The sequence below is a fragment of the Anomaloglossus baeobatrachus genome, chromosome 5 (assembly GCF_048569485.1).
Source record: "Anomaloglossus baeobatrachus isolate aAnoBae1 chromosome 5, aAnoBae1.hap1, whole genome shotgun sequence".
Lineage (NCBI taxonomy): Eukaryota > Metazoa > Chordata > Amphibia > Anura > Aromobatidae > Anomaloglossus > Anomaloglossus baeobatrachus.
In genome coordinates, this window is record NC_134357.1 from 26,459,658 (window position 1) to 26,581,534 (window position 121,877).

Genomic DNA, 121,877 nt, shown 5'->3' on the forward strand with positions numbered 1-121,877 from the left:
CAGCCCCTTCCTGCGACAGTCCAGTCCCAATGTCACGGATCCCAATAAGCCGCCACCCAAACAACCTGACCCCCTGGAAACCTATCCGCGGGTCCGTGACCAGGTTAAGGTCCCGGATGTTGTCTTTTAGACGACTCTGGTTGGCACAGGAGGTGCAACTATGGTGCAAAACACAAGTTTGTGTTGGTCACGCCAGTCCTGTGACCATGGTCCCTATTTACTTATATATAAAAACCTTTAACGAAGTCCATGTACCGGCTGTACACATTTCAACAATTTTCTTGCAAATCTGGTAACTTTCACTCTTTTCATTAAAACTGGTTGATTAGGCACTTATTTACTAACATTTTCTATATGGAAAATAACAAACTATGAAAAATAACAAACGAAAGCACCAATACCTAACAATTCTATGGCATCGTAACTACTGGTACTATAACATTTTTCTTAGTACTGTTGGGTCCCGTAGCCACGCTTCCTCGCAACTACGTGCTACCGACGCCGACACATACCCTTCCTCAAATATCACATGTTTGGTTACCTTCAGGGCATACCAGCCCTGCTTCCCGCAATGTCGGGTATAGGTAACCATCTCTTCAGGCTCAAGCTTACACTCCGGGTGTTCCCAAGGTAGGTGCTGCGCCATATCTCGTCAGGACACATACACCCCCGCTGTGAGGCCTGCTTCGTGGATAAACCCCCATCCTTGCTCAGGGTCAAACCGCTCCACAAAAGGGAGAGAAGACCTTGCTTCACCATATAGGTGCTCAGGAGAAAATACGTAGACTGAAAAGGGGGGAGAGCTCCGGCACACTACCTCAATGTAGTCAGACACAAAAGAGTTTCTTTTTATACTTATTTTATTTTGAAAAAAAGATTCATGCATATGATGTCCACAATTTTAACGTTTCAACCATATTTTGGTCTTCATCAAAGGGACCATCTAAATACAAATGTAAACACAAATAATTACAAAGCATATAACAAATGTACAAAAAAATTATCACATATTGTCAACGTAGGGGTTCAGTTTAGAAAAGCGGAAGGATCAATTAGGATTTATGATCATTGTAAGTAGAACATAGGAGGTGTATAATGACCATGATACCAACACCCTATCATAAAATGGAAGGTGTCCGAATGGTGAGGATAGTGTTGTACGGAGTGTAACTGATAAAGCTAACGTTACCTGTGGTAGTTAGGCCAGGTGAGTTGTTACTAGGAAATGCTTCGCGGCAAGTACCGAAGGACCGTAGCTCAAGAGTATAATTAACCATATATTCTATCAAGGATACAAAACAACAACAGGTCTAAACAGCTGGATATAAATGTCAAATCCTCATTCTATATGTACCTAACATTAATACCTTAGAACTATGGATCATGTGTAATACGCCCGGCCGCTATATTAGTTCGGCTCATTCAAATTCTATAGTTAGGTGCAGCCACTGGTTCCTCTATAAGGAGACAAAGAGACATAAGTCCATGGGATCCACACACTGGATCATATTATAAGGAGAGAACTTACATGTACTCACTCTGTAAAAGGGTCTAGTAAGGAAATAAGAGAGCAATATTTTGCTCCAGTATCCTATAATACATAACACAGTATATTGTGACTGTACTGATTATGTGTCTACGGACATATGACTTATATAGTGAGACCTACCAATAAGGTGCAACAGAGTAGTGTCCTTTTGTGATTTGAACAAGTATAGGGAAGCTAGATTAACTAGTTCCTATCTCATTCAGAATTGTGTATCCTATTAAAAACTCAGAAAATTCTCTGTATCTTTTACGATTCATTCTGAACAATAACTTAAAATATTCACAAAAAATAAAAAACAAGTCTGTTTTGTAGGAAGAAAACTTTCAAACAGAAAAGAGATCTTCTGAATATTAAAACTCAGCACTAGATGCCGCACAGTCTGAATATCCGACAGCACTTGATTATTCAGTACATACAAACAGTCCCCTGTTTGCTTCTCCTCTGTGGTTAAAACAAGCATAGGGAAACAAGACAAATAGTTTTCCATTTTTTTTTTTTTTTTTTTGCCGTGCAAAAAAGGTGCCGCACAGTCTGAATACCCGACAGGATTTAATTATTCAGTACTCACAAACAGTCCCTTTTGCGCTTCTCCTCTGAGGTTCTGACAAGCATGGGAAAGCAAGACAAATAGGTTTTGTTTTTTTTGTTTTTTTTTTCTCCAGAACTATATATTCTATTAAAACTTAAGGGAATCTTGTGTATTCTTTTTGGTTTAATTTAAATAATAATTCAAAGTAATCACACAAGAAATAAAGAATAAAATTGTTTTGTAAGCTATATGTAATTCTCATAGCTATTCATGTATTTCCTTATGCTTTTTGAATGAATGTTCAGCTGGAGAAAGTTACACATATAAAAATTTCTTAAAATCTCTCCTATACTTAGTCTCATTGACTTAATATACTAATCTTTGATGAAAATTATTTCCAGTGGTTTTTTTTTGTTTTTTTTTATTCATTTTTGATAGGATAATTATTTTCTAAAACTTCATATTGTGGATACCCACATGTATGTTTTTACTTTTTATGTGACTGATGATAGTGTGGTTTGGGAATCTCACACCTGCACGTTTTTAGTCTAATTTGATCACTAATCCCACCCCTCTACGTGTTATGTGTAACTTTTAAATACTGAACCAGTTTGGTTACAACACATGCCATGAATAAGACTCTCTGGTCGAAACGCGTCAGATAGATCCACTTTTTGCACTTGTGCCTCTGTGTCCACTGCACAGTCTGTATGTTTTTATACTTATACAAATAAATACAAGTTTTATTTTTATCCTCCTTGATGCTGGATATTTGATTCTTGCTGCCTTCGTCTCCGCCCGGGCCAGGGCGTTCCTTGCATCGGTGCAGAGTCCAGGAGTGAAGAGGGGTGAGCTGACAAATTTCTCTTTCTAGAGTAGTGTCCTTATCCTAGTTGAAACCAGTTCCTGTATACTCTAGTGTTGCATGCGGAAGTCCTCTGAGCAATAATCCCTGTCTAGTATAGGGAACCAGGCTGCAGTATATATAGTAGGTGAGGGTCTCTAATAAATAAAAGAAATTTTTCCAAAAATGAATATACTTAGCTTATCTATTAGAACTTAGAGATCATAACATAGTTGATAGACCTGTTCAGGTTCCTAAATGGTTATGGGTATCGCCCAAGGGGGACCGGACTGTCTAAATAAAGACAGAAGGAGGACATGAGTAAAGTTATATAAACAAGCCGCAAAGCATCACCCCGTAACTCACCTGAACCGTGTGAAAAGGCAACAGGACCTGCTCCCTCAGTGTGGCAGTGATGAATGCCGGCTAGTGGGGGTTTATAAAGGGGAAACCTGCACTAATCATTTCCTGTCGCATAATTGAGGAAGTGGGGTGGTGGCCCAGTGTGACGTTTGCGTTCCAAACGTCATGTGACTATCCGTAGCGTCACTTCCGGTTTCGGGTGACGTCACTTCCGGTTTGCGTTTTTCCGGTCTCAGGTGCCACTAGTGAAGAGGGGAAGGCTAGGAGGTGGGTCCTATGAGTGACGATAGTGTAGGGGGCGTCACTAATCCAAAATAAGTGGTAAATAGGTGCCGTTCTATGGGCTGCATATCAGAAAAAGTGCCCAGGAGTGCGGTATCAATAATTCTGAAAGAAAGGAGAAATATATTAGAATCGCAAAATGGCATGGATCATTACATTTCACCATAGTTTATCATGTTTTAAACATAAGATGATCTATCTTATCTCATGTGTAAACCTATATCGATGTTATACTTCAACATGTGCACACTAATGAAGTAAACATGCCATATATGTGCACCAATGTGCTAATCTAACACCCTAAACAAAGGAATATGTATAATGTGCACATATGTATGTATACATACACTGGATTACACATGATTAGAGACCTCCAATATATTACTATACCATGTATAGAAAATCCCAATATACGTAACAGCAGGGTCCCAGGGATAATGAACATGAAGACGGGAAGGGAGAAAAGGGGGAGGGGGTTGGGGGGGGAAAGGGGGGATCTATATAAAAACCCTATCGTAATGTGAAAAAATATGGGGCCCGCAAACTATATACACTATATGATCTAAGCTATATACATCTATATACAGATATACAAAAAAACCAGCCTGAAAGCATCCCAGATTGTTAGGTACCTAAAAGAATCATATAGAGAGTAAATTTATCAGAAGCTGTATTAACATACATCAATGAACCAAAATACTGCAGGGTGAGATCAAGAGCAGAGCCATAACGACCAATATAAGAAAAACCACTTATAGACCTGATTCGTATCTACGGTTCAGCCCGTGTGGTTCTATAGTGTCTAAAGTGTGAATCCATTTGGCTTCAACTTCCCTTAAGCGTCTAATCCTATCACCACCCCTGCGGAGAACATCAACAGAATCAATCACCTGAAAGCGTAATTGTGAGATCATATGTCCTTGTGCAATGAAATGTTGGGGTATGGGTAGTAACGACCGGCCACAACGGATATCAGACTTGTGCTTATTGATGCGGTCCCGGACATGCTGGGTAGTCTCCCCAACATATCCGAGACCGCATGGACACTTAATAAGATAGACTACATAGGCACTATTACAAGTGTATAAGCCCTTGATGTTGTAAATTTTGCCTGTTCTAGGGTGTGAGAATGTTCCACCCTTAATTACATTAGAACACTGGGCACATCCCAAGCATGGGAATGTGCCCCGCTGTGGTGTGTCCAAAAACGCTTGTCGTGACTTATATGTGGTCGAGCCTATGTCAGCCCGAACCAAACTGTTTCTCAAGTTGTCCGATCTTTTGAAACAAAACAGTGGTGGGTTGCCGAATTCTGTTACACGTGGATACGCCGCAGATAACAGGGACCAATGTTTCAGTATGATCTGTTTCAGTAGGGGAGAAAAGGGATGAAAGGTGTTGATAAACGGTATACGATTACTAGTGTCACAAGGTCTAATTGTTCCAGGTCGAGTGACTGCAGCCACCGCTGGAGGATAGCCCCTCTCAAGGAACTTATTGCTCATTTCTTGGTGGCGTATTGTCCTGGTATCACTATCAGAGACCAATCTATCAACACGTATGTGCTGTGAACGTGGTAACGATATCTTCATATGTTTAGGATGGTTACTAGTATACAACAATAAACTATTCCTATCTGTTGGTTTGGAATAAATATCCGTAGTCAGTGTCCCTTCTTTCTGCTTAATGATCATACAATCAAGGAAATTGATCTGAGTTAAGTCTTGGTGTATTGTGAACGTGAGCCCCACCATGCATGAATTAATATGACTGAAAAATTCCATCAAGGAGTCTAAACCCCCGTCCCAAATGAGAAAGATATCGTCAATATATCTGCGCCAAACCAAGGCGTGTTTAATGACCAAGGGGTGGGGGTGGACAAATCTCTCCTCAAAAAATGCCATAAAAATGTTCGCATAGGGGGGTGCCATGTTAGAACCCATGGCAGTCCCCCTCCATTGAAGATAGAACTTATCTTGAAATAGGAAGTAGTTCCTATCCAGGATAACTCTGAGCAAGTCAATACAGAATTTCTTGTTGTTTACAGGAAGTGAGGTGTAGTTATCAAGGAACCAATTTGTGGCTTGTATACCATCTTCATGATTGATACTCGTGTAAAGGCTATTGACATCCATACTAGCCAGAATGGATGTTGGCGGGATCTGATGTAATTCTGTAATAATCTCGAGGAAATGAGACGTGTCCTTGATGTATGATTGTGTTAATGGAACAAATGGGGACAGAATCTTCTCAACAGTTTTTGCCAACGGAGACAGTATAGAGTCGGTCGAGGCCACAATGGGCCTACCCGGTGGATGGGAGGGGTTCTTGTGTATCTTGGGTAAAGTGTAGAACACAGGTATAACGGGATGTGTGTTATTTAAAAACCCATGTAATTTCTGATCTATGATGCCTAATTCAAGATATCTTCTGGTCAAATCTCTAATCGTCTTGGCAATTTGTGAAGTGGGATCCCGTGCCAATAGCTCATATGTCTCACGATCTGATAACTGACCCATTATCTCCGAAACATAATACTGCTTATCCATGATAACTACCGCCCCACCTTTATCTGCTGGCTTAATGACAATAGAGGAATTATTTCTAAGGCTGGCTATAGCTCTGCTCTCTTCCACAGATAAATTATTCCTGACATGAAAATCACCTGCCGTGATTCTTTTGTTTAATTCCCTAACTTCATTGGAGACTAGTTCAACATACGTCTCTATCGGATGATAGGACCTTGGGGGTACATAGGAGCTGGGGACCTGTAAATTGAGCTTTTTCAAAGAGAAACACAACTCCTCTGTATTCGGCATAATGTTAATGCCTTGTGTATCTGACAGTTCATTCTGTGCAAAATGAGCTTTAAGGCGGATGGATCTAAAGAAACGTGAGAGTTCCTGTTCAACCTTAAATGTATCATACGATGGAGTAGGACAAAATGTTAAGCCCTTTTGGAGTACTAAGTATTCCGCTGGTGATAGGATGTAGGAGGAAATATTGAAGACCAGGTTGAATTTACCTGTGATCTGGTCCAAACACGTTCTCCCCTCTGGTACCGGTTGGGATCTCCGCCCCCTCCTTGTCTTCTTCTTGGTGGTAACCTGCGTTGTCCTAAAAAAGTTGGTGGCTGCCTCTGTGGTCTGGAATCGGTGTCTGATGTGTCCGAGGAGGAGTATCCTCCGTAACCCTGGGGTCGTCTGGTGTTGTAAGATTCTCCAGCCCGCCATCTATATACCGTTCCTCTGGTGTAGTCGTCCTGGTCTCTAAGGAACTTACTCCTCTTTCTGGCTTCTAGGTCCCTCCGAAACTCACCGATGATGTCATCTGTCTTCTTCTTGAGTTGTGCTAGGTCTGATGCAGATAATGTCTGCTTCAGTTGTTCGTCCGCTGCTCTGATGTTGTCGGATACAAGGCTAATTTCTTTCTGTAAGAAATCTATTGTTAGAACGATAATATCCATGGAGCATTTGTTAATAATTGCCTCAAACCGATCACAAAACTCAATATTCTCGGAAAAGAGGGTTGGTCTTAATGCCACTCTGAGGCCCCGCGGGATCCTTTTCGTGCGGTGATATTCCGCTAAAGTGATTGCATGAAGTTCTAATGACGTATGTCTATGTAGTTCTTTCTCCAGATCTCTTTTCCGTATATCCTCTTACGGGATGCTTAAAAAATTGCTGGAAGATGTTATTTTAGATATAATGTTATTAGTCTCTTCCTCATTATAGGAAAAAGTTGTAAAGTGAGATTGTGACATGGGGATATCAAAGATTCTATTTGATATTCTGAAAAAGTTACTAAATTGTCAAAAATCGTCTGCCTTGAGGTTGGGAGCAGGGTCAAAAATAAAAGTACAAAAGGGAGAGAAGACCTTGCTTCACCATATAGGTGCTCAGGAGAAAATACGTAGACTGAAAAGGGGGGAGAGCTCCGGCACACTACCTCAATGTAGTCAGACACAAAAGAGTTTCTTTTTATACTTATTTTATTTTGAAAAAAAGATTCATGCATATTATGTCCACAATTTTAACGTTTCGACCATATTTTGGTCTTCATCAAAGGGACCATCTAAATACAAATGTAAACACAAATAATTACAAAGCATATAACAAATGTACAAAAAAATTATCACATATTGTCAACGTAGGGGTTCAGTTTAGAAAAGCGGAAGGATCAATTAGGATTTATGATCATTGTAAGTAGAACATAGGAGGTGTATAATGACCATGATACCAACACCCTATCATAAAATGGAAGGTGTCCGAATGGTGAGGATAGTGTTGTACGGAGTGTAACTGATAAAGCTAACGTTACCTGTGGTAGTTAGGCCAGGTGAGTTGTTACTAGGAAATGCTTCGCGGCAAGTACCGAAGGACCGTAGCTCAAGAGTATAATTAACCATATATTCTATCAAGGATACAAAACAACAACAGGTCTAAACAGCTGGATATAAATGTCAAATCCTCATTCTATATGTACCTAACATTAATACCTTAGAACTATGGATCATGTGTAATATGCCCGGCCGCTATATTAGTTCGGCTCATTCAAATTCTATAGTTAGGTGCAGCCACTGGTTCCTCTATAAGGAGACAAAGAGACATAAGTCCATGGGATCCACACACTGGATCATATTATAAGGAGAGAACTACATGTACTCACTCTGTAACAGGGTCTAGTAAGGAAATAGGAGAGCAATATTTTGCTCCAGTATCCTATAAAACATTTCCTAGTAACAACTCACCTGGCCTAACTACCACAGGTAACGTTAGCTTTATCAGTTACACTCCGTACAACACTATCCTCACCATTCGGACACCTTCCATTTTATGATAGGGTGTTGGTATCATGGTCATTATACACCTCCTATGTTCTACTTACAATGATCATAAATCCTAATTGATCCTTCCGCTTTTCTAAACTGAACCCCTACGTTGACAATATATGATAATTTTTTTGTACATTTGTTATATGCTTTGTAATTATTTGTGTTTACATTTGTATTTAGATGGTCCCTTTGATGAAGACCAAAATATGGTCGAAACGTTAAAATTGTGGACATCATATGCATGAATCTTTTTTTCAAAATAAAATAAGTATAAAAAGAAACTCTTTTGTGTCTGACTACATTGAGGTAGTGTGCCGGAGCTCTCCCCCCTTTTCAAACCGCTCCACAAGGCCACGGCACCATGGTCCTTTTACTCGAGAAGCAGCGCTCCTTATCTGCTCGATCACGGGCGGCAAGCTCCCATCGCTGCCGGTCACGGGTTACGATCTCTGTCTGCAGCTGGTATTGTTGTCATTCCCAGTAGGGGGCATCAGCGTCCGGCCTCAGCTCCCTATCTGGATCTGGCTTTACTTGAACTCTGGCGGCCCCAACAGCCATCGGGATGCCGCGCGGTAGCGGAACAAGTGGACATCTCGGCTCCGCTCCCATGCAAACTGAAGAACCGACTGCTCCGCAGCCGGGGTTGCAGGGTTCGGGTGCTCCGTGTCTGAGGATGGGCCCGGTGATGCAGCCGGGTCTGGTGTGGCCTGTGTCTGGCTGACCGTTGCCGTGACTGGAATGAGGGTCGTGGTCTGGATCTCTGCAGCTGGAGCTTCTTGTAGATGCACCGAAGGTTCCACTGCCGGGTTTGGTGGGGGCAGCTTGGCGTCCGCCGAGGACGGGGTAGTTGCTGGTGGAGCGCTCACCGCGAGCGGGGACAGTCCGGATCCCTCAGCCGCTGTGGCCGGATTTGGGCAATCAATAGGGACTGGGTAACCACTTACCCTCTCTTCACGTGGGATTTCAATCTCACGGGCTCGCACCGCCACCGCCAGGCTCCTCATCTCTTCCCTCCAGTGGTTCAGAATGAACAGGAACTGCATCCACATTCTCCTGCATAGCTGCTCTGTTTCCTCCTCTATCCATCTCGCGGTCCCAGGGACAGCATGTTCTGGGGACGAGTCTTGCTCCGCCATCTTGCCACTGCGTCTTCCAGTAACATTGTCGCAGAGTCCTGGCATCCCTGCTCCACTTCCGCCCTCTTTACATTTCGGCGCGCCCCCTCGGTCTTTTCGCAGCACTCTCTCGTGTGCTGTGGCCCTCTGGGAACTTCCGGTTCCGGCCTCACACGCAAGACGAAGGGCGGGGCTTAGGATTTGCATGCTTTCTCGATAAAGACAGTGTTTTGGTGCGAAAAGATGGTGGACAATGGCGGAATTGGCGGGAAAAGGATTCTTGACTCGCGGTTTTCGGCTTTCAAGGTGCACATTTGTAAGGGGTGGGCAGACCCCTTACAAAGGAGCCTAGTAATCCCGGAATGTTTATGTTTGTTAATAAAAATGTTTTTACTATTAATGCATGGTTTTAGTGGGTTCCCCTAGTGGCCGGGTGGGACGGCTGTCTCACAGAAACAGGTGGTAGGAGGAGCCGGCAAGTTAAAGGGGAGGGAGAGAAAAAGATGTGGAGAAAAAGTGGGAGTGAGAAGGCAGTTGAGTCCGGGACGGGAGAGTGGAAGCAGAGCAGGGGCAGAGTGTGGGAGCTGGATGAATAGGGAAGCCGGAGAGAAAAGGAGCGGGCGGAACCTCAAAGTGCGAAGCAGTACCGGTGTGGGTCTGGTTCTGTGGGTAGCCATAGTGGGAGCCAGGTGAAGAAGATTAGCCGGGCACATCCCCACTGGAGGAGACGTCAGGACAGGCTTTCCCCCCAGCTAAGGAAAACGTGAAGTCATCTGTAACTGCCGTGTGTGTGAAGAAGTTGTGAAATAAAGAATGTCTTTTATTTGCACTGAACCATGCCTGGAAAATGTTTGTACGTCGGACGATATCTGCACCACCACACTCTGCCCCACCAAGACACCTCCTGTCCCGATAGTGACGGTGAAGCCAGGGGTAAGCCTGATAGCAAGGGCCACGACTACAACCCCGGAGGCACCCCTGGCACCCCGTTACATGTGGCGTAGTCGGCAGGATCCGGATTTTATGCAAGGGGTCCCAACTCAAGAAGACGGAGACCAAGTGGTGCCTAGGGCACAGGATCCGGATTATTGGAGAAGAGTCCCGATCCCTTTGTGGGAAGAAGAAGTAGTGCCTAAGGCGTTGGACCGGGCACAAGATGGCGGCAAGATGGCCGTCGTCTCCAAGGACATAGAAAGCGCGCGAAAAGTTGGCGCCAAAGGAAGAGCCTGGGGCTGGCCGGTGCCGAAAAAGAAGTTCGGAGTACTCCGCCCAAAGAGGGGAGGTGCCGGTCCCAGGGCAAGGATGAAGATATATGAAGTGGGCGGTGTTCCAAAGAAAAAGAAGTACCGCCGCGGAGGGGTTGACCTGATGTGTGAGACTGGGGGTGGAGAATACCCAAGAGCGGGAAAAATAAGCCCGCCTCCACTTCCTCCAGCATCTCCACCGACCCTGACGCCTTTACCAGAGACACGTACTACAGGCACGATGGAGAACTCTGAGGGACAACAAGCTGTGTTGGTTGCGCCTGGTCTGGACAGAAGACACCAGAAGCAGATTGCGGCTGCGTCTGCGGAGGGATTTCCCTCTCACCTACCGGCTGTGCCCGGAGGAACGGGGCGAGCCACCAAAGTGACCTGGGTTACGACTTGGGATGCTGTGACCGGAGAGACCACGACTGAGGTCCGAGCGACGTACACCGCTCAGCTGCCATCGGGGAACCGGCCCCTGGGAACCCCATACCCATACCTGGAGACACCCCCGCCAGTCGCGGCGGGATCTTCGACACACGTTCCAGTTCCGGCTCCGGAAGAAACACACGCCCGGAAGCTAGAGAGGGACGAGTGGGGTTTCTTTTGGGACCCAGTACAGCCGTCACCCCTACCTCAACGAAAGTCCCCATCCCCAGAACCGGACCCGGTACAAGAGAGGCTGCTGGCCGAGACTGTGACCCGGGAAATGATGGCTGGTCCCCGGAGTGCGGAGTTTGAACAACAGTGTACCACAGGAATTGTGGTAAAGTTTAACCAGAAGGAGGGGTATGGTTTTATCGAAGATGAGGAAACCGGTGACCACTACTTCTATAACCGGGTGAACCTGGACATTGAAGGCCTGCCGCAACGTCTGCACACTTTATATCCGGGAGAAAAGGTGCGGTTTATGAGAGAGGTGGGATGCCGAGGCCTTTTTGCAGTCGGAGTAACCCGGATGCCTACTAACCAAGAGGCTGCTCAATGGCAGCAAGAACTGGAGTGGGAGGAATGCCAGTACCGGCGGCGGGCGCAGCAAAGACCGGTACTAGCTGAGCTCTCCCACCCGAGACGCACACTGGCCGTAGCCCCGGAAGTCCTGCCCGGACCGAGCGCTGACCCGGAGAAGGGAACCCCGGCGGTGTTGGCTATTCACCAAAACCTGACTACGCATCCGGTAATTGTCATGGGAAGCCCCCAGCCGTCCCGTGCCGCGACCCCCTCACCCCCGTCGTGGGTAGAAGAGACAAAGCCGGAGACTGAGACAGCGGAGCAACCCGCCAGTTACGAGCCTTTCCGGAGGCTGCGCCGGTTGCCCGGGCAGTCCCTGTCGGAGTACGTGAAGGCCCAACGAGCTGAATGGCAACGTGCCTATCATCCGGAGTGATTTTTCAAGACCGGAAGATGGCGGGCCTGTTTTATTACCAGGACGTGTGAAGCTACTTCCCGGCCTAGGGTCCACGTACCCCGTCGTGCCCTGGCCCCTGCCTGGTGATGGCTCAGGGTTGCCCTCCTCAGCAATTCGTGCCCCTTGACGCGATCCCCTGCGACCGGGGTTCCAGCTTCTACCAGGCCCAGACTAACGTCTGCCACCTAGTAAACTCCAGGAGCCCTGCTCCAGACTGGTGACCTTCTACCTCCCACTCCTTCCACTCCTTTTTCACTTCTCCTGTCACTTTTTCACTTTCCCCTACCAACCCCCATTTGGGTGGCCTATTTCCTTCAGGCCCCCCAATGGTGTGTCTGGTGGGTACGGTGTAAAGTGTTCCTAGGATTTTGATTGGCTAAGCTGTTAGCAACACCAAAGGACCAGGATCTGTAACCAAGGAGGGTGGATACTGTGCAGAAGGGCAGATTGCACAATACCCTGTGACGACCTGATAGGCCAGGGCATCACATATACAGGGATAGTTAGGCAGGGATTAGTAATATACACCCAGGACTACTCGTGGTCCTGGGGGCATATTGCACCTGACAGGTTCCCTTTCAATGTCGGAATTAATTATTTTGGTAAACAAGTTTTATCTGCAATGATTATTAATCATATAAAAATGGCACCAATTTGAGTTAAAATGTCAGATTAGGGCGGTTTCGTTCAGTGTCTGAGATTGATATCTATACTCCAAATGGAAGGGTAAATGTGAGGAGTTTCGATCCATTATTAATTATTTTAATGCTCTCACAGATCCAGAAGCAGAACAAGTGCAGAAGTCATCACAGCCAGAAATGCACAAATGTTCAGAATACAGAACATGCTCCTGACCAACATGAAACCGAAAGAAATGTCACTGATAAGGAAGTGATTCTCATTGGACCGGAGAAAACTTTTTTGTGCCACCTCTTTTTTGTGCACCGTATCTGATCTTTGAGCGTCAGACCTCATCGTACGGCTGCAGCGACTCGAGAGGATTCACAGCAGCTCTAGACATTTCACTGTAAAATCTTTACAAAAGCCATGGGGGTCTATGAAGATGGCGGAGTTTCAGAAAAGGAGAACATGATGGACAAGGAGAAAACCCGTGAGGATGGTAGGATATTTCTTCTTTTTTCTTCTTTCTTATTCATTATCATTATTATTATATTTCATATACTGTAGACCAGGGATGTCAAACTCAAATACACATTGGGCCAAAATCAGAAACTTGGACAAAGTCGCGGCCGCCAACCAACTAATATTATTTATGACAAAATGGAGAAATTCAAGTAAATGTCATGAAAACATGTAAAGGAATAACATTAATTGTGATAGGAAAAAAAAGCTTGAGGGGAGTTGAAAAAAATGGGTTGGGGGAATCTGACTAGGGTAGGGAGAACCCCAATACAGCAGGAGACGTAAGGGTTGTGGGAATGGTAGATAGCATATACAGGGCAATGCAAAAGGTGTGATGACTATCAAATAGAAGGAGATATAGGGAGGGAAGAGTGTCTAAGCAGCACGAAAACAACAATAAGTCAACATGGTAGGAAGTTAACAAAAAGGGCAAGATCTGACTACATAGGTAAAGAATAACGTACAAATCCCCCCAAAATTTAGAATACACAACTGTCACGAACCACCGGGGGGGTCACTCAGAAATCCCCCGCGCTGGCTACCAGTACGTCACAATCGGGGGGTAACAAGTGGGGGTCACCCCTCCTTTATACCTCCCGACCGACAGACAGAGCACGTGACGCGCTCTCTAGCGCCCCTCTTATAGTCAGGCCAATTATGGAATTGCCCGACAATAAGCAAGGAGGCCGCTATACTACTTATGCCGATTATTGAAGGGTCCCCGGGGAGAGTAGGGTATATATTCCCCCGACCTCCGCGGGCGGAATATATAAAACCTCCCCGAATCTCACTGGCCTCCCCACAATAATCCTTGGCACAACTCGCTGCCACCAACCGCTTCACGGTAACTATTAGCCGAACACACAGACGTGGGATTCAAGATCGAGATAACAGAACAGCCCAAGATTAATTATATAATTTAATCAGCCTAAAGCACACTAGAAACTACAATATATACAATAGGGAATCTACAGAATATACATATGTCAGAGTACAGTTACAGATAAAGCATGGTTTACAAACAGGCATACACAGTTCCAGCAGTTACCTTGTGCGTCTGGCCACAGGGGGGCGCTGTAGACCAGGTTTCTAGGATCCTTCCCACAGATGTTTCCTACACGTGACCCCCAGCGAAAGAACCCTGGAAAATGGCCGAAGTAGGGTTATCAACCTGGGCAAATCCAGGTCCCCTCCTACCTTAGTGACCTCAGAGGGAGCACTGCTCCACCCCTGGCTGGAGTTATGGACCATATCCACAACAGGGGATATGGCCATAACTTGGCCTGGGAGCGTCGTAGGCAGACGCCAACGCTCTCATTGTGACAGTTATGAATTTAGCTACAGAACGAGAGGACTCATGACTTGTCTACTAGTTCCCCATTGGCTGATATCACGCCTGGGGTATTTCCCCAGGTCCTGCTCCCATAAAAAGGGTGTGCCAGCATCGTCCGCATGCGGAGACACCATTTTTATGGTTGCCATATTTATCGGAAATATGGCTTGCGAGATATGAACCATTTTTTACTGGAGTCGTTCTGTCTGGATACTTCCATAGCCTTTCTAATTAGATAGCAGCCCCTACCACAGGGTCACGGCAGGGAGTCATCCTGTGTCCATTGTTCCCACATCATCTAATCTCCATATCACAGGAGATGGCCGTTGGAGGTGTAAGTGGAACACAGACCAGTTCCTTTGACACCTATCTGCTAAACAAACCGTTTATCCCTGTGGTAAATTTTCTGCTTGAAGGAGTTGTTTGAAGGAAAGGGGGGGTGACACCAGGAGAGGGCTTTCTGACATAACTTGAATATCATGATTTATCGTCATATCTCCGGATTTACCTCACACCTCCCCCCTTTTGAGGGCGCTAGGGGGCAGCACACTCCGGTGTTCCCCCGTGCGCCCGTCCGCGACCTCTCCTTGTCGGGACAGCCCGTCTGCGTTACCGTGGTCACGGCCCCTTTTGTGTCGAATGGTGAAGTTGTATTGCTGGAGCGCCAGGCTCCATCGCAACAACCTGCCATTCGTCCCGGAGACTGTGTGTAACCAGCTGAGGGGATTGTGGTCCGTCTCCACGATGAAGTGGCGCCCGTATAGATAGGGTTGCAGACGCTGCAGGGCCCACACTATGGCCAGGCACTCCTTTTCCATCGTGGAATAGGCCACTTCCCTTGGTAACAGCTTCCTGCTCAGGTACAAGACTGGGTGCTCTTGGCTCGCAGAGTCCACCTGGCTGAGCACCGCACCGAGGCCGAAGTCACTGGCGTCGGTCTGTACTACAAACGGCCGCGTGAAGACGGCTGCCTGTAGCACGGGCGGGCTGGACAGGGCGTCCTTTAGGGCCCGGAAGGCTGTCTCGCAGTCCATTGTCCAATCGACTGCAGAGGGCAGCTTCTTCTTGGTGAGGTCCGTCAAGGGCTTTGCCAGGCTACTATAGCATGGAACAAACCTCCTATAGTACCCAGCGGTCCCCAAGAAGGACATCACCTGCTTCTTGGTCCTGGGGGTGGGCCAGGATGCGATGGCCTCCACTTTCTCAGGCTCGGGCTTCAGTGTTCTCCCGCCTACCCGGTGACCGAGGTACTGGACCTCGCTCATGGCCAGCTGACACTTTCCCGGCTTGATGGTCAAACCTGCATGGTGGACCCGCCTGAGCACCTGTGCTAGATGCTCTAGGTGATCTTCCCAGGTGGGACTGAAGACGGCAATGTCATCCAGGTACGCGGCCGCGTACCCTTCAAGTCCCTTGAGCAGGGTGTTGACCATCCGCTGGAAAGTGGCAGGGGCATTCCTCATCCCGAATGGCATCACCGTGGACTCGTACAGTCCAAATGGGGTAATAAAGGCAGAGCGTTCCCTGGCCTTGCGAGTCAGGGGGATCTGCCAATATCCCCGGCTCAGATCCATGATGGTCAGGTACTGAGCCCCGGCCAACTGATCGAGCAGGTCATCGATGCGTGGCATTGGGTACGCATCGGCGACCGTGACAGCATTGAGCCCCCTGTAGTCCACGCAGAACCGAGTGGTTCGGTCCTTCTTAGGGACGAGGACTACAGGCGAGGCCCAAGCGCTGTTGGATGCCTGGATCACCCCCAGCTTCAGCATCTCGTCAATTTCCTGGCGCATGTGTTGCTGCACCTCCAGGGAGACCCGATATGCTGAACGCCGGATCGGGGGATGATCCCCAGTGTCCACGTGATGGACAGCCAAGTCAGTCCTTCCGGGCTGGTTGGTAAACAACCCCCGGAAGGGGTGTAGGGTGGCCCACAGCTGGGACCGTTGGTCCTCCAAGAGCTGGTGGCCAACCTCCACATCCTCAATGGATCCGCCTGCCCTAACCTGGGCTAGCATATCCAAGAGGGTTTCCGCTTCTCCCTCCTCGGGCAGGTTGCACACGGGGAGCGCACATGCCTCCCGCTCATGATGTGCCTTCATCATGTTCACATGGAAGGGCTTCCGCCTTCCACGGGCAGGGTCCAGGGTGACCAGGTACGTTACAGGGTTGAGCTGCTGGTACACGAGGTATGGGCCTTCCCAGGCTGCCTGAAGCTTGTCCTGTGGTACGGGGACCAGTACCCACACCTTTTGACCCACTTGGTAGGTCCTCTCACAAGCGTTCTGGTCGTACCAATGCTTCTGATCGGCCTGGGCTTGAGCCATATTGTCGTGTACCAGTTGCGTCAAGGCCTGCATTTTGTCCCGGAAGCGCATGACATACTCGATAACCGACACTCCAGGGGTGGCCAAATCCCCTTCCCAAGCCTCTTTCACCAGAGCCAGGGGGCCCCGCACACGTCGCCCGTACAGGAGCTCAAACGGTGAGAATCCTGTTGAGGCCTGTGGAACCTCCCGGTAAGCAAATAACAGGTGTGGGAGATACCGCTCCCAGTCACGCCCATGGGAGTCGACCAACATCTTAAGCATCTGCTTTAAGGTGCCATTGAACCGCTCGCACAGGCCATTAGTCTGTGGATGGTACGGGCTGGCCACCAGATGTCGCACCTGGACTTGCTTACAGAGGGCCTCCATCAGCTGGGACATGAATTGGGTCCCCCGGTCAGTGAGCATTTCCTGGGGAAAACCCACTCGGGAGAAAATCTCCAGCAATGCGGTGGCCACCTTGTCAGCCCGAATGGACGACAAGGCCACTGCTTCTGGGTACCGGGTGGCATAGTCCACTACCGTCAGTATGAAGCGTTTCCCGGAGCTGCTGGGGATGGCCAGCGGGCCGACCAGATCCACAGCCACCCTCCTGAAAGGCTCATCGATGATTGGCAGAGATACCAGTGGGGCTTTGGGGTGTGGCCCCGCCTTCCCCACTCTCTGACAGGTTTCACACGAACGGCAGTAGGCAACCACATCGGCCCCCATTTTTGGCCAGTAGAAATGCTGGTTTAACCTGGCCTTGGTCTTAGCGATCCCTAGGTGTCCGGCCATCGGAATCTCATGTGCGATCCGCAACAACTCCGTCCGGAACGGATAGGGTACCACCAACTGTCGGTCCCTGGGCCACGCCTCCGGTGAACCCTGCTGGACCGTGACCCGGTACAGCCGTCCTTGGTCCCAGACCACTCGCTCCGGGTCCGAGTCCGAGGGAGGCTGTGCCGCCTGCTCCTTTAGAGCTTTCAGGCTGTCGTCAGCTTCTAACGCTGCCTGAAACCCCTGACTAGATGTGGCCAGAATCGACGAGACTGTCACATCTTCGGTCAGTAACCCGGGACCTGTGTCCTGGCCTCCACCTGACTCGGCTGCCACTTGGTCAGAAGGGGAAGAGCTATCGGACCTCCGGGAGGCCCCTTGGCTTCCAGCACTCCCACTGCGGGTGACAGCGGCCACAGCCGCTGCGACCGTGGGTCGTGCCTGCTCCTCCTCCGTTCCTGACCAAGTCGCCGGTTCAGGCAGACCTACCTGGCTTCCTGACACCCCGGTTGTGGGGGAACCATGTACCGAGATCTTACCTGGGAGCACTTCCGCTCCTGGACCGGCCCCAATCTCACCTGCCTGTTCCCCCCCTGCAGCAACAGAACCCCGCTGTGAAATCTCTGGGGACCCCACATTTGCTGTGGTAGCCCCCACCCCACACACTGGTCCTCCCCCTGCAGCACCCTGCTCTCTGCTTATCCCTGCAGAGGGCAACAGATCCCAGCTCACAGGCTGATTACTTGTAGAGGCATTGTCACACCTTTCTCTGACCCCCTCCCTTGTCACAGCTGCAGCTGTGTGTGTGTCTATGGTGTCTATGCAAGCAGAAATATCAGAGTTCACTCCCCCCTCTCTCACATCATTCATAGATAACACATTAACATTGTCCGGAGGCACGTCAGTACTGGCTGAAGGTTCAGCCCTTGGGGGGGGCCCAAACTGGGAGGTTATCTGCCCCAAATCTGTCCCAAGTAGCACGTTTGCGGGGATCCGATCAGTTACCCCCACCTCTCTCACCCCTCGCCCTGCGCCCCAGTCCACATAAATGTCAGCAACAGGCAGCGCCGGGTCAATGCCTCCAATCCCGGAGACAGCGAGGGTTTTTCCAGGGATCAAGTCTTGGGGGGACACCATCTCAGGCCGCACCAGAGTCACCTCCGAGGCGCTGTCTCGCAGTCCTATGGTCACAGACCGGCCGACGGTGACAGGTTGGAAGCTGTCCAGGGACCTACCACCACCCCCACCCACACAATACACCTTGGGCGGCCCTTGGGACGGGGACGGAGCCGGGGCCTTGGGACGCTGAGGGCACATGGCCTTGAAGTGTCCAGGTAGGTTGCACTGGTGGCACCGTCTTGGTTCTGCCACGGGCCTGGAGAGGGGAGTTGAGGGGGACACCCCCTGCAGTCTAGGGGCAGGTGGGGCAGTCGCAGAGTTCATCTTACCCCCTCTCCAGGTGCTGCTGGTGGCTGCTCTCCTGGCCTCAGGAGCCCGATTGTTGGTGTAGTCATCGGCCAGGGCAGCTGTAGCCGTGGACCCCTTTGGCTTCTGGTCTCGGATGAACTGGCGGAGATCCTCAGGGCAGTTCCACAAGAGTTGCTCCGTGATGAACAAGTCCAGGATCTCCGGTCCGGTGGAAAGCTGCAGGCCTTGGGTCCAGTGGTCGGCAGCTCGGGCAAGTGCCCGCCTGTGGTCAGCCCAGGAGTCCTTTGGTCCCTTCTGTAGGCTCCGGAACTTCTTGCGGTAGGACTCTGGAGTGAGGTTGTACTGTTGGATCAGGGCCCGCTTGATGGTGTCGTAGCCCTGATCTGCCTCAGCAGGCAAGTCCCCAAGGATATCCAGGGCCTTACCCCTTAAACGGGGGGTCAGGTATTTGGCCCACTGGTCCTTGTCCAGATGGTGCTGCAGGCAAGTCCGTTCAAAAGCAGTCAAGAAAGAGTCCAAGTCTCCATCCTTCTCCAGCACTGGGAAGTCCTCAACACGGACCTTTGGAAGTTTGTTGTCTTGAAGGTCACGTGTGGCTGATGAGGGCCGGAGCTGAGCTAGCTGCAGCTGGTGGTCACGGTCTGCCTGTTGCCGTCGCTCCGCAGCCTCACGCTCTGCCTGGCGCTCTTCACGCGCTGCCTGCCGCTCTGCCCTGCGCTCTGCCAGGAGTTCCTTGTAGCCCTCCTGGTCTCCAGCCTGGAGAAGGGCCATAGCCATTTGAAGAAGGCTATCCGAGCCTCCCAGGCTCGGTGGAATGGCACGTGGTGATCTGCGGCCCGCTGCGGAGCCAGGTGATTCACTGTCCATTTCAGAGCGGAGGACTGGCATCTGGCTCGTTGAGGACCCTTGGGCGAGCTCCTCCTCATTTTGTCCAGCAGTGCCAGGTTGTGCGATGTCCTCTGCAGAGCTGTTCTCTGGCGTCGGGCTCTTGGAGGGCTCGTGGACAACCTCCTCATCGTCTCTGGCCTGAGCATCGGCCATTCCTTTGGCTTTGCTCCTGGTGCTCTCAGCCATTGTTGCAGACTTTGGTCACTGACACAGAACTGACACCTGATGCACCCACACACCTTACAGTATCTGCACTCTGACACTCTAGTGTTGAGCTAGTCTGAAGACCCCAGCAGCCACAGCTGCTGCAGGCAGTCTTTAGTGTCTGGGAGTATGGGTCTCACACTCACACACACTATTATCTCGATCCCACCGCTGCCACCAATATGTCACGAACCCCCGGGGGGGTCACTCAGAAATCCCCCGCGCTGGCTACCAGTACGTCACAATCGGGGGGTAACAAGTGGGGGTCACCCCTCCTTTATACCTCCCGACCGACAGACAGAGCACGTGACGCGCTCTCTAGCGCCCCTCTTATAGTCAGGCCAATTATGGAATTGCCCGACAATAAGCAAGGAGGCCGCTATACTACTTATGCCGATTATTGAAGGGTCCCCGGTGAGAGTAGGGTATATATTCCCCCGACCTCCGCGGGTGGAATATATAAAACCTCCCCGAATCTCACTGGCCTCCCCACAATAATCCTTGGCACAACTCGCTGCCACCAACCGCTTCACGGTAACTATTAGCCGAACACACAGACGTGGGATTCAAGATCGAGATAACAGAACAGCCCAAGATTAATTATATAATTTAATCAGCCTAAAGCACACTAGAAACTACAATATATACAATAGGGAATCTACAGAATATACATATGTCAGAGTACAGTTACAGATAAAGCATGGTTTACAAACAGGCATACACAGTTCCAGCAGTTACCTTGTGCGTCTGGCCACAGGGGGGCGCTGTAGACCAGGTTTCTAGGATCCTTCCCACAGATGTTTCCTACACGTGACCCCCAGCGAAAGAACCCTGGAAAATGGCCGAAGTAGGGTTATCAACCTGGGCAAATCCAGGTCCCCTCCTACCTTAGTGACCTCAGAGGGAGCACTGCTCCACCCCTGGCTGGAGTTATGGACCATATCCACAACAGGGGATATGGCCATAACTTGGCCTGGGAGCGTCGTAGGCAGACGCCAACGCTCTCATTGTGACAGTTATGAATTTAGCTACAGAACGAGAGGACTCATGACTTGTCTACTAGTTCCCCATTGGCTGATATCACGCCTGGGGTATTTCCCCAGGTCCTGCTCCCATAAAAAGGGTGTGCCAGCATCGTCCGCATGCGGAGACACCATTTTTATGGTTGCCATATTTATCGGAAATATGGCTTGCGAGATATGAACCATTTTTTACTGGAGTCGTTCTGTCTGGATACTTCCATAGCCTTTCTAATTAGATAGCAGCCCCTACCACAGGGTCACGGCAGGGAGTCATCCTGTGTCCATTGTTCCCACATCATCTAATCTCCATATCACAGGAGATGGCCGTTGGAGGTGTAAGTGGAACACAGACCAGTTCCTTTGACACCTATCTGCTAAACAAACCGTTTATCCCTGTGGTAAATTTTCTGCTTGAAGGAGTTGTGTGAAGGAAAGGGGGGGTGACACCAGGAGAGGGCTTTCTGACATAACTTGAATATCATGATTTATCGTCATATCTCCGGATTTACCTCACAACAACCAAATGGAGCAATGAAATAACTCATGGCGTGAGCTCAATGGCTCTATAGCAGACCTGTGCCCGGCTTGTGGAGGAGATACAGGTTAGTAGGCTCTATACACGCTGGGATGTGAGGGAGGACAGAAGACGAGTGTGTGCACGCATAGGGAGAAGTGAAGGGAACCTCAAGTAAATGCCAGTGTGAAAGTATGTCATAGCTGGGGGTGCATTGCTTTCGAGGTATGTTGTAATCATCCAGGTAGTGTGCCAGAAAAACTGGATGTGTTGCATTAGTTGTACATTCGCTGTATACCAACAAGCCAGCTCTAGTAGACATTTGGTATTTTCCACCAGGATATTATAATGACACTGAGGGCCTGAATTTTCCTTCCACCTGAGTTTGACATCTAAGCTGTAGATAATGACTCTGAATATTCCCTTATTCTGGGTATCTGTTATATAGATGACCTCCCTGACCTCGGCATCTACTTTATCCTCTGCCGTCCTCAGATAGGAGACATCACTGATCACCCGAATATCATGGATCTGATCCACATGTAGAGTAGAATCCTCCAGACCAGGACTGATACATTGTACTGTAACGTCACCGTTCTAGTTCCATTCCTACGCTGGCGCCTCAGTGCATCCTAGCACCAATGTCCCTGCACTCTCCTCCCCCTACCCAGCTGGGATACCATTGTAGTTTCCTTTTGGTTGCTTGCATGGTTCTCTTCTCTGCCGCACTGCCACTCACGTGTTGTTTCTTCTTCTGCTGTCTCGTACGGCCATCCACGTGTGCTCAATCCCTAAGCCTCAGGCCCTGAGCTTGTCCTGCTAGGTTCCTAGTTAATGACAAGGGTGTGCGTATGTCGCGGGCGGAGGAGCGGACGCTGCGCTCTCCCACTGCTCGGGTCCGGCTGCCGCTGCTGCTGCGGCCGCTGCTGCTCGGTGGTGGCTCGAGCGATGGGCCGGATCCCGGGGACTCGAGCGGCGCTCCTCGCCCGTGAGTGAAAAGGGGAATGATTTTGGTTTTAGGGATATTGTCCGTGACGCCACCCACGGTTGTGGTGATTTTGGTGACACCACCGCTGCTCTGAACGGGGATCCGGGGAGTGGTGACAGGGAGCAGCTGAGTTGTTATTTCTCCCCTCCGTGGGTAGGGGGTTGGTTGTCCCGGGGCCCGGTGATGGGGTAGGTAGGGATGATGGCAGGCGGGTTGCGGGGCCTGATGAGGTGCAGGGTCGCAGGGGCAGCGCTGTGCCGTACGGCACAGGGGTACTCACTCAGCCTGAGACGATGACACAGTTCTCGGTAAAACACACGGCTGGATGGACGGGTCCCCCAGACGGCTGCGGTTGCTTCTTCCCCGTAGGTTGGTGATGACTGTCTCTCCCTGCACCTAAGTTCAATGTTGGTAGCGATGGGTTCCCACCGGTAACCCGCTCCCCCGACTTGGATATGGGCCGGAGGAGCCCCTTTTGCCCGAAGGCGCTGGCCCTGGGAGACGATTGCCCTTGGCGGTGGCTGTGTCTCCCCTTCACGGTTGGACGGTTGCCTTCTGTCGGGACTTGACTGTTTGGAAACCCAGGAGGTCCCCTTCACTAACGGATTTGGCAAATTCACGGCGACTCCTAGACTTGCCGGGATCCGAAAGGTCCCTGCCAATGGTGCTGGCTTCTCTTTGTATACCGGTCCGGTAAAAAGATAAGAAAACGGTAACAGACATACAGGTATACTAACTTCATACCACATCGGGAGGCATATTCTTAAACGTTGCAAACGGTTAACGGTTACGGCTTCCGCTCTCACCCACCCAACCAACCTCGCCCTGATGCTGCCCCTAAGCAAATGGGCAACACCCCTTGACCCCAGTCCAGCACAAGTTACCCGAGCGGGATCTGTCCTTCCCCTCCAGAGAATCGACACCGGTTCCGGTGGTGGCTGGGCCCCAGCCTGCTCCACTGCGGGCCCTTCCTCCAACCTGCCTCTACGGAGGCGGTAACGGTAAAGCCATAACAAAACATTATTTACATTCCACAAGTTTGTGGTTGCCCTGCAAGTTCACGGGCTTGTCCGTAAGGAGTCCCTTATGCAAACTTCAGACAGTCCCCACGGGGACAACGGTGCCGGCAACGACCGGTTCAATCAGCAGTAGTAGACAATCAGATGAACTTCGGTTAATCACTCATTTTCATTTTTCAAAAACTTTCAAAACTTTAAACACACACACAGTTTTCTTTGGTCCCAACGGGGACAGTGACAACGGTGCTCCGCTGCCCTACTCTGACTCTTCTGTGTCTGCTGGGTCCTCTGCCACCAGCATATCAAACATGCAGTGACAGGCTTGCTGTGACATGGGCGCCCGGTATCCATTCCCACCATTACGCGCGGTGTAATAAACTACCGGTTCCCCCACATAGCGGAGACGCTCACTTGCCTCCTCACCTTCAAGGGCGGATTCAGCACCAGAGCTGGAGTCGCTGGAGTCACCACCACTTGCATCTGCGTCAGGCGGGTTACCGCCAGCTGCCGCAGCCTCCTGGCCTCCAGCATCCAGCACATCAGATCCTTCTGCAGTAGCACGGGGTAGCAGGTCAGGCGAGTTTACACTGAGGCGCCCCATAAGTAACGGCAAGGGTGATGCATGGGTCGAGACTAGGCCGGGCCCCTCAGCCGCAGTGGCTGGTCCTGGTAGGACATAGGGACGTGGGTCACCAGTCGGCTCTGTTACATCCGTTCTCATCCCATACATCGGGGCCGTTGCAATCAGCATCTCCATCTCGTTGGTCCACTGCTCCATCATCCGGAAGATCTGATCCTGTTGACGTTGGTGGAACTCGATCACTCGGGCCTTCATCCATGCCACGGTCCCGGGCTCGGGGCCTGGCGCAATCACTGCCCGGACTTCTGGCACATTTTTATTAAGGGGCCACGGTCCTAGTGGTTTCCCTGGGAGTGATTCAGGGAAGTCCTGAGCGTCTGCAGCCGGTTGATCCGCCGGGGCGGATTGGCAGGGTATCGCTACCGGTTGGGCAAGTAGCGGGCCTAGTGGCGGGGCGGCAGCAGCTAACATGGGTAGCGGGTAGAGAGGCGGGGTGAGTGGATGCAGGCCGGGCTCCTCAGCCTCAGTGGCCGATCCCTCGGGAATACAGGGGCGTGGGTCTCTTACCCGCTCCTCCAAATCCTCTTCCACCTCGCGTCTCCGCATAGCAGCCACCACGTCCGCCATGTCGGTCTCCCACTCCTCCAGGAGGAGCTGCATATGGGCTTGCAGACGGGTATTCAACGGGGCAGTCCGGTCTCTCAGCCACATGGCCGTGCCGGGTGCGGGAGCGTCCTCGTTGGCGGTCGGACTGTGCATCTTGGCAATCGAGCCTTCCAGGAACCCAGTATTGCTGCAGAGTCCTGGCGTCTCTGCTTTTATAGCCGCGGCTACATGCGACCAGTCGCCATTTCATCCCCCCTAGCCTCTTTCCGGCTCCTCCTCTACCGGGGCGGGGTTTTGACCTTCGCGCCTCCACTACTCGAGGAGACGCTCGAGCGGGAACTTTTCGCGCCAAAGATGGCGGCTTCTGAAATTTTCCGGCCGGACACCTCCGGTGGTAACAAGGCGCACCTCTACCCAACGGCAGAGTGGTAAGATCCTGTTCGTGACGCCAAGTTGTCGCGGGCGGAGGAGCGGACGCTGCGCTCTCCCACTGCTCGAGTCCGGCTGCCGCTGCTGCTCGGTGGTGGCTCGAGCGATGGGCCGGATCCCGGGGACTCGAGCGGCGCTCCTCGCCCGTGAGTGAAAAGTGGAATGATTTTGGTTTTAGGGATATTGTCTGTGATGCCACCCACGGTTGTGGTGATTTTGGTGACACCACCGCTGCTCTGAACGGGGATCCGGGGAGCGGTGACAGGGAGCAGCTGAGTTGTTATTTCTCCCCTCCGTGGGTAGGGGGTTGGTTGTCCGGGGCCCGGTGATGGGGTAGGTAGGGATGATGGCAGGCGGGTTGCGGGGCCTGATGAGGTGCAGGGTCGCAGGGGCAGCGCTGTGCCGTACGGCACAGGGGTACTCACTCAGCCTGAGACGATGACACAGTTCTCGGTAAAACACACGGCTGGATGGACGGGTCCCCCAGATGGCTGCGGTTGCTTCTTCCCCGTAGGTTGGTGATGACTGTCTCTCCCTGCACCTAAGTTCAATGTTGGTAGCGATGGGTTCCCACTGGTAACCCGCTCCCCCGTCTTGGATATGGGCCGGAGGAGCCCCTTTTGCCCGGAGACGGTTGCCCTTGGTGGTGGCTGTCTCCCCTTCACGGTTGGACGGTTGTCTTCTGTCGGGACTTGACTGTTTGGAAACCCAGGAGGTCCCCTTCACTAACGGATTTGCCAAATTCACGGCGACTCCTAGACTTGCCGGGATCCGAAAGGTCCCTGCCAATGGTGCTGGCTTCTCTTTGTATACCGGTCCGGTACCGCCGGGCCACCGCCCGTCCACGGTCCTTACGGTAGACTCCAATCGGCCACTCCTGCAGACGGTCACCACCGTCTGCCAACCTTGCTGTTCTGTCTGGGCCACACACCCGGACCAACTTCAGACTCTTTTGCTGTCACTTTTCTTCTCTCTACCACTTTCCTCCTTCCACTTTCTCCTCCAAACCCTATCTCTCTACTTCACCTCCTTCCACTTCCTCCTCCAAAACTAGACTGACTGTTTTTCCCTCCTCCAGGACTGTGAACTCCTTGGTGGGTGGAGACCAATCGCCTGGCTCCACCCCCTGGTGTGGACATCAGCCCCTGGGGAAGGCAACAAGGGTTTTGTGTCTGGCTCAGATGTGCCTAACCGGGGTGTAGGGTGTGGTGGTGTAGTTACCTGTGTCCCCTGACTTGTCCAGGGCGCCACACGTACGCTCACCTTCCCCGCTTATATTGGGGTGGTACGTGCACCTTGAATTGCTGTCCCCAGCCTATGGCTGGGAGGCATCAGGTATAAAAGTTCCCCTTCCCTGATGAGGGCGGCCAAGCAACTGCTTTAGGTTACTAAACCTAGCTCTGTGTTGGTCCTGCCATGTTTCTTCCTGTACCCAGCTCCTGTCCTGACTGCTATAGTTCTGGTATGCTAATGTCTGCCCTGGACCTGTCCTATTCATGTGTTCCCAGGGGTGGGATTCAAATTTTTAACAACAGGTTCTCTGTAAATCCCGCCCATTTGAAAACCCACACCCATTTTGTAACCACACCCATTTTGTTAGCCACACCCATTTTAACGCACTTTCCTCAACCAAAAATACAAGTAATTTAAATTATAATCTCTTTCCCCTTCTTCCCCTCCTCCACCATCACTCTCCTGTCCAGCATCAATTGTTCCAGTCACTGTCAGTCTTATTGTATTAAACGGTTTTTCTACAGTTTTTAAAAATTATTACTAAAGGAGCCCTGCTAAAATTGGAACGGACGGACTTCCCCAAACAGATCTCACCCCATGTGGTCTCTCCCCCCCTGCAGATCCCATCCCATTATGGCCCCTTTCCCCCTGCAGATCCCATCCCATTATGGCCTCTTTCCCCCTGCAGATCCCATCCCATTGTGGCCCCTTTCCCCCTACAGATCCCATCCCATTATGGCCTCTTTCCCCCTGCAGATCCCATCCCATTGTGGCCCCTTTCCCCCTGCAGATCCCATCCCATTATGGCCTCTTTCCCCCTGCAGATCCCATCCCATTATGGCCTCTTTCCCCCTGCAGATCCCATCCCATTGTGGCCCCTTTCCCCCTGCAGATCCCATCCCATTATGGCCCCTTTCCCCCTGCAGATCCCATGCCATTATGGCCCCTTTCCCCCTGCAGATCCCATGCCATTATGGCCCCTTTCACCCTGCAGATCCCATCCCATTATGGCCTCTTTCCCCCTGCAGATCCCATCCCATTGTGGCCCCTTTCCCCCTGCAGATCCCATCCCATTATGGCCCCTTTCCCCCTGCAGATCCCATGCCATTATGGCCCCTTTCCCCCTGCAGATCCCATGCCATTATGGCCCCTTTCCCCCTGCAGATCCCATCCCATTATGGCCTCTTTCCCCCTGCAGATCCCATCCCATTGTGGCCCCTTTCCCCCTGCAGATCCCATCCCATTATGGCCCCTTTCCCCCTGCAGATCCCATGCCATTATGGCCCCTTTCCCCCTGCAGATCCCATGCCATTATGGCCCCTTTCCCCCTGCAGATCCCATCCCATTATGGCCTCTTTCCCCCTGCAGATCCCATCCCATTGTGGCCCCTTTCCCCCTGCAGATCCCATCCCATTATGGCCTCCCCTCTCCCTGCAGCTTCGGCTCACTGAGCGACTTACCTGATCCAAGCAGCGGCGGCCTCTCCTGTGTCTCCCGTCCTCCTCCGCGGCACTCTGAACTGTGTCGCTGACAGACAGCAGTGGGAGGAGCTCCCTCCTCTCACTGCCGTCACCTCTGCAGCGTCATCGCGTCGCTGCACGCTGGATCAGGGGGCCGACAGGCTACACTGAACCAGGAAGTGCGGCGCGGAGGGGCGGGAATTCATTTGTGCTAGAGTCTTAAAGAGACACTAGCACAAATGAATACAGGGAACCGGATCGCCAGAGCTGTTTCTTGCCGGTTCTGGGAACCGGCTGCTATTTTAACAACCGGTTCTCCAGAACCGGCTGAATCCCACCCCTGTGTGTTCCCCTGGTACCAGTCTGCATCCTGTCTCTGAATTCCTGCTGTTTTCTGTACCTGAGACCCTGCTGTATCATGTTCATGTAATCCTGCTGTGACTAAAGTCCTGTTTTTGTTTTAAGCCTGAAGTCCAGAGTTCCTGCTGTGTTCATGTCGCGGGCGGAGAGGTGCGCAGCGCTCACCCACTGCTCGGGTCCGGCACTGGTACTGCTTCGCTTGCTGCTCGGTGGCTCGAGCGGTGGGCCGGATCCAGGGACTCGAGCGGCGCTCTTCGCCCGTGAGTGAAAAGGGGGTGGTTTGGGTTTAGGTATATTGTCCGTGACGCCACCCACGGTTGTGGTGAGATTGTGACACCACCGCTGCTCTGGACGGGGATCCCGGGAGCGATGACAGGAAGCAGCGCAGTTGTTGTTTTCCCCTCCGTGGGTAGGGGGTTGGTTGTCCCAGGGCCCGGTGAGGGTTAGGGATGACAGGCAGGTTACGGGGCCTGGTGAGGTGCAGGGTCGCGGGGGCAGCGCGGTGCCGCACGACACGGTAGTACTCACTCAGCCAATGATGAAGACAAAGTCCTTGGTAAAACACACGGCTGGATGGACAGGGCCCACTGACGGTAGGTTGATGGTGACTGCCTTTCCCTGCACCTGTGTTGTGTTACGGTTCCAATGGCTTCCCACCGGTAACCCGCTCCCCAGCTTGGATTGAGGCTGAGGGAGCCCCTTTTGCCCGCAGGCTCTGGCCCTGGGAACTGTAGCCTTGGCGGTGACTGTGTTTCCCTTCACGGTTTGAGCTGTCGCCTTCAATCGGGACTTGACTGCTGGGAAACCCCGGAGGTTTCCTTCGCTAACGGATTTGACAAACTTGACGGTGACTCCTAGCCTTGTCGGGGTCCGTAAGCCCTGCCGGATGGTGCTGGCTTCTCTTTGCTCGCCGGTCCGGCGGTACCGCCCGTCCGTCCACGCTCCTTACGGTTCGCTCCAATCGGCCTCTCCTGCAGACGGTCACCACCGTCTGCCAACCTTGCTGTACCGTCCGGGCCACACACCCGGACACGGTCAGTCAGTTGCTCTCTTGCCACTTCACTCCTCTCCTTTCAAACTCCAAAACTAAGCTGCTCCTTTTTCCCGCCTCCAGAACTGTGAACTCCTCGGTGGGCAGGGCCAACCGCCTGGCCCACCCCCTGGTGTGGACATCAGCCCCTGGAGGAAGGCAACAAGGTTTTTGTGTTTGGCTTAGGTGTGCCTAACCGGGGTGTGTTGGTGTAGTTCTGTGATGACCTGGCTTGTCCAGGGCACCACATTCCCCCTTAGTAAAATGCAGACCGTCCGCGGGCTGCCCGTCCATCACCGGTTTTATTTTTGGTTAACTGCAAAAGATAAAACGGTAAACATAAGCATTTCAAATCTTCCCACATCGGGAGATGCATCTCTTAAATGTTGCAAAACGGTACATTTTTATTAAAACAGTACGGCTTCCGCTCTCTCCCACCCAAACAACCTGGCCCTGATGCTGCCCCTAAGCAAATGGGCAGCACCCCTTGACCCCAGTCCAGCACCAGATTGCCCGAGCTGGTTCTGTCCCTTTCAGGGGACCAGCGTCCATGGGGACCCCTGAACCCCCCCGGAGGATCGCCACCGGTTCCGGTGGTGGCTGGGCCCCAGCCTGCTCCACTGCGGGCCCTTCCTCCAATCTTCCTCTCCGGAGGCAGTCACGGTTTTAGCCAACAAATTTTTATTTACGTACCACAAGTTCGTGGTTGCCCTGCTAGTTCTCGGGCTTGTCCGTAGCAGTTTCTACACATGGGTTGTAAACAGTCCCCACGGGGACAACAGTTGCCGGCAACGACCGGTTTAATCACAGTTGCTAATCAGGTGACCTCTTCGGTTAATCATTTTCACTTATCATTCAGAACTGTAAACAACGTTGCTGGTGGTCCCAACGGGGACAACATTTTAGGCGGAGGACCGCCGACTTCACTGCTCATCCACGGTGTCGGCCGGAGGAGGGGGTTGGGTCGAGGCTTGGGCCTCCTGACTGCCTCTCAGCTTCGCGTCCAGGGCAAACCAACCCCTCTCCCCGCAGTGCCTGGTGTATTGGACCAGGTGCCCTGGAATTAGGTTGCGGCCCGGATGGTCCTCCGGCAGATGGGCATGGATGTCCCGTCGGACGATAAAGATTTCGGCCTCCAGGCCCGGTTTGTATGTAAATCCGTACCCCCGACGGACATCAAATCTTCTCACCTGCCCCTCATAGATTGGGCCCCGCACACGGAAGGTGGCCTGGCGAAGATTCTCTTTCTCCCGTATCGCACGGGCAACCAGCTCTGCCTTCTTCCTCTCTCTTTCGGCGATCTCCTGGCCCAGTGGTGTCGGCTCCCTGTCCCAATACGGGGCTGCTACGGGCCCCTGCGCACGGGTCGGGCCCTGCAAGACCTCCTTGACGCTGCCCACCACTGGCCGCCTTGGTGGGAGGTCCCGCAGTGACTTGGCCTGGGGTGCTGCTTTGCAACGGCAACCTGGCGCAACCTCAGCCGAGGTGTGGGGAATGGGCATAGGGATCCTCTCCCGCTGAGCCTCTGCCTCCTCCTGCATGAGACGGGCTGCCGGAGCCAGTACGGGGTCAGGCACGGTCACCGGTGCCTCCGGTACAACTTCGCCGACGGGCTCGGCCTTCGGCTTCTTTCACGGCAGCAGTTTCGTACGGTCACGGGCTTCTGCTGCAGACCGGTCCGCCGGGGCGGATTGGGAGGGTACCGCTACTGGTTGTGATGGTAGCGGGCCTAGTGACGAGGCAGCGGCAGCCAACACGGGTAGCGGGGGAGGTAGCAGGGCGAGCGGGCGTAGACCGGGCCCCTCGGCCGCGATGACCGACCCGCTAGGGGTACAGGGGCGTGGGTCACTTACCCGCCTGTCCAGAACTCCCTCCTCCTCGCGTCTCCGTATGGCCTCCACCACCTCCGCCATGTCGGCCTCCCACTCCTCCAAGAGGAGCTGCATCCGGATCTGCAGCCGTAGTTGTAACTGAGCGGTCCGGAACTCCACCCACACCGCGGTCCCGGGCGCGGGGGCTACGGTGCTACGGGACGGTTGATACATCGCTGCGGCGGCCTCTTCCACGAACAAAAAGATGGCCGCAGGGTCCTGGCGTCCCTGCCTTTATAGCCCTGGCTCACATGCGGCCAGACGCCATCCGTCCCCCTTAGTCTTTTTCCGGCTCCTCCTTTACAGGGGCGGGGTTTCGGCTTTCGCGCCTTCACTACTCGGGAAGACGCTTGAGCGGGGACTTTTCGCACCCAAGATGGCGGCTTCTCAAAATTTTCGGCCGGACACCTCCGGCGGTCACAAGGCGCACCTCTACCAGACGGCAGAGCGGTAAGATCCTGTTCGTGACGCCAAGTTGTCGCGGGCGGAGAGGTGCGCAGCGCTCACCCACTGCTCGGATCCGGCACGGCTACTGCTTCACTTGTTGCTCAGTGGCTCGAGCGGTGGGCCGGATCCGGGGACTCGAGCGGCGCTCCTCGCCCGTGAGTGAAAAGGGGGTGGTTTGGGTTTAGGGATATTGTCTGTGACGCCACCCATGGTTGTGGTGAGATTGTGATACCACCGCTGCTCTGGACGGGGATCCCGGGAGCGATGGCAGGGAGCAGCGCAATTGTGGTTTTCCCCTCCGCGGGTAGGGGGTTGGTCGTCCCGGGGCCCGGTGAGGGTTAGGGATGACAGGTGGGTTACGGGGCCTGGTGAGGTGCAGGGTCACGGGGGCAGCGCGGTGCCGCACGGCGCGGTAGTACTCACTCAGCCAATGACAAAGACAAAGTCCTTGGTAAAACACACGGCTGGATGGACGGGGCCCACTGACGGCTGCGGTGGTTTCTGCTCTCGGTAGGTTGATGGTGACTGCCTTTCCCTGCACCTGTGTTGTGTTACGGTTCCAATGGCTTCCCACCGGTAACCCGCTCCCCAGCTTGGATGGAGGCTGAGGGAGCCCCTTTTGCCCGCAGGCTCTGGCCCTGGGAACTGTAGCCTTGGCGGTGACTGTGTTTCCCTTCACGGTTTGAGCTGTCGCCTTCAATCGGGACTTGACTGCTGGGAAACCCCGGAGGTTCCCTTCGCTAACGGATTTGACAAATTTGACGGCGACTCCTAGCCTTGTCGGGGTCCGTAAGCCCTGCCGGATGGTGCCGGCTTCTCTTTGCTCGCCGGTCCGGTACCGCCGGGCCACCGCCCGTCCACAGTCCTTACGGTTCGCTCCAATCGGCCTCTCCTGCAGACGGTCACCACCGTCTGCCAACCTTGCTGTACCGTCCGGGCCACACACCCGGACACGGTCAGTCAGTTGCTCTTTTGCCACTTCACTCCTCTCCTTTCAAACTCCAAAACTAATCTGCTCCTTTTTCCCGCCTCCAGGACTGTGAACTCCTCGGTGGCCGGGGCCAACCACCTGGCCCACCCCCTGGTGTGGACATCAGCCCCTGGAGGAAGGCAACAAGGTTTTTGTGTTTGGCTTAGGTGTGCCTAACTGGGGTGTGGGGTGTGTTGGTGTAGTTCACACTACCCTGTTGCGGTCCAAACCCGCTGTGCTTGTGTGCCACCCCCGTTCCAGCAGCCGAGCTGCTCGGATCTGGATCCGGGGTGGCTCAAGGATCTCCGGACCCAGGGGTCATGCGGCCACTCAAATGAAGGGGGTTATTTACAAGGGATTTTATAGAGTTTGTGACGCCACCCATGGTATGTGGTAATTAGGAGTACCACCACTGCAGTTGGGAGTACCCGGGGATGATGGAATAGGGCAGCCAGATGTTTTGACCCTCTATGGGTAGGGGGGAATACCCCGGGGCTCGGTGATTGTGGGGAAGTGCCATTGGATGCAAAGGGGTCACTTGCGTACTCACTCAGTCCATTAAGCTGACACCGACAACTGGATAAACCAAAGTTCTGGATACCGCTGCCGGTGAGGGTAGCTTAGTTTGGGTCCCGTCTCCAATGGTGCTGCTTGGTGATCCGTGACCTGCCTCCTGGCACTAAGTTTACTTCTCTGTTTGTCCCGGTAGTATGAAACCTGCCGGATTCCACTCCCCACTATGGCTAAGTGTGGGAGCTTGCTCTCAGAGTTCACGCTTGGGATTTTCTGGACCGTTTTGAGTGGAAAGTCCTATCCCCCTCGTTGCGCTAGTATTCCGATTTAGGAGCGGGTGGGAACGGATCTTGAAGGCTCCGTTCTCCTCGGGTAAATTGTCGGGTTGCCTGAAGCTACTCCCGACCTACGGTCTACGTACCTGTCGTGCCTTGGTCCAAGCCCGGTGATGGTGCAAGGCCGCCGGCTGTCCTCCTCGACAGATCCGTGCCCCTTGCCAAGATCACCTGCCATCGGGGTCCAGCTCCTCTAGGCCCAAACCACCGTCTGCCACCTAGATTGCTTCCCAGGAGCCCTGCTCCTGACCTCCTCTCACGTAGAGTAAAGGCTACTTTACACGCTGCGATATCGGTACCGATATCGCTAGCGTGCGTTCCCGCCCCCATCGGTTGTGCGACATGGGCAAATCTCTGCCCGTGTCGCACAGCATCGGCTGGACCCGTCACACATACTTACCTTCCCTGCGACGTCGCTGTGACTGGCGAACCGCCTCCTTTCTAAGGGGGCGGTCCGTGTGGCGTCACAGCGACGTCACTGAGCGGCTGCCCAATAGAAGCGGAGGGGCGGAGATGAGCGGGACGTAACATCCCGCCCACCTCCTTCCTTCCGTATTGGGGCCGGCGGCAGGTAAGGAGAGGTTCCTCGTTCCTGCGGCGTCACACGGAGCGATGTGTGTTGCCGCAGGAGCGACGAACTACTTTGTACCTGCAGCTCCAACGATATTCGAGAATGGACCCCCATGTCACCGATGAGTGATTTTGCACGTTTTTGCGACGATGCAAAATCGCTCATAGGTGTCACACGCAACGACATCGCTAAAGCGGCTGGATGTGCGTCACAAATTCCGTGACCCCAACGACTTCGCATTAGCGATTTCGTAGCGTGTAAAGCCCACTTAAGTGTGAGGCAGGGAGTCAGTGCTCAGAGGACATGCCTCCAATTGAACTAATTGACATACCTCCTGTGACCACAAGATCGTTATGTCTCTGGTTAGTGAGCTCCATTCTACATGTTTAACAACTATACAGTATATGAACACCAACCTGCTCTGCAAGTTTTCTACAACATGCAAAAAAAGCCCATAGACTGACAAACAGTGTGGACTCTTTATCTCCTGTTTACTTTTTAACTTTTCCAACTTTTAAAGGGAAACTGTCATTTGATTGACACTGCCTAAACTGCAGGCAACTTGCTCGGGTGCTCGGTACTCGTAACCAGTGATGAGTGGGCACTACCATGCTCGGGTGCTCGATACTTGTAACTAGTGATGAGCGGGCACTACCATGCTCGGGTGCTCGGTACTCATAACTGGTGATGAGCGGGCACTACCATGCTCGGGTGCTCGGTACTCATAACTAGTGATGAGTGGGCACTACCATGCTCGGGTGCTCAATACTCGTAACTAGTGATGAGCGGGCACTACCATGCTCGGGTGCTCGGTACTCGTAACTAGTGATGAGTGGGCACTACCATGCTCATGTGCTCAATACTCGTAACTAGTGATAAACGAGCACTACCATGCTCGGGTGCTCGGTACTCGTAACTAGTGATGAGCGGGCACTACCATGCTCAGGTGCTCAATACTTGTAACTAGTGATGAGCGAGCACTACCATGCTCAGGTGCTCAATACTTGTAACTAGTGATGAGCGGGCACTACCATGCTCGAGTGCTCAGTACTGGTAACTAGTGATGAGTGAGCACTACCATGCTCGGGTGCTCAGTACTCGTAACTAGTGATGAGCGGGCACTACCATGCTCAGGTGCTCAATACTTGTAACTAGTGATGAGTGAGCACTACCATGCTCAGGTGCTCAGTACTCATAACTAGTGATGAGTGAGCACTACCATGCTTGGGTGCTCGGTACTCGTAACTAGTGATAAGTGAGCACTACCATGCTCGGGTGCTCGGTACTCATAAATCTTATGGAAAAATGCTCAAGTTCACCATTGAATTACATTATATTAGAGAGCATCCAACTATAGGTACAGTGCACCCAAGCATGGTAGTGCTCGCTCATCCGTAGTTACAAGTACAGAGCACGCAAGCATGGTAGTGCTCACTCGTCACTAGTTATGAGTACTGATTACCGAGCATGGTAGTGCCCGTTTATTACTAGTTACTACCCCCTAGGGCCCCGGGAGACCAGTTCCGGTAACGACAAAAACAGAGGTAATCTCAGTTTTTCCCCAACAATCCCCCATACAATGGTACATACCGTAGCTAGGGTCGAACCAATGGATGGCCGCCTAGAGGTGGAGCCAATCCAGTCCACTAGTTGACCAGGTAGGAGGGTACCCAGGAGAGTAGTTGCCGGCGGAGTGCAGTGGAGTACTCCCAGGACTACGCACCGACGGGGTACAGGAACCTAGGACAGGAAAGAGCTGCAAGCCGACCTGTTAACACCTGCACAGCAAGGGGACCATCAAGGACCTCGCCGACCCTAAAAATCCAAAGACTCAGTAGCAACGAGAGAGCCGGGGACAAGACCAGAGACTCCATCCCCACAGGGTTCATGCTACCGTCAGGCGGACAGAAGTGGACAAACCACCCGATGGGGACCTCCAGTTGCTCTACGCCACGGGGACCCATTTACCAGAGACAGGTGCAGGTGAAGAAGGTACCAGAGAACCAGACTGGCACTGGGACGAAGGGGACCTGGAGGCGAAACCAGCTGGTCTCGTGCAACCAGTTACCACCAACAAGCAGTGAGTAAAAACCAGTTGCACTATACCTCTGTGTGGACTCCCTTCTTCCGATACCAGTCACATTACCCATCCTCTGGGGCCCGGCCCTGCTTGCGGAGAGCTTACCATTCAGGCTGCAATGAACACCATTCCCAGTAGTGACATTCTGCAGCGGCGGCTCCATCCACATAGCCACAACACCGCAAGTGGTGTCACGTACGAACACTAACCTATTCTCCTTTAAATACACCCCATTACAAAAAGGGCCCAGGGCACAGAACCGGGCAACGGCCACCCCAGTGACATCCCCAAGACATATACTGCCCTGAACCAAGTACCCCATATCCATGGGCGCAACATAAGTGCAGTTACCAAGTGCTTTGGGGTGCGTGGAGGATATGGAGACAGATGAATAGGAGGGACCAGATTCTGAGGAAAATTTAAGAGAGCAGGGAAGAGTTAGGTTAGGGAGTTGAGGTGATAGACTTGTCTAAAGAGATGTATTTTTAAAGCACACTTAAAAATGTGGGGCTAGGTATTAATAAGCTTAACTAGGGTAGTGAATTCCAGAAAACTAGCGCAGCTTGAGAGAAGTCTTGAAGACTAAAGTGGGAAGGTTGGATTCTGGAGCATGTTAAGATCAGTTGTAGAATGTAAAGCACAGGTAGGGTAATAGACAGACATGAGGAGGAGATATCTGGTGCTCCAGAACTGTGAAGAGCTTTGTGGGGGAGAGAAAGAAGTTTATAGCACACTGTAGTGGATGCGTAACCAGTGCAATGACTGGCCCCATCAGCTTAGGAGAAGAAGAATAAAGAGAATGAGCAGGTGGGTCAGTGATTTGTGCACTGTATAGTGGTAGTGAATGATTTGGAATGTTTCAGAAATGTGAGCAGAGCCTCAGCCTTGTAGATGGGAGGGGGAGCGAGAGAGGGGCTGATGTGGAGAGTGCACAGAGTGATAAAAAGGTGATACATTTAAGAGAAAACAGCAACTAGAACATAGATGAAGCAGAGAGATATGGAAACTAAATTATACAGCACAATTGAGCACAAACGTCAAGTAATTCAGGGAAGGATATACAAGGCTGCAATCGTGTAGGCAGGCCACAATTTATGCAAACCTGTGGTTTGGGCAGCATGAATCAGATGACAGATTTTCTTTAATCTTTTGGAACCTCTGTGACAAACTTAAAGGGAACCTGTCACCAGTTTTTTCAGAATTGAACCAAAAATATCACCTTCTGCAGCTCCTGGGCTGCATTCTATGAAGGTGCATCTTGTTCCCTGACTCCCCTCGCAGACCCCAGAAATACCTTTATAAAATCTGCCGCCACGTATGTACATTAACCATTCTGGTCGGATAGGTGTCCTTTTCTTGGTCAGATGGGCGTCCTTTTCTTGGCTCCTGTCCCTCCTTCTGCTGTTGTTCACCGTTCTCCTTTCATGATTAACGTGGGTGATGCCTCCCTCATCATCCAAGTTGCTCTGCAAAATCTCACACCTGTGTAGAGACATTCCCAGTTTGCGCAGGCGCAGTTCGCTCTGCCCCATCACGGGCAGAACCGAAAATATAGGTGCGCTTGTGTGACGCCCTGGACTAGCCAGGTAGTTACAGTTAGACTCCTGCACAACACCTGTCCCATAAAAAGGAGTCATCAGCCAACCACAAAAACCCTAGTCACCTCCCTCGGTGCTTGATGGACACACCAGGGGGGCGGAGCCAGGCGGTTGGCACGCCCACCGAGGAGTTCAGAGGGCCTGAGGCAGGAAACACAGTCAGTTGAGTAGGAGCTGAGTTGTAGAGTTGAGGAGTGGAGGAGGTGAGGCCTGTGAGACAGGCCGGTGACAGTCTGACAGGTGTGAGGGTCGTAGCCCGAACATCTCGGCTAGGAGGCAAGCGGTGGCCTCAGCCTGCAGGAGCCGGGAAGACGGGTCGGTGGAACCGTGGTGGACCGGGACAGGGTAGTGGCCCGCCGGTATTGACTCGGGGAACCGACTCGGAAACCGGAGCACACAGGGGGGTACTCAGACCCTGAAACGAGCTCCAGAATCCACTAGACTGAGTTAATTAACTGATTGCGGTCTGGACTATAGATCCTTTCCCACCCAAGTCCTGACTGAAGACAACAGCCCACCGAGGGGGATAGAAAGCCACCGCACAGGCAGAGAGATCCCACGGGCCAGCGTCTGCAGGCAAATGGGCTCTCCCGACATACACAAAGCCGGGGAGCGGACTCCCGTTGCTGAAGCGCAGGCAGTCTACAGTTACACAACACAGTGCAGGAGAAAGGCAGAGACCACCATCCGGGTGGGGGACCCGACCGCAGCCGGCTGCGGGCACCAACCACCATCAACTTGGTTTACCAGTGACTTGTGTGTGTCAATAACAGTGAGTACAACAGTGCCCTCCAGCCGCGCACATCACCCTGCACCGCCCAGCCATCCCCAACGGGTCCCGGGGACATCATCCCTGCCCATGGAGGGGTTAACATCTGGCTACACTACCATCTCCCCCGGGTGCCCAGAAATCGCAGAGGTGGTGTCCAACTTCACCACAACCCGTGGGTGGTGTCACGAACTCAAGCGCGGCTCCGGCCATGCACCTACCTAACCCCCACCGAAAGCGCCAGCATCCCCTTTCAGAGCGAAGTGACCCCGGGTCCGGAGGCGCTCGAGCCACCAACCAATAAGCCCGGATCCGAGCGGCTCGGCTGTATCCGAGCGGCTCGGCTGTAGCCGAGCGCGGGGCGGTACGCATCAACTCTTCTGGCGTCACGAACTGGATACTTACCTATTCACTTACCTAGTGAAGTGTGCCTTGCAGCGAAGTCAGCGGTGATCCGTTGCAAAGTTTTCAGAATCCGCCATCTTGCCGCCATCTTTTGGCGTGAAGATTCCCGCCAGAGTCTTCTTCCCCGCAGAAAGGGCGCGAAAGCTGAAGCCCCGCCCCCTGGGAACACGAAATTAGAGGGAAAAAAAAGCGAGTGCCGCGAAAAGACCAAGGGGGAGATGCGGAAAGATGTGGATGCAGAGTGAAGTCGGCGGAGCGGCGCCCGACACCGGAGTGGCAGGGCTCAGAAGCGGCAGAGGCGGAGTAGTAGTAGTTTTAGAGCAGAAGACCGCGACTCGAACGAGCTCCCTGTGGGAACCGCTGCCTGGTTGGAGCGGGAGCTGGGTCGATTCTGCGTCCGGGTAAGAGCGCAAACCTTGCAGCAGGTACTCGACTGGAAGGCGGAGGTCCGGAGAATGGTTGCCGTGGTGTGGGCCCGTGAGCAGAGAGCTGCCGCAGCCGTGCAGCGCCGGGACAAAGCCACGCAGACCCCCATGTCGTCTCTCATCAGCTGAGAGCTGGAGCCTGCCAGCACCGTGACAAGTGAGCCCAGTGTAGCACAGCTCATGGAGGAAGAGGTACCGCCTACGCTACCTCCGCCGCCATTCCCGCTGGAGGTCCATAGCCCAGGGATGTATTGCACCTGGAAGGGGAGCCCGATAACCCATCCGAAGATAGTGCAGTACGGTCCCCTGCAATGGCAGCCGCGTCTGTGAGTTAACCCCCGAAGTTAAAAGTTAAAGTTGAGAAGTTTTAAAGAGACCGCCCCCGCTATAAAGTCTCCCACATTTGTTGAACGTCCCCAAGTTCTCGGGAGATGCCATCCTGCATATGGGTGGAAGGAGGAGGACCCTGCCCAACTTGTTGAATGCCGCTGCGGTCGGAGTCGCAGAAGGCGCCATCGGGGGTCGGAGCCCCTGGTGGAGGACGGCAAGGAGTTGTAAGGAGTGAGCACAATCCCGTTTGTAGAGTCCAGTCTACCGTACCTGCACTGCAGGCAGTGGAAGACGGGGTCTTTCTGGACAGTGTCACCATGAGTAAATGTAGCATTGGGGAGTGGGGACCCGTGCTGCCTAACCCCACCACTGAAAGCGCCAGCATCCCCTTTCAGAGCGAAGTGACCCCGGGTCCGGAGGCGCTCGAGACACCCACCAACGAGCCTGGATCCGAGCGGCTTCGGTGCAGCCGAGCGCGGGGTGGTAAACTTGCACAAGCCGGTGAGGTCTTTGTGCAGGCGCGAGATTATGGTTGGCGATGTGGATGATGCCGGTCATAATCTCGCACCTGCACACAGATATCACCAGCTTGCGCCACCGCACCTATGTTTTCGGCTCTGCCCACGATGGGGCAGAGCAAACTGCACCTGTGCGAGCTGGGAATGACTCCGCACAAGTGCGAGATTTTGGAGAGCAACTTGGATGATGAGGGACATATCACCCATGTTAATCATGAAAGGAGAATGGTGAAAAACAGCAGAAGGAGGGACAGAAGCCAAGAAAGGGACACCCATCCGACCAAAAAACGGACACCCATCCGACCAAGAAAAGAACACCCATCCGACCAAGAAAAGGACACCCATCCGACCAAGAAAAGGACACCCATCCGACCAAGAAAAGGACACCCAACCGACCAAGAAAAGGACACCCATCCGACCAAGAAAAGGACACCCATCCGACCAAGAAAAGGACACCCATCCGACCAAGAAAAGGACATCCATCCGACCAAGAAAAGGACACCCATCCGACCAAGAAAAGGACACCCATCCCGATCTGACCAAGAAAAGGACATCCATCCGACCCATCCGACCAAGAAAAGGACACCCATCCGACCAAGAAAAGGACACCCATCCGACCAAGAAAAGGACACCCATCCGACCAAGAAAAGGACACCCATCCGACCAAGAAAAGGACACCCATCCGACCAAGAAAAGGACACCCATCCCGATCTGACCAAGAAAAGGACACCCATCCAACCAAGAAAAGGACACCCATCCCGATCTGACCAAGAAAAGGACACCTATCCAACCAGAATGGTTAATTTACATACGTGGCGGCATATTTTCTAAAGGTATTTCTGGGGTCTGCGAGGGGAGACAGGGCACAAGATGCACCTTCATAGAATGCAGTCCAGGAGCTGCAGAAGGTGAGACTTTTGGTTCAATTCTGAAAAAACTGATGACATGTTCCCTTTAATGATTTTTACTTGATCTGTTTATTACTGTTATTTATCTTTATTGCTTCCTTTGTTAGAACATTTTTCTTACATGCTACTATTTATTGCAGGTTTTCGACAATTTAAACGAAACAAGATTGTAACTTCCTTCCAGAAGAATAAAGCAGGTAACAAATACATGATTCAGAGATCTCTCTCTATTTAGGGTATTGCATGGATTCAATACAAATAACCGTAATTGGAGGCTAAAGTGCACCAAAACCCACAGCACAGGATGATGGCAGTCATTTCTCGTCATTACTTACAATCAGGGAACTACATACTAAAAAAACTGCAGTTTTACAGTTTCAGTGGTTTGCACAACCTCCGGGGAGTTTTACATACTGTATATATGGATGGTGGTTCTATAGTACTGGTATGTCATTGGGTCGTGTAGCGGAAATCACTGCTGGCTGCAAGTGTCAGAAAGTGGTGCCAAAAGCGCTGCTATGTTTTTGGACAAACTTTTCAAATTTTTAACCCCTTTGATAAAGTAAACCTGTACATGGTTAATATCTACAAACTCGTACCGACCTGAGGCATTACATTGTCACATCAGTTTTATCATATATAGTGAACACGGTAAATAAAATACCCCAAAAACAATTGCGCAATTGCACTTTTTTTTGCAATTTCACTGCACTTAGAATTTTTTTCCCGTTTTCCAGCATTCAGGAGTACAACTCGTTCTGCAAAAAATAAGCCCTCATATGGCAAGATTGAAAAGATAAAAAAGTTACGGTTCTTGGAAGAAGGGGAGCAAAAATTTAAAAAAAAAAATCACCCGGGGGGGAATGGGTTAAAAGGATTGTGAGATGAAAACAAGAATAGGTGATAATAACTTGTTGATTGGTGGGAGTCTGAGAACGCTATGACCCGCACTGATCTGCAGAATGGGGATCATTCATCCCCATTAGAAGAGAGCAGCAGTGTACATGCGCGATCTGCGTTCTCTTTATTCACTATGGTGTGGCCGAGCTTTCCGTTCGGCTTTTTACAGCAGTCCCATAAAAAATGAATGAAGCGTCAAATCTGCCTCGCCATTTGTAACTGTAATAAAAATTTCCCTTCAAAAATGAAAATTCCCCAATCTGCCAGTTGGTATAGGTCCCAGCAGTGGGGCACCCGCCGATTAGCGCAATATCTCTTATCCTGTGTTTAGGTGACAATTTTGTTTCCACCGGAGAACCCCTTTAAATGCTGTCAGAGAGTACAGAGACTTTAGTGCTGATGATCTTGTGATAGGCGGTTATCTGTCATGTGAACGCAATACTGGCTGTATTCCCTGTAACTAATCCAAAAAAATAAAGGGTGCTTTACACGCTGTGACATCGCTAGCGATAGCACCCACCCTCGTTGTTCGTGCGACATTTGGTGATCACTGCTGTAGCGAACATTATCGCTACAGCAGCATCACACGCACTTACCTTTTCAGTGACGTCGCTGTGACAGCTGAACAATCCCACCCTCAAGGGGGAGGTGCGTTCGGCATCATAGCGACGTCACAGCGGCGTCACTAAACGGCCACCCAATAGCAGAGGAGTGGCGGAGATGAGCGACCGGAACATGCAGCCCACCTCCTTCCCTCCTCATTGCCGGTGGACGCAGGTAAGGAGATGGTCGTCACTCCTGCGGTGTCACACATAGTGATGTGTGATGCCGCAGGAACGACGAACAACCAGCAGCATGCGCCACCAACGATATTATGAAAAGGAGCGACGTGTCAACGATCAACGATTTTTGATGCTTTTACGATCGTTGATCGTCGCTCCTTGGTGTCACAAGCTGCGATGTCGCCAACGACGCCGGATGTGTGTCACGAACACCGTGACCCCGACGATATATCGTTACCGATGTCGCAGCGTGTAAAGCACCCTTAAGAGTTATCGCTTTTTATCAGGGTCAATTTTAAACCCTGGAGAAATTCGATCCGTGCTTATCCTGAGATCTAGAATTACACAAGAACCAGTTACCGTCCCATCCTACTGGTCTGACTGGTATTTACTGAAATAACATGTTTGCTCTTTATGAACCAAACGGCCCTGTGCGCACACTGCGTTAGTTGCTGCGGATTTTGCTGCAGAAAAGGTGCGGTTTTTGTTCATAAAGTTCATGCAGTCTTTCCTCAGCATAATCTATGAGAAATCCAACAAGCTGTGTGCACACTGCGTTTTTTTTCCCTGCAGCAAGAAGAAACCGCGTGTAACTTCTTTTTCGCAACTACTTGCGTTTTTGCAATTGAAAATGGTTAAAAACCGCAGGGACAAAATCGCGGCAAATCTGCACCAAAACTGCAACAAACCGCGGTAAAACCGCATGGTGATTTTAGGTGCGTTTTTTTGCCGCAGGTGCGGAATTCTGCCAGAGGGTGCGGATTTTGCTTAGGAAACTCATCTATCCAGTGCGCACAGGGCCTGTTCTGCCGTACTGTGTGTGTAACCTCTGTGAGGCAAACGGTGGTTACAGCACATATCCAGTTACGTCTGTGTACCGTTAACACAGTCAGTTGGGCTTCTTATTTAGTTGTTGTTGCTCAAGTGTCCGCCAAGTTCCTTTGAGTTACTAGCAGTAGAATACCATATCTGCATGGTAGACCCCGAGTGGCGATTTAAGTCCTAATATTATTTACTCCAGTCCGCCAACCCTCATAACATCTGCATTGTTGGCTCTGGTGTCTTTCACAGATTCTCTATGGGGTTTAGATCAGGCGATTTTGCTATCCAATCAAGCACAGGGATACTGTGGTTATTAAACTAGGAATTGGTATATTTAGCAGTGTGTGGAAAATGCTGGAAAATAAAATTTCCATCTCCAAAAAGCTTGTCGGCAGAGGGAAGCATGAAGTGCTCTAAAATTTCCTGATAGACGGCTGCGCTGACTTTGGTGTTCATAAAACACAGTGGAGCTACACCAGCAGATGACATGATGGCTCCCCAAACCATCACTGATTGTAGAAACTTCACACTACACTTTGTGCAGAATTATTAGGCAAATAGTATTTTTGTGACGCCCTGGACTAGCCAGGCAGTCACAGGTAGGCCCTTGAACAAACACTAGTGCCCTAAAAAGGGTAACAGCAGCCAACCCTTAAAACCCTAGTCACCTCCCTCAGGGTTTGATGTTCACACCAGGGGGCGTGGCCAGGCGGTTGGACACGCCTGCCGAGGAGTTCACATGCCTTGAAGCAGGAGAAACAAGTTTGATGAGTTAGGGAGTGGAGGAGTGAAGGTCAAGTGCAATGCAGACCTGTGCCCAGGTCTGCCACAGTCTAACTCCAGATGCTGGGTTGGAGCCCAGTCACCTCTGGCTAGGAGGCATATGGTGGCCTCAGCCTGCAGGAGACGGGGAGACGGCCAGGTGGAACCGTAAGGGAATGGGGCAGGGTAGTGGCCCGCCGGGACCGAACCGGGGAACCGACCGGAAGCTGGAGCACAAGTGGGGGTACTCAGACCCTGAAACGTGGTCCCGAAACTACCGGACCCGTTAATTAACTAATTGAGGTCTGGACTCTAGGTCCTTTCCCACCCAAGTCCCGAAAGAAGACAACAGCCCACCGATAGGGATAAACTCCACCGCCCAGGCTGAGAGATCCCACGGGCCAGCGTCTGCGGGCAAACGGGCTCTCCCGACACATACACGCCGGGGATCAGGGCTCCCGTAGCTGAAGCACGGGTGTCCATCTACTAAGAAGGTGCAGGAGAAAGGCGGAGACCACCAACCCGACCGGGGGACCAGCCGCAGCCGGCTGCAGGCACCGACCACCATCTTTTTGGTTTACCAGAGACTCTGTTCATCTTTTAATAGTGAGTACCACTGTGCCCTCGGACCACGCATCGCCAAGCACCACTACACCATCCCCAACGGGCCCCGGGACCATCACCCCTACCCACGGAGGGGTTAACACCTTTGCTGCACACCATCTTCCTCAGGCGCCTAGTAAACAGCAGCGATGGTGCCCACATTCACCACAACCCATGGGTGGCGTCACGAACTCTAACAACAAACAAACCACGGCCTCGGCCGTGACCCTAAACCCCCTTCAAAGCGCCAGCCCCTTGCAGAGCGAAGTGACCCCCGGTCCGTAGGCGCTCGAGCCACCGACACACGAGCCCGGATCCAAGCGGCTCGGCTGCAGCCGAGCGCGGGGCGGTACACATCGATCACATGATACTTTTTATACATGTACTCCAAGCTGTATAGGCTTGACAGCCAACTACCAATTAAGTAAATCAGGTGATGTGCATCTCTGTAATGAGGAGGGGTGCGGTGTAATGACATCAACACCCTATATAAAGTGTACTTAATTATTAGGAAACTTCCTTTTCTTTGGCAAAATGGGTCAGAAGAGAGATTTGACGGGCTCTGAAAAGTCCAAAATTGTGAGATGTCTTGGAGAGGGATGCAGCAGTCTTGAAACTGCCAAACTTTTGAAGTGTGATCATGGAACAATCAAGCGTTTCATGGCAAATAGCCAACAGGGTCGCAAGAAGCGTGTTGGGCAAAAAAGGTGCAAAATAACTGCCCATGAATAAAGGAAAATCAAGCGTGAAGCTGCCAAGAGGCCATTTGCCACCAGTTTGTCCATATTTCAGAGCTGCAACGTTACTGGAGTATCAAAATGCACAAGGTGTGCCATACTCAGGGACATGGCCAAGGTAAGGAAGGCTGAAAAACCACCACCTCTGTCCAAGAAACATGAGATAAAACGTCAAGACTGGGCCAAGAAATATCTTAAGACTGATTTTCAAAGTTTTTATGGACTGATGAAATGAGAGTGACTCTTGATAGGCCAGATGGATGGGCCAGAGGCTGGATCAGTAAAGGGCAGAGACCTCCACTCCGACTCAGACGCCAGCAAGGTGGAGGTGGGGACTGGTATGGGCTGATATCATCAAAGATCAACTTGTGGAACCTTTTCGGGTTGAGGATGGAGTGAAGCTCAACTCCGAGGCCTACTGCCAGTTTCTGGAAGACAACTTCTTCAAGCAGTGGTACAGGAAGAAGTCAGTATCGTTAAAGAAAAACATGATCTTCATGCAGGACAATGCTCCATCACATGCATCCAACTACTCCACAGCATGGCCAGCCAGTAAAGGTCTAAAAGATAAAAAAAATAATAACATGGCCCCCTTGTTCATCCTGATCTAAACCCCATAGAGAACCTGTGGTCCCTCAGAAAATGACCATTTTAAACACGTAGGAAGTTTTTGCATGTGTTTTGGTAATTATTCTAATTTTCTGATATAATGACTTTTGGGTTTTCATTAGCTGTAAGCCATAATCATCATCATTAACAGATATAAACACATGAAATATATCATTCTGTGTGTAATGACTCTATATAATATATAGAAATAGATCCTTCTGTGTGTAATGACTCTATATAATATATAGGAATAGATCCCTCTGTGTGTAATGACTCTATATAATATATAGGAATAGATCCCTCTGTGTGTAATGACTCTATATAATATATAGGAATAGACCCCTCTGTGTGTAATGACTCTATATAATATATAGGAATAGATCCCTGTGTGTGTAATGACTCTATATAATATATAGGAATAGACCCCTCTGTGTGTAATGACTCTATATAATATATAGGAATAGATCCCTCTGTGTGTAATGACTCTATATAATATATAGGAATAGACCCCTCTGTGTGTAATGACTCTATATAATGTGTTTCACTTTTTGTATTAAATTACTGAAATAAATTAACTTTATGATTATATTCTAATTGCACTTATAGCTGACAAGTGAGTAAGTGAGTATATTAAACATACAATTACATGAGTGCTACCCCAGTTTCTGCAGATCCCGCCTGCAGGTATTTTCACTTTGTTCTCCTGGCTAGCATTCTGCATTCACGATGGGTTTGTCTAATTTTGCCCCATGGGTGCTTACTCGGTACAGGCTTGTTAGCCTTTGTTATATATTATTCCTGTGGGCTATATTGGAAAGTTATGACAATAGTAAATGTTATATTGACCTTACGACAATTCATGTAATTGTATGTTTAATATATTCACTTGTCTGCTAAATTGCTGTTTGTCAACGTATATGTTTTTGTATGTCCATCAATCTTAATTGTAATCAATAACCATATATATTTGATACGTCTGCTCCAGCGACTTCTGCTCCGATCGCCAGGCCATGTTCTTGCCATGGATGGTGCTGGTGATGGGACAGGAGTCTATGCCAGCGGCACCGGTGGGCGCAGGCTCCGATCATCCACTGGGCTGGGTTATCTTGGGATCTGCAGTACCACTGGTTGACTGTGGGTGGCGTGTGTCTTCCAGCTGAAGTTGCCAGCGTTCAGCTACAGCCAATGGGAAGACACCGCACCCTTCTTAGTTCCCCTCCTGTTTGCTGACCTCTGCCAGAGATAGTTCTGATTTTCTGGCTCCTGATCCGCCCTATTCTGTTTTGTGATTCCTGTGTGCTGACTTCTGCATGTTTTCTGACTACCCTTCTGCCTGCTGTTTTTTTACCTTGCTGCCCAATCCGGATTTGACCTCTGCTACGTTTTCTGATTACGTCCTTGTCTGCCGATTCTGTCCCTGTTCTGCTATTCCTGGTTTGACCCTGCCTGACGACTACTCTCATCGGACTGCAGCCTTCCAAAGGTAGTGATCTCCAGGGCCCTGTGTAATTCCAAATCCCTGTATAGGGGTTAAAGGATTTCAGGGTTCTGGGGGTCCTGCTTGGTGAGTGGCTTCCCTCTAGTCTGTCCATTACATCCCACCTGAGTCTGTTGATCCAGGCAGGCATTACAATACTTTATTCAGCACTTGATCTGTAGTCCACAGTTTTCTCTTTTTGTTCTTTGATATACATATGTGGACATGTGCAATTTACACCACATTGGGATATGTGACATGCCCCTCTGGTAATAATCTGCCTCTATATGATCTATGGATTTTGTGTTACTAGTATGTATATGTATTGTAAGGATGCAATGTGGTAGATGGCCGGTATGTGTCACAGAGGGGGAAATCCTCTGTGATCTGAACCTGGAATGTTTCTCTGGGACTTGTAGTTCCATGAGGATTGTTGTACACATTCAGGGCTGGGTTCATGGGATGGTCAGAAGTGATGGGCGGGACTGACCATCCACATACCTCCCATACGTAGGTGTGTCTCATGGGATTTAATGGAGCTGTCGTTTGTCACATGATCTCTGTGTGCTGGTGGGAGCCATCTTGGTTGGAGCACATGTGCAGGAGATCCTGTGCATACAGAGCTAGTGAGGGCTCTGAAATGTCAGGGAGCTGCAGAATCCACTGAGGCTGTGAGGAATTGGAACGTGTCCATGGGCCGGGATGTTGAGCCCAGTGTGAGAGTCTCCCTGGACTGGATGGAGGCAGACTGACAGCCTGCAAACCTACTGGCAGGTAACACCCCAGAAAGGGGACTATACTGGCTGATGCCAGAGAATGAACTGTATGAACAATCAGCAGTTTAAACAGACAGTGAGACATTGTCCTGCGGGAAAGTGGCTGTGGCCCATTACACTGCGTGGTTTATGAGGATGTGAATAAATCACCGAGATTCTTTAAGTGACAAAGTGCTTGTGTGTGTCTTGATCCCGCTGCCAGACGTGTGCCCCAAGACGTTCAGGGCCCAGGTCGTCACATTATGGTGGAGAATGCGGGCATATGGCCTGGTTGCTAGGGGCAACACAGCCTGGTTGCTAAGGGCAACGGCCTAGGACATATTCTTGTGGATACGGACTGCTTGCTGTGGATCGGCGGGTCCACGAAAAAATTTTTTGAAGCGGTTTGCGGTGGATCGGCGGGTCCACGAAAATTGACGGCGCACTCAAGCAGCTTGCGGTGGATCGGCGGGTCCACGAAGTTCCGGGAAAGCTGAGCGACCATGAGTGGAGCCGCAAGCCTGGACGTTATGGAGGAGCTGTACCAGTTCCTTGTGTGTGGACAGCAGGAGCTGTCAGTGCGCAGAGATGTGGCAGCAGTGGACCAGTTTGTGAATTCCCTTCTGGGGCCAGTACGGGCACAGGGTACCCAGGGAGATAAAGGGGAACGGTGTGAACTGGGATCTAAGGACACTGCAAGGAAGCCACAGAAAGCCCATAAAGGGGTGGTTGCCCATAAGGGGGTGGAGTCCCATAAAGGGGTGGTTGCCCATAAGGGGATGGAGTCCCATAAAGGGGTGGATGCCCAAAAGGGGGAGGAGTCCCAGAAAGCGGTGGTCCCCCAAAATGGTGCAGAGCATCCCAAATCCAAGGGTGAAGTGGCGCAGATGGACTGTAGCCAGGGACAACAGTGTTCATGCCACAAGTGCCCGGTTTGCGGTATAGACCACCCATCCGACGAGAAGCCACGTCTGTGTTCCGTGGAAGTGGATGGGGAATCTGTAACAGGGGTCGTAGACTCAAGGAGCTTGGTGACCCTGGTGAGGGCCACTTCTGATGTCAACTTGATTCCTGGAAGGAAGATCCACGTCAGCTGCACCCACAATAATGAGACAGAATACCCAGTATCCAGCGTGGTCATAAAGACAGCCAGGGACAGTGGTTCTCATGATGTTGGTGTAGTCTCAGATTTACTGCACCCAATTATTATAGGTTGGGACTCTAAATTATTTGTGCACTTGTGGAAGCAGGGGGACGTATCCGGTTGCTTGTGTAAGAGCCAAAACAGCCCAAAGGAAACCCTACCACATTGGAAGGTGAAAAGGGGTCCTTGTTGTGGAGTTATGTGTGGTAAGGAGGAGATAGTACCTTCTAAAATTGACTGTCCTAAGTTAGGGGTGACCAAAGAAAATGGACGGACCCAACTTGGTGACATAGGGACTAAGGGAATAACCAATAGTGTGACCGTTAAAAACGGGGTAGCTCCAGAAAGGGAGGCAGATATCTGGTTAAGTGGGGACATGATAGTCCAGGACGCCAGGGGGAGTGACGATGACTCCAGAATGGACACTGACTCTTATAAAAGGACAAGAGAGTGCAGTGAGGTACAGACAATTGAGAAGGGTAAAACCTCCTCCAGACGCCGGAGACGTAATAAGCGCCAAAAGCTTGTGCAAGGTATCCCGTCTGAGGGTGCAGAGAAAGTGAAGTACCTGGTCGAGGAAAACACATTGCCAGTAGCAACTGCTAAGGTAGAGTCAGACAGCGATGTCCTACACAAGAAAGAGGTATCAGAAACTGAACTGACACATTGTAACGACAGACATCAGCAGGGTGAAATGTCAAAAAATGAGCCAACCAAAGCAGTAATGGTGGTGTCTCCTATAGATTCCAAGCATGAAGCAGAAGGTCTGTCGGACAAGAGCACTGTGGGAGGTGAAATCCTAGAGGGTAATACAGGACAAGGAATCCTGGAGAAAGTTGGTGAAGTACAAATCCATAGAGGTCATGGTGAGCAGACCGGTAAATTACCCAGTGTTGGGGTGATGAAGGGTGAAAACGGGGCCAAAGGTCTAAGAGGAACAGAGTACCACGCTGAAGGGTGTGACACCCTTGCAGAAAAAAAGAGGACTGAATGTGACACTGCAGAGACCCGCAAGGAAGTTGAAGGTAACGCAGTGAAGACCCAAGAGACAGCTGGTGCTGCAGAAGTGAAAAGAGTCTCTGATGAGGTGAAGTCTGGACCAGAGGTCTTATCAGGAACTGATAGCCTGAGTGACCTGCCTGGTAAGACCAAGATGGAAGACATAGAGATTGTCTTGGTTAAGAAGAGTAGCAAACCCAAAGGCTCTGAGGCTGGAGCTGAACCGGAAGAGTGTGTAACTCAAGAGGTGGAGCCGTGCATGAGAGAAAAAGATAGATGCAAGAGACCAAAGGAATGGTCTAATTTCCTTGAAGGTCAAGAAACCGGTCCATTCTTTAAGTGCATGGTAGATGTGCCCGAAGACCTAAGAAAAGCCTGTGCCCATAAGTCGATGCATGAGACGTTTAAGAAGGCTGTAGGGGCCTGTGAAGTGTACTTTGCCCCAGAGACTTGTCGGTTGGTGGTGTGCTCTGCCAGTAATATCACAAAGAAGCGGGTGGCTATCCTGAGTGACATGCACCTGCAGTGTCTTCGCACGAAATGGCTCATCTCGGCACAGATGGAAGAAGACACCAGACGCTTGGAGTGTATGAAGCAGCTCACTGCAGAATTTCAGGAAGTTGTGGTGGTGAAGAAATCATTAATTGGGCTCGCATTAAGAGCGCTGAAAAGTAACATTCAGCAAGCCAGGAAGGTTCCAGGTATTACAGCGATTGAATTAGAAGAGCACAGTGGAACATTCCAAATCTATGGGAAAACTGAAGAAGCAGTGGAAACAGCTCGAAGGCTGTTGGACTTTGTGGAAGAGGTCACACAAGTGCCCAGAGAACTTGTCAAGAAACTGATTGGCAGAAATGGAAGAGTCATGCAGGAGATGGTTGATACATCCGGTGTGACGAGAGTAAGACTTAAGGTTTATCATAAAGCCAGGTTACCCTGTGAAGTTGGTATGGTTCCATGTGTCATGGCGGGAACAAAGGAGTGTGTTGAAAACGTACGAGTTCTCCTAGAATACCGCCTGGGATACCTGGAAGAACTAAAGCAAATGGATCTTGAAAGACAGAAGATTGCAGAGACACTTTGTCAAGTGAGTTTGAGGTCACGACCGCTTTCGGGCCAGGGCCCAGAGAAGTGTGGTCCACCTGATGAACGTGTTGCCTTCACTGGCAAGGGAAGTAGGTCCTGTAGGGAAAGGAGCCTAGGTCATAGAAGACCTACCTATAAATCAGGCTATGGCACAGACTCTGAAGGGTCCAAGCCCTCTAAAACAAAATCTGAAAGAAAAGATGGAGGGAGTGACTGGTCCATAGCCAAAAGTGGTGGTGGGAAAAGGCGGAGATGGAAAGGTGACCTAAGACGTCATAAGAGAAGAGGCCATAGTAGATTGGCAAACAGAGAGTGTGCAGGGTCTAGTTGTGGGAGATCTCCTGTCGGCTCGGTTGTGAGGTACCTGGACAAGAGCCCCTCTAGTGGACTGGTTAGCGCAGAGTCAGGCCGCACGGTAGTTTTGACTGATGGGGTGTCTCACTACCACACTGACCGTTGGAGACAGTTATGGAACGATATGTCGGACCAGCGGACGTGTCTGAGAAGAGGGTTCACTGAGGAGGGTTTGGTGACAGTGGCGGATGGTCGGTCAGGAGCAGAAACTCCAAGTTTTCGTAGAGGGCCCATTCGACTGGTAGGGTATGGTTTCCCTAATGCCCTGTCTCAGGGTCACTGTAGGTTGTCGAGTGTTCCACCCTACAAGTTGGAACAGAGGGGGGGGATATGTAAGGATGCAATGTGGTAGATGGCCGGTATGTGTCACAGAGGGGGAAATCCTCTGTGATCTGAACCTGGAATGTTTCTCTGGGACTTGTAGTTCCATGAGGATTGTTGTACACATTCAGGGCTGGGTTCATGGGATGGTCAGAAGTGATGGGCGGGACTGACCATCCACATACCTCCCATACGTAGGTGTGTCTCATGGGATTTAATGGAGCTGTCGTTTGTCACATGATCTCTGTGTGCTGGTGGGAGCCATCTTGGTTGGAGCACATGTGCAGGAGATCCTGTGCATACAGAGCTAGTGAGGGCTCTGAAATGTCAGGGAGCTGCAGAATCCACTGAGGCTGTGAGGAATTGGAACGTGTCCATGGGCCGGGATGTTGAGCCCAGTGTGAGAGTCTCCCTGGACTGGATGGAGGCAGACTGACAGCCTGCAAACCTACTGGCAGGTAACACCCCAGAAAGGGGACTATACTGGCTGATGCCAGAGAATGAACTGTATGAACAATCAGCAGTTTAAACAGACAGTGAGACATTGTCCTGCGGGAAAGTGGCTGTGGCCCATTACACTGCGTGGTTTATGAGGATGTGAATAAATCACCGAGATTCTTTAAGTGACAAAGTGCTTGTGTGTGTCTTGATCCCGCTGCCAGACGTGTGCCCCAAGACGTTCAGGGCCCAGGTCGTCACAGTATACATTTAGCTTTCTAAATTCTATAAAGACATACGAGTTGTCCTACCCTCATTATGTAGTATATATACCCTATCCTGGACTTCTTCCTGGGAAATATGACCTAAATCTGAGCACATGTTCCCCATCCTGGGCTATTTCCCAGTAGATATATTCTCCATTCTGGTACATATGCCCCCCATCCTTGTAAAATATGTCATTCATCCTGGTATATATGTTCGCATCTTGGTATATATGTTCGCATCCTGGTATATATGTCTCACATTCTTGTATGTATGTTCCCACTGGTAAATATGTCCCCTGTCTTCGTAAATATGTCCCCATTCTTGTAAATATCCCATATCCTGGGCCCATCCTGGTAAAAATGTCACTCATCCTGGTATATATGTCTTTAATCCTAGGCCTCTGCCAGGTATATATGTCCCCATCCTAGGCTACATTCTGGTATATATGACCCCCCATCCTGGTAAAAATGTCCCCTATCCTAATATATATGCTCCTATACTCGTATATATAGGTCCCCATCCTGTTATATTTATCCCCATCCTAGTAAAAATGTTCACATCATGATATACTGTATATGTAAGTTCCTCATCTTAGTATATATGCCTCCCTAGTAAATATGTCCACACTCCTGGTATATATGATCCCATTCTGGTATATATATCACCATCCTTGTCCCCTCCTGTTATATGTCCCTATTCTGGGCCCCTTATGTTATATATGTCCCCATTCTGGCATATATGTCCCCATCCTGGTATATATGTCCTTCTCCTGGGGACCTCCTGGCATATACTGTATGTCCCCCTTTTGGGCCTCTCCTGGTATACATGTCAACTTCCTGGTATATATGTACCCCTCCTGGTATACATATATCCCCTCCCTGGGCCCCTCCTAGTATTTACAGTATGTCCCCATCCTGCAGCCCTTCTGGTATATATTTCCCCTCCCTGGTATATACGTCCCCATCCTGGGTCCCTCCTGTTATACATGTCACCTCCTGATATATACTGTATATATATATATATATATATATATATATATATATATATATATATATATATATATACTGCATATATATATATATATATATATATATATATATATATATATATATATATATATATATATATATATATATATATATATATCCCCATCTTGGTAAATATGTCTACATTCTGTCTCTTAACACAAAACCCCTCAAAAAATCATTTTACTCACACTCCCTGAGTCATTTGTTGTGCAGCATCATCCTCTGTAGCCAGAGCACAGTGGCTGTCAAGTGATATCAGTGCCCATGCTATAGCAATGCATGCATCACCTATGCTGGAAATAAACCTAGAAGTAGGAGGTAATATAACTGATATATCCAAGTTAGGTTACCAAGTGAAAAAACAAAAAAAGGAAAAGATCCAGCACTGAAAATTAACTCATTTAATGCATATTAAAAATACAAACTGTGAACAGACAAAAAACTAACCTGGTACCGGTTTACATGTTTCAAGGAACAATCTCTTAATCATAACCCATGGGCAGCAGACAAGCCGAGCCTCCATTGGCTCGAGCGTGACCTGAACCCCGGACCAAGTAACGGATTGGAAGTTTGAGTCTCTGCCCACATACAGCCAGCCATAAGCAGATCACTTCCGGGGGAGGGTGGGCAGGCTTTTTCCAAACATTTTTGGGTTGCGCACTACATGTAATCGTGCTGATGTTACGAGCCGTTCAAACACTGCAAGCGGCTCTCACAGGGCTGAGCACCAAGTGTACCTGAGAACAGCGTTGCTCGCCCAAGTGAAGTTCACACGTAAATCACCTGAACCTCAAATCCTTGTTTTTTTAAGTTGGTGTTCGGTTCGAAAACCTAACCTCAGGTTCGCTCATCTCTAGTGATGGGCAAGCACTAAAATTCTCAGATGCTTGTTACTCAAGGTAACCAATTTCTAATGCTCGGTTGCACATCTCGAGTAGCAAGCATAATGGATGTCAGTGGGGAACTCGTGCAATTTTCTGAAAGAGAGAGATGTAAATGTGGCGCCCTGGACAAGCCAGGTCGTCACAGAAACTACACCAACACACCCCACACCCCGGTTAGGCACACCGAAGCCAGACACAAATCCTTGTTGCCTCCCTCCAGGGGCTGATGTCCACACCAGGGGGTGGGCCAGGCAGTTGGTGCCGCCCATCGAGGAGTTCACAGTCCTGGAGGCGGGAAAAGGAGTCAGTTAGAAGTCAGTTGAAGTCAGTTAGAGAGAAGAGAGAAGGGGCAGTGAAGGAGACTGACCGTGTCCGGGTGTGTGGCCCGGGCACAAACAGCAAGGTTGGCAGACGGTGGTGACCGTCTGCAGGAGAGGCTAATCGGAGTAAACCGAAAGGACCGTGGACGGGCGGTGGCCCGGCGGTACCGGACCGGTGAACAAAGAGAAGCCAGCACCATCCGGCAGGGCTTACGGACCCCGACAAGGCTAGGAGTCGCCGTTGAAATTGTCAAATCCGTTAGCGAAAGGAACCTCCGGGGTTTCCCAGCAGCCAAGTCCCGATAGAAGGCGACAGCTCAAACCATGAAGGGAAACACAGTCACCACCAAGGCTAAAGTTCCCAGGGCCAGAGCCTGCGGGCAAAAGGGGCTCCTTCAGCACCCATCCAAGCTGGGGAGCGGGTTACCGGTGGGAAGCCATTGGAACCGTACACAAAACACAGGTGCAGGGAAAGGCAGTCACCATCAACCTGCCGGGAGGAGAAACACCGCAGCCGTCTGTGGGACCCGTCCATCCAGCCGTTTGTTTTACCGGAGACTGTGTATTCGTTACTGGCTGAGTGAAGTGAATACCACCGTGCCGTGCGGCACAGCGCTGCCCCCGCGATCCTGCACCTCACCAGGCCCTGTAACCCGCCTGCATACCATCCCTACTCCATCACCGGGCCCCGGGACAACCAACCCCCTACCCAAGGAGGGGAGAACCAACATCCAAGCTACTTCCTGTCACCGCTCCCGGGATCCCCGTCCAGAGCAGCGGTGGTGTCACAACCTCACCACAACCGTGGGTGGCGTCACGGACAATATCCCTAAACCAAACCACCCCCTTTTCACTCACGGGCGAGGAACGCCGCTCAAGTCCCCGGGATCCGGCCCACCGCTCGAGCCACCACCGAGCAGCAGCAGCAGCAGTAGCCGGACCCGAGCAGTGGGAGAGCGCAGCGTCCACTCCTCCGCCCGCGACATAAAGACGGCTTCTTCATTCTGCCTTGTCACTTATTCCTGTCCCTCTGCCCTATCATTCTGCCCTGCCACTCTGCTGTGCCCTGCCACTCTGTCCTGGGATTCTGTTGTGCCCTGCCACTCTGCTGTGCCCTGCCACTGTGTCCTGGGCTCTGCTGTGCCCTGCCACTCTGCTGTGCCCTGCCACTCTGTCCTGCCACTCTGCTGTGCCCTGCCACTCTGCTGTGCCCTGCCACTCTGGTTCTTTGCTTTGCTCTGCCCTGCCCTGCCACTCTGCCCTGTCAATATGCTCTCCCCTGCCACTCTGCCCTGTCATTCTGTCCTGTTACTCTGCCCCATCACTTTGCCCTGGACTATGTCCTGTCACTGTGACCTGCCACATTTGATGTAACGTTTCCGACAGTTTCAGCTCTGTTACATCTGGGTGAAAAGGTCAGATGTAGCAGAGCCAAGACAGATGTAGACTCTCTGGTAGTCTCAATTCTGCTACATCTGAATGAGATGGTCAAATGTATCAGAGCAGAGACAGTAAGATGTAAGAGATAGAGAACTTGCCCAGGAGTTCCTCAGCTCTTCAGCTCTATGGCCGGGTTTCCATGAGCAGGCTTAGCAGCGTTTTGGACTTTAACGTATTTCTGCTGCATCCAAAATGCTGCGTTTTATAGTATACACAAGGTGGATGGAGTTTATAGAAATCCCGTGCCCACTGTGCTTCTTTTGCACTCACCTGCGGCGCGACTTTCCGACCCATCGTATGTCTGCAGCATGTCAATTTCTGTTGCAAAAATGCTCAGTGTTTGGTGCGCAGTTTCCCCATAAACTTGTATTAAATGCGTGAAATTCACTTTTTTCAAAAAAAACTCAAGCATGTTTAAGTGTCTATGTGCCTTATAAATGCCTTTGAACATACCCCATGTAAAGATTTTTTACAGACAGTAAGTAGATGAAACCGGAAGTCACAGAAAGGAGAGGTGTGTAACTTATGTTACATCCATCTACCCTCATGTTTAATTAAATTATATTAAAAAAACAGTATATGCTCCCTCCAGAAATTACTAACTAGCCCAAGTAAAGCAGCAGCTGGGGGCTGGGATTCTCAGGGTGGGAAGTGGACAATATCCATGGGCCTTTCTACCCTCGTAATATTAGTCTGCTGGTGTCTGCTTCTCTTTGGTTGATTAGGAAAAATAGAGGGAACCCCACATCTTAAATAATTAAATTAATTAATTAATTAAATAAACAAATAAATAAAACAGTATGGGGTTCCCCCTATTTTTTTTTATAACCAGCCAAGGTAAATCACCAGCTGGGGGCTGGGAATGCCAGGGAGGGAAAGTCCAAGGATATCTGGCCCTTCCCAGCCTAATATACCAGGCCACAGTTGGGCCAGAATTTACTCCATTAGATGCGCCAATTCTGGTGCTTTGCCCCAGCTCCTACCAATTGCCCTGTTGCGGTAGTTAATGGGGTTGATATCAGCTGACATCCATCTCAGAGGTTAGTCACGACTAGGCGTCTATGAGACCCCCATCATTACTAACCAAGTATAAAGGGACAAAAAAAAGACACAGGTAAACATATTTTAATTAAAAAAACCTCCCCGACACTCATTTATCAATCTATTAAAAAATAAAAAAACATGAAGATCCAACACCGTCCACAAAATCAAATGAAGCCCAAGTGGGAACCTGAAAGACGGAAAGAGAGAGGTTAAATAAATAAAAACAGGACACAATCCCTCGTTCACGATTTTTTTAACTCCCACAATGTTTGTGACATCTATGTTCTACTATGCACCTTGTTCAGTGATGAATGAGGCTGCATAGGTTACTCCCGTTCATTTCTCACACCACTCTTGCAACACCCGGCATAGAATGTCTCGGTGATGGTGTGACGCCCTGGGCAAGCCAGGGGTCACAGGTCACAACATCACATGCACCCCACATTCCCTGCAGGTACATCTAGCTAACCAAAAATCCTTGTTGCCTTCTTCCAGGGGCTGATGTGCACACCAGGGGGTGGGCCAGGCGGTTGGCTCCGCCCACCGAGGAGTTCACAGCCCTGGAGGCGGGAGAACCAGGCAGTTCAAGCTAGGGGAGTTTAGGAGGAGGAAGGAGAAGGAGGTGAAGTGATAGTGGAGCTAAAGAGAGAAGCTGAAGTGACAGAAAAGTGAGAGGAGAAAAGCCTGAAGTTGGTCCGGGTGTGGGCCCCAGACTGTGACAGCAAGGTCAGCAGACGGCGGTGATAGTCTGCAGGGGGACTGCTTGGAGGTTGCTGGAAGGGCCGCGGACGGGTGGTGACCCGGCGGTACCGGAGCAGTATACGAAGAACAGTCAGCACCAGGGCAGGGGCCTTTCGGATCCCGGCAAGGCTAGGAGTCGCCATAATTTGCCAAATCCGTCAGTGAAGGGGACCTCTGTCTCCTAACAACCAAGTCCCGATTGAAGGCAACAGCCCGACCGTGAAGGGGAGACACCGCCACCGCCAGGGCACCAGTTTCCCAGGGCCAGCGCCTGCGGGCAAAGTAGGGCTTCTTCGGCCCAGATTGAAGCCGAGGAGTGGGTAACCGGTGGGAACCCATCGCTACCAAAGAGACTTTCATAGGTGCAGGGAAGAGACCGTCACCGCTAACTGCAGGGAACCGCAGCACCGTGAACCGTCCGAGGGACCCGTCCAACCAGCCGTTTGTTTACCGAGAACTGTGTCGTGTTTACTGGCTGAGTGAGTACCTCCGTGCCGTGCGGCACAGCGCTGCCCCTGCGCCCCTGCACTCCCACAGGCCCCATACCCGCCTGTCCACCATACCGACCCCATCGCTGGGCCCCGGGAGCACCAAAAACCCCTACCCACGGAGGGGCAAATCAACAACTGGCTGCTCCATACCATCACTCCCGGGCTCCCCAGACAGAGCAGCGGTGGTGTCCACTTAATCACCACAACCGTGGGTGGCGTCACGGACAATAAACTATCCCAATCCCCTTTCACTCACGGGCGAGGAGCGCCGCTCGAGTCCCCGGGATCCGGCCCATCGCTCGAGCCACCGAGCAGCGGCAGCAGGCCGCAGCGGCAGCCGGACCCGAGCAGTAGGGAGAGCGAGGCGTCCCCTCCTCCACCCGCGACAATGGCACTGACTTCCGGACGTCACCGCTCTGAAGAAATTTCAGGCTACTTAAGAGAACAAAAAGAACTTAGCTAGGAAATCCCCGGCTTCAGTAAGCAGCTCCCATCAGTGAAAGAAGCTTCACAGTAACCTGAGAACTTGAGCACCGGGCTGTGCTTGGCACTCCTTGTTATCAAGCACCTAAATGCTCCACCCTGACTGCCCTACTGCAGAGGCTTCCCCCTTTCCTCCCTACCCGTTAATAAACACGTAACACCATTATTTGGATAAATTGGCCAAATCGGCCCGGTTTATTAACAAACAATACAAACAAATAAATAACCATTTATAAACTAAATGCAAGGGAGGTTCTTGGAGCCCCAAAACCTGATGGACACCAAATTTTGTTATCAAACCATCTGGCATATTTGCTCCCAGCCACGACCGCAAGCTCGGGGGCACCAACTTTGCTAGAAAACCTTGTCCCTAACCGACTCTCAGGAGACCCCACCCCTGGAGAGCCCCCCAAGTCCGCCAGGCAATTACCATACCAGAATAAACGAGGGGTGTGGTCCCCATCTATCCGATGTACCACCCCAACATTTCCACCGACTCCAAGAACCCCCCTCGCCACCTCTCGCCGAAATAACCCGAACACATCACAGTAAGTTAAAATAACCTCAGCTCCTTCACCTCCCCCTACAAAGATTAAACATAGGGCAAGAGGGTGGGACCTTTCACTATAGGTACCTTGCGCCGAAGTGGTGCCCCCCCTCACCCTGGCCATATATATATATATATATATAACAGTCCCACCCCTTTTACCTCCCCTGGCCCTAAATATCCACCCCTTGAACTAATGACCCCACAAAAAGCCCGCTTTTTCATTACAACAAAATTAACCCCTTGGTTGCCCTGCAAAGGAGAGTCATGGGTCACTACGCCCATGGCTCTGCCTTGGCTCCGTTCTGCCTTTATGCTCAATCGAGTAACGAGCAGTGATGAGCACGCTCGCTTATCAGTATCTGCACCACAAGAACAGAAAGCAAAAAAAGTTATCTGGAGACTAAAGGGGGCTTTACACGCAGTGACGTCGCTGGTGAAAGCACCCGGCCCCGTCGGTTGTGCGTCACGGGCAAATCGCTGCCCGTGGCGCACAATATTGTTAGGATCCGTCACACATACTTACCTGCCTAGCGACGTCGCTGTGGCCGGCGAACTGCCTCCTTTCTAAGTGGTGTCACAGCGCACTTTCGTGTGGCGTCACAGCGGCGTCACTAAGCGGCTGCCAAATAGAAGCGAAGGGGCGCAGATGAGCGGCCGTAACATCCCGCCTACCTCCTTCCTCATTGCCGGTGGTCGCAGGTAAGCTGTAGTTCGTTGTTCCCGAGGTGTCACACGTAGCGATGTGTGCTGCCTCGGGAACGACGAACAACCTGCGTCCTCAACAATCAACGTTTTTTTTTAAAATGAACGACGTGTCAACGATGGACGATTTGGTGAGTATTTTCCATCGTTAACGGCTGCTCGTTGGTGTCACACGCAACAACATTGCTAACGATGCCGGATGTGCGTCATGGAAACTGTGACCCCGGTGATATATCGTTAGATACGTCGCTGCGTGTAACGGGGCCTTAAGGCTATGTTCAGATGGGGCGTTTTTGCAGCGTTTTTTTTCCTGACCAAAACCTGATCTTGTGTCAGGATGTCTCCTGGGAGTCATCTGTGGTATTGGTGCGGTTTTTGTCGCAGTTTTTGTGCTGTTTTTGTAGCGGTTTTGTAGTGGTTTTTCTATACTGTGGGTAGTTTTCAGTGCAAAATCATGGCAAGAACGCTGCAAAGAATTGACATGCTTATTCTTTGAAAAACGCTGCAAAAGCTCAGGAGGTTGACAAAACAGTCAGGAAAAATCAAGAGGTAATGTGTGCATGTGTGTGTGCATGACATTTCTGAAATCTCATAGACTTTGCTGGGACTTTAAAAAGCAGCGTTTTATTAGCATGGATTTGCATAAAGCCAAGGCAAAAACCATGCTAAAAAATGCTGCTAAAATGCCCTGTGTGAACATAGTCTTAAGCTGGGTTTACACACTGCAACATCTCAAACGACATCGCTGTAACGTCACCGGTTTTGTGACGCAATAGCGATGGTGTTTGCGATGTTGCAGTGTGTGAATCCTATCAGCGACCCGGCCCCTGCTGTGAAGTTGCTGGAAGTTGCTGATCACTACACGTCGTTCAGGACCATTCCTAGGTCCTTTGTTTCCAGCTGTGCAGCATGAAGTTTCAGTGTGTGAATCCTTTTCAGCGACTTTGTTAGCAACTTCCCTTTCAAAAGGCTGCTTATCAACGTCCCCAACAACCAGCTAGGTCGCTCTGCAGGTCCGGATCGCTGGTAAGTTGTTGGCCAGGTTTGCCGGGTTGAACGCTCACCAGAGACTTAGCAGAGACTTAGGGAGATCGCTATTGCGTCACCAAACCGGTGACGTTACAGCGATGTCCTTTGCGATGTTGCAGCGTGTAAACCCAGCTTTAGAGAAGCTGTCAGCAGCAGAATGACGCACAATATCTTCCGGATCAGCCTTTACCCCTCGATCACCTGCTGCCCAAGATGAAACTTTCTATAATCTTCCACTTAGAATTGTAGGAAAAACATTTTTTTATCCTGTACAGCCCAGAACACTTTCATTTTCGCCTAATGTCTCCAAAGTAGGAGGATTGACCGTCATTAGTCCTAGAAGGAGAAAGAGCAGAGAAATTGTCTACACAACATGGCCCATAATCCCGACATGTCTTCTCCTCAGTGTCCTCTGGAGACTGCACAGACAAAAACAAAGAACCATTGCATCCAAATAAAGGCCCGTCCTAATGAAATAAAGACAGACACCATTTTGTTGGCAGATATCGGTCACAGCTTTACTGATATATTATTATTTTACAAACCTTTCCAAACTCATTAAAACTTGTAAAACATATTTTATAAACTTTTTCCAAACTCTTTAGAACTTGTAAAACATAACTTGACTCCAGGTGAGAAGGGACACTCTACCACAGGACCAAGGACTTCCGCTCTCTCACCAGAATGCTGTTGACACATGCTGCTGTGACTTCACTGTACAAACATTTAGAAACTGTTACCAAAAAAGAAAAACAAGTAAAAACCAAGCATTAACAATAGGGAGGGAGGGAGAGCTGCTCCGGATCCTGGGATACCAGGGGAAGAGGCCGGACACCGGCCCAGACCCCAATATATAGGTAGAAATTACACCCTATAGGTGGGATTGGGAATTCGGGAGGGGCCAGGACGGAGTCCCCTCCCAAACACAGGAAGAGCAGGGCCTGGACGGGAGAGGGGGCTGGACAAAAACAGCATTGGAGGTTAACCCCTTGCTGCACAGTCTGGGGCAGTTTCATTATGCACTACACTGCCCACCAGACTGCACAGACAAAAACAAAGAACCATTGCATCCAAATAAAGGCCCGTCCTAATGAAATAAAGACAGACACCATTTTGTTGGCAGATATCAGTCACAGCTTTACTGATATATTATTATTTTACAAACCTTTCCAAACTCATTAAAACTTGTAAAACATATTTTATAAACTTTTTCCAAACTCTTTAGAACTTGTAAAACATAACTTGACTCCAGGTGAGAAGGGACACTCTACCACAGGACCAAGAACTTCCGCTCTCTCACCAGAATGCTGTTGACACATGCCAAGGAGGAGACCAGTCTCAAACTGAACTCCGACCCCCACCATTTGGAAAAAAGGCTTGCTCCAGGCCGTCCTGGATCATAGATAAAATTGTGTCCAGACCGATATCTGCCAAGAGGACACCATCTTGAAGCATTAACCTTCGGTTGTCACCTTCCAACTAAAATCATCGGAGCAGACAACTGCCTGCTGATGGCAACCACCTCCAACAAGACCTGAGCCATCTCAGGCCTCGAACCCAACCACTAAGCAGTTCGACAGAGTAGAATCCAAGATTGCGACTGTTACCAGCTTTCTGAACAGCCCAAAACACGTAGAAATGGCCAACAATCCAAAAACCTTTTTTTTTTTTATAGCAATGCCGAACCTTTAAAGAAATTAACTAAAGTAAATGTGCTATAAAATTGGTTACTTCCTGCAATAAATCGTGCGATGCATATCTGACAAAAAAGCAGAGCGCAATTTACCAATATGCACTGTATATCAGAGTCTGATAAAGCCCGCCCTGGCAGCCTCAGTGGCTGCCACAATGAAAAGGAATGAGTCCCAAAGTGATCAGGGGGTGAAAAAACGGCAAGCGGTGAGCCAGCACCGAAAAAAGGAGCGGTAAACTGGTACCTAGTAAGGGGGGAACCATCCCAATAAACTAACAGTGAGGTACCAGTAGACCGACAAACAAAAATTCCATCAAACGCAAGGGCAGGTAGGGCCAGGGGAAGGAACAGTCTCATCCCAGAATCTCTGGCCACTTGGTCAGTTTGGGCTCCTGAATGCGGATACGCATGAAGGATCAATAAGTAGTATGGCACACAATTGAAGGCAACAAAACTATTCTTGGACGGTGTGGCGAGTTCGCTGACTCTGAGGGCCCAGAAAAGGCCAAGTTAAAGGTTGTGGACAACAGGGATATCTCCCGTGGGATTGAACAAACAGCCTGCATAGTCGATTAACTGAAGAAGCATCAGGTAAAAAATTGGGATGCCTCTTATCTATGGATTGGTGGGACTTAAACCAGCCATTAAAGGGATTTGCAAATAACAAAAGATTTAGTAACGTAGAACATCCCATCAAAAATGAAACAAAATACAAATAAATGCTTCTGGGCTACAGAGGCGAAAGAACCAAAGTTATAAAGCTGCATCAAATATTGGAGGGTAACCTCCGAACAGGTAAAGTTATCAGAACCGAGGGACCAGCTACCAGCATACCTATACCTAACCACTGTTTCACGCCTATCCATAAAGTTGCCACTTTGAAGGGGGATCTGAAGTCCTAATCTCTGTCAGGAGTTGGTCCCGACAAGATCTCGCAGCGGTGTGGCAATACCCACCGGGCTGGCATTGGGTACCAGCTGAAAAATCCTGCAAACAGAAACGAGACAATCAATATGGAGCATTACTCTGAGAACCCGTAGCCCATGCTCGGATCCAAATGTGTATTGTATGCAGCGTAACAGCAAACAAAATATTACAGTTGGCTAGTGACTTGTGGCAAAACTCCACAGCAATGACAATAGGGAACGATTCTGAAAGGGAAAAATTAGCAGTCAAACAAAAAGTTAACAAGGTGAGGGCCAGGTGCCCCGGCACCACTGATTGCCAAAAACAGCGCTAAAACCATCAGGGAAAAAAAAGACGCATTGGTGAGCAAAAATAAAAGCTGGCTAGACACCACAGAACACATGTTGAACATGCACTCATTAAGGTGAAAAGGAATTGAGACCAAATCAGTAGGTCAGAAGTAATACGTAATCCTGTGGTCAGGGTGAAGCACCCTTCTGGTGGATTTATGAATCCTGTGTTAGGGTGAAGCGCCCCTAGTGGACAATGAGAGGCGGTGAACTGCATTTGGCGCAATGTAACTTTCCTGTAAAGACACAAATACTTATAACTATACTGTGCCTGTAATTCTAATTAGCTCGGGCTGTAATTCTGACCTCTCTAATGCTGCGGTTCAGTAATATAACATCACATAAGCAACAAAATTGTCCAACAGAATTACCAATTAGACAAAGTGAATGTATTTTTATGGTATGTAGAAAATCCCTTTAAGACTGCACCGTACAAAAACAAAACCCACACTCAATTGAAACAGGGTCTGAATCTTTCGTGCCCTACGTTTGTTTGGGGGCAAAGGGACAACAAACTCAATATCAACTGAAAAAATGGCAAAAATTGTTTGCATTCATCGAAGTCACTAGAGCAATTAAAGAAAATCATCAAGTAGTGAGTGACAAATTGAGACCGTCTCACACACCGCACCCATTGAAGAAATGAACTGAAGAGTTCAAAATAATGGAATGACATAAAGCATCCCATGGGAAGTAAAGAATCGTAATAAAATTGCCCTACATGCAACAACCCAAACTATGGAACAGTACGGATGAACAGGTAACGGACAAAACACAGATTCGATATCAGATTAAGCAAAAGTGCACTGCGTCCGAACTCCCGTATAAGAGAAATTACACTGTAAAAAGACACAGAAATCAAAGCTTACTCAGGAGGGATACCATGATTAACAGACCCGCCGTGTGGGTGAGATACAGTAGGTGGTGTATCAATTGAAATTTAACCGGTTCCGTTCCTTTTAGCGACAATAAGGGAGCAATTAGAAAAATTAAATAGAATAAATAAAGTGAAAGAAAAATACAAAACTGATAAGACCAGCCACATCCTTATTGGGATATTTGTCAAGCCACAAGGGGCATCTCTGATACCTTTACCGGGGTCGTCTGAGACATTTGTACCATTTTACCGAGGACCTTGGAAGGAGAGTGAGGACATCTAACAGCCAAGTGGCTCCGCAGCAAGCAGAACACTCGTGCTAGGATTGCATAACCCAAAGAACCGGAAGTGTCAATCATTAAACAACCAACACGCTCCTGGGCGGCGCACGGCCACCATGGCTGGACCTTGTGAAGCTCCCGGCACAGTGGCCGTGGATTGAAAAGTGGTATACTGGCTTCTGTACGGTCATTAACCTAAGCCAGAAATCCATGGCTTGGACACCCAAACCAATGCCAGGGTGTAGGGGCAAGCCGACGCTGAAAATCCTCATAATACCAACTACACCCATAACCACCGTGAGTTTATAGGAACTATAAATTAGGAATTGATAAATGAACATTTCAGGACCACGGTCGGGATGTTTCTGACCCAGGACTGAAAAACCTGTAGCCAATTACTAATCGTTCTCGTGACCCTGGCTTTCTTATCATAAGTACTGGGACAAATATAAACGTGACTTAGTCGACATGATGCTATCACAGGGGGAGTATCAATCAAAACACCACCGCTGACGTGACAGCACAAGACCGCCAGGCATCCTCGAAGCGTCCGATCTCTCAAACAATGAAGATGGAGAATGCCACCTTAAGGAGCTGTAATGCCTTAATCCCCCAAGCCTCCGTGAACACACCGGATGTTGATGTGGATGCCATCTCTGGGGAATTCGCCGTAGATACACCACCGCTGACGTGGGAAGGGGCATACCTCACATCCCCGGGCTGTTCAGTAGCAGACCAATTCCTCTGTGTCCTCGTAGGCTGCACCATAGATGTTCGTGCACACTCATCAGTCACCCTCGAGACGCTTGAGCCCTCAAAAGGAATTCAAAAGGCGACTTCTACCAGATGAGTGTGAACGCCGGCTTCTGTGTGTACGGGAGAAGTTCCGTGAAGAATGCCTCAAGCGCCTCCTGCACCGATCCGGCGAGCGACGCTGATCGTGCAGATCCGACCGATGCAAGGCCATGTGCCCACGCTGCGTTCTATCCCTACAGAAATTTCCGCAGCGATCTGAACAGCACACGTGCGCCTCAAACCGCCGCAGAAACAGTCCGTACTGAAAAGCCGATTTCATGCGCTCCGCACGCAGCCCCCCCATAGACAGAGCAGGGGCTGCATGCAGAGCGCACCAAAGAAGCGACATATCACTTCTTAGAACGCAGCGCCCCGGCAGTAGCCGAAGCGCCGCGTTCCAATACGCCATGTGGGCATGAATTATGCACAATCTTCATAGCTTGTGCTGGGGACGCAGGACGCATGCAGCCACGCTGCGGTGCAGAACGCAGCGTAACTGCATGAAAACACGCCATGTGGGCACATAGCCCAACGCAGAGGGGAAACGGGACCGATAACTGGTAGGACATAAGCAGGACCCCTGTGGTCTGCAAGGATTTAGACATTGTGAAAGTAGCTGTGGATGTGAAGAAGGGGACAGCTTGGGCATCAAAAGTTAATTGAGAACGTGGCAGACCATCACAGGTATGCAGCACAGGAGGGGAGTTAGGGGTGGGGGGGGGGTGTTCACTATTTGGAGGCTCTGAGCCAGGGATGTAGGCTGGAGAGCAGACACACTGCCCAAAACCTGCAGAAGAGGAAGTGGTGTCATTGTCCATGGCAGTATATGAGGGGTTAAAGTAATACTGCTGTGATACGAATGCACTAGAAGTGCTGGGAGCTGCAGGGGAGATGAAGGGGGTGTGCAGCAAACTGTGCTGTGTGAAAACAACAGGGAGGGGGGCTGAGGGAGCAACAGTTGTGAGGTGTTTATTAAAGCCTGCCTGCCGTGCTAAAGGCAGGGACAGGAAAAACAGGGATGTGGAAGGAGGGGGGAGAGGGAGTGATCCAGCACGAGTCCTCCTTGGTTTAAAACATTCGAGTCTTTATTTGAAAATCTTAAAAACATATAGTGAAGACCGAAAAATAGCTAGAATAGTAAAGGCACGATTACATGAGGGCTTTACGCGTTTCGGACTGACAATAAAACCAACTAGTCCTTAGTCATAAGTGTCTCATGAATCCCAAGTAGCTACTAAAGTAGACTGACTCATTAAGTGAGGAAAAGGGAGGGGTGAAAAATGTGTGAGAAAATGTGCTAATTGCAACAGAAAAAGTAGAAAAAGTAGAACGGAGAGAAAGAGATGATAAGAAAGGAGCAGATGAGTATCTGAAGATTCTCTGGCTCTGTTCTATTGAAACAACAATTTATAGTAAACATATGTTCGGTAAACCTCGCTATATTCAGAAAATCCGCATTCAGCTATAAACATAAAAATCTAAAACTGCAGGTTGGGGAATCATGTACATAAATATATAAGCATATAAACATATGAAGAGAAAATATATAATATATAGAAAAATACCAAATCTTTTGCTAGTTATATGTAGGGGCTTGGGTAGGGGAGGGAAATGCAAGGGATGGGGGAGGGTGGGGGGAAGGGGGGGGGGAGTGAGGAATATGCTGGTGGATATAATTTATGTTATTCTCCTACTAATTGTATGTAAATTTTAAGCCCCTATTTATTCTCATTAATATAATTTCCATCGCATATCTTCTTATTATTAACTCCGAACTTATAACCGCCTATCTTGTAGTAGTCCCTTCTTGACTGACTGTAAACCAGACATCGAAAAATGAATGAATGCAAAAGCCGCATGGAAAAGGGCATACTCATTATGTGCGAGTATTAGTACACAGGCTTGGTGCCTTTGCCTATAACCTGGATGGTTAAATCACGATATATGATCGGGACTCAGGAATGAGAGTGAGACCAAAACTAGAATATAAAGCATGACCAGAGGATAAATCAATTTGAAAATATGGGTATGATTGTGATTGTGATTGCCCCCTTTAGTGTAGAACATGTTAATATTAAATTTTGAATTTTAAGGTTATTCTTAAATTACCAACTATTAAATTTTCGAAAGTGGCCAGCCATTTCCGGATTATTATTTGTTTTCCTATTGTTTCCATTTATATTCTATTCAATATTTGGCATATTTCTAAGTGAGTAATATTCATGGAAAATATATAAAGTTGGAACTCATAAACCCAATTTAATTCCCATTTATTAATGTTGACAGAAGTATATAAGGTTGTAATTCAACATAGGGTTAATACATTGGGGATCCCGATAATGGATATAATATAATTATTCTCCTTCTAATTAGACGTGAGTTACATATTATAATTTATTTCCTTGAATATAATTTTTATTTTTTTATAATTATGTTAGCAACAATTTTTATAAAAATTTATCTATAAGGTTATAGAGCAACATGGGGTTAGCGCGGAAATACCCCATAGCATTAATACGCGGGAACATTATTATTATTACTACTTCTATTTATTCAGGGATTAATATATGAATCATGAGACGCTATGGGGGGAGAGAAGAAGGGGGGGGGGGATAAAAATCCGCAAGTTAGGAAATCGTGTACATAAATATATAAGCATATAAACATATGAAGAGAGAGTATATAATATATAGAAAAATACCAAATCACTGGCTAATTATATGTAGGGACTAGGGTGGGGGGGGAAGGGGGGGGGGAGTGAGGAATATGATAGTGGATATGATTAATGTTATTCTCCTACTAATTGGATGTAAATTTTAAGCCTCAATTTATTGAATATAATTATTATTTATTTAATATTATTATGTTGGCAACAATTATCATAAAAATTTGTCTATAGGGTTATAAAGCAACATGGGGTTAGCGCGGAAATACCCCATAGCATTAATACGCAGGAACATTATTATTATTACTTCCTCTATTTATTCAGAGATTAATATATGAATCATGGGACGCTATGTGTAATAGAAGTGCTGGGAGCTGCAGGGGAGATGAAGGGGGCGTGGAGCAAACTGTGCTGTGTGAAAACAGGGAGGGGGGCTGAGGGAGCAACAGTTGTGAGGTGTTTATTAAAGCCTGCCTGCCGTGCTAAAGGCAGGGACAGGAAAAGCAGGGATGCATGTGGGGCAGGGGCCCGAGGGAAGCCCCTAGGAGAAGAAACACTTCCCCAGCAGGTGCTGCAGCTCTCTGCAACATAGCCCCTATCTGTGACTGAGGAGAGCTGAGCTCTGCAAATAAATGAGCCAGTCATCCCTAACCTTCATGCCACGCATGGGCCTGCAGCGTCTCAAGGATGTGAAGTAGTGATGGGAAATCTAGTTCATTTTGGTGATTAGTTCACTATGAACTAGTTCACTGAAAAGATTAGTTCAAAAGATTAGCTCATTTAGTTCATTTAGTTCAGTATTTCTCTCCTGTGAGGAGCTGACAGGAAATGCATCATGTGACCTGTGAACTAAATGAACTATATGAGCTGCTGAACTAAATGTTCTACTGAGAATGAATCAGGACAGCCTAGTTCAGTCTGATGCATCTCACTGAGCCCAGCAGCGCCCCCTGTGTAGAGTGTAGAGTACTGACCCATAATGAATGTGTATGAGGGAGCTGAGGAGCAGTTCAGCAGCCACCATTTTGAGAACAGAACATGAGCCAGTGGTAAAGATTTTAGCAAGACTGATCTAGGCTACAGGAGGGTGATCCTCTACAGGAGGGTGATCCTCTACAGGAGGGTGATCCTCTACAGGAGGCTGCTCCTCTACAGGAGGCTGCTCCTCTACAGGAGGGTGATCCTCTACAGGAGGCTGCTCCTCTACAGGAGGCTGCTCCTCTACAGGAGGGTGATCCTCTACAGGAGGCTGATCCTATCACACAGACGGGTGAGGGGCATGAAACACACACACAAACTCTCTCTCTCATACACACATATGAGCTGTGTCTGTCTACTGTGCAATTTCACTTTTTATTAATATTATTATTACTATTATATTTGGATTTGATGTGTGGTCTAGTGTTTTACTACCTCCTTTTCCAGCATCAGGAGCTATAAAGAGCAGTGTGAGAGCAAGAGCCTCCTGGAGCTGTAGAGGATCACTCTCTGTCTCCTCCCACTCGCTGTGTTTAGTTCAGTATTTCTCTCCACCCTATCCTGTGAGGAGCTGATAGGAAATGCATCATGTGACCTGTGAACTAAATGAACTATATGAGCTGCTGAACTAAATGTTCTACTGAGAATGAATCAGGACAGTCTAGTTCAATCTGATGCATCTCACTGAGCCCAGCAGCGCCCCCTGTGTAGAGTGTAGAGTACTGACCCATAATAAATGTGTATGAGGGAGCTGAGAAGCAGTTCAGCATTCACCATTTTGAGAACAGAACAGGAGCCAGTGGTAAAGTTTTTAGCAAGACTGATCTTCTAGACTACAGGAGACCGATCCTCTACAGGAGGCCGATCCTCTACAGGAGGCCGATCCTCTACAGGAGGCTGATCTTATCACACAGACAGGTGAGGGGCATGAACCACACACAGAAAAACTCTCATACACACGTATGAGCTGTGTCTGTCTACTGTGCAATTTCAGTTTTTATTAATATTATTATTACTATTATATTTGTATTTGATGTGTGCTAGTGTTTTACTACCTTCAAGTGTGAGAGCAGGAGCCTCCTGGAGCTGTAGAGGATCACTCTGTCTCCTCCCACTCGCTGTTTAGTTCATAATGAACTAATCTCTGTCAGGATGGTGAACTAGATGAACTAGTTCACTCTGAAGATTAGTTCATTTTGAACTACTCACTCACGAACTACCCATCACTAATGTGAAGGTCCATCGGGTTTCTCCTGCTTCCACCAGGCAGAGCTGCTCCGGATCCTGGGATACCAGGGGAAGAGGCCGGACACCGGCCCAGACCCCAATATATAGGTAGAAATTACACCCTATAGGTGGGATTGGGCATTCGGGAGGGGCCAGGACGGAGTCCCCTCCCAAACACAGGAAGAGCAGGGCCTGGACGGGAGAGGGGGCTGGACAAATACAGCATTGGAAGTTAACCCCTTGCTGCACAGTCTGGGGCAGTTTCATTATGCACTACACTGCCCACCAGATGCTGCAGTTGTATCGGGTTATTACATTGTGTCATTGTCTTCTCTTCTCCACAAGTAACAATCAGTCTCCACTTTGTCTTTTCCGCAGCGTGTCTCCTGATTGCTGCTCTCATAGTGGTGATAATCGGATTTGCACTGATTCCCATCATTGTCAGGAGTCGGACTTCATGTAAGTAGCAATATTTAATATCCTTTAGTTAATATTATCATTTGTAGTTTTTACTTCAGCATGTAAAGAGTGTTGTTGCTGTATATGATAAAGAAACCTATGGCCTGTTATTCTGTTGTTATTATTATTGTCGCTTCATGTTGTTAATCGTTAAATATACCATATAGTGTACAGGAAGATGGCAAAAAAATTCCAAGTATGGAAACATTTAAAAAAAAGTTCGATTGCATACTTCTACACACATACTTACATATACACATACTTCACACTTCTACTCCGATCGCCAGGCGGCGCCGTGTTCCTGCCGTGGATGGTGCTGGTGATAGGAGAGGAGTCGATGCTAGCACGCGCTGGTGGACGCAGGCTCTGCTCATCCACTGGTCTTGGTTTCCTGGGGATCTGCAGTGCCACTGGCTGACTGTGGGTGGCGTGTGTCTTCCAGCTGAAGTTACCATCATTCAGCTACAGCCTATGGGAAGACACCACACCCTTTTTAATGCCCCTCCTGTCTGCTGACCTCTGCCAGAAATAGTTCTGAAAATTCTGGTTACTGTTCGGTCCTGTTCTGTGATTTTGTGTGCTGATTACCGCTTGTTTCCTGACTACGTCTCCTGCCTGCTGTTTTTGTAACTCGTTGCCTGATCCGGTTTTGACCTCTGCTTGTTTCTGATTACGTCCTTGCCTGACGATTCTGTCACTGTTCTACTTTTCTTACTTCGACCCTGCCTGACGACTACTCTCTTGGACTGCAGCCATCTACAGGTAGTGATCTCCAGGGCCCTGTGTAATTCCAAATCCCTGTATTGGGGTTAAAGGGTTTCAGGGTTCTGGGGGTCCTGCTTGGTGAGTGGCTTCCCTCTAGCCTGTCCATTACAGCCCGTCTGAGTCTGTGCATCCAGGCAGGCGTTACAGGTTCCCCTGTACCCACTATTAGGGTGTGCAAACAGAGTTGTTACTATGGTTCCCTGGTTAGGGGCTCACTCAGAAGCTTCAACTCCCCCCCCCCCCCCCCCCCCCTCACGCCTACCCCCTGAACTGAGAGTCCTAGCATTCGACCCTGGTCAGTATTGTGTGTGCTCCAGTGACCGGTGTGAAAACTGCATTTTTCTTTTATATCTGTATCTTAGGTCAATCACTGAAAACTTTAATTCCAAACATAAATTGATACAAATAATGATGTGTTTATTGTACAGGTAATGGCAATAAAATTGGGATCCAGAAATCGGCTCCGTGTGAGGATCATTGGATCTGGCACCAGGGAAAGTGTTATTATTTCTCTACAGAAACTAAAACCTGGAGAAACAGCGAGAAATTCTGTAAATCACATAATTCATCACTGGCGATTATAGAAAATAAAGAGGAAAAGGTGAGAATCTGATAATGTATAGAAGAAATGTGTAATATCCACACAGCATGATATATAACTAGCTATTGAACTCATTCTTCGCCCGGGTGTCGATGATTCACCATCATGCCTGGACTTTGTGGTTGGGGTCTTTTTATTCTATTCCTCTCCTGGCTGCTTTCCTCGCCCTTAGGCTGGGGCCACACGGGGATTACTGCAATCCCCTCGCATGACACTCGGCTCACGCTGACAGTACAGCAGAGCCAAGTGTCATGTGAGTGTCCCTGCGACTGAGGTCCGATCGTGCGAGCAGACCTCAGCTGCGGGGGGCGGGCCAGCACTGAGGAGGGGAGGGCCGGTGCTGAGGAGGGGAGGGCCGGATTAACTCCCTCTCTCCTCCGTAGCCGGCTATTGCCATTCTCGCTCTGCACTCGCGGTATACCAATGTACAGCGAGTGTAGTACGATTTTTCTCTTGCCCCATAGACTTAAATGGGTGCGAGAGAAAACAGGATCGCATTACAGTCGCAGCATGCCGCGATTATTTTCTCGGTCCGATTAGGGCTGAGAAGAAAATCGCTCATGGGTGCTGACTCATAGGGTAATATTGGTCCGCGTGGAATGTGATATTTTATCGCACTCCACTTGCAACAATTTTCATGCCATGTGGCTTAGACCTTATTTAAATTTTGCGCTGTGGATGCTGCCATCATCCGTATGTTCAGCGTGTGCGCAGTGCTATGTTCACATTGTAGCTGTATTCTTCACTTAAATAGGTTTGGAGTCAGCGCATGCGCAAACCACCAACTCCTGCGCCTTTTTATTGAAGGCACTGTGTCTGCTATTATCATCTGAAAACAGAGAACAATAGAGAAGGGGTTTATGCCGCGCTGTTCATCAGGAAGGAGGACAAAGAGATGGTCAATGTTCCTTTATTGTAGCTTGTGTCTACGCGTTTCAGGAGCTCTGCTCCCTTCATCAGGACATACAGCACAAAAAAAACATATCTGCAGTTGATCCTAGGATCCCAGCATAAATACAACACAGAAAAAAGAAAAAAATGTCAAGCCACACCCCCAAATAAAAAAATTGGCGGGTTGGAATGACGCATGTAACAGCAAACACACTTACATGTATAAAAGACAGAGAAAACAGGGACAAACAATTGGTAATGGTATAAAAATATGTTATAAAATATTCATGCAAAAAATTGTTTTATTATCCACAATTAAAGAAATCTAAAAATCAGGACTCATGGGTTAAAAAATAGGTATCTGTTTGTAAAATTTATTGGGGGGTGTGGCTTGACATTTTTTTCTTTTTTCTGTGTTGTATTTATGCTGGGATCCTAGGATCAACTGCAGATATGTTTTTTTGTGCTGTATGTCCTGATGAAGGGAGCAGAGCTCCTGAAACGCGTAGACACAAGCTACAATAAAGGAACATTGACCATCTCTTTGTCCTCCTTCCTGATGAACAGCGCGGCATAAACCCCTTCTCTGTTGTTCTCTATTATCAACCACGGGGGCTGCAGCAGATTTCATCTCTACAACATAAGCTTTCATAGTAGTTGTGACTGTCACAACTACTTAAGGTGAGTGCATTCCCTTCAATTTTTCCTGGATATATACCGGGTAAGACCCTATTGCGCTTTTTCTTTCCACAGTTTATTTCGCATTATCATCTGAAACAAACTGGTGGCTGTTGATATTTACAGAGACAGTGTCTTCAATAAAATGGCGCCGGAGTTGGTGCTATACGCACGTGTTGACTCCGATGCCATTTTATTGAAGAATTCAACTACAATGTGAAGATAGCACTGCGCACGCGCCGGCTAAATGGTTATGTCCGGCTTGGAACAAAAAAACACGTTCACCGTTAAATAGTGAATACAGTGTATTAATTATATACGAGTGTGTGTATTAGCAAGCAACAGACAGCAGCAGCATGAAAACGCATGACTGTCTGTCACCTGTGACACACCCGTGATAAGGGTCTAGTTGTCCATAGCAACCAATCAGAGCTCAGGTTTCACTTTACCTCAGTACCTTCAATGCTGAAAGCTGCGGTTGCTATAGGCAACCAGAACAATCTTACTGGGAAGCAATTCTCATAAATGAGGCCCCAGTTACTTCTGCAATGGCTGACCTTTCTTAAAAAAACAAAATAGGCCCTTTGGCCAATAAAACAGTTTGATCCCGGCTTCAAACAGAAGGAGGCATTCAGCATTATATAGGGAATAACTGTATAATAATAATAATACATCCACACATGATTATATATCATAATTATTATGATTTTATTATTAGGATTTTGTGTTCCGGTACAAGGGTACAGACAATCACTGGATCGGTATAAGACGCACAGATGATAATACGGCCTGGACCTGGACTAATGGAACATTATATAATGAAAGCTTGTAAGTCATTATACGGGAAGTTGATTACAGATGATAGATCAGCTCTATTACTTTTATGTCAAAAGTTTTCTTCTTACCGACATTGGACGTACTAGGTACATCCTACCTCATGTCAGTATAATCCCCGCCGGCTGCTGCGGTGAGCCGGCGGTGAGTCCCACACATGTCTTCTGATTTGAACAGCTGACATGCGTGGCTATCAGGCGCGGGTGGATCTATGATCCACTCGTGCCTGTTAACCCCTTAGATCGCTCTGTCTAAATGTGACAGCACAATGTAAATGGCCACAGCGGGGAACACGCCTTTCCCTGCTTTCATCGGAGGCCCTGTGACATGATCACGGGGAGCCGATGGTAGCACAGGGTCATGTGATGACTCCTGTCGCTATAATGACTCACTTCCTACTACTGCCGGCAGAGAGCTGCGTGTAAGAGGATAGCAGCATTTCTCCTGGTCTGAGCTGTGCCTCTATGATCAGGAAAAATGAACAATCAAACTACTGATCCTTATAGTTCCCTAGGGAGATTAGTAAAATAATAAAAAGTAAAAAAAAAGTTTAATAAAAAACCTAAAAGTTCAAATCACCCCCCATTCGCCCCATTGAAAATTAAAAGGTTAAAGAAAATAAAAATTATACACACATTTGGCATCGCCACGTTCAGAAATGCCCGATCTATCAAAATATAAAATCAATTAAATTTTGCGCAAAATGCAATAACAGGCGATTAAAATGTAGCATCTGCACAAAAATAATACGGTTAAAAATGTCAGCTCGAGACGCAAAAAATACGCCATCACTGATCCCCACATTCGGAAAAATGAGAATGCTGCAGGTTCGCCACTTTTTTTGGACAAATTTCTGAATTTTTTTAACCCCTTAGATAAAAGTAAACCTATACATATTTGGTGTCTGCCAACTTGGACCAACCGGAGGCATCACACCAACACATCAGTTTTACGATATAGTGAACACTATGAATTAAATACCCCAAAAAGAATCGTGCAATCACAATTTTTCTGCACTTGGAATTTTTTTTGCCATTTTCCAGTACACTATATGATAAAACTCATGGCTTCATTTAAAAGTACAACTCGTCCCGCAAAAAATAAGCCCTCATATGGCAAGATTGACGGAAAAAATAAAAAGTTATGGGTTTTGGAAGAATGGAAGCAAAAAAAAAAAAAATAACGAAGACTGATGTGATAATTCTGTGTATGAAATGTTTTGTTTTCCAGATTCAGAATCACAAGATTATCAAAGAATTCGGGAAAAATGGAATATGTCTTTCTGAATCATGAAGGTGTGAGGAGTCATGAAGGACTCCTTGAATTCAAATGGATCTGTAACAGGACGTAGGGTTCTGGTTTTGCTGCAATGGACATTGTCACCACATTCTGCAGCCAGAAGTCCTGCACCGTTGACTCACTACTCCGGTTTCTGTGCCAATCTACCTAAAATCTAGTGACTCTTCACCCAAAACAAACCTGATTGGCTATAAAGACTATCCTTACCATCATTTCACCACTAGGATCATCTGAAGTCATTAATTGGGCAATTTTGATTATTTATACACTGCTGCCTACTGCCCTCCGTGAAGCCGCAAGGTCAAGAGCCTTCCCAAGCCTGGCCACAGGAAGAATGGTGATGGAAAGAAGAACAACACCCGCTCGTTACACCTTCCCTCAAGATTCACAATCTCCACACATCACCGACCTGAACACAAAATACTAACATGAAGGCCTCAAGTCTCAAAGTCACAGGGCCTGATTCATTGTTACATTTGTGTTTTTCTTCGTCGAGTTTTCGGTGTTTCTCACAGTTTTTCATTACTATTTTATTCTTCTTTCAAACTGTATCTTTTATAAAGACTATTTTATATGTGTTTTCTTGTTTGTTTTTATTTCCATTCACCATTGGGAGAAAGATTTGGATTTCCTGATATGTGCCCCAGTTCCCCCATCACCCGGGAATTATGTCATGTACGTTTTACATTTTTAGGCAAATTTTGGGATTTTTTTATCTGAACTTTGCAACCATTTTTCCAACTAAAAAGTTGCAAAAAAGCTTAGAGTAAGAGACAAAGAGCATTTTTTATTTTGCACAAATTTCATGAACCATGTGCCTCATATTGAAGAATGGGGCACAAAAGCCTAATTCATTTTTGTATTTGCTTCTCTTTTTTGTCCAGTTTTTCGTGTTAGGCGCAAATATAACACAGGTAGAAATTCTGCCTCATCCGTCCTGGTGGGCCCTATCTAAAATCTCTGATTTTGATGTTTCTTGTGCCTGTATTGTCCTGAGGAAGGGAGCAGAGCCTCCTGAAACGCGTAGACCAGACCTGAGCATGAAATAAAGTAACATTAAATTCTTCATCTTCATGAGTGGTCGTTGGCGCGGTATTGAAATCACCCTTTCCTTACTAATTTCTACTACCTGACGTGGCTACTGGGCAGATATAAAAATAGACGTTTTTGTATGCTAAATATCTCAATTTTACTATTTCTTAGATTTCCTTTAGCAGTAATGCATATCTATATTCTTACATTCATGGTTTTCATGCTTTAGCATTTCAGAGTGCAACTTTCTCTTTTTGTCATTTTTTATGTCATGTACAGTTATGCACTCATTCACATTGCAGTTATGAGAGTGCTGTCAGTCTTTTTGTCTAACTTTATGCTGTAGAGACGTAAGTGTTGTTCTCAGGAAGAACACAGAAAAGGTTTGCAACGGCCTGAACCCTGATCGCGGGCATGGACCACTGCGGTCTCCTGCAGAGAACACTTGCAGAGTGTCTTGATTCTGTGCACCCTCCCTTAGGAATACTTGGGTTGGCACTTTTTGTATGAGCATGTGTCAGCTTCTCACCAGTTTGCTTCTAAGGGGTTGTTCACTATTTTTACAGTGATAGCCCATCCTTAGGATAGGTCATCAATGTCTGATCAGATAACAACCGGTGTATTCCCTTCATGCTTTAAACATGCCTCCATCACACCCATCCTCTAAAAACCCTCCCTTGACCCTTCCTCTGTGTTAAACTATCGCCCCATATCACTTCTCCCCTATGCCTCAAAACCACTGGAACAGCCTGTCCATCTTGAGCTGTCCTCATACCTCTCCTCCTGCTCCCTCTTGACCAGTTACAATCTGGCTTCTGACCGCATCATTCCACTGAAACTGCCCTAACTAAAGTCACTGATGACCTACTAACTGCCAAAGCCAAGCAACACTACTCTGTCCTCCTCCTGGACCTGTCCTCTGCCTTTGACACAGTAGACCACTCCCTTCTACTACAGATTCTCTTGTCTCTGGGCATCACAGATTCGGCCCCATCTTGGATCTCCTCATAGCTAACAGACAAGACTTTCAGCGTCTCCCATTCTGACACCACTTCCTCATCTCGCCCCCTATCTGTCGGCGTCCCCCATGGTTCAGTTCTTGGACCCCTGCTGATCTCTATCTACACCTTCGGCCTGGGACAGCTCATAGAGTCCCAAGGCTTTCAGTATCACCTCTATGCTGATGACACACAGATCTACCTCTCTGGACCTGACATTACCTCTCTAACCAAAATCCCACAATGTCTGTCTGCTATTTCATCCTTTTAATGTGCTCAATTTATAAAACTGTATATAGTACAAATTTCACCGCACTCTCCAGGAATTTTTCATGCAAAACGTGAATTTTATTTAGACAGATGGTGGACAGTAGAAGGTAAGGCAAGGGGAATAGCGATAACCAATCAATTGACATTTCGACCGATAGGGTCTTTGTCACAAAATATCGCTTATCTGAATGCAGTAAGGGCGCTCCCGCGCCTGTGTCTCAGCTGGTCTGTCACACTTGATAGGGAGATTGATGTAAAGTGGCCTTTAGTCTCCCGGTACTTACCTGCACTTACCTGCATCTAACCTTCGATCCCTCACGAGATCTCCTTCCCTACTTCGCTCTCATCTCTTCTTCCCACCACCGCATCCAAGATTTCTCCCGTGCCTTCCCCATACTCTGGAATGCTCTGCCAACATATCAGACTCTTGCCTACCTTGACAAGCTTCAAAAGGAACCTGAAGACCCACCACTTTTGACAAGCCCACAACCTGCTGTTACCCTCAGTCCACCATAGCACCACACGACCAGCTCTGCCTTTGTGGCGCCCTGGACAAGCCAGGACGTCACAGGTACTGCAACAACACACCCCACACCCCGGCTAGGCACACCAAAGTCAGACAAAAATCCTTGTTGCCTCCCTCCAGGGGCTGATGTCCACACCAGGGGGTGGAGCCAGGTGGTTGGCCCCACCCACCGAGGAGTTCACAGTCCTGGAGGCGGGAAAAGGAAGTCAGATCAGTTAGAGAGTTGGAGAGTGAAGTGGTAGTAGAGGAGACTGACCGTGTCCGGGTGCGTGGCCCGGGCACATACAGCAAGGTTGGCAGACTGTGGTGACCGTCTGCAGGAGGGGCTGATTGACGTGAACCGTAAGGACCGGAGACGGGCGGTGGCCCGCCGGTACCGGATCGGGGAACGAAGAGGAACCAGCACCATTCGGCAGGGCCTACGGACCTCGACCAGGCTTGGAGTCACCGTAAAACCGGTCAAATCCGTTAGTGAAGGGAACCTCCGGGGTTTCCCAGCAGTCAAGACCCGATTGAAGGCAACCGCTCAAACCGTGAAAGGAAATACAGTCACCGCCAAGGCTACAGTTCCCAGGGCCAGAGCCTGCGGGCAAAAGGGGCTCCCTCAGCCTCCATCCAAGCTGAGGAGCGGGTTACCGGTGGGAAGCCATTGGAACCGTAAACATAACACAGGTGCAGGGAAAGGCAGTCACCGCCAACCTACCGGGAGAAGAACCACCGCAGCCATCTGTGGGACCCGTCCATCCAGCTGTTTGTTTTAGCAGAGACTTTGCATTCATCATTGGCTGAGTGAGTACCACCGTGCCGTGCGGCACCGCACTGCCCCCGCGACCCTGCACCTCACCAGGCCCCGTAACCCGCCTGCCATTCCTCCCTCACCGGGCCCCGGGACAACCAACCCCCCTACCCACGGAGGGGAAAAACAACATCCAAGCTGCTCCCTGTCATCGCTCCCGGGATCCCCGTCCAGAGCAGCGGTGGTGTCACAACCTCACCACAACCGTGGGTGGCGTCACGGACAATAAATCCCCAAAACCATTCCCCTTTTCACTCACGGGCGAGGAGCGCCACTTGAGGCCCCGGATCCGGCCCATTGCTCAAGCCACCGAGCAGCAAGCGAAGCAGCAGCAGTGCCGGACCCGAGCGGGGTGAGCGCAGAGTCCCCTCCCCGCCCGCGACACCTTCACCTACTCTATCCTCACCTATCCCTTGTAGACTGTGAGCCTTCGCGGGCAGGGTCCTCTCTGCTCCTGTACCTGTCTATGCCTTGTTTTGTTCATGATTATTGTACTTGTCCCTACTATGTATACCTCTTTTCACATGTAAAGCGCCATGGAATAAATGGCGCTATAATAATAAATAATCAGCGGAGGTCTGACACCCTGCACCCCCACGATCAATTGTTGTCAGTGCAGTAGGCAACTGGAAATGCTAAGTTCTGAATCTGACCCATCTTTTGATAGTGGCCATGGCCGGGTACTGCACATCCATCTCCCTATCAAATCAATAGGAGGCAGCTGTGCAGTACCTGGCTGCAGCCGCTATGAGAAGGTGGAGCAGCTCCAGAACCACCGGCACCGAGAACAGCGGATCAGTGGGGGTGCCGGGTGTCAGACCCCGACTGATCAGACATTGATGACCTATCCTAAGGACAGTTTATCAATGTAAAACTAGTGGACAACCCCTTTAACATTCTTCCACTGAAGGATAGCCTTTACTTAGTATAGACGAGTGACTATGAATTATGTATATAGGCAGTTGTGTTTCTTGTTTTTTAGCTTCTGTAGCTGTGATGTTGCTTTTGTTTTTCATCCTCTGGGAATTTCTCGTTCTGTTGTTCTAACCTTTCCTCATTCCTGCTATGCGCTTTACCTGCCCAAACCTGTCTGGTTTGGCTCTTTAGAATTACAAAACAATGTGTCTGATCAGAAAAAAACAGCAGCCCGAACACAATATACAGAATGACTCCACCATTCTATCCGTGTGTCACTCTATATAATAGAGATGTGGGGGGTTTTGCCCAAGTTGTTACACGGTTATATGGTTTTACGGTATCACTAAACAGCCCCTGGTGCAGCTTGCAGGTCAGGTCACGGTGGATTAAATATTGATGACTCATGTAAGAAAGAACCGCATCCAACACAGATAGGTGGTTCGGGGGGGAACAAACAAGTGCTGTCCTGGTTCCATCACCCGGCAATGTCGGCTTTAATTCAGTCATTTCCCAGTATCTCCATGATTGTAGATATCTCTGATATTAAACCCTTAACCCTTGAGGTGCTATAGCTACAGCCAGGGCCGTATTTGCCACTAGGCACCCGTGGTCCCGTGCCTAGGGCGGCACGTTGCGGGGGGCGGCACTTTCTGGCAGCAAAAAAAAAAATATATATATAAATTTTTTTTTTATTTTTTTTTTACATCCCCGCCCCCGTCCCTCCCTCCGTTACACTCGGCTGTGTTCCGGGGGGGGGTTGGGAGGGAGGACAGGCGCACTTCTGCTGTCTATTTAAATACATGGCGGGCGCCAGGCATAGTGAGCTGACTAACCCCGGAAGTTCCATGGCCTGCACTTCCGGGGTCAGATGCGTGCAGGCGCGACAGTCAGCTCACTGCCCCGTGCTGCAGCGTCCAATGCTGCAGCTGACACACGCCGCGGAGGAGGACGCGTCTGCAGCTGGAGCCAGCCAGAAGAGGAGCCAGCCAGAGCAGGGCGGCGAGCACAGGAGCAGGTAAGGCAGAGGCAGAGCCTAGAATGTATGGGCTCCTTACAGGTTAGTTGATGATCGTTGCAAATTGCGATGCCTCTTTTTGTCCACTTTAATCATGCAAGGGGAGGCTGGGGGGAGAGAGGCTGAGGCTGGGGGAGGCTGGGAAGAGAGAGAGGCTGGGGGGAGGCTGGGAAGAGAGGGAGGCTGGGAAGAGAGAGAGGCTGGGGGGAGGCTGGGAAGAGAGAGAGAGGCTGAGGCTGGGAAGAGAGAGGCTGGGAAGAGAGAGGCTGAGGGGAGGCTGGGAAGAGAGAGAGGCTGAGGCTGGGAAGAGAGAGAGACTGAGACTGGGGGGAGGCTGGGAAGAGAGAGGCTGAGGCTGGGGGGAGGCTGGGAAGAGAGAGAGGCTGAGGCTGGGGGGAGGCTGGGAAGAGAGAGAGGCTGGGAAGAGAAAGAGGCTGAGGCTGGGGGGAGGCTGGGAAGAGAGAGAGGCTGGGAAGAGAAAGAGGCTGAGGCTGGGGGGAGGCTGGGAAGAGAGAGAGGCTGGGAAGAGAAAGAGGCTGAGGCTGGGGGGAGTCTGGGAAGAGAGGGAGGCTGAGGCTGGGGGGAGAGAGGCTGAGGCTGGGGTAAGCTGGGAGCAGGGAGGCTGATGCTGAGGGAGGCTGGGGGGAGAGAGGCTGATGCTGGGGGAGGCTGGGGGGAGAGAGGCTGATGCTGGGGGAGAGGCTGCTGCTGGAGGCGGGGGGAGAGAGGCTGCTGCTGGGGGAATGGGAGAGAGGGGCCAATGCTAGAGACAGAGGACAAGGGTTGAGGGATAGAGCAATGACAATATCGATGGGGGGGAGTGTAAGGACTCAGAATAAGAGGGGGGCAGCATTGGGAGCTCATTATGGAGAAGGGGCAGCATGTGTGGGCTCAGTATGGAGTGGAACAATGTAGGGGGAGTCAATATCAAGAGTGGGGTAGTGTGTGTGTGTGTGTGTGTCTCAGCATAAGTGCTAGTGTGGTGGTCTTAGTATGATGAATGGGGCAGCATGGAGGTGTCATTATGGAAAAGAGGAAGGCAGCATTAGGAGCTCATGGAGAGGGGCAGCATGCACGGGACACTGTGAGGAGGGGGCAGCATGCACGGGACACTGTGAGGAGGGGGCAGCATGCACGGGACACTGTGAGGAGGGGGCAGCATGCACGGGACACTGTGAGGAGGGGGCAGCATGCACGGGACATTGTGAGGAGGGGGCAGCATGCATGGGACACTGAGGAGGGGGCAGCATGCATGGGACACTGTGAGGAGGGGGAAGCATGCATGGGACACTGTGAGGAGGGGGCAGCATGCATGGGACACTGTGAGGAGGGGGCAGCATGCATGGGACACTGAGGAGGGGGCAGCATACATGGGACATTGTGAGGAGGGGGCAGCATGCATGCGACACTGTGAGGAGGGGGCAGCATGCATGGGACACTGTGAGGAGAGGGCAGCATGCATGGGACACTGTGAGGAGGGGGCAGCATGCATGGGATACTGTGAGGAGGGGGCAGCATGCATGGGACACTGTGAGGAGGGGGCAGCATGCATGGGACACTGTGAGGAGGGGGCAGCATGCATGGGACACTGTGAGGAGGGGGCAGCATGCATGGGACACTGTGAGGAGGGGGCAGCATGCATGAGACACTGTGAGGAGGGGGCAGCATGCACGGGACATTGTGAGGAGGGGGCAGCATGCATGGGACACTGAGGAGGGGGCAGCATGCATGGGACACTGTGAGGAGGGGGCAGCATGCATGGGACACTGTGAGGAGGGGGCAGCATGCATGGGACACTGTGAGGAGGGGGCAGCATGCATGGGACACTGTGAGGAGGGGGCAGCATGCATGGGACACTGAGGAGGGGGCAGCATACATGGGACATTGTGAGGAGGGGGCAGCATGCATGAGACACTGTGAGGAGGGGGCAGCATGCATGGGACACTGTGAGGAGAGGGCAGCATGCATGGGACACTGTGAGGAGGGGGCAGCATGCATGGGATACTGTGAGGAGGGGGCAGCATGCATGGGACACTGTGAGGAGGGGGCAGCATGCATGGGACACTGTGAGGAGGGGGCAGCATGCATGGGACACTGTGAGGAGGGGGCAGCATGCATGGGACACTGTGAGGATGGAGCAGCATGCATGGGACATTGTGAGGGGGGACAGCATGCATGGGACACTGTGAGGAGGGGGCAGCATGCATGGGACACTGTGAGGAGGGGGCAGCATGCATGGGACACTGTGAGGAGGGGGCAGCATGCATGGGACATTGTGAGGAGGGGGCAGCATGCATGGGACACTGTGAGGAGGGGGCAGCATGCATGGGACACTGTGAGGAGGGGGCAGCATGCATGGGACACTGTGTGGAGGTCAGCATGCATGGGACATTGTGAGGAGGGGGCAGCATGCATGGGACATTGTGAGGAGGGGGCAGCATGCATGGGACATTGTGAGGAGGGGGCAGCATGCATGGTACATTGTGAGGAGGGGGCAGCATGCATGGGACATTTTGAGGAGGGGGCAGCATGCATGGGACATTGTGAGGAGGGGGCAGCATGCATGGGACATTGTGAGGAGGGGGCAGAATGCATGGGACATTGTGAGGAGGGGGCAGCATGATGTGAGGACAATGTGCAGATCATATTTCATAATTGAGGAAGGTGTGGTGGGTATAATTTATAAGGGAGGGCAGTGTGTAGTTTATTAGGGGCAGTGTGACAGTCACAATATATAAGTGGGGACGGTGTGGTGGGAATATTTTATACCCATGCTATGTTTTGATGTGCCCGTGGTGATCCCCATTGGGGGGGGGTTAGTGCCCTTCGTTTCTCATTGATACGTTTTAGGCTATGTGCGCACGTTGCGCAAATACATGCAGTTACGCTGCGCTTTGTAGCGCAGCGTAACTGCATGCGTCCTGCGTCCCCTGCACAGTCTATGGAGATTGTGCAGGGGCCGTGCGCACATGGCGCTTTAGAGCGCAGCGCTTCGGCTACTGCCGAAGCGCTGCGTAAAAAGAAGTGACATGTCACTTCTTTCCTGCGCTTTGCCGGCAGCTCCTGCTCTGTCTATGGCAGGAGCTGCAGGCAGAGCGCATGGAATCGGCGCTCACTACGGACATTTTCTGCAGCGATTAGAAGCGCACATGTGCTCTTCAGATCGCTGCAGAAATTTCTGCAGTGAACTGTACGCAACGTGCGCACATAGCCTTAAAGTGTTTTACAGAGTAGATCTGCCTTAAACAGATGTCGTGTGCGAAAACTCAGTTTTACGTTGTCAATAAGGGGCGCGACCACTTAAAGTGCCTAGGGCAGCACGAAGGCAAAATACAGCCCTGGCTACAGCATCAAAGTGGTTTGACAAAAAAAGCTCCCTTTATCAGTCCATTATTCCCCACAAATGTGAATGTGGCTTGCTGTTAGGCTATAATGGCAGCTGAGCGCCTAAAGGGCTTTATTGTTTATGTGGCCAACAGACCTGCCTAAAGGAGAGCCGGACAGAATGGCTAATATTGCAAAATACAATACATTAATACATTTGTTAAATACTATGTATTCAACAATGCAGTTATGCAAAATTGAAAACTTGTACTGCACCTGATAGGGTTAATGTGAAGCCCCACAAGTGCAGTGTCGGTGCATTACCTTCAGGGACTCCACTCGGCTGGATCCTGTCACAGGTAGGAGATCTTCTATTTAGGATTGTCGTGACGCCACTCTCAGAATTGCGGTCAGTGGGGACCGCCACTGCAGATTAAGGGATGCCTGGGGCTGATGGTGGGTGCAGCCAGTTGTAATAGCCTCCTGAGAGTGAGGCAAGCCCCAGGGCCCTGTGTAGGTGTGTAGAACCACAAGGCGCAGAATAACTCCACACAAGCAGAATGTCTTTCAGGGGTTTTACTCACAGAAGGTGGCAGAGTGAGTAACCCGGGCGTAGCTGGGATGAACCAGGCTGGAACCAGGTGTCCTTCAGGCTGACTGATGAGGGTGGCTACCGACTCGCCTTCCTTAGCCCTTCTGTGGTTTGTGGTAACCCCGACTTTTAGTCCCTATGGGGGTCACCCAGGGAAGTAGCTGCTCCCCTCGTTTGTTTGCCGTTTGCTTGTCGCCTGGACCAGATCACTCCAGCTGCTTGCCTCCTGTGAACTATGGGCCCTAACTGTGGCTACGTGGCTGCGGCTTTTGTGGTGTTGTGGCGTGGGCTTTAAGGGCCCCACACCGGCAGGTTTAGCAAGGAAAGGTGGATCTATCCCCGCACCGGGATCTGCCGCCCGTTTGGGCCTGGTACTCCCTGACAGTCTCCGTACTTTCCACTACGCTGCTCTCTCTCTAGCTGTGTGTGGGGTTCGGGCAGCACTACCAGGTGACCGTTCTCCCCCGTCGGTAGTCACTGCGCGGACGCTGTTAGACTGCAACAGCTCCAGGGTCTGCTTCTGCTCTTCCTGAGCTGCACACTAAACCGGCTCACTCGTGGGACCTGCACTGCTACTCCTGTCTGAGCTCCACTTCCATGCTCCTCACTCCTCCACACTCTGCTTCAGACTGTTTACTCCTCCTTCTCTTTTCCCCTTGTGCCTGCCTACGCCACCTAGCAACCAGGCTCTCTACCACACCCCTTGAGTGGAGATGGAGGCTTCGCCCCCTCCACTCCTCAAGTGGAGGTGAAGGCTTTGCCCCCTCCTGGGATCCCCAGGGGTCCTCTCAAAGGTACATGTGTGAGACCTGATCACTATGCGCCTGTGTAGTCACACCTCGGTCAGCCTTCTGGATTACCTGTATTGTACTGTCCCCAGCATGGGTGCAGTACTCAGTGGTGCCTGACCAGGTCAGGGGCGCCACATTCCCCCTTAGTTATCACCAGCACGTCCTCGGGCTGCAAGACAACATTTTAAAATGCATAAAACATTAAAACATGGTAAAACTTTTAAAACCACCAGGTACCATACATCACCACCCTCCACCCACAAGTCCGTTAACCCACCCTAAACCCTCTCACGTTGGCCGCGCCTTCAGCCACTTCTGGCAGGATGTAGAGGCGGCTTTCATGGGCTGGTGGTCTTCAGGGCATACCTGGCCTGGTGAAGCCGCGCCTTCAGCCACTTCTGGCAGGATCCAGAGGCGGCCTTCACAGTTGGTGCTGACCAGGTACCCTCTTTGTGGTGGAGAGCCAGGCCCCATAAACAGGCATGCTCTCTGGTTGCAGGCGAGCCAAGCCCCTAAACAGGCTGGCTCTGGTGGTGGTACCTCTGGGGTAACTATTTACACTGCGAGAGTTTGTGGCTATAGCCAGTTCATAGCCTTAAGGTTTATGGGTTTCTCACATTAGTTCATGTGGGCATATGCTTAAACTTATAAACGTTGCAAACTTTTCAAAACTTGTCAAACTGGTAACTTCTGTACTTCTTTCTTTACTTTACACAGATTCCTCTTCACCAGGGCTTGGGCCTGTAGGGCTGCGGCACCTGTTGCTTTCTTCATTTCTCTCATCATCGGAGGTAGTCTCATCAGTGGGTCCTTTATCTTTCCTTTCTTCTTCTGTATCTGTTTCTTTTTCTTGTGGTATGGAGACAACTGGGTTTCTATAGGAATCTCTGGTACATGGCGTAACGTCAAGTGCATACCATCCTCTTTCTCCCTGATGCATTGTGAATTCCACTGTATCTCCCATCTGTAAGTTCCTTCCTGGATGTCCTCTGGGCAAATGGGCTCTAACGTCCCTTCTATTAACAAAGATGCCTTCTTTTATACCAGGAGCTACTATGAAACCATATCCACTCTTCAAGCTGAAATCCTCCACAACTCCACGACAAAGTGGACCTCTAACCTGGGATTTGGCCCTTCTCAGGAACCGTTTCTCTTCCAAGTCTCTGGCCATGACTTCGTTTTTCTGCTCTGGAGACTGCGGTGCAGGGGAAAGCTTGGTTCTGCTACGGCGCCGTGTCCTACGGGCTGGATTCTGCTGGGCTGTTACTTCACTGCCTGCAGGCCCCCAGGTGAGGTTTCTGGGCAACTCTCCCTCTTCATCCCAGCGGGAATACGGCAGCATCTCTGGCTCTGGGCACGGATCCACTGCTGATGGCTCCGGGGTCAGCTCCTCAGCTTCCTGGCCTCCTCTCCCCCTTAGTTCTTCTGAGCACTCCTGTTGTGACAGCGCTGGGGATGGGTGTTCATCAGCAGGCCCTGGCGGAGGACTCTTTGGCGTGGTTACTGCAGAAGTCGCCTTGGGGGTGTGCGGAGGGAGCAGATACCGGTCCACCATCTCCTGTGGGAACTGGGCCTCTAGATCAGCCTTCAGCTTCCAGTATGCGGGGTCCTCTCCTATCAGGGACTTCCTAGCAGGGACTTCCTTAGACTGGGGAGCGGTGTCTGCTCTGGCCTTGCAGGCCGGGGTAAACAGAGGTACATTCTTGTCTTGGCGGGCCGCGCCTGACATGGCGGCGGCCTGGTCTTGGCGGGCCGCGCCCTGCATGGCGGCGGCCTGGTCTTGGCGGGCCGCGCCCTGCATGGCGGCGGCCTGGTCTTGGCGGGCCGCGCCCGACATGGCGGCGGCCTGGTCTTGGCGGGCCGCGCCCGACATGGCGGCGGCCTGGATCAGCGTCGCTGTCGCAGCTGGAGTCTTAGCGGGCATCGCTACTGTGGCCGGTTCTTGGCGGGCCGGGCAGGGCATCGCTGCGGCGGCCTGAATTGGCGTCGCAGCTGCGATGGGATCTGTGCAGGCTGGGCTGGGCGTCGCTGCAGCGATCGGAGCTTGGCGGGCCGCACCTGGCGTGGCTGCGGCCTGGTCCAGCACCTCGCCTGCGGCGTGGATGAGCGTCGCTGCTGCGGTGGGGTCTTGGCGGGCCGGGCCTAGCAAGGCGGCGGCCTGGGTCAGCGTCACACCCGCGGCATGGATGAGGGTCGCGGTGGCAGCCGGATCTTTGCGGGCCGGGCAGGGCATCTCTGCGGCGGCCTGGGCTTGGCGGGCCGCACCTGGCGTGGCTGCGGCCTGGTTCAGCGTCGCTGCGCCGGGCGCCTCTTCAGGGACCGCGGGCGTGGCAGCAGGGGTCGGGGCACTCGCGCTGGCAGGGGCAACACTGGACTCACCCATCGGTGGCACCATCGGGGTCTGAGTCGTCGCCGCTCGGTCTGGCACTCGTCGCGTGGCTCTTTCCTCATAGGCCTGCACCGCGGCAGCCATCTCCAGAAGCTCCGTACGTTCCTCTCTGATCTGCTCTACGACCCGGGTCTCCAGTCGGTCGCAGAACTGGGCAAGCTCCCGATACCACCAGGCAGCGGAGCCTGGTTCTGGGTTTCTGCGTTCAGACGCCATTTCCTCTGCGCCTTCTTCTGCACGATTTCCCAGCAGCGGACTCGTCGCTGCCTCCAGTAGCAGGCTCTTCAGTTTCTGCTCTGCCTCTTCCAGCAGCAGGCTTCTGGCTCCCTTTCTGTCCCGACGTCTCCGAACGCCTCCGCTCTCTTCACTTGCGAGGTCAGAACTCTGCAGGGGATCTCTGGGTAGCCACACCTCTTCGTGGGCGGTAACCTCTCCCAGCGCGGGCTGCTGTTGTTTTTCAGCGCGCTTTTCATGGTGGCAATATGGCGGCGCTTCCAATTTTCCAAGCGGACCGCCCAGGCACATGGTCACCTGTCTGAACAGGTCTAGTCCTTATCCTGTTCGTGACGCCAGATGTGAAGCCCCACAAGTGCAGTGTCGGTGCATTACCTTCAGGGACTCCACTCGGCTGGATCCTGTCACAGGTAGGAGATCTTCTATTTAGGATTGTCGTGACGCCACTCTCAGAATTGCGGTCAGTGGGGACCGCCACTGCAGATTAAGGGATGCCTGGGGCTGATGGTGGGTGCAGCCAGTTGTAATAGCCTCCTGAGAGTGAGGCAAGCCCCAGGGCCCTGTGTAGGTGTGTAGAACCACAAGGCGCAGAATAACTCCACACAAGCAGAATGTCTTTCAGGGGTTTTACTCACAGAAGGTGGCAGAGTGAGTAACCCGGGCGTAGCTGGGATGAACCAGGCTGGAACCAGGTATCCTTCAGGCTGACTGATGAGGGTGGCTACCGACTCGCCTTCCTTAGCCCTTCTGTGGTTTGTGGTAACCCCGACTTTTAGTCCCTATGGGGGTCACCCAGGGAAGTAGCTGCTCCCCTCGTTTGTTTGCCGTTTGCTTGTCGCCTGGACCAGATCACTCCAGCTGCTTGCCTCCTGTGAACTATGGGCCCTAACTGTGGCTACGTGGCTGCGGCTTTTGTGGTGTTGTGGCGTGGGCTTTAAGGGCCCCACACCGGCAGGTTTAGCAAGGAAAGGTGGATCTATCCCCGCACCGGGATCTGCCGCCCGTTTGGGCCTGGTACTCCCTGACAGTCTCCGTACTTTCCAGTACGCTGCTCTCTCTCTAGCTGTGTGTGGGGTTCGGGCAGCACTACCAGGTGACCGTTCTCCCCCGTCGGTAGTCACTGCGCGGACGCTGTTAGACTGCAACAGCTCCAGGGTCTGCTTCTGCTCTTCCTGAGCTGCACACTAAACCGGCTCACTCGTGGGACCTGCACTGCTACTCCTGTCTGAGCTCCACTTCCATGCCCCTCACTCCTCCACACTCTGCTTCAGACTGTTTACTCCTCCTTCTCTTTTCCCCTTGTGCCTGCCTACGCCACCTAGCAACCAGGCTCTCTACCACACCCCTTGAGTGGAGATGGAGGCTTCGCCCCCTCCACTCCTCAAGTGGAGGTGAAGGCTTTGCCCCCTCCTGGGATCCCCAGGGGTCCTCTCAAAGGTACATGTGTGAGACCTGATCACTATGCGCCTGTGTAGTCACACCTCGGTCAGCCTTCTGGATTACCTGTATTGTACTGTCCCCAGCATGGGTGCAGTACTCAGTGGTGCCTGACCAGGTCAGGGGCGCCACATTAACGTTCTATGAGGCTTTGTAGAAATAGCTGATGCAAGCTTTCCTTTTGTAGTCAGGGTTTTTCAGCTGTCATGCATGGGCTAGTTCTGCACTTTCCATCCTCTTTGGGTTTTTTACATATTTACTTCCTTTTTATGGTTTTGTTTTGACCAAGACGGATACTGTCGGTATTTAGAATGGATGGTGACTTAAAGGGATTGTCTGGGTAAAAATGATTGACGTTTTCTTAGGATAAGTCATTAATATGATATTGGTGGGAGGCTGAAATCCCCCAACAATCAACTGAAAACCAGATGTGAACACATTGAATGCAGCTGCTGTGCACATCCTCATTCGATGTGTAGCGCCTGCTGAAGATACGGTAGAACCCATCGAATTCCATTGAATAGGAGCTGTGCCTCAGTACCTGGCAGCGGCCGGCACCTCTGTTCACACCTAGCGGGCGCTGGAGCTGTTGTCAGCTGCTGGAAAATAATGGTGTTGGGTGTCGGACCGCCACCAAACTCAAATTGATGACCCATCCAGCAGATAGGCCATCTGTCACGATTCTCTGTGCAGAGCATCTCACAGACCTGGAGATGCTCCTACAGATCTGACAGTGTGTCTATTCCTTTGTGCAGAGCATCTTCCCCTTGGAGATGCTCTGCATTGTCATCCTTGATAGTGAACTAGCAGCTTGGTCACTATAGTGGAGTCCAGGTTGGTTCTGGGAGGTGCTGGTTACTCAGCTGTACCATCTTCCGGGTAACTGCTCAGGCTTCGTTACTGAGCATGCTCCCCCAGAGCTCTGCCAGTTGTATTCTCTGGCTCTGCTGTGCTGCCATAGTTTGTGTGTCTGCTGGTATTCTGATCTTGGTATTCTGACACCGGACTGTTATTGGACTTCCCGCTCCCTATTCCTGTCTTGGACCCCGGACCGTTATCTGACTACGTCTTTTGCTTGCTCCATTTTACTACTACGTCCTCTTCTAGTATCATGACCCTCGGATTGTGCCCTGACTACATCTCTGTTTACCCCTTATGATTATACCTGACCTTCTGTTAAGGACAAAAGTTTTTTTCACCTCACCTGATGATAGGTACAACTTGATTCCTAGGTCCAGGAGGGTGCAAGGAGGTGGGCTCCGTGTTCAGGAGTGAAATGGCAATAGTGGTTTGGAAAGAAGTTTCCTATCCAGCATCACGTCCAAAGATGTTTTTAGTTGGCGCGGATGTGAGACGACCATACCAGAATTTTTCAGGTACATCAACTCTAATGACTTTAATTTAAGATTTGTTTCCAGTAGTCAGCGGGAGTCTATTTCTTTTCTGGATCTAACCCTTATTGGTGATTCTGTGAATAGACAGATCAATTCAGAGCGCTATAGAAAAACTGTAGCAGGAAACTCTCTCCTCCATGCTACTAGTAATCACCCCAAACACATAGTGAGGAACATACCCATTGGGGAATGCGTTAGAGCGAAAAGATCTTGTAGCACAGAGGCTGCTTATATCAAGGAATGTGAACGCATTGACAGTAGATTACAGTAGGGGTTATAATAAAGCACTGATTGATAGAGCCAAAAAGAAGTGGATTTTAAATCCAGAACGCATTATTTAAAACAAAAAAATTCCACTGAGGAAGAGGACCAAAATAATGCTTCAGTCTTTTCTACTCAGTATAGCGGTAGTTTCCATAAAATTACACAAATAGTCCGCAAATATTTACCCATTCTGCACGTATATGAAACTCTTAAAAATATTCTGGATGCAGGTTGCCAATATATACCCAGGCGTGCTCCCACGATCAGTAGTTTGATTTCCCCTAGCGATTTATATATGAGAAAGCCCGTGTGTATTGATGGGAAGAATTGGTTACCCACATGCGGTTCTTTCAAGTGCGGTAGGAAACAATGTGGTATATGCGCCTATATGTATAATGCTAAAGATAGCGTTAGTTCCACCACGGGAAAACGTTATATGATTAATTCCTTTATTAACTGTGGTACAGACTATTGCGTTATAACGTGTCATAACCAAGTCATAACCTGTGAAAAATGCCATAAACAATATATAGGTTACACGAGCCGCACCTTAAGGAAGCGCATAGGGGAACATTTGTATGACATCTCAAATCCTACCTCCAGAAGCCTGTCAGGAGCATCGAGACATTTTTTGTATGATCACAGGGGTGATGTTAGTTTCCTCCGGGTGAATGCCATTGACCAAATCCCATTCCCTAGAAGAGCGGGTGACCGCATCCACATGCTGCGGGATAAAGAGGCCAAATGGATTCTAACATATAATTCCTGCATGCCAATGGGTATGAATATTAGAAGCGATATCATTTATATATATATTAATTATATTAGCTACAGGTCTAATGTTTCACTATTTCTTGGCATTATATATGTATATACATGGGGTATTAATTAATATGGTATGTCATGTTATACAGTACAGACCAAAGGTTTGGACATACCTCATCTCTAGAACAACTGTTAAGAGGAGACTTTGTGCAGCAGCCTTCATGGTAAAATAGCTGCTAGGAAACCACTGCTAAGGACAGGCAACAAGCAGAAGAGACGTGTTTGGGCTAAAGAACACAAGGAATGGACATTAGACCAGTGGAAATCTGTGCTTTGGTCTGATGAGTCCACATTTGAGATCTTTGGATCCAACCACCGTGTCTTTGTAGAAAAGGTGAACAGATGGACTCTACATGGCTGGTTCCCACCGTGAAGCATGGAGGAGGAGGTGTGATGGTGTGGGGGGTGCTTTGCTGGTGACACTGTTGGGGATTTATTCAAAATTGAAGGCATACAGAACCAGCATGGCTACCACAGCATCTTGCAGCGGCATGCTATTCCATCCGGTTTGCATTTAGTTGGACCATCATTTATTTTTCAACATGGCAATGACCCCAAACACTCCTCCAGGCTGTGTAAGGGCTATTTGACTAAGAAGGAGAGTGATGGGGTGCTACGCCAGATGACCTGGTCTCCACAGTCACCAGACCTGAACCCAATCGAGATGGTTTGGGGTGAGCTGGACCGCAGAGTGAAGGCAAAAGGGCCAACAAGTGCTAAACATCTCTGGGAACTCCTTCAAGACTGTTGGAAGACCATTTCCGGTGACTACCTCTTGAAGCTCATCAAGAGAATGCCAAGAGTGCGCAAAGCAGTAATCAAAGCAATAGGGGGCTACTTTGAAGAACCTAGAATATAAGACATATTCTCAGTTGTTTCACACTTTTTAAGTATTTCATTCCACATGTGTTAATTCATAGTTTTTGATGCCTTCAATGTGAATCTACAATTTTCAGAGTCCTGAAAATAAAGAAAACTCTTTGAATGAGAAGGTGTGTCCAAACCTTTGGTCTGTACTGTATATATTACTGTATATATAAAAAACTCTTCAGTGGGATAATTAACTTATGGCTCCATGTGTTTTTACATGAATGCTGTGATTAAAAATCATGGTTATTCCACAAAATTGATTTCTGAGCTCTTCCTGAGGGCTGAAAGCAATGCATTTTTTTTTGTTATTTTGATCATTTCTCATTTTCAGAAAATAAATACAAAATTTATTGCTTGGCAATTCAGAGACGTTGTCAGTAGTTTATAGAATAAAAAAAACTATTTACATTTTACTCAAAAATATACCTATAAAGAGAAGAATCAGAAAAACTGTAAATTTTGCAGTGGTCTCTTAATTTTTGCCAGAGCTGTGTATATAGACCGTATTTTTCTGACTATAAGACGCACCGGACCATAAGACGCACCCTGGTTTTAGAAGAGGAAAATAGGAAAATAAAATTCTAAGCCAAAAATGTGGTCATGACACACTTATGGGGCGAGGATCTGCTGCCTACACTGTTATGGGGATAATGTACCCAAATTCTCTGCTAAGGTACCCCATCCTGGTAATGATCCTCCTGCCTTGTATATGTACCCCATCCTGGTATATGCCCTTATCCTGATATATACTGGCATCCTACTATATACCTCCATCCTGCTATATACCCCCTTCTGCTATATGCTCCCCATCCTGATATATACTGCCATCCTGGTATATGCCCTCATCCTGCTATATAACCCCATCCTGCTATATACTGCCCTCCTGCTATATGTCCTTATCCTGCTATATACCCCAATCCATCCTGCTATATACCCCCATCCATCCTGCTATATGGCCCCATCCTGCTATATGGCTCGTATCCTGTGTCACACAAAAAATAAACGTTTATACTCACCTTTCCTCGTTCCATGCAGCATCGCTCCTCCCCCTGTCTGTGGAGGCAGCAGCACTGCGTCACAAAAAATAGCAAAGTCTCAGGTTAGTGTACTCTGACAGTGGCACTGCACAAGGTGTGAAGACACGGCAAACGTGAAGGAAGTGGAAGTGGCTCCTCCGGATGTGGCACCGCTGTTACAACAAGGCTCTGTGGACGAGCAACCAAGAGTGGAGCTGGAAACCAGGAAGGAGGCACAGCTTGTGGGTCCCTTTGGCAACACAGAAGCAGCAGCTCCAGAGGCTCAGCAAACAAGAGGAAACCTAAGGATAGGAAATGACATATTAGTAAGAGGCACTGGAAGAGGTACATAGTGCGACCTCTGCACTGACAACACACCTAAGGATAGGCAATGTTGCCCAAGCACTTCCCATAAGGGGAGGGTGCTTTATATACACAGAGCTGCTCAGCAATAGGCTATGAGGGAATTGCACTTAAAACAGCTCTGTACTAACAGAACCTGCAATGATGTCAGAGGAAGGGGAGGAGTCAGAGATCACATGATCCCTAGTGCATGCAGGGCTCTGCAGTGCCACTGTGGATACAGGAAAGTAGGGCGCGCGCGTGGGCTGTGTCAGCTTGCTGGAAATGGTAAGTGTACGGCCCCGCGCTCGGCCGCAGCCAAGCCGCTCAAATCTGGGCTCGTGTGTCGGTGGCTCGAGTGCCTCCGGACCGGGGGTCACGTCGCTCTGCAAGGGGGCTGGCGCTTTGAAGGGGGTTTTTAGTTTAAAGTTTGTGATGCCACCCACGGGTTGTGGTGAATATAGGCACCATCGCTGCTGTTGACTAGGCACCCCGTGGCAGATGTTGTGCAGCTTTGGTGTTAACCCCTCTGTGGGCAGCGGTGATGGCCCCGGGACCCGATGGGTGTGGTGTAGTGGTGCTCGGCGGTGCGCAGCCCGAGGGCACAGTGGTACTCACTCTGACAGATACACGGGAGTCTCTGGTAAACCAAAGGGATGGTGATCGGTGCCCGCAGCCGGCTGCTTCTGGTCCCCTAAACGGGTTGGTGGTGTCCGCCTTTCTCCTGCACCGTTTTGTAGTTGTGGACAGCCCGTGCTTCAGCAACGGGAGTCCCGCTCCCCGGCGTTGTGTGTCGGGAGAGCCCGTTTGCCCGCAGGCGCTGGCCCCTTGGATCTCTTGGCCTGGGCGGTGGCCATTATCCGGAATCGGTGGGCTGTTGCCTTCTTTCGGGTCTTGGGTGGGAAAGGACCTAGAGTCCAGACCTCAATCAGTTAATTATCGGGGTCCGGTCCCCGGTTCAGTACCGGCGGGCCACTACCCTGTCCAGGTTACCTACGGTTCCACCAGGCTGTCTTCCCGGCTCCTGCAGACGGCCACCACCGTCTGCCTCCTAGCCAAAGTGCCCGAGCTCCGACCCAGGACACTTGTCAGATTTACTCCTCTCACTTCACTGTCCGACTGCACTCCTCTCCTCCTCAACTCATCTCTCTGACCTCCAAACTTATCTAACTGGCTTTTCCTGCCTCAGGGCCTGTGAACTCCTCGGTGGGCGTGGCCAACCGCCTGGCTCTGCCCCCCTGGTGTGGACATCAAACCCTGAGGGAGGTGACTAGGGTTTTGTAGGTTGGCTGTTGTCACTAGTGATGAGCGAGTACTAAAAAGCTCGGGTGCTCGAAGCTCGGGCCGAGCCTCCCAAGATACTCGTGTACTCGGCCCGAGCACCGAGCCCAATGTTATCCTATGGGAGACCCGAGTATTTTTGTGAAATGACCCCCCGGCAGCATGTAGAAACCCTAAAAATGTCACAAAAGTCTCAGAAGAGTGCTCAAATGACATGGCATCAGCATGGGGAAGACCCCTTGAAGCATTTATCACTCAAAAGTCACAGCTGTGAACAATTTTGTCCAAGTTTTACGCCATTTTTAAGGACTCACCAGAAAACCTTCCAAAATGACACCAAAATGAATTTTCATGGCGGAAATGTTAAGGGCACATACCCAATAGTGAGATAGAGCTAATGTATGTTACTTTTTGAGATTAATACATGAAAGATTTTACATGAAAACCTTGTGTGGCACTCCGATGTCCAAAACGCACGTTTTGTGCTTTTTACTAGCGATGTCGGTCATTTTTTTTTTTTATTCTATCTCCCTCAGTCCGTCGGTCTGTCTCTCTCTGTCTTGTCTGTCCCCCTCTCACAGTCTGTCGGTCAGTTCCCCCCCCCTCTCTCTTACTTACCGTTCCCCGATCACTGCCGCGGCGCTGCACAGCTGTTCAAACTCCGGTGGCTTTTCCTCTTTTGAAAAAGCCGGCCGCTCATTAATCAATCTCCTATTCCCTGCTGTCCTGCTTTTCGGCGCCTATGATTGGTTGCAGTGAGACACGCTCCCACACTGAGTGACAGCTGTCTCACTGCACCCAATCACAGCAGCCGGTGCAGTGAAATAAATAATTAAATAATTAAAAAAAACGGCGTGCGGTCCCCCCAATTTTAATACCAGCCAGATAAAGCCATACGGCTGAAGGCTGGTATTCTCAGGATGGGGAGCTCCACGTTATGGGGAGCCCCCCACCCTAACAATATCAGTCAGCAGCCGCCCAGAATTGCCGCATACATTAGATGCGACAGTTCTGGGGCTGTACCCGGCTCTTCCCGATTTACCCTGGTGCTTTGGCAAATCGGGGTAATAAGGAGTTAATGGCAGCCCATAGCTGCCACTAAATCCTAGATTAATCATGTCAGGTGTCTCCCCGAGATTCCTTCCATGATTAATCTGTAAATTACAGTTAAAAAACACACACACCCGAAAAATCCTTTATTAGAAATAAAAAACACTAACAAAGTCCCTCATTACCAATTTATTAACCCCGACAAACCCTCCATGTCCGGCGTACTCCACAGTCCTCCAGCGTCGCGTCCAGCTCTGCTGCATGGAGGTGACAGGAGCAGCAGAAGACACCGCCGCTCCGGTCACCTCCACGCAGCTAATGAGATGAGTATAGCAATCAGCTGAGCTGTCACTGAGGTTACCTGGATCCAGCGGTGGATGCAGCGGTGGCCGCGGGTAACCTCAGTGACAGCTCAGCTGATCGCGCTACTCACCGCCGCTCCGGTCAGCTCCATGCACCAACTGAGGTGAGTATAGCGATCAGCTGCTGTCACTGAGGTTAATCGCGGCCACCGCTGGATCCAGCGGTGGCCGGGAGTTACCTGACTGACAGCAGCTGATCGCGCTATTCCCTTCATTAGCTGCGTGGAGGTGACCGGAGCGGCGGTGTCTTCTGCAGCTCCTGTCACTTCCATGCAGCAGAGCTGGACGCGACGCTGGAGTCCGTGGAGTACGCCGGACATGGAGGGTTTGTCGGGGTTAATAAATTGGTAATGAGGGACTTTGTTAGTGTTTTTTATTTCTAATAAAGGATTTTTCGGGTGTGTGTGTTTTTTAACTGTAATTTACAGATTAATCATGGAAGGAATCTCGGGGAGACGCCTGACATGATTAATCTAGGATTTAGTGGCAGCTATGGGCTGCCATTAACTCCTTATTACCCCGATTTGCCAACGCACTAGGGTAAATCGGGAAGAGCCGGGTACAGCCCCAGAACTGTCGCATATAATGTATGCGGCAATTCTGGGCAGCTGCTGACTGATATTGTTAGGCTGGGGGGCTCCCCATAACGTGGAGCTCCCCATCCTGAGAATACCAGCCTTCAGCTGTATGGCTTTATCTGGCTGGTATTAAAATTGGGGGGACCGCACGCCGTTTTTTTTAATTATTTATTTATTTATTTTACTGCACAGTATAGACCCGCCCACCGGCTGCTGTGATTGGGTGCAGTGTGACACCTGTCACTCAGCGTGGGGGCGTGTCTCACTGCAACCAATCATAGGCGCCTGTGGGCGTGGAAAGCAGGGAATATGAGATGGCTGTGTACAGAGCACAGCGCGCCGGCCGGTATAAAGGCTCGGTCACGCTGTGCAGGCCGGCCAATCACTGCAATTCCACAACTAACAGGGCTGTGGCATTGCAGTGGTCTGCCAGCCAATCCCTGCATGAGGGCTGGCTCTCAAAAGAGCGCCAACATGCAGAAATGAAGACCACGAGTAAAGCACGAGTATTGCAAAATTACTCGGTACCCGCCGAGTAGCCCGAGTACAGTGATACTCGTGCGAGTACCGAGTAGTAACAAGCATGCTCGCTCATCACTAGTTGTCACCTTATTAGGGGATGGGTGTTTGTGCAAGGGCCTACCTGTGACTACCTGGCTAGTCCAGGGCGTCACACAAGTACAGAACGAACAGAAGCTGTTCCAGCCCCGGTGACACTGCGGAGACGCCCCCAGTCCCCATGGCCAGCAGGGTCCATGGTCGGGGATGGCACAGGACGGAGCATGACACATCCTGACTGAAAAAATGACCAAGTATGGAATCTACAAAAATCAGTTAGATGGATTCACAACTGGCTTAATTATCGGGCACAACGAGAAATACTAAATGGCTATGTAAGGGGTGGATGGACCCCTAGTGTGGAGAAGACGTTTCTTCCCCCCCTGAAGACGCCACAGGAGTATGGTGGCACATTGTACAATGTTATGTGTTATGTACTGTTCTTCCCCCCCCTAGGTGCCAGTGTAGTGAGTGGTTCCCCTGGTAACAGTGACAGGGAAGGAAGGGGCAGGGCAGCCTAGGAGGGAAGAGAAGGGGGGTTGGGCTCTGAATGCAGGGCAGTGTGCTGTGAGATGTAACATGGGAGAGAGCTGAGGAGAAGTGCCGGGGCAGAGTGCAGGAGTGGGTGCTGTGGCAGTGGAGCGGAGAAGTTGGAGCTAATCCGGAGCCGGTAGTGAGTACTGGAGCCATCCCCTAGTTCAATACAAATCCCTGGGAAAGGGCTGGACTAAAATTGGGATAGGAGTACCACTGCTAGGGGGATAACAATTGGCCCCTGCAGGCAAAGGAAAGTGCCCGTAGAGAAGAAGGAAACCGTTTTTGTAGAAAAGGACTTGTAACTTGTAACGTACTAAAGTAAGCCTGCTGCAAACAGAAAGATGGAAGCTTTGTTTAATAAATCGGTGTTTGGTTTACCCGCTGCCTGCAATTGTCTCTTTCCTGAAAGTGAAGAAGGAGCTGGAGAGCACAGAAAGAACGCTGTCATGAATGGGCCCCATGCATCCACACTCTGCCCCAACAACACACCGGCTTTGCAAGTGACGGCCGGGCCGGGGTTCAGCCTGCAGCCCACAAGGCGAGGGGACCCGACTACACCCCCTGAGGCGCCCCCTGCCCCCGTTACAGCTACACATCAACCTGGAGGAAAGTCCTGTCGCGCCGTAGTTCGGGCTGTTCAGTTAGCTGAGCCATTGGTCGCAGGCTCTTTAGCGCGCACGGTGTAGCGACGGTTGTCACTGTAATGACGTCATTTTGGAGCAAGACAGATAGACAGAATAAGGCAATTATATGCAGCATCCTGGTCTGAGTCGCATCCTGGTATAGTCTCCATCCTTGTATGGCCCCCATTCTGATATGTGGGCTCATGCTGTGATGTCGCCCAATGCTGGTATGTGCCCCCATCGTGGTGCAGCCACCATCCTGACATGTGCCCCCATCCTGCGGGATAATGTGTGCGGGGGGTGGAGCCGAGCGGCGCCATGGCGCTGAGGACGTCAGTGCCGGGGACTGCATGGCTGGGGACAGGTGACTATCCAGGTGTGTGTGTGTGTTCAGTGTATACATGCGGAGGTCGGGGGGACGGAGCCAAGTGGGGTAATGAGCGCGGGGGGTGGAGTGTGGGGGGGTGGAGCCGAGCGGGGCCATGGCGCTGAGGACGTCAGTGCTGAGAACTGCATGGCTGGGGACAGGTGACTATTCGTGTGTGTGTCCGTGTGTTCAGTGTATACATGCGGAAGGCGGAGTGCGGGGGGTGGAGCCGAGTGGGGTAATGTGTGCGGGGGGCGGAGGCGAGCGGTGGTATGTATTTGCTGGGTTGCTGTTGTGGGCTCCCGGGGGTGCAGCACTCACCGGGGAGTCGGGGCTCCGTGTGGGTGCAGGGAAAAGTGTCGGGCGTCATCCTGTTTGGGATGTTCAGTTAGCTGAGCTGTTGGTCGCAAGCTCTTTAGCGTGCGCGGTGTGGCGACGGTTGTCACTGTAATGACATCATTTTGGAGCAAGACAGACAGGCAGACAGACAGAATAAGGCAATTATATATATAGATGGAGGACCATGTAGTGAATTATATTATATGGAAGAATATGGGGCTGCGTTATACTATATGGAGGAATTTGAGAGATGCATTTTAATATATGGAGGACTATGAGTGTGCATTATACTATGTGGAGGACTATGTGGTGAATTATACTATATGGAGGGCTGTGAGGATGCATTATATTATATGGAGGACTATGGGACTGCATTATATAGAGGACTATGGGCTGTGCATTATACTATATAGCGGAATATGGTGCTGCGTTATACTATAATGAGGACTATGAGGGGTGCATTTTAATATATGGAGGACTTTGGGGAGTGCACTATACTATATGGAGGACTATGTGGTGAATTATTCTATATGGAGGACTATGGGGGTGCATTATTTGTTATGGAGTCCTATAGAGGGTGCATTATACTATATGGAGGACTATTGGATGTTCATTATACTATATGGAGGACAATTGGGTGCATTATACTATATGAAAGACTATGGGGGTACATTATACTGTATGCAAGCAATTATACAGTGTGAAGGATTGTGTGGGGTCCATCCTACTGTGCAGAGGGCTGTGTGGAGGCCATTATACTGTTTTGAGGGCTAGTGGGAGCCATTAAACAGTGGAGAGTGGCGTGGAAGCCATCGCAATGTATGGAGGGCTGTGGGGGGGGGGCGCAGTTGGGGGTTATACTGTTTTGGGGTCACCATAGTTTTCTGGAGACAGATGAGGGGGTACAGTTGGGTCATCATACTGTGCATGTGGAGGGCACTGTGGGGGATCATACAGTGTTTGTGGGAAACTTTTGTTGGCATCATACTTCATGGCTGCAATGAAAAGGGAATCTAGTGGCTTCAATAGGAGGAGAATTACTTTGAAAGGGCAGGAAAGATATATGCCATTATGTGACCCAGTTGAATATTATTTTTTTTTCCGGGAGGGGGCAATTAGAACTTCTGCAATGGGGCTCATGATTTATATGAACGGCCCTGATGGTAGATATATAGATGACCTGTTTTTTTATCTGATGTAAAAAGACTGGTAGTGACCTCAAATCTCAGTTTTCGTACACGTATGACATCAACATTTTCAGAAATTGCAATACTATACATCATTTATTTAGCCACAAGTTACAATACACAGGATGTTTCACCCGCAAGTAACTTGTTAGAATACCTGAGCACATACATGATGCCATTCAAGACCCACAAAGGGTTAAATGATCCATGTCAGAACTTTTCAGGCACTTTTTTAGAAAAACCTCAGAGTTAAGTTACACTTCCACATTAGTAGTTACAGACACAGGGAGAATTAATGGCTCCATCAGAGGTGGCGATTGGGCTAAGATTCTCTTACAATCAGAAGCAGACGGATACCAGGTCTCCAAATGGACTTAATTTTAAAAGTGACTATGTATTTGTATTGATCCTCATTTTGTTTACATGTTGTTTGGTTATCTCCAGCACTGACTTTCATCCTGATTTATACTCTGATTTTCATCTTGATTTTTAGTTATGATTTTCACCCTGATTTTCACGAACAGTATTTATTGGTACAGAAATGAGCAGGTTCTTTGGAATAATTATAAATTTCACTATTATATACTTCCAATAATGTTGGTCTATCGTTTTAATAGTCAGTAGCCGTTTTGGAATAATTATGTAATTTACTATTTGCAATAACAATATTCAAAATATTAAAGTTGTCTGTCTGTATTTTTATATTATATTTGAAATTCTCACGATATACTATAGGTGAATGCATTAATTTATTTTCATTGCTTATTTTCATTGCTTTCATTTATTTTCATTGCTAGTGCCAGCTTTTCCTAGATACAGTTAGTTGTTCATATTAACTCTTGGTGTGATCTTATGTCTACTTCTTATATTAGAGTTATAAAATCCATAGTTTTCTCACTTACAATTTGTCGAGACTTAAGGCCGCTTTACACGCTGCGATATCGCTAGCGTGGGCACCTGACCCCATCGGTTGTGCGACATGGGCAAATCGCTGCCCGTGGCGCACAACATCGCCCAGACCAGTCACACATACTTACCTGCCCTGCGACATCGCTGTGACCGGCGAACCGCCTCGTTTGTAAGGGGGTGGTTCGTTCAGCGTCACAGCGACGTCACAGCTGCGTCTCTGATCCGCCGCCCAATAGAAGCGGAGGGGTGGAGATGAGCGGGACGAACATCCTGCCCACCTCCCTCCTTCTCCGCATTGTGGCCGGGAGGCAGGTAAGGGGAGCTTCCTCGTTCCTGCGGTGTCACACGTACCGATGTGTGCTGCTGCAGGAACGAGGAACAACTTCGTTACTGCTGCAGCAACGATATTTGAGAATGGACCCCCATGTCACCGATGAGTGATTTTGCACGTTTTTGCAACGATGCAAAATCGCTCAAAGGTGTCACACACAACGGCATCGCTAATGCGGCCGGATGTGCGTCACAAATTCCGTGACCCCAACGAGTTCGCTTGAGCGATGTCGCAGCGTGTAAAGCGGCCTTTAGACATAATCATCGCAGAACTCGTTATCCCAATGTCTCACTTTTCTGTGTGTATTTTTAATCTTTCCTTTGTATTTTCTGTGGTGTAATAAATGCAATGTTTTTGTGTAGTCATTATTGTGGTTGCTGGAACTAGTTCTTCATTTTCATGTCTGACATTCTCAGGAACAGGCCTGACGCTGACGTCCACCACACCCAATTGTGAGAGATGTCCCTACCTGGAGAGCTTATGTGTATGTTCTTTTGTTTTGCTCACTAGAATGCTAGATTAAGTCGTTGAGGAGTGTAGTTTTTAAAATAGTGGCACGTGTCCACTGTTTAGCCACATCAGGGGGGTTCTGCAAATGCAACATGGTATCTATTATTGATTCCAGCAGATTTTGCCTTTTAAAAGTCAAATGGTGCTCTTTCCCTTCCGAGGTCTACCGTGCACTCAAACAGTAGTTTTCCACCACATATGGGGTATGGGCATACGCAGGAGACATTGCAGAACAAATTGTATGAGTATCAAAATATCCATACAATTCACATTTTAAAAAGCCACACTAAATGAGTCAACCATAAACCCCAAGGATCAACCATACATCATGACTGAAACAAAGTGACCAGGTCTGAGTATTCATACAACAGTCATGATTTATGGTTGATCCTTGGGGTTTATGGACAACAAATTGTATGATGGATTTTCTAATGTTACTCTTGTGAAAATGAAAAAAAAAAAATCCCCATATACACAGTATAATGTCCTCATTGCTGCCCTATAACGATGGGTCCACAGATCTCTTATACACATAATAACCCCCCAGCTCCCCTATATACAGTATGATGAGTCCACAGCTCCCTTATACATTGTATAATGGGCTCACAGCTCCCCTATACAGAGTTTGATGGGCCCACAGCCCCCCTATACATAGTATAATGGCCTCATAGCTCCCGTATACACAGTATGATGAGCCCACAGCTCCCTTTACACAGTATAATGAGTCCACAGCTTCCATATACACAGTATAATGTGCTCATAGCTCCCCTATACACAGTATGATGAGCCCACAGCTCCCCTATACACAGATAATGTCCCTATAGCTCTCCTATACACAGTATAATGGTCCCACAGCTCCCATATACCCAGTATGATGTCTCCATAGCTCCACTATACACATATCAAAATAGAAAAATATCCAGCTCACTGATCTCAGGGAGAAAGCCGTATAGCTCTGGCGGTGCAGGGAAGCGTGGGTGTCGGCAGCAATAACAGGAAAAGCAGGAGGGGAGTGTCCAGCATCAATGTCCAGAGAGGTAATGTATAAAACCAAAATTTATTTCATTTCCATTAAAAATAGTACAAAGTCCATAGTAATAACAGGCATTATGCGTTTCGGACGGATGTGTCCCTCCTCACAGTCTGTCTGTAGTTTAAAGACATCACATTTAAATATGGTGAAACATGAAATGATGTACAAACAAGTGAACACCGATCACAAAAAAACCCAAAAACGTAAACACAAAAACATACATATGCATGATAATCAGTGACCTATATCCTAGTAGATGTATAAAAGATCATTTTTAATATTCATACCTTTGGGTATTCTAGTATCTAAGCTAAAAATCCACTTTGCTTCATGGTGATGCAATAGTTTTGTTAAATCCAAACCCCGCTTAAGTAGTTGAATTTTTTCAAGCATTGACTATTAAGCAGCTTAAATCTCCTTTGTTTGTATAGAGAAAATGCTGGGAAGCCCCTGACAGGCTGCGGTGGTGTCATGTTAGTTACAACATCATATATACAGTATGTTCACATCCTCTTTTTCTCTAGTTCTAGTGCTCCTCCCTACATACTGTTATTTACAGTTAGTACCGGATATAACAGAAATGACCTCATTTGTTCCACAGTTCATAAATGAATTGATTTTGTATTTCTTATTCGTAGAATAGGATAGGGTATATTGGATGTTACTCATATATATACAACATATACATATATCTAATATATAAAGCTCAGTGTATGTGTGTATGTGAGTGTATGTATGTCCGCTTAAGGAATTTTCACCGTCGCATTTACAATCACGAAATTTTGCACAGACACCTCATGTGATTCAGGGAATGTCATAGACTATGTTTTGACGGGAAAATTTAACCCCGCACTTTACAGTTAAGGCTACTTTACACACTGCGATATCGGTCCCGATATCGCTAGTGTGGGTACCCGCCCCCATCTGTTGCGCGACACGGGCATATCGCTGCCTGTGCCGCACAACATCGCCCACAGCCGTCACACATATTTACCTGTCCGGCGACGTCGCTGTGACCGGCGAACCACCTCCTTTCTAAGGGGGCGGTCCGTGCGGCGTCACAGCGACGTCACTGAAACGTCACTGAACCGCCGCCCAATAGCAGCGGAGGGGCGGAGATGAGCGGGACGTAACATCCTGCCCACCTCCTTCCTTCCTCATAGCGGCCGGGAGGCTGGTAGGGAGAGCTTCCTCGCTCCTGCGGCATCACACGCAGCGATGTGTGCTGCCGCAGGAGCGACGAACAACCTCGTTACTGCTGCAGTAACGATAATTGGGAATGGACCCCCGTGTCGCCGATTAGCGATTTTGCATGGTTTTGCAACGATGCAAAATCGCTTATCGATGTGACACGCAACGGCATCGCTAATGCGGCCGGATGTGCGTCACAAAATCCGTGACCCCAACGACTCCGCATTAGCGATGTCGTAGCGTGTAAAGCCCGCTTAACTCTCCAAAATCCTGCCTCCATTAAACTGAATGGAGGTGGGAGCTACAGCCTGTATTAACTGTCAGTGGTTGCTATAGGAACAAAATAAACTGTTAGTATAAGAAGCTTATATGTGAAGTAATAAGATGTCAGTGGGGAGACAGAGAGAGAGACAGAAAGAGACAGACAGACAGAGACACAGACAGAGACAGATGGGCAAAGAGACAGATGGGCAAAGAGACAGACCTGTAAAGAGACAGACGGGCAAAGAGAAAGACCTGGAAAGAGACAGACCTGGAAAGAGACAGACGAGGAAAGAGACAGCCCTAGAAATAGACAGCCCTGGAAAGAGATAGACGGGCAAAGAGACAGATGGGCAAAGAGACAGATCTGGAAAGAGACAGACGGGGAAAGAGACAGCCCTGGAAAGAGACAGCCGGGCAAAGAGACAGACGGGCAAAAAGACAGACCTGGAAAGAAGAGACAGACGGGGAAAGAGACAGACGGGGAAAGAGACAGACCTGGAAAGAGACAGATGGGGTAAGAGACAGCCTTGGAAAGAGGCAGCACTGGAAAGAGACAGACAGGCAAAGAGACAGACCTGGAAAGAAGAGACAGACGGGGAAAGAGACAGACCTGGAAAGAGACAGTCGGGCAAAGAGACAGCCGGGCAGAGAGACAGATGGACATAGAGACAGACAAGCAAAGAGACAGCCCTGGAAAGAGACAGCCCTGGAAAGAGACAGCCCTGGAAAGAGACAACCCTGGAAAGAGATATCCCTGGAAAGAGACAGACGGGCAAAGAGACAGATGAGCAAAGAGACAGATGGGCAAAGAGACAGATGGGCAAAGAGACATACCTGGAAAGACACAGCCCTGGAAAGAGACAGACGGGGAAAGAGACAGACGGGCAAAGAGACAGACCTGGAAAGAGACAGACGGGGAAAGAGAGAGACGGGGAAAGAGACAGACCTGGAAAGAGACAGATGGGCAAAGAGACAGATGGGCAAAGAGACAGACGGGCAAAGAGACAGACGGGCAAAGAGACAGACGGGCAAAGAGACAGACGGGCAAAGAGACACACGTGGAAAGAGACAGATGTGGAAATGTGGAAAGAGACAGATGTGGAAAGAGACAGACGGGGAAAGAGACAGACGGGGAAAGAGACAGACAAAGACAGACGGGGTAAGAGACAGACGGGGAAAAAGAGAGTCTATCTCTGTATGTCTGTTTCAATCTGTCTGTCTCTCTATCTCTTTGTCTGTCTGTTTCTGTCTCTCTGTCTCTATCTCTTTTCCTGTCTGTCTATTTCCCTGTTTGTCTCTGTCTCTGTGTCTTTTCCTGTTTGTCTCTGTGTCTGTCTGTCTCTGACTGTCTCTTTCCCTGCCTGTCTCTTTGTTTGTCTCTTTGTCTGTCTGTCTCTTTCTCTCTGTCTCTCTCTTTCTCTATCCGTCTCTCTACCAACATCATTACCTCACACATAACCTTCTTATACTAACATTGTCCTTCGTTGCCTATAGCAACCAATCACAGCTCCTATTAATGACCTGTAGTTCCCAGCTCCATTCACTTTAATGTAAGTAGGTTTTTTGGTAAACAACTGTAAAGTGCAGAGTTAAATTTTCCCTTCAAAACATAGTCTATGATGTTCCCTGAGTCACATGAGGCATCTGTGCAAAATTGTGTGATTATAAATGTGATGTTGCGGATTCCTTTAGCGGACACACACACACACACACACACACACACACATATACAGTACAGATCAAAAGTCTGGACACACCTTCTCATTCAAGGAGTTTTTTTTATTTTCATTACTCTGAAAATTGTAGATTCACATTGAAGGCATCAAAACTATGAATTAACATTGATGGAATGAAATACTTAACAAAAAAGTGTGAAACAACTGAAAATATGTCTTATATTCTCGGTTCTTCAAAGTAACCACCTTTTGCTTTGATTACTGCTTTGTACACTCTTGGCATTCTCTTGATGAGCTTCAAGAGGTAGTCACCGGAAATGGTCTTCCAAGAGTCTTGAAGGAGTTCCCAGAGATGCTCAGCACTTGTTGGCTCTTTTGCTTTCACTCTGCGGTCCAGCTCACCCTAAACCATCTCGATTGGGTTCAGGTCTGGTGACTGTGGAGGACAGGTCATCTGGCGCAGCACCCCATCACTCTCCTTCTGAGTCAAATAGCACTTACACAGCCTGGAGGTGAGTTTGGGGTCATTGGCCTGTTGAAAAATAAATGATTGTCCAACTAAACGCACACTGGATGGAATAGCATGCTGCTGTAAGATGCTGTGGTAGCCATGCTGGTTTAGTATGCCTTCAATTTTGAATAAATCCCTAACAGTGTCACTAGCAAAGCACCCCCACACCATCACACGTCCTACTCCATGCTTCATGGTGGGAACCAGGCATGTAGAGTCCATCCGTTCACTTTTTGTGCGTCGCACAAAGACACGGTGGTTGGATACAAAGATGCCAAATTTGGACTCCTCAGACCAAAGCACAGGTTTCCACTGGTCTAATGTCCATTCCTTGTGTTCTTTAGCCCAAACAAGTCTTTTCTGCTTGTTGCCTGTCCTTAGCAGTGGTTTCCTAGCAGCTATTTTACCATGAAGGCCTGCTGCACAAAGTCTCCTCTTAACAGTTGTTCTAGAGATGTGTCTGCTGCTAGAACTCTGTGTGGCATTGACCTGGTCTCTAATCTGAGCTGCTGTTAACCTGCGATTTCTGAGGCTGGTGTCTCAGATAAACTTATCCTCTGCAGCAGAGGTGACTCTTGGTCTTCCTTTCCTGGGACGGTCCTCATGTGAATTAGTTTCTTTTTAGCGTTTGATGGTTTTTGCCACTGCACTTGGGGACACTTTCAAAGTTTCCCAATTTTTCGGACTGACTGATCTTCATTTCTTAAAGTAATGATGGCCACTCGTTTTTCTTTACTTAGCTGCTTTTTTCTTGCCATAATACAAGTTTTAACAGTCTATTCAGTAGGACTATAAGCTGTGTATCCACCAGACTTCTGCACAACACAACTGATGGTCCCATCCCCATTTATAAGGCAAGAAATCCCACTTAGTAAACCTGACAAGGCACACCTGTGAAGTGAAAACCATTTCTGGCGACTACCTCTTGAAGCTCATCAAGAGAATGCCAAGAGTGTGCAAAGCAGTAATCAAAGCAAAACCTAAAATATAAGACATATTTTCAGTTGTTTCACACTTTTTTGTTAAGTATTTCATTCCACATGTGTTAATTCATTGTTTTGATGCCTTCAATGTGAATCTACAATTTTCAGAGTCATGAAAATAAAGAAAACTCTTTGAATGAGAAGGTGTGTCCAAACTTTTGGTCTGTACTATATATATATATATATATATATATATATATATATATAATGTGTGTATTTATAGCGGTGATGTCACCATGCTGGGACTCTGGTGTCCTGCACTGTACATGCACAGCTGCCTCAGCCAATGTATCTCCTGCTGTTCTATTGGCTGCCGGCTTAGGCTACTTTCACACATCCGGTTTGAGCACTGCGGCTCAATCCGGCTGTGAAAACTATGCAACGGATGCGGCGAAAACACCGCATCCTTTGCATAAGTTTTTACATGCGGCCCGTCCGTTTTTTTCCGGTTGCGGCATGCTACTGAGCATGCGCAGTGGAAAAAACCGCATGCGGCGAGCGGATGCGGTTTTTTCCGCATCGCGCCGCATCCGGCCTCCATAGGTATGCATTGAAAAATGCGCAGCAGCGGCCGGATGCGGCGCGATGCGGTGTTTTTTGCCGGAGCAAAAAACGTTGCAGGGGACGTTCGATCCGGCCGCGGCATCGGCTAAATCGGCCGCATGCGGCAAAAACCGGACCGAACGCAAGCCCCTGCGGCACAATACGGCACTAATGTAAGTCTATGCAAAAAAAAAACGCAACCGGCGTTACAAAAGCCGGTTGCGGTTTTTCTGCAGAACGCCGTATTGTGCCGCAGAGCAAAAATCCGGATGTGTGAAAGTACCCTTACAGTGACCTGCACTCTATAGAACGGAGAGCGGCAGTGTAGTGAAAGCATGTCTCCTGCTCTACCGCACAGTGCAACTATAATGACATAGCTCAGGGAGGGCCCCTCCGTGCACGGTGCTCAAGGAGCTCACCATATGCCCCTCGGTAGCTACACTTCTGGTTATGCACATTCCCTGCTCTTTATCCAATCTGACAACATCTGCCGAACCCCTTTAATATCTGTGTGTATTTTTCCAGTAAACATGTTTTATCTGTAAAAACTGTGGATATTAATATTCATTGAAAACCATCCCGGATTTGTGGCACAGCGGCAGGTCAGAGCAGGTTTTCACACGCTTCATTATCCTAGATATTTAGACCAGGAATATGGGTAACTGTGAGCGATTCGTATTGATTTTTAGTATTTTTTTTTTTAATGATATCACAGCTGCTGAACCTGAACAGAGAACAATGCAGGAGTCATAACAATCGGAAATGGGCAAAAGTTCAGACTCACAGCTTTCCCTTTAAGCTGCGCTGGGACCTCCGTGTTGCCCGTAGAGACCCTGAAGGGAGATTTGTCTTTGTACAGGCTGCCATTAATTCTCAAGAATATGTTATAATATGTCTTTATAATCCCCCTCCACCTAATTTGTCGATAGTTAAAAGTGCGGTCAGTTTTGCGCTCAGCTACCCAGACACCCATGTGCTTTGTATGGGAGACTTCAACTTAGTTATGGACAGTAGACTTGACAGACTCCGTCTAGATGACACTTCCCATGTGACCGTATCACCCCCTACTACATTTTCTACCTACATGCAGGGCAATGGTTGGTTAGATCTCTGGAGACTCAGACATCCGGGGGTACGGGAGTATACGTGTCACTCCTCCACTAGGCGCACACTTTCCCGTCTGGACTATTTCTTTGGGACTAGTGGACTGGCCCTATGGGTGGAGGAGATACAGCATGGCAATAGGGGCGTCTTGGATCACAGTCCAGTGATATTATCACTGAAGTTTGATTACTCAACACACCGCCCTATATGGAAATTAAACACATTCTGGTTGAAACTGATTGGACCAAATGACAGAATTCCTGACCAACTAGACTGCTTCTTTAGTGCACATGTGGGGCCCCGGCATACCAACCTCTTTTGGGATACCCTGAAAGCCTACTTACGAAGTTGTCTCATATCGACAATCTCTTATATTAAACGGTCTACCTCACAGGAAGATGACATGGCGGAGCGGCAGGTTGGAGAGTCAGAGAAATCTTATATTGCTAATCCATCTAATGACAACAGACAGACATGGCTCAGCGCACATAGAAGATATACAGAGTACCTAGATACTAAGTCAAAACGTAAACTATTCTTCACAAGACAATGGTATTTTGAACTGGGGAACGAGTCCAGCAAACTCCTAGCTTTTATGGTAAGGCAACATAATTCCTCTAACACTGTCCTTCAAATCCGTAGACCAGACGGTAGTATGGCCACTTCCCCCACTGACATCCTTCAATGCTTTCGTAACTTTTATGACTCGCTATATCAATCTAAAAGTGGGGCGACTGTGACAGACTGCCTGACATATTTGGAGGATGTGGACTTCCCGAGACTTACTACCGCTCAGCAAACAATTTTAGCTGCTGAAATCACTCTGGATGAGCTGAAATTTGCAGTGGCAGATCTGGCTGTGGGTAAGGCTCTGGGGCCTGATGGCTTTCCGGTGGAATTGTATGGGAAATACCAAGAATTAATGCTGCCGCCTTTGTTGGAGGTGTTTGTTCAGGCCACGCAGGAGACCTCTCTCCCAGACTCCTTTCATGATGCTAATATCATAGTGCTTCTGAAAGAAGGAAAGGACCCCTCAGAGTGTGGATCCTACCGTCCCATCTCACTTGTAAACGTGGATTATAAAATTTGTACAAAAATATTGGCCACCAGACTGAATTCTGTCATACTGGATCTGGTTAACCCAGACCAGACTGGGTTTATGCCGGGGAAGAGCACTTCCATTAATATCAGAAGAGTCCAGTCGGTGGTCCAATCAAGTACTCTGGTGACGGATAATAAGTGGGCCTTGGCTTCGCTGGACGCGGCCAAGGCATTTGATTCTGTGCAGTGGAGTTACCTGCGAGCTTGCCTTCAAAAGTTTGGATTTGGTCCTAAATTTTGTAATTGGATTCAAATGTTGTATCACGCTCCCCGAGCTAGGGTAGTGGTTAATGGTATTCTTTCAGACTCCTTCCATTTGGTAAGAGGGACTCGACAGGGGTGCCCCCTGTCCCTGGCTCGTTTTTCCTTGGCCATCGAAGCCCTGGCGATCAAGATTCGATCAGACAGACTGATTCAGGGCATACGCATAGCGGATTGGGTGGATACCATCGGACTGTATGCGGACGACATGATCATATTCATGGAAGATGTTGAGCGGTCTTTGCCTCAGGGGGTTGACATTATTGACGAATTTGGTAAATTTTCAGGACTGTGTATAAATTGGGACAAGTCTCATTTGATGCCCCTGTCCCTCAGCCCGGTATCTGGCTTGGAGGTGCTGTCCCCGCTGCCGCTGGTTTCTAGCTTTAAATATCTGGGGATTATCATAAATCGAGACAGCCAACAGGACCTACAATCCAACATACATCCTCTATTGACATTGGCCAAAACTAAGTTTTCGTTATGGAGTAAGCTGCCTCTATCAGTCCCGGGCCGTGTCAATTTGGTAAAAATGATCTTACTTCCAAAACTCAGTTATTTCCTCTAGCATAGTGCGGTTCCGGTTCCTAAATTCTTCTTCACCTCCCTGAATTAATTATTGTCTGGGTTCATCTGGGGTAACACACGACCCAAACTGAAGCTGACCACACAACACAGATCTAAGCGACGGGGGGGGGGACTGGCTCTGCCAGATTTCTACTTGTATTACCTGTCAGGTCAGTTGAGGGCGCTATCCTCGTGGATGCCAGGGTCCGATCTTCCGAACTCAGAGAGCCACGTTGCACACGCTGCTGGAACAAGATGCTTACTTGGGTTTCTGGAACTGGATGGAACTGGCCCATCTAGGATGCTACCGCTATGCAAGCTGGTGCGACGGGTTTGGAGACAGGTTAAAAGGGTGGTACGTTTCTCGGACATTATTGCTGAGATGCCTTTATGCCAGAACATATATTTTCCTATGCTACTAGAGCATCCATCATCTGTTTTCTGGAGCTTGCACGGCGCTTTTACTTTGTTTGTAAAATTCCATAAGTACTCAAATGCAATGTAATCAGCTTCGTCTTTGATCGTAAGACACTATAGCAAACTTGAAATGAACATTCGTTTAATAACATAGCATTGTTTACTTAATGATCCTACTTGAGCGGCTCACAGCAAAATTATACATGCATATTTTATGTGTCTTTTGCTTTGTATTTGAGAAATTTTTTTTTACTGTTTAATAAACGAATTTAAAAAAAAAACACACCAGGGAAGGAGAGGGGGACTAGAGTAGAGTTGCGCCAAAAGTCATGATGGATGAATTGGCTGCGATCTGGAATCACTAAACTCCATTCACAAAGCCAAAAAATGTAACAAAAAAAAAAATAAACAAAAAATTTAAATTAAAAATAGGAGCAAATAGAATAATGAATTGGGTGCAAACAAAAAAAGGCAAAACACACAAAACAGATGATGAGTGATTACATATAAAAAAGAACTAAAATAGGAGTAAATAGAATAATGAATTGGATACAAGCAAAACAAGGGCAAAACATAAAACAGATGAAAAAAACAAACAAACAAGCGGATGCTGCATAAGGGCCACATTGTTCACATAGCAGAAAAAGAATGGCCGGAGCACTGACCCTCCTCCCCCCGGGCATGTGTGGAGGCCAGCATGACACTGATTGGAGTGGAGGTCATGGTGTCACGGGTAGGGGAGGGGGAGTAAGTCAGGGTACAGTTAAAAGGTGAAGCTGGGGGAGGAGCGTCACTTTTCCCGCTCTGGGACACCAGTGAGAGTCCCCATCCCTGTACCTGTTATGGACTCCGTGGATCAGCTCCTGGAGCGGCTGAGAGCTGCTGCTGGGACCATCCCCCCAGGTGGCTGCAGAGCCTGGTAGCAAGGATCTTCGGTGGGAGTCGGGGGGGGGGGGGGGCAGGGACTGCACCCCTGCGACAGCGGCGCCCCCGGAGGTATGGACCGGCAGAGATGCGGTCACCTGACCTGACTCCCAGGGCCCAGCGTCGCCGCAGAAGCCCCTCCGGGGACCCTCCAGGCCGGACGCCGCGAGCTGCGAGGTCCAGCAGGCCCCGGCCTGTGAGGAATTCTAACGGGCGGCTGGGCCCAGCGGCGGTTGGCAGGCCTGCGCTGGAGTTGGGGGCGGGGCCTGCTGCCGCCTTGTCGGCGAGTGACGTCAGCGGTGCGGCGGGGCGCTCTGGTGATGTACCTGCCGAGCGCCCTGAGCCTCTCCTCCCTGCAGCATCGATGCCTCAGAAGGATCCCTGTGAAGTGGGCGAAGCCTGGCGGCGGCGGTCGGCAACACATCGGGCCTGGCATTCAGGGCCTGAGGCTACAGAGGCCCTGTCTGGAAGAGGAGCCACATTGAGCGGGGGCGGGGGGGGCTGCGCTCGGAGAACCCTGAAGAGAATATGCAGCTCCCTCTCTTTTGTCGGCGCCACTGATCGACGGGTCCAGGATGTGCGGCCTCTGGGGCCTTGGGCTGTGCGGCTGCAAGAGCCAGTGGAGCGGAGTCAGAGGGGAGGAGCCAAGTCAAGCTAGATCGGAGGGACGTCAGGATGCAGGAGGTCCGGCTGGCGGGGTCTCTACCCTTGTGCAGCTTGGTGAGTATGATTCTATGTTTTGTTTGTCTTCACATGCTGGTCAGGTACACACTAAGGGGGGGTGACAGGTCAGCTGGAGTTAGGATTGGGGGTGCCAGCGGGTGTTAAGGGGAATGCGTTAAGTGGGGAGTTGTCAGAATTTAAGTTGCGTTCACCAGTTGCGGGCACAGATTGGGGGCCAGGGAAACCCCGGCGCCAGTGGCGGCTTGGGTTAATTCGTCCGTCATTGCGGCTAGTGAGTCCACAGTTGGGAGTATCTCTTCCCCAGTATTAGCGGCAGTTCAAACAGAAAAGAGTAAGGAGGTGGCAAAATTTATTTTGAAAAAGGGGAAAAGACGATAGCAAGAAGGTAGATGTGGAGAAGTGGCGCTGGCACTTGATTCTTCAGACATATGCTAATTGGTTGCAGGCGTTGCAGTTTGGGCAAGAGTAATTGGCGAAAAGGCGCCAGAGAATTGTTTTCATTTGTTTTGCTATATGGGCTCGATTGGTGAGGCCTATAGGATTGATGGGGGGTAGACCTGGATCCGTTATGACGAGCAGTGTCATCAGAGGATGGCGGCCGTCCATCCATAAGATGGGATCAGAGGGATATAGGTTTGTGGTTGCGGGTGATGGCGGCAGTCAGATATGGTCAGTCATTTCAGGGCGGGGCCGGGTTCCCCGGCCGGTCAGAAAGCTGGGGTGTCAGTGGTCAGTACGGACAGACAGGGTCCTAGAAGTCAGGTTCTTGTTGGTAAGTTAATGAGGGGGAATGCAAGTTCGGTGCCACTTGCCGTTGTTGGGACACCTCTGCACCCACTGTAACGGAGCATCCCATGGGGTGTCCAAGGGTCAGACACCGGTGAGCTTAGTTGCGATGCTTCCGTACCTAAATAGGGATCCTGATAGGGACAAAGCTGAAGTTTGAGGTTGGGTTTTGGGGAGGGTTTCAGGATTCCTTCCCCTGTTTTTAAAGTTCCAGGGACAACCAGGAATCTCTCTCGGCGTATCAACATGTGGCGGTGGTAGGTGGAAAGTTAGGAAAGGAGGTGGCGTTGGGGAGAATGGGGGGCATAGTTAGTCACCCTCCTACCTTTTTCTAATTTTGTGGTTTCGCCATTCGGGGTGGGGCGCAAGGAGGAGCCAGGTAAAGTTCGGCTAATCCACTATTTGTCTCATCCCAGGGGTAGGTCAGCAAATAATGGTATACTGGCTGAGCTTCGTTAGGTGGTGTATACGTCATTTGATGAGGCTACAAAGTAGGTAAAGAGTTGTGGGAGGGGTGTGTTGATGGCAATAGACAGATATTGAGGTAGCTTTCCGGCTCTTACCGGTTCATCCAAAATGTGTTCGGTTATTGGGTTGTTTTTGGAAGGGAGATTATTTTGGAGACCCCTGCTTGCCAATGAGTTGTGCAGTATCGTGCACATTTGTTGAAACCTTTAGTTCTTTTTTAGAATGGGTGGGGCGTGATGTTTCTGGTTTGGCATCACTGGTACCTTACCGGGATGAATTTTTGGTGTGTGGGATTGGCTGTTTCGGCACAGGCACCAGCAATGGAATGGATAGCGAGAGGCTTTGGGGTGCCTTTAGCACCTGGGGAAAAACTGTTGGGCCAAATACCTGTGTTTGTTTTCTGGTCATTGTAATTGACTCAGTGATTTGGGAGGTTCGGCTTCCTGACGACAGGTTGCCATGCTTAAGGTTGAGGTAGCAAGGGCATGCCGGGTTAGGAAATTACAATTAAAGGAGGTTTAATCACTATTGGGGGAAATTTAATTTTGCATGTCGGGTAATGTCAATGGGCCGAGTTTTCACGTTGGCTAGCTTGCGCTACAGCTGTAGTGCTTGCTCCTCAACCCTACATACGTTTGTCGGCGGAACATAGAGCGGACTTGTTGGTTTGGGGAGAGTTTTTGGGTAGCAGGACAATAGTCGTTCGTTGCTTAAGGATGAGGTAGTGGATAATTTCAAATTGGAATTGTTTACAGATGCTGCGGGTGACTCAGGTTTCGGGGCCCCTTTTTTCAGGGTCAGTGATGTGCGGATTGGTGACCAGAAAGTTGGATGGCGGAGGAGTTGACAAGGAATGTGTCGCTGTTGGAAATTTTTTCCAATGATGGTCGCACTTCATTTGGGGAGGGACCAGTTGTCGAATAAGTAGATCCGGTTCAACTGTGACAATATGGGGGTGGTGCTGGCGATTAATAACGGCTCGGCATATTCTCCCACAAGTTGTTCTGGTGTTGCGGCAGCTGGTCTTTGTTTGGAAATTAATACGTGTCACAGCAGCTCAGGTGACAGGTATAGAGAGCCTAATAGCGGATTTCCTCTCTTGTTTTCAGTGAGATTGTTTCCGGGATTTTGCGGTAGAGGCGGACGGCAGCAGCTTGTAGTCCCCTGCGCAGCTTTGGAGCGTGGTCTTCAAGCAGCAAGACTACTGATTCGGGCTGTTTGGCTGGTACCACGTGGGTGGCGTATCAGGCCACATGGGTTCTCTGGGAGTAGTGGTTGGGTGATTGCATGCTGATTGAGGATTCCCAGTTAGGACTGTTCCTGGGAAAATTGGGGGAAGTGGCGATAACAGGTTGGTCTTCCACGAAGTTGAGTCATTTGATTGCAGGTTTGGCATTCGATTTCTGGTTGCGAGGTGTACAGGATTTGACAATTTGTTGGGCAGTTCAGGCATTGAAGGGTTCGCATAGGGGCCGTAGGCCGCGTGATGGTAGACGGCCTGTGTTATTTAGCTTATTGGAATGTGTGGGTAGGGAATTGCGAGTAGTTTGTACATCTGCATTGAGGTATCATTGTTGCGGTTGGTTTTTCGTTGGCGGTTTTTCGGGGCTTTGCGTATTGGCGAATTGGTATTTCCCAGTATGACGTGCCCCGGGGGGCTTGGGTAATAGTGACGTCCTAATTTTGGAGCATGGGGATCGAATTTTGGATCCAGAAATCAAAAACGGATCAAGTGGGGGCAGGCAGGCGGGTTCGTTTAGGGAAAGTTACGGCATCAGGTATGGGCCATTGGCAGTACGTTTTGAGCTTTGCAAAGGGCTACCCGAGTCAGGATGGCCCATTGTTATGTCTCGAGGACGGGTCTTTTTGTCCAGACATTAGTTCATTAGTGTTTTTTGGGCATGTTTGAGATCATTGGGGCTGGTTTCGGTGATGTTTGCGTTGCATTCTTTTCGTATTGGGGCGGTGATGGAAACCTCTGAGTGTGGTCTCCCTGCCGAGACAGTTAAACAGATGGAAGTCTCAGCGTTGTAAGTCGTGGGTTCGCAATGGTTTTCATGGGCAATTGATCGGAAGACTGGTTCTGATGGAGGGGGCGTGGGGGGGTGTCATTCTTTGTGTTTGTATTGGAGCTACTTGGTATTTTTGTTAGTGCTTTGTTTTCCAGACCCCCCCCCCCCCTTTTTCTTGCCTGGTCTGGATCCTGGGCCATTTTAATGTGTACTGGGGAGCACAGAGAGCAGATATGTGGCGCCCCTGAGGCTTCCATCGCCACAGGTCATTGCACCCCATCAGCGGTGTGATGCCCCATTCTGGGAGAGGAAGAGAGTGAACTCCGGTCCCCTGGTAAATTCACACTACACCCATTGCTAGGGACACACAGGACCAGGGAAAGTGGCAGGCAACCCTCCCATGCTGCATGCTGGGAGGGGCCGTAAGACCCATCCCTGCTCCCATAGGTTACAGCTTAGCAACTGGGGAGGTGGGAGGAGCCATCGGACAGCAGACAGAGATAGGAAGGTTAAGGTTGGTCAGTTCCCTCAGGGAGTGAGAGAGTAAGGAGTGAGCATGTAGTTGGAGGAGAAGAACGAGAGAAAGGAGGGAGGAGGAGGTCTGCCGGAGGCAGGCAAGGAGGAGGAGAAAGGAAAGAAAGAAGAAAAGGGTCGCAGGGCCGCGGGTAGTCCCGTAGGTACCACGAGCAGTCCTTGTTAGGTACCGAAGCCGAGGGCCTAGAGGCAGCTACGGGTAGCTGCGGGCTGCGGGGGCCTGTTCCACATTGACATCGGTGGAGTGATTAAGCTGCGACAGGGGACGGTCCCTAGAGACTGGAGGAGTGAAAAGACAATCTTCAAACAGTAAAAACCGAGGCCCAGGGACGTTGCAAGCTCCCAGGGCCAGAACCCATAGCAGACCTTCAGAAAAGGGGTAATCAGCCGACAGGTGACCCCCCCAGCCTGGAGGCTGCAGTGGAGGCCAAGCCAGGTCCATCTTAACTAAGGCAAGGCTAGCGAAGACAGCAGAGAAGGAGACACTAAGAGAAGGGCACCGGATTTCACGCCCTGAATCACCCAGAAGGCGGAGGTCCCTGACAGAGATTCCAGCAGTCCAAGGGTCCTGCTGCCCCGACATGAACTGTGAGTAAAGAACTTGAACTGCACCCTTGGAGTTGCCTCTGTCATTTCATCTGCATAGACACTCACAAGCACCAACTGTGCCCCGGGCATTGCTCCACCTGTGGGGAGCAGTACTACCATTGCTGCTATAACATCATCCCGGAGGCCTCATACAGCAGCGGCGGCTTAATAGCCGCATACCACAGGTGGCGTCACGAACACAACCATTAACAAGAAAGCCACATATTTTACTGACACCCACCAGGGCCACGGAGCCGGGCCCAGCCACCACTGACTACCACCGGACTAGTCCGGCCCGGCACTGGGTGTCCCATAGCCCTGGGGTGGGCGAGTCAGATACGAGAAGAAACAGGAGACAGCTAGTTTGGTCAGAGGGATAGGGCTCTTGTCGGATGGCTTGGGATCAGGGGTATGGGGTAGAATACGGTGTTGCAGGGGGCGCATAACTATGCCCATTTGGGCAGGCCCCCTGACATTTTGGTTTTACGCGTCGAGGAACTTATTTGGGTGAGCGGCTTTTTCACATTTTGATAAAGATATTAAGCATGACTTGTTGCGGTTATGGGTGTCTTTTCCAGGAGTGACAATTGTGTGGTGGGACATGGTTCCAAGAAGGGTTTGGGCGGAAAGCATGGTCTGTGGAGAAGCTGAATGAGGTGCGGGTGAAGGTTAATAGGGTTATCTCAAAAACTTGTGGGCGGCAACGTGGGAGTTGCAGCTCGGCATTTTGAGCTGGAGCGGGAGGATGACGGATTTTGGTAGGCGGATGGGGTACATTTGAATGCAGTAGGGATTGATTGTGGGCCCTTGGATTGCAGGGAGGTATTGAGCGAGATTTGCTATTGCGGGGGGTCTCAGGCACTTGAAGGTTATCAAGGTGCCCTCGTTGTGGCAGGTTTATTGGTGGGTCCTTGAAGTTGGTTCTAAATTGGTTCGGGGAACCCATCCGGGTATGGATCCCCTCATTGGCAGAATGGTTGGTCACCTGGTGATTTTTGGGGGATCCCGACGGGGTATGTCGGGGCCCCCGTGGGTGTTTTTGGTGGTTAATGAAGGAATAACCCTTACACTTTGGTGCTCCTGAGCCAGTGTGGGTAACGGCTGGGAGCAATTTGGTTATATGGCTTGGTTATGTGAATCACCAGGGTTTTAGCTTCAAGGACCTTACCACAATGCAAATTTTTACATGTTATGTATTTGTTTAATAAATGGCTGCTATGGCCAAAATTATCCAAAAGTTAAATTGGTGTCTGAGTGGTTATTA

General features: G+C 49.7%; 1 protein-coding gene across 1 annotated transcript; it reads left to right on the forward strand.

Moving 5' to 3' along the window:
• The first annotated feature begins 13,147 nt into the window (after nt 1-13,147).
• On the forward strand, nt 13,148-78,329 carry LOC142313236 (C-type lectin domain family 2 member A-like). The gene is made up of 6 exons (XM_075352221.1): nt 13,148-13,291; nt 41,375-41,431; nt 72,153-72,233; nt 73,427-73,599; nt 75,887-75,996; nt 77,233-78,329. Exons 1-6 carry the CDS (start codon nt 13,219-13,221, stop codon nt 77,351-77,353), a joined length of 615 nt encoding a protein of 204 aa, XP_075208336.1. The 5' UTR covers nt 13,148-13,218; the 3' UTR covers nt 77,354-78,329.
• The last annotated feature ends 43,548 nt before the right edge of the window (nt 78,330-121,877 follow it).

Bases quoted from the DNA above. Each gene is read 5' to 3' on its own strand.
- LOC142313236 (XM_075352221.1), top strand. From the start codon at position 13,219: ATGGGGGTCTATGAAGATGGCGGAGTTTCAGAAAAGGAGAACATGATG. The intron at 13,292-41,374 runs GTAGGATATTTC...TATTTATTGCAG, and splicing joins GGAGAAAACCCGTGAGGATG to GTTTTCGACAATTTAAACGA. The intron at 73,600-75,886 runs GTGAGAATCTGA...TTTTATTATTAG, and splicing joins TAGAAAATAAAGAGGAAAAG to GATTTTGTGTTCCGGTACAA.